Genomic DNA, 144,179 nt, shown 5'->3' with positions numbered 1-144,179 from the left:
TCAATCTTAGTGACTAAAAAAAAAAAATTTATTTTTTCATTAACTACAAAAAAAATATATATTTTAACAAAAAATAAATTTATTTTTTTATTTTTTATTTTTATTTTTATTTTTATTTTTCATTCCCGCCCTTTATTTTTTTTCCATTCCCGCTCCCCCTTTTATTTTTTCCCCATTCCCGCTTCCACACCGCCCCCCTCCCCAAAAAAAATATCCCCAATCTCAAACCTAAAAATTCCCTAATCTCTTCTCCCCCCCTCTTTTCTCTCTCTCTCTGTCTCTCGATCGAGGGCGAGCGGCGACGGATGATAAGATTTCGTGTACTGTGATGGCAAAAAACAAACAGGCCGTCGTTTGCTCTCCTTCTCATATCCCCAATCGCTCTCCCTCTTATCAACTGACCATTGCCCATCGCTCATCGTCCCTCTCATCGACAGTGATCACCGTTCCTCACTGTGTCTCACCGTCTCATCGCTACGGTCGGTACACCGTCCAGCCTCTAATCGATTTTGATTCAGGTCTCTCTCTCTCTTTCTCTCTCTCTCCCTATTTCACTCTAGCTCCAGGTTTTTTATTTTGTTCTCTCTCTCTCTCTATTTCCCTATTTCACTCTAGCTCTAGGGTTTTTATTTTGTTTTTTGATGCTGTAGAATGTTGATTTCTATGAAATGAGTAAATGTGTTTTGATTTTTGTCCTAGATTTAGGGGTTTTTTCTATGTAGAGGCTTGATCTCTTATGCTAAGGAATAAATGTATTGATGGAGATTTGAAGTATTTTTTCTGATTGATTACAGCAAACCTGAATGTTTCAAGTGGATTACAGAAATGCGAGTCATCACACCATTTGAGTTTCGAGTGGAATCACTAGCTTGCATATGCATTTCACCATTTTCCTTCCTTGTTTACTTGATTTATTTTAATCCATGCTCATATTTGTATTGATTGGGGATTGGCGTGAGTGTTGTAGTATGGTGTTTGGTTGGGTTTTTATTAATATTTATTGGTGTCATACAAGTTGTGTTGGTGGAATTTGATAACATGATACATAGGGGGTATAGGTGTTCTCATTGATAGTTCTAATGGGTGCTTCACTGTAGAAAGTGTAATAGTGGATGTTAACTGGCTGTTCATAAGTGAGTGTAATAGTGGATGTTAACTGGCTGTTCTCTTTGACAAATTTCAGATGGGTTTTTTCTGAATTCTTGTAATGATTACTAAATTCACACCGTTAGTAATATTTCTTGATGATAACGATAGAATATTGAATAATTTATTATTTTATAATTTAGTGATAATGACAAATTTGTAGTTTTATAAAAGAATTGGAGATGATTTTGGGCTAATTTTTATTAGTAGTTTCTCTTACACTATCTTTGGATTGAAAGTTTTTGAGAAACAAAGGATAGGTGGGGAAAATGGTCGATATTTATTATTCACTATGTTTGGATTGTTTTTAAGGAGGGAAGAGAAACTGCATAGAGAGGAGGGAAATGGAGGTTTTGATTAAGATAATTTTTTACTCTAAAGTATACCCCTTAGTTTGTGAGTTGTTAAAACTTATTTCTGTTTTTCATTCAGTTCATGCACATACCTTTCTTTTATAATTATTGTCTAACCAAACAAGAAGGAAACGACACCCTCCCATAGGATATCCCAATGACTTGGGTCGCATTCCCTTAATAAAAATACTCAAGTTCAAGCCTCCTTAGCTTATCTATTAAAAAAATGTTACTATAAAAGGGTTAGTTATTACCTACTTAAACAAGAGGAGGGATATCTCCCACTCCTTCCATTTCTCCTCCTATGTGTTAGATTTTGTGTAAACTTCATGTGATATTCATTGACATCAACAATATATTTTTATGACACTGACAAGCTTGCATTATTTATTTATTTATTTTTTTCGAGATGGGTTGAGGTCAGTTTGGAAAAATGATTGCTCTATTTGTATTTTGGTTAGTTTTTCTTATCAACATTACATTAATCACTGTTGTAGGGTTGAGTGCCACTAAAGAAGTGAAAATGACTTCAATGGTTGATGACATAAGTGCTTATTCTTACTTGTACCCTGCAGAATTGCCATCTACAAAGTTTGTCTTCAAATGGTAGGCATTTTATGCAACTAACAGAAATGTATTTTATTCTTAAATGCTCACTGTTATTAAAGTTGACGAGCAACAATTTTACTTCACATGAATGGTTTATGTGTAGCCTATAGGGTGAGTTGACAATCCTCCATAACTTTGTCATTATAGGATAGAGGTGCTAAATTTTCAAACATCTAAATTTACATTGTTTAAAATTATGTCAGATTGTTCTATAGTCCCAATTATTTAAAAGTTTAATTTATTGTGAAATGGATCCAACAATGTTTATCAACAATCTTGACCCATGAACAGAGAAAGGAAGAGAGAGATTATGTGAGAAGATCTAGAGTTTCTTTGAAATTTACTTCTAGGATTTCATTTGTGGTTGTCTATTTCTTTCCTTTATATGAGCTTTCTATGTGAAATGTTCTTCTGTAGGTTTTAGTTGGGTTTAATTTGTATGTTGGGAAAATTTCAATTCAGTGCAAGGTTTAAAAAAAAAATTCATTCAATTCTTTTTGCCTCTGTTTTTTTAATTTATTTGTGGGGTAGGAGAAGTTTTAATTACTTTATCTGATGGATAAAATTGATGTTGGTTACTTTAATTTCAATGGTATAGTTCGTAGTTCTCTAATATTCCTTCATATTAGTCTTTTATATAAAAAGAAAACTCAAAAATTTTTGTACAAAACTTTACAAAATAGAATTTGGAGTTTAGAATAAATTTGCTCACCTGGAGAGTAGAACTTATTAACAGGCTCTTGGAATTACTGGTCAATGCACTACCTCTACTCATAGGCAATGAAGATAAACTGATATGGGAAGCAGATCCTTCAGGTATGAATCAAATCTATTAGTGGTTTATTACAGTGGTGGAAAGGTTTCAGCTATAGTATCAAGTGCAAAAAAATAAGAAAGAAAAATTTGGGAAGTAGTTCCTTTTGCAGTAATGTAGTCATTTTGGAAAATTAGGAATGTTTGGAAATTCAATGGGACCCAAGTAAACTAGGATTCCATTACTAAAATTATAAACCTAAGAATGGCTATTATTCAAGCATAGAGACCATATATCTCATCATACACCATAGCAAACTCACTGACTCTTGGAACTAAAATCCATATTCTACCCTTCACTCCTCCAAGTGTGCTGATATGCACATAAGTGATAATCAAATATTAATAATATTAGCTCCCCACTATTTTGGCTCGGGGAATTTAAGGTGTGCATTTGCATGAAACAAACCTTTTTGTCGTCCAAATGCCCCATATAATTGATCATGATCAGTTTTGCATTACCCGGAAGTTGAGTGGTTGATTTCTGACTATAGTGTGTTGTAACGTGTTTTTTTTTCTCTTGTCGAATTGTATGTCATTGTAAAATGAGGTTGTCGGTTTATGTTTGTTTGTTTCTTTTCTATTTTTAATCATTTTCTGTTTGTCCTTGATCTTATTGGGTATGTAGTAATACTTCCAGGTTGTCTTAAATGCATTGCCAAATGGGATTAAAAGCCGACATACCCTGGTGGGGTGGTTACATGAATGCTGTTATGCTTAATTATCTCTTTTTCACATTGGAACAAATGCAGATATAATTGCCATGCCGGCAAACTAGCTTGTTCACTGTTTGATCATATGTTTGTGTTTAATTAGAGTAGTTACTCGTTGGATTGTCGATTGAGTAGTTTCAAACTTGAGATTACAAAAAAAATAGAGGAGGAATTAAGTGGAAGTCCTAATAGGTAGACTTATTAGCTAATATGTCCTAGGATGATATTTTTTATCAAACACTATTAAAAAATGTCAATAATTGTAAGTTTACCTAAAAATAAATAAGATCTCTCACTACCGTCCTCTTCAGTGCTCGATTTTGAAACAGTGAAGGTAAAGCATCTTCTATGAACATGAAATTAGTATCCGGAGCTAGTTACTTAGAGCCCCATTAAAAAGTGAATTATTTGTTGAAGACGGTTCATTACTAACAAAACTACGAAAAATAATTTTTCTTAGAGTAAATGTCAATTTTTCGAACTAGCATGTCTTGGTTTAGTCAAAACTAGAAAAAAAAAACACACACACACACACAACACATACAAGCCTGATTTGTTATAGCAAGTGGAAAGAAAATGGAAAAGAGAAATTGAAGAGGTAATACTAGGAGCTCTAGAACAGTAATTTGGTGAAGAACTTTATACAAGTAAATGAAATTTTCATTATGCTCTTGAGGATTTGAAGTTCAATATGATTTCATTACCATCATATTAGTCTGTGTCTGTTTACATTCAAACTGAATCTGTGTCTGTTTACATTCAAACTGAATCTGTTTACATTCAATCTGTTTAATTGAATTTGTGACTGTATTTTATATTTTATTAATATTTTATTAATCTGAATCTGTTTAAAGGAATTCAATATTTTATTAAAAAGGTCCAAAATAAAGATTGACAAAATAGGAGAAAAAAAGGTTTAGAAATGGACTATAATTGCTATATTGCTTTAATTTTGCTCTGTTATGTTATTTGTTTATTTTTCACTTTTGTTCCACAAGTTTGGTCATAAAAGAGAGATCTTCATTTTACAATTTCAACTAGTGTTTTTGGTGTCTTGTATCAAATAAAATGAACTTGAGATTTCAATGACATTGTTTGGTATTGTTTGGTTTTGCTACTTTGGAATCTGATTTTCATAATTTTGCTTATGTTTGGTGTAATATGGAATGAAATGGACTATAATTGCTATAATTGCTTTAATTTTGCTTATGTTTGGTGTTTCATAATTTTGTGTTTTAGGCATATATAAGGAAACTTTGTTCATAAGGTTTGATAGAACTAGAGTTTGTTATAGTTTTATGTATATCATTTCACACCTAGATTCAATTAGCAAAGATTCTGAAGAAGCAAAAAAATAGCAAGGGGAGTTTAATGTGTATTTTGCTGGGAAATAATTTGAGAGAAGTGAGTGGATCTAATAGTGACACCGAAAAAACTTGAATGGTGTAGACTGTATTGTTTTAGACTAGCACAATACATTGATCTATAAGTGAGTGGATGTATACATATTACCCCTACTCTCTTTGTTGTGTCGTGCTTAGTATCTAATCTTTTATTAAATGTCTTGTTTCTCAAATAATATTGTCATTTTCTACAAGTGCATATCTTGAGTTTTAGATCACTTTTTTGTTTTATTATTAAATTATTCTAGCTTAAGAAAGTTTGAAATTATTCATGCCTTGATGATTTATTTTGGCTTCTACAAGGGTATCAATATCTTTTGTAGCTTTATACTATTTGTGTGGAGAATCAAAATAATTATGTCAGTTTTGGTGGCTGTGGGGAAAGGATTGGGGTAGTTTAACAACTGGATAAATTACATTATTTTTGGTGTGATCTAAATGTAAGTTTATAAATTAATTAGTAAGTTTATTCATATGCTTCTGGCGGTTTTTAAATTAATTTGTTTTTTTATTTTTCAGGTCAGAAATTTCTTGGAGAGATGCAAAATATGGTCAAAGAATTCAAGAACTTACTTTTTTTCAAGTTTTTTATTTTTTATTTTTTAATGTATGTAATCACAGTTAATTTTTTTTTTATTAATTTCTTTGTATATACTTTTAAACATTTAACTTTCATTTATGAAATATATGATATTATTTCATTCAATATATGGTTGTGATTCAAAATATAGTATATAGTGTGTATTACATTATTCAAATGCGCGTGCAAAAATAATATTGATTATTCTTTAAATATGTCAATTTTTTTTTATCACAGGTTTTATTAGTTATTAATCACACTTAAAAGGTGTGATCAAAATGTTTTAATCACACTTAAAATGTGTGATCTAAATGTTTTTAACCACACTTAAAAGGTGTGATCTAAATATTTTTAATCACACTTAAAATGTGTGATCTAAATATTTTTAACCACACTTAAAAGGTGTGATCTAAATATTTTTAATCACACTTAAAAGGTGTGATCTAAAGTTTTTAATCACACTTAAAAGGTGTGAACTAAAGATTTTAATCACACTTAAAAGGTGTGATCTAAATGTTTTTAACCACACTTAAAAGGTGTGATCTAAATATTTTTAATCACACTTAAAAGGTGTGATCTAAATGTTTTTAACCATACTTAAAAGGTGTGATCTAAATGTTTTTAATCACACTTAAAAGGTGTGATCTAAATATTATTAATCACACTTAAAAGATGTGATGAAAGCATTTTTTAATAACACTTAAAAAGTGTGATTAAAAATGACCATTTTTAATCACACTCCTAAAGACCACACTTTAATAAAACTTAAAAGGTGTGATTAAAAAACATACATCACACCAAAAAAGTGTGATCTTTATCTATATTTGTAGTAGTGAATTTGAATGAATAGGGACACACTCTATATTTATTTTTTGAATAAAAAGATTTAGGCCTAGTTTGGCTTGTCTAAAAAAAGGTAAAAAGTTACTCAAAAAGTTAAAGAATTATCACTATTCACCAAAAAAATATTAAAAAATTAATTTTACGTACAAAATTACAAGACAGATCTGACCGATTCAGATCTGTGCCTACGTTTCTTAAGAAAAATTGGACAGTTGGGGTGCAATTTTAACGCACTATGTTCGCCCCGTGGGGGCCCATCACGGGTCCCATTTCGATAATCTGAACCGTTCAATGTGTAGAACTCGTCGACTACTATATGTCTGGAAAAAATCACATTGATCGGTTATTGCTAACTATATGATCAAATCAGTTTTGTATACAAAAATAAATGGTATTGTAGTTAACAGTTAAAAAAAACCAATCTCATCAGATAGCTATTGATATCCGATCAAAGTGATTTTTTTATAGACATATAATACTCGACGAATTTTACAGATTGAATAGTTCAGATTATCAAAACGGGACCCGTGATGGCCTTTACAGGCCGGACAGCACCATCTAGTGCAATACCCGAAAAGTAGCCAATCATTTCTTAGCATCAATTCAGTAGCGCAGATAGTACGACTGTACACCTCACACTCCTAATCTTCTCCTACACATTAATTTATACAATTTTTTAATACATATTTTTTCATAAAAAGTCCAAAAGTTAACCCAAACAAATATATTTTTTTTCCTCAACTTTTTAGTTCAAAAAGTTAAAAAATGTACTTATTTAAGACATTCCAAACAACATATTATTTTCATCCTCTTGGTGGGGAACAAGTTGGAGATGCTCTAATAGTTAAGAATTGAACTCAAAAACTAGTTATGAGTCAACACTCGTTTGATTTATTCTAGACTCAACTCTTACAAAATATATATATATATATATATATATATCTAAAATTTATTCAGTGAGGAATTCGAAAGGTGAGAGGACTTCAAAATAAAATAAAAAAAATGTTTAAAAAAGAAAATAGAATAATAGTTGTTGTAACTTGCTTATCAACATAAATTGCGATTGGGTTGCCGGGTTGGTCACCATATCTGAGTGTGGAGAGAGAATGCATGATACTGAATTCGAAAAAACTATGCATGAGAGAGACACTTAATCTATATATATTAAAAAAAATAAAATTTTTAATGAAAAGCCTTCTAAAACTTTCATATTTTGATTTTTAAATTATTGATTTTTTTAATTTACAAAATAGATTTAAAAAATTATTGTCAGATTTATTTTTTTAATTATTTTAGAAATAATAATAATTTCTTAATTTATGAATTTCAAATGGAAAGATAACAAAAACATTCTATGATCTCTTCATCCTAAACTCTCCTATCAATTTTCAAAAAAAAATATTAAAGTCTGCCTTCCTTCCCTCTTTCCAAACAATCTCTCTAATCAAAAATAAAATAAAATAAAATATTAAAACCTGCCTTCCTTCCCTTTTTCCAAATTATCTCTTTAACAAAAAAAAAATCATAACTCTCTTTCCTTCGTACTGTCTCCCCAAACTATTTCTCTAATAAAAAAAAACGCTAACTCCCTTGTACAAACCTGAGAGGATAATTTATGAGCAAATTGGGCTGAGCTAGGACGAGTCTTCTTTGGAAGCTAGGCCGCGCAATGGGCCAAGGAGATATTTTGTATTTCGACTTTGGGCCGAGGTAGGTACCAGGACGGTTGGATGTGTTGCTGGGATTGGGACCTATTTACCTTCTGACCGGGATGATGACAGGGCGATGGGCCGAGCGAGGTGTAGCTCGGCAGGATACCAACCTGTAGCATGGTCATCACGGCTCGCCCATGTTGAGCACGGAGCCGAGGTAACATCAATGGCGAGGGTCGAGCTGTGTATAGCTCGGCAGGGTGGCATTCGATATATCGGCTTTCGATCACACGGTCCGACTGACAGGGGACCAAGATAAAGCAGTTCGGTCAGGAATATATAACCGAGGTAAAGGGTTCAACCATCTCACTTGGCTTGCAGTGATGAGACTCCTAGGAGGACTCTGCTAAGGAGAGTAGAGTCCTACTGGGATTGTGCAAACCATCTCACTTGGTTGGTAGTGAGTAGGGTGTGTGATTCGTAGGAAGACTCTCATAGGGAGAGTTGGAATCCTACTAGGATTGTGCCAAGTAGAGTCTATAAAAGCTCATAACCAAACCTTTGGACAGGTATCAGAATTTCTACTCTAGAATACACAGAGGTTATTGTCTATTGTCTAGTTGCTGACTTAGGCATCGGAGGGGTTTCCGGCACACACCCGCCGGTTAGTTCACGTTTGTGTTTTCAGGTGGCAAAGCAACGTTGTTTGGAGGAGTGCAAACTTGATCAACAGGATCATACGTGAAGAATTATTTCGTGCTCGTACAATTGGCGCCGTCCGTGGGAAAAACACAAAGAACAAAACCTTTTGATCGAGTTTTCCTCTTTAATTGAAACTAATGGCGTACAATGAAGACATGCCGCAATCTGCTCTTAATGGCCAAACCCCGGAGGGGGGTGGGAGGCACGAAGGTTTGCCTGCTATCTCTCCCATGGCGGATTTAAAACCCCAGCGACAAAACCCCTGGAGGGATGCAAAGGGGAGGCGGGCTAACAGCCCCCGTCGCTCTCAAAGTCCTGAAAAACAGAGGCGGAGGATGGACCCTCAAGTTTTGGAGGATCGCGTGAAAGAGCAGGATGAGATAATAAGGAGGATGGCAGCAGACATGGAGTCAATGCAGCGCCAGATAAAAGGAAAAGGGGTGGCGACAGGAGAGGGGCGCAAATGCGACACACCCCTTCGCCACTCGAGGGATCGTGATAAGCGTACCACACTATCGCAAGCAGAGAGTAGGAGCCTTAGAACAGGCGACACTCAATCGAGGACTTCCAGAACTCGTTACTCCAGGCTTGAGAGAACGAGAATTAAGAGGTCATATACTGAGGGAAGTACCTATCGGCCCTCGCACATGCACTAGACGTCATCTAGGCACACGGAGTTGCCTAGATCATCTGACTTACGAACAGTGCTCGAAGAAAGGGCACGATTGAAGAAGGAAACCAGGGCACGCGACCCACACAGAGTTTCAGCCTTTCAGCGATTGGCCCCTCGGACGCATGGGAGCGTCGAGGTAGGAATGCCAATGCCATGCCTTGCTTACGAACCAACAAACAAAGCATTAGTAAGGTTATAGAGCTCGCCGTTCGTTCTGGCAATAGAGAACGCACCACTACCATCGGGCTTCCACCACCCCAAATTCACTACTTATGAGGGGAAGACAGATCCCTACATGCACTTGAGTCACTTTCGCCAGGTTATGGCAGTATATCGGCGAAACGAGGCTTTAATGTGCATCTTGTTTTCATCCAGCCTTAGCAACCTAGGTCTAACCTGGTTTGAAAGGCTACCAGAAGGCAGCATCGCCTCCTGGGCACAATTGGCAGAGGCGTTCGTGACTAGGTTCAGAACAAACACCAAGACATCAGTGGAGATCAATCAGCTACTCTTCATTGACATGGGCGACAAGGAGACGTTGAGATTCTACAACAATCGCTACTGGGAAACCTTCAACCAAATTGGGGATTGCCCTACAAACCTCGCTATTACGCAATACAAACGGGGCCTGCCAGTTGGCAACAAATTGAAGGACTCAATTACTATGACACCACCCCTCACGATGGAAGCCTTAATGGAGAGAGTGCACCAACATATTCGCTTGGAGGAGGATAGCGCCTGTGCTAAAGCGAAATCTGGCACAACAGCAATACCAGATAAAAAGACTTCAGCAAAAGTCAACACGGTAGAACAACAAAGCAAGAATGGGCGAGGCAGGCGGGCTAACAGAGAGGACCTAGAAAAAAGGAAGTTGAGAGTTCGCACTGCCATTACCACAGTGTTCAAAAAACCAATCTACCGAATTCTCAGTGAAATACGCAACTAACCCTTCATCCGATGGCTAGCCAAGTTGGGAGAATCACAAAAAGACTATGACGAAAGGTCCTGGTGCACTTTCCATGATGAAAAGGGGCACCGCACTGAAAATTGCACGTCGTTGAGGCAGCATTTGGAGGAGTTAGTGGCGGCTGGGCACCTGGACCAGTACATAGAAGGAGGAACACAACCAGCCCCCTAGAACCACAACATCCCAAATGGATACCGGACGATGCTCCACCTCAAGGTGTAATTAACGTAATACATGGAGTATTCGAACCTGAGCAAGTATGTGAGCTCAGGGGAATGCTCAAAAAGGCTGAGCACTTAAGGGAGGTATTAAGTGCACAACCTGCCATCAAAAAAGGGAGAGCAGAGGCCACAAATGTCATATCTTTTTTAGACAAAGATTTAGCAAGGATATATTGCCCTCACAATGATGCACTGGTTTTCATTCTACGCGTCAAGAATTTTGACGTCAAACGGATTTTGATCGACCAAGGAAGCTCATGTGAGATAATGTATTACGAAACCTTCAAACAATTAAAACTGGAGAATAACGACCTGGCACTTGTAACATCTCCCCTGATTGGATTCAACTCAATGCCAGAGTGGCCAATGGGCAAGATAATCCTCCCAGTCAAAGCAGGAACCATGACAAAACAGGTGGAGTTCTGGGTATTGAAAGTCCTTTCCACCTACAACATAATCTTGGGGAGGACATTGTTGCATGCCATGCAATCGGTAGCGTCAACCTACCATCAAGTATTGCGATTCCTCAACGAAGCTGGAGTGATAGAAGAGGTCTTTGGAGACCAAATTATGTCAAAATAGTGCTTCGTCACAGTAAATGGCAGTCGCACTGCCAAAGGCTATGTACAGATGGTAGAAGAACCTGAAAGCAACGAACTGTTTGCGGACGTTGGCAAGGCAGCTGAACAAAAGGCAGTAGAAGACTTGGTACAGGTAAGGATAGATGAAAAAGACCTAGAAAAGTTCTTTTTGCTCGGCTCATCTTTGTCCAGCACTAAGAGAATAGAGGTCATGGAATTCTTAACCTCTAGCATCGAAGTGTTTGCCTGGACACCATATGACATGCCTGGCATTGACCCAAACCTCATCTGTCACCAACTGAACGTCCACTCGATTGCCTGACCAGTTATATAGCGCACTCGTAGATCAGCACTCCACCATGCCGAGATAGTGGTTGAAGAAGTGGGAAACTTGCTGGAGGCAGGAGCTATCAGAGAAATGCACTACTCCATGTGGATCTCCAATACCGTAGTAGTGCCAAAGAAGAACGGAAAATGACGTGTCTGCGTGGATCACAAAACAGTCAACAAGGCATGCCCAAAGGACAACTTTCCCCTACCACGGATAGACCAACTGGTAAACCTGACGACATGACACAATCGACTTAGCTTCCTCGATGCGTACATAGGTTACCATCAGATCGCTATGTATGAACCAGACCAGAAGGTCACATCTTTTACAACACCAAGAGGATTGTATTGTTACAAGGTCATGCCCTTTGGTCTAAAGAATGCAGGGGCAACATTCCAACGGATGGTCACCAAGATGTTTGAGCCATTATTAGGTAGAACAATGGAGGCTTACATAAACGACATGGTAGTCAAAAGCAAGGATAAGAAGGACCATCTCAGGGACCTAGGTGAGATGTTCCAGATTCTGAAGAAGAACAAGTTGCGCCTAAATGCATCCAAGTGTGCATTCGGCGTAGGATAGGGCAAATTCCTAGGCTTTCTGGTAACCAACCGAGGTATAGAAGCATACCCTTTTCAGATCAAAGCAATCCAGGATCTTGAGAGGCCCAACACAGTTAAAGAGGTACAGCTTCTCACTGGCCTAGTAGCCGTACTCAACCGGTTCATAAGTCGGTCGTCAGACAGATGTCGACTATTCTTCCAAGCACTAAAGGCCAAATTTGAGTGGGATGAAGAATGCGACCGCGCCTTAGAAAGCCTGAAAGAATACATGTCTTCCCCACCGTTGCTAGTAACCCCAGTACCTGGAGAAGAGCTCTTTCTGTACCTAGTAGTTTCACAGCACGCAGTCAGTGCAGTGTTGGTCAGAGCGGAAGGAATCCAACACCTGCCCATCTTTTATGTTAGCAAAACCTTGCTGGGCGCAGAAACCAGGTACCTACCATTAGAAAAACTGGCCTTAGCTTTTCCCCTAAAAGTTTTGTTTGAGAGGGCGAACTTTTCTAGGCAAATCTTGAAATGGGCAGTGGAATTGGGACAGTTTGATATCAAGTTTCAGCCCAGAACCGCAATAAAAGCCCAAGCTTTGGCAGACTTTGTGGTAGAATTCACACTAGGAAGTTATCACATATGCCCAGTTGACTTGACTGGTACAACCGTAATGGGGACGGCAAGTGCCGCAGGAAATGCACAACCCCTAATACAAGACACCCCACCACATTGCAAACCATATAGGCTTGAGGATCAGGAGAAAGGAACAAATCATGCCATTCCTAGTGAGGACTCATCCGCAAGTAAAAACTTGGGGCAGTCAGATAGTGAAGAGCAAACCCCAACAGCAGGCAGGGACTTGGAAGAAAACATAAGCAACACGTACGATCCCAAGACATCGTCCGACCCCTTCACTTGCTGGAAGCTATTTGTTAGAGAGATATGGAAACTCTTCGTGGATGGAGCATCCAATAGGCACAGTGCAGGACTTGGCATAGTTCTCATCTCACTAGACGACTTAGTAGTGGAACAAACAGTTAACCTTGGCTTCCCAACATCAAACAATGAGGTGGAGTATGAAGCACTCTTAGCAGGCCACCGAGGTAATGGTTTACAGTTACTCCCAGTTGATAGTAAACCAGATTTCAGGCGACTACAAAGCAAAAGATGAGAGGATGACAAAGTATCAAGAATTAGTCCGAAGGGAAATCATAAAATTCGAAGTAGTGTGGATAGAGCAGATCGGTAGGGAAGAAAACAATAGAGCAGACGAACTAGCAGGCTTCGCTAGTATGGCGGATACATCTATCCCACATCCGTTACTGATCGACTACCTACCAAGACTGAGCATTGAAGAAACTGAAGTAGCTGAGGTATGTTGCGTCGAATTAGGCCCATAATGGATGGACCCCATTATAGTATTCTTAAAAGATGACGTCTTACCCGAAGAGAAGAAAGAGGCCAACAAAATAAGAGTAAAGTCACAGCGATTTTGGCTCTCCCCATCGATGGCCTTGTACAAAAAAATCCTTCACAGGACCTTACTTGAAATGTGTCCATCCTAGCAAGGTTGAGGCATTCTTGTTCGAGATATACGAAGGCGTATGCGGAAGCCACCAAGGGGGAAGATCATTGGCCTACAGAGCAATTTCGCAAGGATATTGGTGGCCTTACATGCAAGCAGATTTAGAGAAGTATGTGAAAAAAAGCGAGAAATGCCAGAAGTTCGCACACCAAATACATCAACCAGCCAGAGGGCTTCTACCTTTAACTAGCCCATGGCCCTTCGCAATGTGGGGCCTGGACATAGTAGGACCACTTCCAACGGCACCCGGCAACAGAAAGTTTCTTTCTTGCAGCAACAAACTACTTCACGAAGTGGGTGGAAGCAGAAGCACTCGGCTCAATAAAGGAAAAGGATGTGAAGAAGTTCGTCTGGCAGAATATCATCACTCGGTTCGGCATACCCAAGGCTTTAATATCAGACAACGGCACTTAGTTCAATGGCAAAATTTTTAGAGGCTTTTGTAAGGAGTACAAGATAGAATTCTACAACTCTACACCAGCATACCCCCAAGCAAATGGCCAAGCGGAAGCATCAAACAAAGTCGTCTTAGATGGATTGAAGAAAAGGCTGGAGAAAGCAAAAGGCAAGTGGGCAGAGGAGCTCCCTCATGTTTTATGGGCTTACCGTACCACACCCCGGCGGTCAACTGGAGAAACACCTTTTTTCTTGGCCTATGGCATGGAAGCAGTAATCCCACTAGAAGTTAATCTTCCCATTATTAGAAGTTAAAATTTTGACCCAAATTTAAATGGAGAAGCCATAGCTTTGGAACTCGACTTTGTAGAAGAGAGAAGAGAAAGAGCACTGGTTCACATCGCCTCATACCAGCAAGAGTTATCCAGAAAAATATATAAGACAGTACATCTGAGGCAATTCAAGATTGGAGATTAGGTGCTACGCAAAGTAATGGGAAACACCCTGGTACCCGGAGATGGCAAGTTAGGGCCTAATTGGGAAGGACCTTACAAAGTGGTTGGATTAGTAGGCAAAGGGGCATACCACTTGGAAGATAGAGACAGCAAGGCCATTCCCAGGCCGTGGAACACTGCCAATCTCAAACTATTTTACTTTTAGCTTTTCTTTAACGTGCTTGTAGTTTTTCTTTTTTCAATAAAACAAGTAGCTTCCTTTTCAGCATAATTGTTTTCTTTTGTAAAAGTAGTTTTAGTGAGCTAGGGGCAAGGAAATCAGAGTTGGCCGGAATAACTAACTTTGAGCTCTCTTCACTCGAGATAAGGATCTAGGCTGAAGAGGTTGGCTGGAAAAACCAACACTTACTTCTCTTCAGTAGAGATCAGGATCTAGGCTGAAGAGATTTGGTAGGAATAACCAAACACTGAGCTCTTTTCAACCAAGATCAGGATATAGGCTGAAGAGGTTTGGCAGGAATAACCAAACACTTTGGCTCTAAGTTGGCAGGAATAATCAACTTTGAGCTTTCTTCAGCCAAGATCAAGATCTAAGCTGAAGAAGGTTGGCAAGAATAACCAACACTCTGGCTCTAAGTTGGCAAGAATAACCAACTTTGAGCTCTCTTCAGCCAAGATCAGGATCTAGGCTGAAGAAGTTTGGCAGGAATAACCAAACACTTAGCTCTAAGTTGGCAGGAATAACCAACTTTGAGCTCTCTTCAGCCGAGATAAGGATCAAGGCTGAAGTGGTTGGCTAGAAAAACCAACACTTAGTACTCTTCAGCCGAGATAAGGATCTAGGCTAAAGAGTGGTTGGCCGGAATAACCAACTTTTAGTACTCTTCAGCCGAGATAAGGATCTAGGCTGAAGAGTGGTTGGCTGGAATAACCAAACTTTTAGTACTCTTCAGCCGAGATAAAGATCTAGGCCGAAGAATGATTGGCTGGAATAACCAACTTTTAGTACTCTTCAGCCGAGATAAGGATCTAGGCTAAAGAGTGGTTGGCTAGAATAACCAACTTTAAGTACTCTTCAGCTAAGATAAGGATCTAGGCTAAAGAGTGGTTGGCTGGAATAACCAACTTTAAGTACTCTTCAGTCGAGATAAGGATCCAGGCTGAAGAGGTTGGCAGGTATGGCAAAACAGATTACAAGGTTAAAATTGAGATAGGTATCTCGGCCAAAAAATGTTATACTTCATGCATTTATGGTAAGAAAAGAAGCGCAAGCATAGAGTTAACCGAACAAACAATTAAACAAAAGAAGATTTCATTGAAATTCAAATCAAAGGTACAAAAGATGGGACCTCAACCGGGTTACACATTCTTTCCAAAGAAGTAAAAAGAAGAAAATACGGGATCAAGCAAAAAGGTCGTCAAGATCCGCATCCAGATCAACTCGAAGCCCGGTTTCAGCAAGTAGCTCGATTACATTTTCAACCAAGTCTTCCACCATAGGCTCCACCCGAGCTGACTGAACAGCGGGATCATTGGCGACGACCAGGGCGTTGTTGGGCTCTGATGCTTCTTCTTCCTCAACTTGAAGAAATTTTTGTTGAATGGCGTTGACATATTGCGCCATGTAGCTCGGTATAAACTGTGGAGGAGGGTTCAGGAAGACCTCGGTCTCTTGGCCATGACCAAGCTACGCCACGGCTGCTTTCCACCCACATTTGAAGAATATATCCTTAGTAGCTTCGCACTGCAGGATATATGTGTCTTCACCTTCTTTGTAACCACGGTCTTTGGCGTCCTCCATCTTCTTCTCAAGCTCCGTTATCTCGGCGTTCTTCTTCTTCTCGACTTTAGCAAGCTCACGTAGACAACGGTCCTTCAGCTCGGTCAAGGCCTTTTGTTTGTCCGCCTCCGCTGAATCCACTAGCCCGGTGAGTCGGGCGACTTCTGATTGAAGCTCGGTCATTTTTTGTTTGGCTTCGTTTAGCTCGGTCGTCTTGCTATCGGCCTCAGCCACAGCCAGCCTTGTCGTCTTGCGCAGCTCCAGCACACACTTGTGTGCAATATGGTTTTTCTGCATGGCCTGCAAGAAGGCAATAAGCAATTTTGAGAGAGAACCGAGCGAACAGATGTTTAAAATTGGGAAACAAAGGAAAAATACTCACCAACACCATCGATTTGGTGGCCGAGCGGATGGATTTCAGCTCGGTGAGATGATCGTGGTGTTCCATGTTAGGGGACAAGCACACGCTCTTAGCCAAGTTGAAGGCGAACGTGTGGTCTTTGTCTGCCACCACTGAATCGGTGTCTCGAATGGCTCAGTTTGGGTATGATAACTTCGAGGCCCACTCAGAGGAGCTAGCCCAGTCAGAACGCTCAAGCTGTGGGCTTGGTGGCGTGGTTTGGGGAAGCACGGATTCGTCCTCGTCGACAAGGCGGGGCTCGGTGGTGGAAGTCCGAGCACGCTTGCTTGGTCGAGATGAGGACGGCTGAGTGGTTGGAAGGGCTACCACGGCCTCTTGTGTTTGGCCGGCTTGTGGTACCTCGGCCTGATTTTTTTCGGTGATGAGGGCTCTTACTGCTCTCTTTTTGGCCATTTCTTGTTCTGCAGTTAATGGGATAAGGTTGATTTGTGGAAAGGTTGGATCAGGTTCAGGAGAGGGTTCCTGAAGAAAATTTGTTACCCTGGTCTTCCTTCTACTACTATATCTGTATGTCGGCTCAAAGTTGAGTAGCTCAGCCCAACCTCGATCGCGATATCTTAGTGCGGCGCAGAGTGCGTCTAGGTTGGGATAACTATACTGTGACTTTAGATGGTCCAAATCTGCATAAGGAAAAAAGCCAATGGTTAGCACGGTGCCAAACTTATAGATAGAGTAAAGAAGGTAGAAAACTAAGTCCAGGTAATTATACCGGCTACTCCTTTATTCCAGTTGATGCGGTCTCCCGGTATTTAGGCTTCCTGGTCCTCAAAGTTACAAGAAACCCAGAAAAAATCGTCGTTATTTACATCTTTGTCTGGGGTGTTCTTTATTATCTTTTCTCGACGGCGTCTTATTCTTAGGTAATATACCCAGCCATCTTCATTCTGGCCAAGGGAGTATTGGTGGAATAGCTTGGCTAAACTAAGGTTCAGGCCAAGGCGGCGATTTAGTTCGGCGATGCCGTTTATTATTCTATTCGAATTTGTGGAAAGCTGGGTAGGGCAAAGTCTTGTTTGTCTGAGGAATTCACAAAGAAGAGGCTGTACAGGGAATCAAAGTCCGGTTTCTACAACAAAAAGGAGGGTGAAGGGAACGAAACCCAGTTTTCCCTAGGAAGTGGTGTCTAGTTCGGCTAAACTAAGATGAACATCATCAGGGATGTTGTAGTCCCTTCGGAACTCGGCCATAGCCCCTGGAGAGTTTACTAAGAATCTATATTTACCCATGTGGACGTAAATTAGGTATAAATTAGCTCGGTGTTGAAAAGGTGTTGAGTATCTAGGTTGAAGAGTTCAAAGGAGTGTCTGGGCAACCTAAGTCAGTCTGCAAAGTGAAAAGGAAAAGTGTTAAGCACAGATCGTTGGACCGTGCTAAGTGCAAAGGCAAAATAAGTATAAGCCTAGCTCGGCTATGAGGAATACTATCTGATCATAGTTCAGTTGTTGCAAAGTATTTTAGCTCGGATAAATGAAACTAAAGGTTTGGCATGAAGTTTTAGTTCGGTCATTTGAAGAGTTATCTAGTTTGGCATGAAGTTATAGTTCAGTTAGGTGAAGTTTTGGTGCGGTTGTTGGGGAAGTCATCTAGTTTGGCTGGGTGCACACCTAGAAGGTTCCCTAGTTCAGTTGAACCTAAGCCTTGAGTTGCCCAAACAGGTTTTTAGCTCGGTCACACCACGATTCTTGATTCAAACTTCATGATTTTTGAATCCAGAGGATGTGCTCTTAAACATGAACCTATGGTTTGGGGGTTTGGTTTTTGGTGCTATCTGTTCTTACTCATAACATGTTTACACAGAATATGTTTTGTGACATATATGAGTGTATATGTATCTATAATATGTATATTCACAGAATGAATGAAAAGAAATAGAGGATTGAGCTATTTACGGTTTGAAGACGGGAGGACGTAGACCAGAAACCACGAAGATGGTGATAAGAACGCAGGATTTGCAGATGCTATGGCTACAAAGATAGAGGCTCAAACGAACGAGAGAGAGAAGATGAATAGTAGAAATGGTAGGTTCAAAACATATGGTTTTTGTATAAAGGCGTATGAAAAAGGCGGGACTGTTCAAATTTTTCGTAGTACGAAGACGGTGTGATAGCTACGCTGGGCTAATGAGAGCTAGCCATGTGTCCATGGAAGAGAAAGTGATTTAGTTATACAGCGACTGAAAAGACGTTTTGACTGGATAGATTAGTAGCCCGGCGTGAATTTAGCTCGGTTGAAGGCCACTTTTTAGCTCGGCAGGTAGAAAGGCAATCCCAAATCATGCTTGGCAGATGGAATTAAGGGGCAATTGAGAGGGTAATTTGTGAGAAAATTGGGTCGAGCTAGGACGAGTCTTCTTTGGAAGTTGGGCCGCACAATGGGCCAAGTAGATATTTTGTATTTCGGCTTTGGGCCGAGGTAGGTACCAGGGCGGTTGGATGTGTTGCTGGGATTGGGACCTATTTACTTTCTGACCGGGATGATGGCAGGGCGATGGGCTGAGCTAGGTGTAGCTCGGCATGATACCAACCTGTAGCATGGTCATCACGACTCGCCCATGTTGAGCATGGAGCCGAGGTAATATCAATGGCGAGGGCCGAGCTGTGTATAGCTCGGCAGGGTGTCATTTGATAGATCGGCTTTCGATCACACGGTTCGAATGGTGGGGGACCGAAATAAAGCAGTTCGGTCAGGAATATATAACCGAGGTAAAGGGTTCAGCCATCTCACTTGGCTTGCAGTGATGAGACTCCTAGGAGGACTCTGCTAAGGAGAGTAGAGTCCTACTGGGATTGTGCAAACCATCTCACTTGGTTGGTAGTGAGTAAAGTGTGTGATTCGTAGGAGGACTCTCATAGGGAGAGTTGGAATCCTACTAGGATTGTGCCAAGCAGAGTCTATAAAAGCTCATAACCAAACCTTTGGACAGGTATCACAATTTATATTCTAGAATACACAGAGTTTATTGTCTATTGTCTAGTTGCTGACTTAGGCATCGGAGGGGTTTCCGGCACACACCAACCGGTTAGCTCACGTTTGTGTTTTCAGGTGGCAAAACAACGTTGTTTGGAGGAGTGCAAACTTGATCAACATGATTATACGAGAAGAATTATTTTGTATTTGAACAAAACCCTCTTTTTTTTTAATGTGATATGTAGTTTGCTTGCCCCTAAAGAGGTTATATCATGCAACAAAACACCACAACATTTTTATTATCATTTATCTAATGATGTTAAAGGTTAGTCAATATTCAATTCTTTTACTCATCACCTTTTTATTTTTAACAATAGCATTTCTCAACTCTTTCACACCACATCACTTTCAATCTTCTCTATTTTTTTTTTTACTTGAAATACACATTGATTGTTCGGATGGGTTAGAATTGAATTAAATATTAAAAGTGACATAAAAATTATTCTCCATTCTTTTACGCCACATCACTTTCAATTTTCGCTATTTTTTTGCTTGAAAATAATTGTACACATCGCCATATGCATCATATTTAATATACTATAATGATTTATTTAGGAATATTTAAGAAAAAGAATGTTCGTGTCTAAAAAAATTATCCAATGTTAAATTGAGTGCCTATGACTTTAGCCTAAAAAGAAGTGATTGGTCAAATAGCAAAACACTTGGTAATAATCATTTTAAATTTTTTATTTAAATTATATTATAATCTTTTTGACAAAAGTACGTATTGATTGTTCGAGTGTATTAGAATTGAATTAAACACTAAAAGTAACATAAAAATTAAAAAATTAATTATCTAAAAATCTTATTTACAAATGTTATAATAACTCAGGTCTTATCTAAGATTTTTTAAATCAATAAATCTTCTTTAGTAAAACTTTTTCCTAATTTTTAAAATGAAGAACATTATCAATTTTGCATAGTAATATTTCAGATAATTGCTTCAGCAACTGATAAAAAAAAAATAGAACATGAGATTAAATGTTTTTACCCTTTTACTTATTGGTTTGATTCAATTATCCAATAAAACTGACAACATTATCAGTTTTTTTTTTCAATTCTAAAACTGATAACATTATCATTTTTTTTTTTCAGTTTTCCATATCATTGTTCCATAATCATGCTCCTTTATAGACACAAAAATTTCTATTTTGCACCAAAAAAATTCAATTTTTTTAATTTTTTCAATAATATATTTTTTTTAGTTTTTTCAATTTTAAAATTGATATTTTAAAGTTTTGAAAATCAAAATAAATATCAAATCATCATGTTTCTTTATCAATAATCATAAATGACCACTACTAGAAAACAGGGCTTTTGAGTCGGCAGCGTGCCGTCGCAAATAGCGGATTTGCCGACGCAAAAACTTTTTGCGACGGCGTCTCAAAGGATGAAAATGGTGGGGTCGCAAAAAGTTTTTGAGTCGGCAATCTGCCGACTCAAAAAGTGGTTAAATGTTTTAAAAAATTTAACTCATAATTTTCTCATTGAGGCTACCAAGGTTCGAACACACACCCATTTGGACAATTTGACCCAAGTTCACCGCACTAAATCCACTTCACCACCATACCTCTTTCAGATATTGAACGAGATATATATTATTTATAGTATATACACTCAATATTAATATAAAAGTATATGTATAAATAAATATATTTATTAAATATAATCAAGTAAATATATATATATATATATATATCTTGGCTATAAATTTTTTTTTTGCTACGGCATCAGTTGCCGACACAAAAAGGTCTAATTTTTTGTGTCGGCACAAATTTGCCGACGCAAAAGGTCTATGCCGACTCAAAAGGTCTATCTTTTGCGTCGGTAAATTCAACCGACTCAAATAATGTTATCAAATATTAATTTTTTGTGTCGGCCAACGGTACCGACACTAAAGATTTGGTATTTGAGTCAGTAACTCTGTGCCGTTTCAAAAAGGCTACCTTTTGTGACGGTAAAATTTGCCGACTCAAAAAACCGACTCAAAAGTCCCTTTCTTTAGTAGTGGACGAACAATCATTATTTGAAAGGCAATTCTGACTGTTAAAAATTTAATAGGACTTGAAGGTCTAAAAAATTTTAATTAGGACTTAATCGTTCATAAATTAGTTGTGTGTAAATGCCCAAAATAAAATTGGATCAATCTCTATCAAATCAGAAAAAAAAAAAAAAAAAAAAAAAACTCTATAATAACATTACTATGTCCCGTTCCTGAATGATTGCCTCATTAATTTAAACAACAATGATAGAGAGTTCTAAATTTTGAGTTCTAAAGAGAGCTCTAGTGATGTGGTAAGGACAAAATAAGAAGAAAAAAAAAAAAAAAAACTAAAACATTACATCAATGGAATGGGGCCCACCCCTAGAGCTCCTTTAGAGCTCCAAAACATTTTTGTAATTTATATGTACAATCTTGGGCCATTTGACCCACTTTTGTTTTTATTTTTTTTAAAATTGGTGAATATATTTTTCTATATTTTATGGTGAAAATAAAAATTATCTATATATATACATATTTGTTAACATTCTTAACCCTTTATTATTATCATCTAATTTGTTATAATTATATTGGTCGAATTAGTTCCCCCACTCATATATATATATATATATATATTAACATTAGTTATTTTATATTTTAATAATGGTGTTTAATATCTTCAGGTGTTGTCAATGAGTTAGTTTTGAATGAATTTTTTTTATTACATGGATTAATTAATATTGCTATTTATTAGGTAAAAGTTAAGATTTAAAAGAAAAATAAAATTAATATTTTTATAATTTTTTAATCAGTAGAGATATTAATAAATAAAATGATATTAAAATGATATTAATCATAGCAATATTAAGTAAAAGTTAAGTAATAAAAAAATTTCAATCAAAACTATCTCATTAATGGCACTTGAAGATATTAAATACCATTATTAAAATATAAAATAATTAATGTTAATATTTATATATCATTAATATAGTAGTTACAAACATGAGTGGTGAGACTGATTGGACCAATATAATTATAATAAATAAAATGATAAACTTACATAAAAATATGATCATTGTAATATTATTCATATAAATTAGTCAATTTTTTATGTTAAGATATTACAATGGTTCTATGAAATTCACAAATAGTCCATTTCTAATATTACTTTATTTAAAATTTTATCAAAATAACATCTTGTACTCTATATAAATTTTCTATAAATAGTTCTCTTTAGAAAATTGAGAAGCCATTTTTCATATGAATTTCTTCTATGTCAAGCAAAAAATATTTGAGATGAATTGCATATTATATTGAGCACATCAGATAGATTTTGATTAATGATTGTAATTATCAATTTTTTCACTAATTAATCCATCACCTTTTGGGATGAGATTTTAAGCAAGAAACATAGCCCACAAAACTTGACCTTACATAGTTTTATCGAAGAAAAATGATATATAAGTCTACTTTTTAAGCTCATTTTTTTAGACTTAATGACGTGCAAGTGATATGGTTGGTTAATGATTGAGAACATATGAGAGAGAGTATTACCTTAGATATTCTAATTGATTGCCACATCATTAGGTTTGAAAATTGAGTCTAATAAATAAATCTTAATATTAATTTAATCGATATTACGTATATTTTAGGTAAAATATTATTTTACTGAACGGTAAAAAATCTTAACAAATATGTATATATGCATAATTTTTATTTTCATCATAAAATATAAAAAATATATTTACTAATTTAAAAAAAAAAAAAGTGGGTCAAGTTGAGTCCGGATCCTCGGCCGCACAATCTTGCCGTCATCCCTGCAGCACCCCCAAAACGACGTCGTTTTGGGGGAAATTTCAATTTAAAAAAAAAAAAAAAAAAAAACAGAACAGAAACCAGAGGGGAAGAAGAGAGAGGAGAAGAAGGAAGGAAGATGGGTTCAAGCAAGAAAACCAGAAGGGAGAAGAAAAGATAAAAGATAAAAGATTTGAAATTGTTAAATCTGGGTTTGATCCGAGCAAGAAAACTAGAAGGGAGCAGATCCGAGCAAACCAGATGGGTTTGATTTAAAAGATAAAAGATTTGAGATGGTTAAATATGGGTTTTTGATTTTAAAAAAAAAAGGTGATACAGCAAGAGATGAGTATAATCAAGTTTTCACCAAACAATTCATCAAAATAGGTATGAGTCAAATCTTTCATCCAATTTCCAACAACCCCATTTTCATTCAAAGTTTGATGAAATTGTTAAAAGATAAAAGATTTGAAATGAGTTTTCTTTCAATTTGATGGAAATCAAGATGAATATAATCAAAACATAGATAATGAGATTTTGACTCACATCTCTGGCCATGAAAGAACATGAGGACTTTGTTGAGAGCGTTGGTGTAATTGTTCGGCGGCGGTTGAGGACGGTGGTGGTGAGGAACAGTTTTGACGATTATGATGATGAGCCCAGCAAGAAAACCAGCGACTTGGATAGTTCCAACAGTCCAAATAAACAGTTTTCGACTCACGATGATGAAACCTAGATTAACATACTTCTTCTCCTCCTCTCTCTTTGAGAGGGAGACAAACTTCATTTGGGTTTGTGTAAAGAGTTAGGGTGGGTTCGATTTTGGCCCCCCTCCGTCCTCTCTCTCTTCTTCCCCTCTGGTTTCTGGGTTTGATTTTGGTCCCCTCTCCGTCCTCTCTCTCTTCTTCCCCTCAGGTGTCTGTTCTATTTTTTTTTTTTTTTGTTAAATTGAAATTTCTCCCAAAACGACGTCGTTTTGGGGGTGCCGCAGGGATGGCGGCAGGATTGTGCGGCCAAGGATCTAGACTCGATCAGAGTTGCCCAAGATTGTACATATAATGAGGCAATCATTGACGAACTGGATATAATAATATTATTATAGAGTTTTTTATTTTTATTTTTTATTTTTTATTTAATTTTGATTTGATGGGGATTGACCCAATTTAATTTTTATGTCACTTTTATTATTTAATTTAATTCTAATCTATTCGAATACTCAGGCCTAGTTTGGGAAGACTAAATAAGTGTACTTTTTGACTTTTTTTGTATTATGTGTAGAAAAAGTAGAGAGGAGATGTTGATTGATGTGACCCAAAAAAGATAAAAAGATGAAATAAGTGCACTTTTTTCTTTGTAGCCAAACTTGGCCTCAATGTGTATTTCTGTCAAAATGATTATAATATAATTTAAATATAAAGTTGTTCGAGTGTGTATTTTTGTCAAAAAGATTATAATATAATTTAAATATAAAGTTTAAAATGATAATTACCAAATGTTTTGCTATTTGACCAATCACTTTTTTAGGCTAAAGTTATAGGCACTCAATTTAACATTGAATAAATTTTTTAGACATGAATATTGTTTAATAAAACCTTTTTTTCTTAAATGTTCGTAAATAATTATTCTAGTATATTAAATATGATGCATATATGCGTGTACAATTATTTTCAAGTAAAAAAAATAGAGAAGATTGAAAGATTGAAAATAAAAAAAATATGAGGCTCTCCGTTTGGCAAGTTGATTTTCAGGTTTTTTTTTGGCTATTTTAGTCACAAAAGACAAAGGGTTGGCTTGGGAAGTGAGATGGCTTTTTGACTTTTTTGACTATTTTAGCCTGGGCTAAAAAATTTGGTTTGGGAAGGACTTTTTGACTTTTTTTGTGAGAGAATTGTGTAATGATTATGGGTTGGATGTGATGTTTTGTTTTTTGTGGCTAAAATAGTCTATTTTGACTTTTGTGGCTAAAATAGTCAAAAAAGTCCCATATTCTTCTTCCCAAACAATGCCAAAATAGGCTATTTTAATCACAAAAAATAAAATATCACATCCAACCCATAATCATTATAATCTTCTCTCACAAAAAAAGTCAAAAAAGCCAAAAAACCAAAAAGCCCTTCCCAAATCAAGCTTTTTAGCTCAAGCTAAAATAGCTAAAAAAGTCAAAAAGCCAACTCACTTCCCAAACGAAGTGAAAGAATGGAGAAATGCTATTAATGAATAAAAAAATTGAATATTGACTAACTTGTTTGGGGTGTCCTAAATAAGTGTATTTTTTGTCTTTTTGGACTAAAAAGTTGAGGAAAAAAAAAAGGATGTTTGGGTTAACTTTTTGACTTTTTATGGAAAAATGTGTATTAAAAAATTGTATAAATAAGTATATAGGGGAGTAAAGCGATGGAATAGGCCGTACGGTTGGAAGCCTAAATGGCAGCGCGGCAGAGGCAGTGTAAGAGATTGATTCTCTACTTATCGGGCATAAATAGGTCAGTTCTGTTCGGCCGATAGGGGCCCACCATGGGTCCCGTTTTACTAATCGGAACCGTCCAATGTGTAGAACTCGTCGAGTACTATATGCTTGTAAAAAATCACGTTGATTGGATATTGATAGCTATTTGATCGTATTAGTTTTTTTTGTTAACTGTTAACTATAACACCATCCATTTTTATACAAAATTGATTTGATCATGTATTTAGCGATATCCAATAGACGTGATTTTTTACAGGAATATAGTACTAGATGAGTTCTACTTATTGACGGTTCAGATTATCAAAACGGGACCTATGGTGGGACCCCACGAGCCTAGCTCTACCATCCAATTTAGTGAATATTTTACTATAATTTTTTTCCCCCCAGGTCACTGACTTCACCATCTCGTTAGTACCAATCCATGAGTTTATTTTTTGATTTGTATTAATATGTGTATATTATTTTTTTAATATTTTTTTTGGTGAATAGTGTTAACTTTTTAACTTTTTTTTGTAACTTTTTATCTTTTTGGATTTTTCAAGGATTGCCAAACCTGGCCTTAGTATCCTTGAAATTTTTTTTATAAAAGTGTTGTAGTGTTTTGTTGCATGATATAACCTCTTTAGGGATAAGCAAACTGCATATCATATTAAAAAAAAAAAAAAGGGTTTGTGTAAGGGAGCTAGGGTGTTTTTGATTAAAGAAATAGTTGGGGAGATAGCACGGAGGGAATGGACCTAAGGTGCTTTTGATAAGAGAGATAATTTGGGAGCGAGAAGGAAAACAAGTTTTAATCCTTTCTTTTGAAAATCAGTGGGATAGATTAGGATATATAAAGAGCTTATGAAATATTTTAGTTATCTTTCTATTTAAAATCCATAAATTAAGATTAATTAAATAAATAAATAAGCTAATAGTTTTTTTTAATCTATTTTGTAAATTGAAAAATTAATAATTTTATAACGAGAGTTTGGAATTCTTAGAAGGCTTTTCATGGAATTTTTTTTTTTAATATTAGTATAGATTAGTGTACTTTTAATTTATAAACTAAATTTTACTAATAATGTCATTAATATTTTTCACTTATCCTTCTAAATACTAGAAACTAAAAAGATATGAAATTTAATGAAAAATGAAAAAAAAAAAAATTAGGCCACATCTCACTTATCTTCTTAATTAAAATTGGAACCCACCTTGCACCAAATTCACCACTACTACCATGTCCAATTCGCACCACAACTAAAATCTATTAAAACTACAATATCAAATTTTCACCACAATCAAAATTACCTCTCTTTCTCCCTTTAAAATTTCAATTTTCTTTAAAATTCAACTTTTTCACTAAAATATTAAAATAAAGAGAAATAGAGGGTCGGATTATACAAAAATTGTCTAACTCGCCATCTTAAAATAATTTTTTTATAAATTCTTAAAAGTCATAATTATTATTTAGTTTTAAATAAATTATTAGTTTTTATTTAATCGCATGCATAGTATGAATTTTATGATAGTTTATATATATATATATACACAAATGAACATGCTAGAAAGGATACACATGTATATGTATTGCTACTCTAATTGAAAGAAAGGACTCCAAATCTCTGGACATTACATTAGACGTTTGAATTTCTCTGCGGGTGAAACAGGAATAAATATTGAAGGTAACGATAATGTGATGCAGGGTAAATTAATGAAACAAAAATTAAGCACAAAGTTTAATTAAGAATTTGATAAAGAGATATTCTCTCTTAAAAATATATTAATTCTCTAAAAAATAAACTGCTTTGCCCTAAGGCTCACAACTATTATTTATAGAAGAACTAGTCTTAATTACAATAGGAAATAAGCTAAGGAAGGTAATGCCTGCCAATTAAGCCTAAATAAAAAACAATACAAAAATTATCAAAAATAGAAACATTTGAGTTAAGCTCAAATCTAGAAAAATTACATATTTTGGAAAAAAAACCTAACTTCAAACGGGTTCTCTAAGACCAAGTAATTAATGTAACAAACATTTTTCAAAAACAGTAAAATCGTGAAATCAGAGACCTAAATATTGGAATTTGACTGAAATCTATTGTACACTATGGCAAAACGATGAGTATTGATTATATCATCATTTTTCATGTCTCGACTGAATTCCACGTCATTCTGAGCATGTGCCAACTCACATTTTTTGCCTTTGCCATGTTTGTTCATGAGTTTTGGAAACTCTATGACCAAACACCCTGTATCATGATGCTATCTTATTTTATGTAATCAATTAATAACAAATTATAAATAAAATTAAATAGCCACCTTTTATCTTTTACTAATATCCACTAATGTAATTCTTGGTATAATCATTAGACTTGCGGGGAAGTATTTTGCCAATGATAGCACGTGGTTAAGGTGATGCCAAAGTATCAGCCGAGGTGCCACGTGACTTGGTTATGCGCCGAGGTGATCTCGACTAGGTCAAGGTTATCTCCGGAGATACTGGAATCCGAGATGAGTAGATAAGGGATAAGTGTCCTAGAACAGGGGGAGGATTTTCAGTTTGGATAAGGATAAGGCTCAAGAAGAGTTTATCTCTATCTAGATGAAGGTCCAGGATAAGCATTGAACTTGAGTCCATTGAAGTGAGGCTTCTAATGGGACCATGTCACTGCTAGTTATAAAAGCAAGGCACCCTCGTGGGTTTGAGGTAAGTTCTTTCTTGTGAGTTTAAGCACAATTTGCTATCTTTGAGAGATATTAATTACTGACTTGATCGTCGGAGTGCCCTCGGGTGGACGAACCACCACCGGATTCTCATCTTCTTGCAGGTTGTTGGACTTAATCTATTCTGCCGGTGCTCTCCAAATGAGTTTCCTGTTTGGTTATGTGGTCGAAAATCATCACCCACGCTCCGTCTGAGGGAACTTAAGAAGAATAAATGGCCAACAATAGGTAGGGAGCAAAAATCGGGGACAACGTCCCAGGTAGGAGTAGTAAACATACCGATTCTAACATCGAGGAAGAAAACCATAATGAAGGAGCACGGGATTAGAATCTTGGGGAGAAGGACGTCGGCAAAGAGGGAGACGCCTTGAAGAAAGCAGGTTGAGATGAGTATTATAACGAAAGCGACCTCTAGATATGGAAGGACAGATGCTTGAGGAGGAACGATGAGATAAAGGGGATGGCAAGCAAGTTGGCAGACCTACAATCGGTTGTCAATTTCATGATGCAAAATAACGTAATGCAACCACCATACCCGTTGCAGGACACACCGATACCAGCGGCCAAGACCGACGCCCAGAAAGGAAGGTAGAAAGCAATCCTAGTAGTCCCTTAGCATGCACTACAAGAAATTACATTTTTGGCGACTAAAATTAATTTAGTCGCCAAAAATCAGCCCTTTGGCAACTAAAATTTGAATTGGTCGGCAATGTTTCATATTTTAGCTACTAAAATTTTTTAGTAGTCGTATATTACTTATTGGCGACTAAAAACACAATTAGTAGCTAAAAAATGACCTAGTAAGCGACTAAAAAATAGTTAGTCGCTAAAAATAGCCCAATAGTCGACTAAAATACAATTGGTAGCTAAAAAGTTACCTAATAGGCGACTAAAAATGACTTAGTCGCTAAAAAATTACCCAATAGGTGACTAAAAAAAATTTGGTCTCTAAATGTACAATCTTTAGCTACTAAAAATAATTTAATCGGTATTAATTTACTTTTAGCGACTAAATTTTAGTCAACAATTATAATTAAAATTTTAAAAAATTGGATTTCAAATTTTGGAGGAAAAATTAATTGGCTCCTAAAGTACTTAGTCGGAAAAAATGCCTTTATTTATTATTGGTGACTAAAAAAGTTGGTCGGGAAAGAAAATAAACTAGGGTTTAAAAAATACACTACCACACGCTCTAACTCTTTAATACGTTTGTCTGTCTCTCACTCTGTGACTCTCTCTCTCTCTCTTACTCTCTCACGCCTCTACCCTCCTTCAGCTCTCTCTCTCGCTTTTGTCTCCATCGTCATCGGGTACAAGAGCATCACTGCCATCGCACACGAGCACCACCATCAATCCACCATTGGAGCGTTATCCCAGGTATGTCCTCTCTCTATTTTTCCCTCTCTCTATCTTTCAGTCTCTCTTCCCCCTAATTTCAGCCTCTAGGGTTTTCTTCTTCCATTTGCATATCTTCCCATATACCCAACCCCAAATCGATCCACCCATCGCCATTGATGAATGACTGTGATTTTGTTTTTTTTTTTTAATGGTTTGATGATATTGATTTATGATTTATGATATAAAGAAGTTAAGAAGATAAAGAAAAGAATTTGTATGCATATGTATATAAAATTTGAATTCGGGCATTGATTTCAATGGGATTAAAGAGGTTTTCCATAGGGAAATTGTTGAGATAGAGTTGAATAATAAACCAAAGTTTAAGAATAATAGTCGACAAAGGAGTTGAAGCTTTACTTACTGCTCTGTTTTGATCTTAGGATTGTGGGTTTGATGGCTGCATTTGTTCTTGTTTATCATTTAGATTTTTTTTTAATGCTTCTGTTGTATTTTGGTGCTTCTACTGTATTTTGCTGCTTCATTTGCTCATTTGTTTGAAAATCTAATCTAATTGGAGGTAGGTAGTGTGTGGCTTTTGACATGCTAATGACGGAGCATTGTTTTGAATTTCAGCATAGAATTAAACATAAGTGAAATTAGAGATGATGTGAAACTTATTAATATAGATGCATATTGGAATTTCTTGGTCTTCATTCTTATTCACTGTGCTCTGTACTTGATTAGGAATTTCTTGTTCTTCAATTTGGAGAAGCTTACTATTACATTCATTGATGGTTTGAATTACTTGACTGGATTTTGGAGAACTATAAGGCTACTTGACTTAGTTATACCTTCTAAATGGGCTTACAAGTAGCAAAATAGTTCTTGGGTTGTATATTTCACTTTATTTGTAACATTGTAAGGCGTTGGAATGAGGTTTGAAGAACTCTATATTTGTTATATGCATACGATTACTTTTTAGCTTAATATACCTTATCCTTTTCTACAACCCTGCAAGGAAGCTGCAGTCAGAAACTTAGCAAATAGAACCTAGAATAAATTCGGCTACCACCTCTTCAACGTATGGTTGCTTTCATTAAATAGGAGGAAGTATATCGAAAACAGTATGAGAAGCTAGGAGAAGATTTAATATGGTCTTAATGCTCTTAATGGATCCCACCACAATTGCCTTTGTCACTTCCATAATTTCCAGTGACTTTCGTAATTGTTGGAATTTTTGGTTTTTTATAGGCTTAATTTGGGCCAACTTTGAGCCCAAATTTGAGTGGGTCCCAAACGTCTTTTGGGATGGGTCCAAAGAGGTGACATATTCCTTGTCGCATGGCAAGTCACACGGTGAAGACGGTTCATCAAAACCATTTATGAGAAAATGAGAACTTGACGTCGTTTTTGGGTTCGTGGAATAGCAAATTAAAGAAGTAAAATGTGAGTTTCCTTGAAATAGTTATCCCACATTGAAAACTTAAGAGAACTTATGTGTGTATATAAGTTCAAGTGACAACACTTGGGTTGGGCCCCAGGAGGCACCCCAAGTTTGTAGAAGGGAGGAGTTATGGACAAATAAAATCTTGGCTTAAACCACCATATGTGCGCGCGCACCGCCGGCCGAGCTGAGTTGAGTGCGGTTGTGGATGGGGTCGGTTCTAACATTAATTTTTTTGACAAAATTTATTTGAATTTTTTCAAATTCTTGCAGGAAATTATTTGAATTTGAATTCAAATTTTTGTCCAAAATTTGTGCCTCTTCCGAATCCCACAACATATTCAAATTTCGGACATATTCAAAACTGCCCACAGTTTCTGGACAGATTCAAAACTGCTACAATTATCTGTTCAAATTTGAAACTGCATCTGTCGAATTCAAAACCAATTTGTACATTCAAAATTCACACATGTTCAGACAGAGTGTTTGCCTATAAATAGAGGCCATTTCCAATAGTCTTGGGCATTAGAAAATAATTTCAAAAATTCATTTTGTTGTCCAGTTTTTGCTCTATTACATATATATTCTTCATATAATTTTTAGGAAAAATTAAGAGAGTATAGAACACAGGTTTTGGTTCGCTGTACAAATTGTTTGGAGTGCTACTACAATTTGTGAAGATCATTGTATCCTGAGAGATAGACGCCTTTTATCCATAAGCACTGTAGCGGGGCAAATTTGTCTTAAGGACAGAGTGTCACACACTCGACTTGATCTTTTAAATATTTATTCGGTTCGGAAAAATAAATTCGGTAAGTAATTTGTTTTATTTGTTTGATTTGTTTCAATTTATTTATTTTACATAGAAGATTGTTCCAACAGTAATTGCCCTCAATCACCATAAACCAGTTGGCATTCATAGAAGCTTTAACATAGAATAGAAAAATGTTTCAGGGTAATTGATAAAAACAATCCTCCTTCAGTTATTTCTCTCATGTTTTATTTCTTTATTTATTTTTTGAATCTCTTGGTTTTCACATGAGACCTCAAAAATCATGGATTTATAATCCCACGACTTTAGTGGATTTTAGTTTCATGATTTGTCAAACCAGTTGGCATTCTTAGTTGGTGAATGTCATAGCCCAAACCCACCCCTATGGGTTTAGCACCGTAACTGGCCAGTAATCCGAGATTACCGAAGGCCTGCTTAATAGTAAAACAGTAATACAGAGTATAGGGGCTGGCGGAAGCCAAAACAGTAATTAAAAGATGTCCAATGAGCTGTGACAATCTGTATGCAAAAAGACTTTTCATAACATATTCACATTTAGAACAAAAATAATATATACATATATCATTTACAGGCATTCAGGTTAGGGACCAAATCCCTACCATAACAGTATAGTACAAATATCATTCAGTCTATACATAACAAAGACAGATAGGGTGAATTTGAGACACCCCAAAAGCAGCCTTAGCTTGAACAGATCTAGAACCTCGAAGTGAGGCACAAAGGTTGGCCTGACAAAATAAGGGCTTAGCCTGACGCTACTAGCAACGGTCCGGTGCCTGAACACCTACATATATATATGAGCAGTGAGCTAAAGCCCAGTGAATAACATATGAGTAAAGAGGTTAAGAATGAATGTCCTTTCAGTATTGAAAATAGTCATTTATCAGTATATCAGCCATTCGGTTTGTGGCTCATATTTCATGCCATAATAGTCATTCAGAAACTAGAATAGTCATATGTGGTACATCAAATAGCAACACAGTACAGTAGGTCTTAACAGACCGAACAGTCAGTTGATGGCCATCATATCAGTAAACAGTAGTGGTTCCAAACATGGGAACCAACAGAGATCTCTGTGACAGTAGCAGTACAGTACAGTAACAGTAAATTGCTATGGATGCCACGAATACAGTTCACAAATAGGACAAACATTCATTCAGTAAGAAATATCATTTCAGAAAGCAGTATAGTTGTTCATTCAGAAAATATTCATGATTGAACATATCTTTACAACATTGTTACTCACAGAGCACTGGGCTATAAGCAGCTAGAGCGTCCTCGGATGCCAACCCTACACAGTTACAGAATGAACCCACACTAAGCTACACAGTTGGGAAATAATAACTTAATCCCTAATTTGCCTCGGTGTGGTTCTACATCAATATCCTCCTTAAGATGCCTTAAACATGCCCTAGGAATGCCTAGGATGGAAAGAGGATGCAAAGATGCACTTAAAAACACTTTTCAAAATTTTGCTGAAATAGGGTCCCGCTCGAGCGTGGGTTTCCCCGCTCGAGCGGACATGCAGACAAAAGATCCTCGTTCGAGCGTGACTTACTCCGCTCGAGCGGACTACAAAAGTACTGGATGGGTGAAATTCACGCTCGATGGGCGCTCGACCTCCGCTCGAGCGTGAGACACAAGTCCTCGCTCGAGCGTGCATTCCCCGCTCGAGCGGACTGTAAACAGATGAAAAGTACTGGATACACGCATTTCCCGCTAGAGCGTCATTTTCCCCGCTCGAACGGACTGCATGAACTCAGTGTGTACGCTCAAGCGTGGAGTTCCTCGCTCGAGCGTGAGTCCAAAATCTGGAATTTTTAGATTTGAACCTCAAGCTCAAAACTCAACTTTAAAGCATCAAATTCGATCCTTTTGGGCTAATTTCCTGGAAAACACTTGTAAACTCATAATATGACATGTTTCAAAGATCAATTTGAGAAATCAAATCCCAAAGGTAGTTCAATTGAACACAAATTTCAAAGAAGTTTTCATGAACATGAAGAACAATGCAAATTCAACACATGCATGGGTTCCTAGGAACTCCCATGCTACAAAACAAGATCAAATGCAATGTTTAACTTCAAAACATGGTGAGTTCATGGATCAAGACCAAAAATATGAACATGCATGAAGAAATCCTCATGAAACAACTTCAAAATGCAAGAATATGTTCATGCATGCATGATTCAAGCTTTAATTCAACAATTTAAGACCAATCTATGACCTTAGGCTCCTATCTACCATGAACCATGCAAGAACTAACTTGAATGTACAAACAAGAAAGTAAATTCTCTACCTTAAGTCTCCAATTTCAAATGTAGAAGCTCAATATGCAAGGAATCCTTCAAACTCCTAAGCCTCCAAGCCAATTTTGGTTGAAATCAATTCTCATACTCTCCCTCTCTCTCTCTCTCTATTCGGTTTGCTCTAGGAATAAGGCTGAAGAAATGGTGCTAAACAATGCTAAAGGTGAGAGAAGTAGTGGCCTAGCATAGCCCACTCAATGGCAATTAGGTAAATAAAGCCAACTTATGTAATTTAACATTATTAAATCTAATTTAATTATACCAAATCACATTTCAATTAAATATACCATAAAATCACATAAATGTTAACTAGCACAAAACACTAATCAATTTTAGATTCGGCCGTCGATAAGGCCTTCAATTTACAGTTCGAAACTTAAAACATGAACAGATAAATCAATGACAAACAGATAGAAATACATTTAAACTAATACACTCAATCAATCAGTTCAGGATTTCAGTCAATCAGTCATTTAATATGCTTAATCATGGATTAGCACTAATCAGTGGTATTATCAGTAAACAGTGGTGAGGGTTGTCACAGTCTCCCCTCCTTACGAAGAGTTTGGTCCTCCACTCCATGCAATCTAACAATCTCATCAATATAGATTACAGCCAATTTGTCCGCATTACAAATTGTTTTGACAGGTAAGAAATGAGCAGATTTAGTCATTCTATCAACAATAACCCAAATTAAATTCATAACTTTACTGGAGCGAGGTAAACCAACAATGAAATCCATAGTGATATGTTCCCATTTCAACTCCAGTATTGGTAAGGGTTGCAGTAAACCTGCGGGTCGTTGATGTTCGGCTTTAACTTGTTGGCAATGAAGACATTTCGACACAAAATCAGCAATCTCTTTCTTCATTCCTAGCCACCAGAAATTCAGTTTCAAGTCTTGGTACATTTTTGTATTTCCTGGATAGATAGACACTTTTGAATTGTGACCCTCTTGCAGAATTCTTCTTTTCAGTTCAGAATCATTCGGTACACATAGTCTTCCTTGAAATTTTAGTACATTGTTTTCGGGGCCTCGGTTTGGATTCTCGTTCTTCGATGACCTTTTTCAAAAAGTCATTCTGTTGCTGTTTCTCTTTAATCACTTCAATCAGTGTCGGTTGAGCAGAAATAGCGGCTATTATTCCACCTTGTTCACGCAAAACAATGTCAATTTCAAGTCTTTTAAGGTCACATAGCAATTCTTTCTGCCCGGTGAGTAAACAAGCTAAATTTCCAATTGCCTTCCGACTCAGTGCATCAGCAACGGTGTTAGCTTTTCCTGGATGGTACAAAATTTGCAGGTCATAATCTTTTATCAGTTCTAACCATCTCCGCTGCCTCATGTTCAGTTCTTTCTGTGTGAAGAAGTATTTCAAACTCTTGTGGTCTGTATACACCTCACATGTTGCCCTATAAAGGTAGTGACGCCAAATTTTCAGTGCAAACACTACTGCAGCAAGTTCTAAATCAAGGGTCGGGTAGTTCTTTTCATGTGGTCTCAGTTGTCGGGAAACATATGCAATAACTTTACCATTCTGCATTAAAACACATCCCAAATCCTTAAAAGAAGCATCACTATATACAATATAACCATCCGTACCTGAGGGTAAGGTGAGAATTGGTGCAGTCACTAGTCGAGTTTTCAACTCTTGAAAAGCTGATTCCCTCTGATCGGTCCAGTCAAATGATATCCCCTTCTGAGTCAGCCGTGTCAGTGGTAGGGCAATTTTAGACAAATCTTTGATAAACCTTCTGTAATACCCGGCTAAGCCTAGAAAACTTCGGACTTCGGTAACATTTGTCGGTCTAGGCCAGTTCACTACTGCTTCAATTTTCTGTGGGTCAACTGTAATACCATCCTTACTGATCACATGTCCCAAAAACATCACACTGTCTAGGCAAAATTCACATTCAGTTAGTTTTGCATAAAGTTTCTGTTCTCTGAGGGTTTGTAGGGCAATGTTCAAATGATGTTCATGTTCTTCCGTGCTTTTGGAATAAATCAAAATGTCATCTATGAAAACAACTATAAATTCATCAAGGTATGGTTTGAAAATTCTGTTCACAAGGTCCATAAATACAGTAGGTACATTGGTAACTCCAAAAGGCATAACAAGAAATTCGTAATGTTCGTACCTCGTTCGAAAGACAGTCTTTTCAATGTCCCCTGTCTTGACTTTCAACTGGTGATATCTAGATCTAAGATCAATTTTGGAGAACACTTGGGCACCCTGTAACTGGTCAAATAAATCATCAATGCGAGGCAATGAATATTTATTTTTCACTGTTACCTTGTTCAGTTCACGGTAGTCAATGCAGAGTCTCAGTGAGCCGCCTTTCGTTTTCACAAATATGACTGGCGCGCCCCATGGTGAAGTATTGGGCTTGATGAACTACTTATCTAACAGTTCTTGCAGCTGAACTTTCAATTCTTTTAATTCGGTAGGTGCCATTCTGTACAGAGCTTTAGATACAGGCTGTGTACCCAGAATCACATCAATGGTGAACTCAATCTCCCCATCAATCAAATCCCTTGGAAGATCATCTAGAAAAACATCTGGGAATTCTCTGACTATAGGAATACTGTCCACATTAGTTTTATCATCAGTAGGTACAGTCAATACAGAACATAGATACCCTTTACACCCCTTTCTAATCAATTTAAAAGCTTTCATGGATGAAATCAGGTATGGGGGAGATACTACTCCAATTCCATTAAACACAAATTCAGGCAGTCTGAGTGGATGGAAAACAACTTGTTTTGTTACACAGTCTATGGTAGCATGATATTTCGTTAACCAGTCCATTTCCAATATCATATCAAAATGATCTATATTCAATGGCAGTAAATCAATATACAGATGAACATCCCCAACAATAATTTCACATGCAGGGTACATATAAGCACGAGTCATGGATCCCCCAACAGGTGAAGATACAGTTAACAGATAGTTCATGGGTTCCAGTGGTTTATTTAATTTTCGCAAAAAAGTGTGCGATACATATGAATGTGTAGATCCCGAATCAATCAGAACATATGCATTTTGAGCAAAAATTGAGAGTATACCTGACACAACGGTCTCGATATTCTGTATATCTCCCAGTATGAGTGCGAACACTCGGCCTTGCCTCATAGGCTCTTTTCCAGTAGCTTTGGGGTTGGGTTTCGGTGGAGCAGTTGATGCTGCTGCGCTTGGTGCAGCTTTACTATTGCCCTGAGGAGCAGAAGGGCAATCTTTGACCATGTGGCCCACCTTGCCACACCTGTAACAAGCACTTGAAATTTTATAACAAACCCCCTTATGATTCTTACCACATTCGGAGCAGGGCGGTATAGAACGGTTTCCTTGACTAGAACTGTTTGTTTACCCTATGTTTTGCTTTTTGTTCAACGAACTGTTCCAGCCTTTCTTAAATTTAAAAACCCGTCTCTTACCACGCCATTCAGACGCTGGTGTTTCAGTTTGTTTCAATGCTTCGATGTTCGACTCAGCCATTATTGCTCGATCAAGAACATCCACGTATTTCAGCAATTTCAAAACATTGATTCTGTCAAGAATTTCTACATTAAGGCCACCTTCAAACTTCTTGGCCTTTTTGTAATCAGTGTCAACCATGTGCGGTGCATATCTGGCGAGTTCAGTAAACTTTGACTCATACTCAGCCACGGACATGGTACCTTGTCTCAACTGTTCAAACTCGGTTACCTTGGGGTCTCTGACACACTATGGAAAGTATTTCTCAAAGAAGGCTCCCTTAAACTGAGCCCAATTCATAGTAGTATTGGTGTCGCGGACCAGCATCCACCACTTTCTGACCTCTTCTTGTAAGGTGAAGGTAGCCAGTAACACTTTGTGTGCTTTCAAACACGGAAACACTTCAAATAATTTTTCAGTTTCTAGCACCCACGCTTTGGCCTTCAATGGTTCAAGGCCTCCTTGAAATGATGGCGGTTTCATCTTACTGAACTTCTGTGTTAAACCAATGATGTCATCATTCACATTCTGTTTCGGCTGTACCAGAGGAGGTAGGGGCTGTTGGTTCTGTTGTTGCTGTTGCCTTAAGGCTTCGGTCAATAGTTCCACTGTTCTTTCTAATCTTGCCATTCTGGCGTCAGATGATTCAGTTTCATCGGCAGTTCTTGCGTTATCCATTTCACTATAGGCAATTATGACAATAATAAACATAGGCAGTTGCATACTTAAACACATTAACATATATATTCATGTCATGGCCACACACACTTTTCATGCTCATGTAATGTCCTAATTACTTTTCTAGGACATCCTATAGCTCATTTGGACACGTGTGTGCGGTATAACTCATGGTTTAATATCGCTCTGATACCACTCTGTCACAGCCCAAACCCACCTCTATGGGTTTAGCACCGTAACCGGCCAGCAATCCCAGATTACCGAAGGCCTGCTTAACAATAAAATAGTAATACAGAGTACAGAGGCTGGTGAAAGCCAAAACAGTAATTAAAAGATGTCCAATGAGCTGTGACAGTCTGTATGCAAAAAGACTTTTCATAATATATTCACATTCAGAACAAAAACAGTATATACATACATCATTTACAGGAATTCAGGTTAGGGACCAAATCCCCACCATAACAGTACAGTACAAATATCATTCAGTCTATACATAACATAGACAGATAGGGTGAATCTGAGACACCCCAAAAGCAGCCTTAGCTTGAACAGATCTGGAACCTCGAAGTGAGACACAAAGGTTGGCTTGACAAAACAAGGGCTTAGCCTGACGCTACTAGCAACGGTCCGGTGCCTGAACACCTACATATATATATGAGCAATGTGCTAAAACCCAGTAAATAACATATGCGTAAAGAGGTTAAGAATGAATGTCCTTTCAGTATTGGAAACAGTCATTTATCAGTATATCAGTCATTTAGTTTGTGGCTCATATTTCATGCCATAATAGTCATTCAGAAACTAGAATAGTCATATGTGGTACATCCAATAGCAAAACAGTACAGTAGGTCTTAACAGACTGAACAGTCAGTTGATGGCCATCATATCAGTAAACAGTAGTGGTTCCAAACATGGGAACCGACAAAGATCTTTGCAACAGTAGCAGTACAGTACAATAATAGTAAATTGCTATGGATGCCATGAATACAGTTCACAAATAGGACAAACATTCATTCAATAAGAAATATCATTTCAGAAAGCAATACAGTTGTTCATTCAGAAAATATTCATGATTGAACATATCTTTACAACATTGTTACTCACAGAGCACTGGGCTATAAGCAGCTAGAGTGTCCTCGGATGCCAACCCTACACAGTTACAGAACGAACACACACTAAGCTACATAGTTAGGAAATAATAACTTAATCCCTAATTTGCCTCGGTGTGGTTCTATATCAATATCCTCCTTAAGATGCCTTAAACATGCCCTAGGAATGCCTAGGATGGAAAGAGGATGCAAAGATGCACTTAAAAACACTTTTCAAAATTTTGCTGAAACAGGGTCCCGCTCGAGCGGACATGCAGACAACAGATCCCCGCTCGAGCGTGACTTACTCCGCACGAGCGGACTACAAAAGTACTGGATGGGTGAAATTCACGCTCAATGGGCGCTCGACCTCCGCTCGAGCGTAAGACACAAGTCCTCGCTCGAGCGTGCATTCCCCGCTCGAACGGACTGTAAACACATACAAAGTACTGGATACATGCATTTCCCGCTCGAGCGGATTGCACGAACTCAGTGTGTATGCTCGAGCGTGGAGTTCCCCACTCGAGCGTGAGTCCAAAATCTGGAATTTTTAGATTTGAACCTCAAGCTCAAAACTCAACTTTAAAGCATCAAATTCGATCCTTTTGTGCTAATTTTCTAGAAAACACTTGTAAACTCATAATATGACATGTTTCAAAGATCAATTTGAGAAATCAAAGCCCAAAAGTAGTTCAATTGAACACAAATTTCAAAGAAGTTTTCATGAACATGAAGAACAATGCAAATTCAACACATGCATGGGTTCCTAGGAACTCCCATGCTACAAAACAAGATCAAATGCAATGTTTAACTTCAAAACATGGTGAGTTCATGGATCAAGACCAAAAATATGAACATGCATGAAGGAATCCTCACGAAACAACTTCAAAATGCAAGAATATGTTCATGCATGCATGATTCAAGCTTCAATTCAACAATTTAAGACCAATCTATGACCTTAGGCTCCTATCTACCATGAACCATGCAAGAACTAACTTGAATTTACAAACAAGAAGGTAAATTCTCTACCTTAAGTCTCCAATTTCAAATGTAGAAGCTCAATATGCAAGGAATCCTTCAAACTCCTAAGCCTCCAAGCCAATTTTGGTTGAAATCAATTATCCTACTCTCCCTCTCTCTCTAGTCGGTTTTCTCTAGGAATAAGGCTGAAGAAATGGTGCTAAACAATGCTAAAGGTGAGAGAAGTAGTGGCCTAGCATAACCCACTCAATGGCAATTAGGTAAATAAAGCCAACTTATGTAATTTAACATTATTAAATCTAATTTAATCATACCAAATCACATTTCAATTAAATATACCATAAAATCACATAAATGTTAACTAGCACAAAACACTAATCAATTTCAGATTCGGCCGCCGGTAAGGCCTTCAATTTACAGTTCGAAACTTAAAACACGAACAGATAAATTAATGACAAGCAGATAGAAATGCATTTAAACTAATACACTCAATCAATCAGTTCAGGATTTCAGTCAATCAGTCATTTAACATGCTTAATCATGGATTAGCACTAATCAGTGGTATTATCAGTAAACAGTAGTGAAGGTTGTCACAGTGAATTATTTGGTCATGTACAGAAGAGGCAGCCTTAGGTTGACCTGAAGATTGTCAAGGTAACATTTATTCATGGCAGTATATATATTTGATATGAAATGCTTTTCTTAGTTTTTAACAAATGATATAATTTCAGAGGCTTATTGAGGTATTTCAATAATCTTTTTAGTTACACTTTTTAACAAATGATATAATTTCAGAGGCTTATTGAGGTATTTCAATAATCTTTTTAGTTACACTTCTTTGTTGTCTTTTAGAATAACAACTCATAGATGCAAACTTATATGCATTACTTGGGAAAAAGACTGCAACGGATGATGAAAAACCTATTAAAAAGAAGAATGAGAAGCCTGTTGAGGTGGGCACAGTTGCATGCATCTTTGTTGTCCACATATATTACTTATCAATTGATTTAAAGTTTTCTAACGTCTTTTGATCTATTTTCATATATCTAGAAATGTACTACTGCTGTGGATACTCTGCCAAAACCATCTGAAGAAGAACTTAATCCCTAGACAAAAGTGACCTACAATTATGTTTGAGGCATGACATGCAATTTGGAAAACATGGGTAATATGCTTTAAAGATGCTTTTGAATGGCTTTTGTGGTAATTGTTGGTGTGATGCCAAAAGTATGATTAATAATATTTATTATCTCTTTATGCTCTTTATGGGTTTGGTGATGGCAAATAAATATTAACTTATGTGATGTTGCCCCCAGATTCATAGTCCATCACCTCCACAACCAAACTTCGTATTACATTCTTAACAATTCAAAACTTAGTCGAAAAAGGGCGTTCCAGGGGTGAAAATTCAAAATAGCCCTCGAACCACCGTGTGGCTCTCACGGATAGCTTCCCTTTGACAAATAGGACTTGTGACAATAGACGGAATGTAATTAAGACCCGTAGGCTTGGAGTTTGAGCCGAAAATGCCTTAAACTTAGTCGCAAAAGGGCGTTTCGGGACAAAAATTCAAAACAGCCCTTGAACCACTGTGTGGTTCTCACAGATAGCATCCCTTTGACAAATAGGACTTGTGACGACTGATAGAATGTAATTCGGACCCGTAGGTTGAGAGTTAGAGCCGAATATGCCTGAAACTTAGTCGGAAAAGGGCGTTTCGAGGGCGAAAATTCAAAACAGCCCCCGAGCCACCATGTGGCTCTCACGAACAGCTTTCCCTTGACAAATAGGACTTATGACAACTGACAGAATGTAATTCGGACCTGTAGGTTGGGAGTTAGAGCCGAATGCGCCTTAAACTTAGTCAAAAAAGGGCGTTTTGGGGACGATAATTCAAAACAGCCCCCGAACCACTGTGTGACTCTCACGGATAGCTTCCCCTTGACAAATAGGACTTCTGACAACTGACGGTATGTAATTTAGACCCGTAGGTTGAGAGTTAGAGCCGAATACGCCCTAAATTTAGTTGGAAAAGGGCGTTCTGGGGGCAAAAATTCAAAACAGCCCCCGAACTACCGTGTGGTTCTTACGGATAGCTTTCCAATGACAATTACGACTTGTGACAACAGACGGAATGTAATTAGGACCCGTAGGCTTGGATTTTGAGCTAAAAATGCCTTAAACTTATTTTGAAAAGGGCATTCCAGATGCGAAAATTCAAAACAGCCCCCAAACCACCATGTGGCTCTCACGGACAACATTCCCTTAACAAAGATGGAATGAAACAAAAAATAGAAGAAAAATAAATTTGGTAAGGATGCTTCATTGCATTGTTTGGTAACATTTCGTATTTGAAATTTGATTTGTTCTGAGTGCATATTTATCTGTGTTCGTTTAGCGCTTTCTATTCATTTCAAGAAAGCTTTTTATCCTTTCTTAATTTACTTTATTTTTCAAAAGAATGTTTGATAAATCGTACATTCAGATATTTTGTGATTAACTATTGTTAGTGTCTTTGGAACTCAATTGATTTTGCATTCTTGATTTTACATTTATGTGGACACCAAACTTTTGTCTATACACGAAAATTTTGAGTTTAGGATCGTTTTCCCAAAACGCATGACTTGTTTAATGCTAGACTTGAGTCCTTATTTTTTTTGTGAATTTCATTTTTCCCGAAGGAAAAACACGGGAAAGATATGATTAGATACAAGTCTTTGTTTAACTTTGTAAAAATCATTTTCCATACTTGCATTCTGTAAGTTCATCTTCTAAATAGGACAATTACCCAACTTGCAGGTATGGTTTGATTTTCTTTTATATACTCTTCTTATGTGCTTGATTTGGATCTTCTAACATGTTTTGTAATTATGTGGTTCGTGGAAACTGAGTTGATGTCGAAAAGCTTACTCTGCAGTAATGCAGAGAAGTTTGAATTTCAGGCTGAGGTGTCTTGGCTTATGGACATCGTTATCAACTCACTTTACAGCAAGAAAGATACCTTCTTTAGGGAGTTAATCTCCAATGCTTCTTATGTAAGTGTATTTTTCCTTGGAAATTTCCTTAACAATGATATGTTTATATCTATATTATGTTAGGCACGAATCAGGTTGGTTTCATCTTTTGCTATTGGCCGAGTGATATCAATCCAAGTTGAACTTGGAGCAAATTATACTTGTCAAGGGAGTAAAGTGAATTTTGCCCAACAAAAAAAAATCAAAATTAATTCTATTATGTAAATTATGTACCTTATTATGTTGTATTATTATGTGATATCTGGAATTTTATTTTCATTCATTAGTTGTTGATCACATTAATTGTTTAATCTGTGAAGTACCAGGCTTCCACATTAAAGCAGTAGTTTATGTCAATGAAGTTTATGTGATTCAACCACTGTTGATCAATCTGTCAATGAAGTTATGTCCCATGCTTGTACATTAATTGTTAAATCTTTGAGTTCTGCATTATAATTGATTAACACTCATTGTGCTTCATTGTGCTTTCTGGCCCCTTCTTTGCGTGGGCTGCTTAAAAGCTTGAAAATCATAAATTTATTTTGTATAAATCAGGTACAAGTGAACGTAAAATAGTTTGCTATTTGTTAGGTTTATTTAATATTTTTCCCTAATCAATTTGTGAAGCATCTTTGATATTTACAGGCAGATTGGATTCTTTTGAGAAAAGAAAAAAAATACTTATTAGTATATAAAAATTGGATTTAATGAAACAATGCCAAAGAAATGTAATCAGTTGAATTTTGAGATTTTATTAGCATAGTTTATAGTTCATAATTTCCTTTTCTTGGCGCATTATATTTTTGTTAGTTCTTTAGTCTTTGATATATTATCTTGTCAATGTGTATTAACCTCTAGCTTTCTCATTAATTCTAAATCTTTGCTACATATATAATTGAGGTATTGATTTTGTTATGACTTGGGTTTTCTGATAATTTACTGATGGATTCTGTTTATTTGCATTCTCAGGTGAAGTTGACAAAAGCATTACATTTGGCCAATTGAGAAGATTTGCTTCGCGAGAATTACAGCTAGTTGCAGACAACTTTATGAGAAAAATGTCCTTGGAAAGGGGGGTTTTGGAAAGGTTTATAAAGGAGTGCTTTCAAATAATACTAAAGTGGCTGTGAAACGATTAAATGACTATGAGAGTTCTGGTGGAGACGCAGCATTCCAACGTGAAGTTGAGATGATAAGTGTAGCTATTCACAGGAATCTATTATGTCTTTTTGGATTCTGCTCAACACCAACAGAACGCCTTTGGTGTATCTCTTCATGCATAACACATTTTGATTTCTTCTAGTGAATTTTTGAAGTATTTTGATTTTATATATAGGTGGTGTATGGATGTCACTGGTAGCTCATATGTTTAAATAGGTTTGTATGAAATTATTATTTTAAGTTGGAATATACTTTGTTTGCAATGTTAACATTAAAAGTTGTTCTTTTGTTTGGATGGTTGTAAGTGAAATAGATGCAGATTGTGGAATGTGTGATAATATATATATGTATTGTTTTGTTTGTATACATGTTACAGGTTGTATGGAATACATATAAGTTGTGGACAAATTAATTTTTTTTTTTAAAACAAAAAACAAAAAATTATGTTTTTGGCTACTAAACAATTGGTGGCAAAAAATGGAATAAATATTTTTAGCGACTAAATAGTTAGTAACTAAAAAAAGAATTAAATAGAAACAAATCTTTTGGCGACTAAATATGTAGTAGCCATAAACAAAATACTTTAGGCGACTAATGATTTAGTATCCAAAAAAAAAAAAAAACAAAAGAAAGAAAATTAATTGGTGACTAAAATTTTAGTAGCTAAACAAAAACTAGACTTTAGGCTACTAAACCATTTAGTAGCTAAAAGAAACAAGATGGATAAAAAAGAAAATTAGCGACTAAAAGTTTGGTCGCCCTAAATGGTTAAGTTTTTGGCGATAAAAAACTTTAGTCACTAAAAATATAATGTTAAATTTATTATGAACTTTTGATGACTAAAAAATTAGTCGCCAATTGAATACTTTCAGTGACTAAATAATTCTTAGTCGCCAATTGAAACTTTTGGCGACTACAAAATTAGTCGCCAATTGAAGACTTCAGCGACTAAATAATTTTTAGTCGCCAATACCTTTCCTGACAATAATCTACCGACAAAGCTAATGACCAAAAAGTTTAGTCGGCAAAATGTTTTGGCAACTAAAATATGACTTTTGGCAACTAAAAATTTAGTCGCCAAAAGTGTAATTTATTGTAGTGATGACAAGGAGAAGGAACGTTCATATTGGCCTTCACGGGATGTTGGGCGAGCAGAGTCAGTGAGAGGTGAGTATCAGAGGACGCCTCATACCAAGGGAACCTATGTCAAAGAACATCGACACGTCCAAGGGAAGGGACTCTGCTTTGATACAATGAATGAAGAAAAATCCAAGAGGACACACCATGACACCAGGAGCAGCGCGCCAAAAAGGTTGAAATATGTTGATAGCCAAGCTCCCGGTCGAACAAAGAAGGATCTGAGAGACTACCTTCAGAGGAAGCGACTCAACGCCGAGGTCACATCTCCCGTCAAACCGAGAATGCAATTCTCAGTGGAGTTGGATAGATTTGAGGCCCTGAAAAGGTTTCATATGCCGAGGTTCCAGGTTTATGACGGTAAGTTTGATTCGAACTTTTATGTCGGCTTATATTTGAATTCAATGGCTTTGTATAGTGGGAACGAGCAGCTGCTGTGCAAAATATTCCCTTCATCCTTTGAAGAAATTGCGTCAGATTGATTCTACAAGTTGCCGAAAGGAACTGTGAAGAGTTGGGAAGGCCTAGCCGAGTTGTTTGTGGCTAGGTTTGTAACAAATAAGTTGCAGCCACTAAGGGTAGACTCCCTACTGGCTTTGAACATTAGCGAGGGTGAAAGCCTCAGGACTTAAGCTAAATGGTATTATGAGGTATTCCACCGAATACCAGCATACAACCAAGAGCCGGCGGTCGTATCTTTCAAAGACGGTCTAGAGGATGAATGCCCGCTTCGAAAGTCACTTCCAAAAACTCTACCAAAGAATACGGAAGAGCTCATGGCACAAATTGAGAAATATGCCAAAGTAGAGGAAGACACGCACGGAGTAAAGACACCAAACTAGGAGAAGAGAAACGACTCGTTGAAGCGAGGCCGAGGTAACACTGGTTTTAATAGGCAAGAGACAGGCTTGAGGGCTGCATAGGTAGTCACCACTGTGTTTCGGATCCCGATTTACAAAGTTCTAGAAAGAATCAAGAACCAGCCATATTATAGAGCGCCGGAGAAGATCCTTGGTGAGTTTATGGGAAGGAGCCTTGGGAAGCACTATGCCTACCATAATGAGGATGGGCACTTGACTCAGGGGTGCAGGGATCTGAAGGCGCACTTGGAGGATTTGGTCAGACAGGGTCATTTGAGAGACCTAGTAGATGAGGCCAAAACCAAGGAAAAGCAGATAAGGTTGCCCCAGGCACCAGCAGCACCACCTCCACCGCCATCACCACAGCAAGCAAATGGACCTCGGGTAATTAATGTGATTCACTCGAGGGTCAATGAGACTGAGGTACGTGGAAAGACTCAGAGAGTGAGGCACCTGCAGCATTTGTATCAGGTCCAGCAGAAAAAGTCTAGGACCAATGAATACCAGGGACCAATGGTCTCTTTTACCGAGGCAAACCTAGATATGGTGCAACATCCACACAATGATGCTTTGGTGATAATACTAAAGATTGAGGACTACCAGGTAAGGTGCATACTGGTTAATCAAGGTAGTTCTTGTGACATCATGTATGTTAGATATTACAAGGAGCTTGACCTTCATTCAGATGATCTAGAACAATCTAGCACCCCGATAGTTGGATTCAGCAGAACGCCGATGTGGCCTCTAGGAGCCACGAATTTGGAAGTACAGGCAGACACGAAGAAGGTAAGTACAGAGTTTACAGTAATTGACACCCTATCTCCTTACAATGTTATCTTGGAAAGACCGTGGTTACACGCAATGAAGGCTGTTCTCTCAACACTAAACCAGCTATTGCGGTTCCCAACGGAGCATGGAATTGAGGAGGTCAGAGGGGATTAGGTGCAGGCAAAAAATTACTCCATGGTAGCAATGAAATCCACTTGCAACATGCGAGAGACAGAAACAGTAGAAATTAAAGACGAGGACATGGAGGTCTTAGATGATGTCAGCAAAGAGCCGGTCGACAAGAGTGAGGAAGCCTTGAAGAAGATTTTGGTAAAAGAAAATGATGTAGTGCGCTTTTTCCTTCTCGGCTCAGGCTTAGCCGAGGAGGAGAAGAGGGAGTTGGAGGATTTCTTGGGAGCAAACATAGAAGTGTTTGCCTGGATGCCATACGAGATGTCTGGTATTGACCCCGAGGTCACTTGCCATAGGCTTAATGTAGATAGGTCGGCTAAACCTGTCATTCAGCGGGTGTCACGACCCAAACCCGCCCCTATGGGTTTAGCATCGTAATCGGCCAGTAATCCGTGATTACCAAAGGCCTGCTTAACAGTAATGACAATAATACAGAGTAAGGGGGCTGGCGGAAACTAAACAGTAAGTAAAATATGTCCAATGAGCTGTGAAAATCTGAATGGAGAAAGACTTTCATAGACTAGTCCATATTCATAACCATAACATATATACATATCGGATATACATAACATACAGGTTAGGGATCCAATCCTTTTACCATAACTGTACAGTCAAAAGTCTTAAGCATTTATTACAAAACAGAGACAAAATGGTGAATCTGAGACACCCCAAAAACAGCCTTGGCTTGAACGGACTCGGAACCTCGAAGTGAGGCACAATGGTTGGCTTGACAAAACAAGGGCTTAACTTGACGCTCCTAGCTTCGGTCCGGTGCCTGGCCACCTACATACATATATAAACAGTGAGCTAAAGCCCAGTGAATAACAAATGTGTAAAGGGGTTAAGAATGAATGTCCTTTCGTTAATTAAAACAGTCGTTTGAATCAGTAAATCAGTTATTCAATCAGTGGCTCACATTTCATGCCATATCAGTCGTTTAGAAATCATAAGAGTCATACGTGGTACGTCCAATAGAAAAACAGTACAGTAGGTCTTAATAGACCGAACAGTCAGTAGATGACCATCAAAACAGTAAACAGTAGTCCCAAACATTGGAACTGACAGAGATCTTTGTAACAATAGTAGTAACGGTACAGTAACAGTAACAGTAAGTTGCTATGGATGCCACAAGTACAGTTTACAAATAGGACAAACATTCATTCAGTAAACAATGTCATTTCAGAAAGCAGTACAGTCAATCGTTCAGAAATAATTATAGTTGAACGTATCTTTACAACATTGTTACTCACAGATTACTGGGCTATAGACAAGCTAGTCAGCGTCCTCGGGTGCTAACCCTACACAGTTGCAGAATGAACACACACTAAGTTACACACTTGGGATTAATAACTTAGCCCCTTAACTTGACGTGGTGTGGTTCTATAACATTATCCTCATTAAGATGCCTTAAACTTGGCCTAAGAATGCCTAGGATGAAATGAGGATGCAAAAATGTACTTTAAAACACTTTTCAAAATTTGCTGAAAAAGAGGGGTCTCGCTCGAGCGTGGCTTTATACGCTCGAGCTGACATACAGACAATGAAGCTCCGCTCGAGCGTGACTTCCCTCGTTCGAGCAGACTGCAAACTCATGAAAAAGTACTGGTTGCACGTTTTTCACGCTCGATGGACGCTCGACCCATGATCGAGTGTGAGACTCAGACCCTCGCTCGAGCGCAGATCACCTCGCTCGAGCGGACATCAAAACACATGAACTTCTGGGCATATGCATGTCACGCTCGAGCGTGACTCTCGATGCTCAAGTTGAAGTGCATGTACTCAGAGTGTACGCTCGAGCTTGGATCAAAAATCTAGAATTTCCAGATTGATCCTCAAGCACAAAACTCAACCTTTAAGGCTTCAAACTCCAATTTTCTGGAAAACACTTAGAAACTCATAATACGACATGTTTTGAAGATCATTTTATAAAATCAAAGCCCAAAAGTATGCCAATTGAACACAATTCCAATGAAACTTTCATGAACAATGCAAGAACATAACATGCATGAGTTCTCATGAACTCTAATGCTCCAAAACATGATCAAATGTAAGATTGAACTCTAAAACATGGTGAATTCTTGGATCACAACTAGAATATGAACATGCATGTAAGTATTTCATGAAAAAATAGTTTCAAACTCTATGATATGGACATGCATGCATGAATTCACTCTCAAATCAACACTTTAAGCTAATCTTGACTCTAATCACCAATTCTTCCATGAACCATGCATGAAACAACTTAAATTCATAATTAAAAGAATGAATTTCCTACCTTAAGTCTTGAATTCCAAGTGTAGAAGCCTAATTCCTCAAGTCTCCTTCAATCTCCTCAAAATTCCAAGCCAATCTCTAGAAGGATCAATTTTTCTTCCAACTCTCTAACTCTCTCATGTTTTTGGGTTAAGAAGATGAAATGAAGAATGATGTCAAACAAGTGTAAAGTATGAGAAGAAATGGCCTTGACTAATCCACTTAGTGGCAAAAGTGTAAATATCCTATATTCAATTAGTTTAACATTGATTATTCTAATTTAATCATTCCTAATTGAATTTTAGTTAAACCTACCATAAAATCCTACAATTCCCAATTAGCATAAAACACCAATCAATTTCTGAATCGGTCGCTGATAAGGCTTTCAATTCACAATTCTAAATTAAAACACGAACATATCATTCAATGACCAACAGATAGAAATGCAATTTAAGCAACACACTCATGCAATCAATTCAGGATTTCATCTTAATCAATTACTTATCATGCTTAATCACAATTTAATGCTAGTCAGAGGTGAGGGTTGTTACAGTGGGCAATGAGGCCGACTTTGATTTATGTGGAGGCAGTAGAAAATGAAGTAGACAAACTGTTAGAAGCCAAGGCCATTCGGGAGGTGAACTACCCAACCTGCCTGTCCAACACAGTAGTTGTGAAAAAAAAGAATGAGAAGTGGAGGGTCTGCATGGACTTCACTAGCCTGAATAAGGCTTGTCTCAAAGACAACTGTCCTCTGCTTAAAATTGATTAGCTGGTAGATGCCACTTTAGGGCATGAGAGGATGACCTTCCTAGGTGCTTACAAGGGATACCACCAAATAGAAATGTATCTCCCTGACAAGGAGAAGACTGCATTCATCACCCTAAAAAGGCTGTACTGTTACAGAGTGATGCCTTTCGGGTTAAAAAGTACAGGAGCAACCTACCAGAGGTTAGTGACCAAGATGTTTAGACATCTGATTGGCAAGACAGTAGAAGTGTACATTGATGACATGGTTGTGAAGACCAACGAACCTGGGAATCATATGATCGACTTAAAGGCAGTTTTTGATATCTTGAGAACATGTCGGCTTCGACTCAATGCTTTGAAATATGCATTTGAAGTCGAGTCTGGTAAGTTCTTGGGATACTTGGTTACCGGAAGGGGCAGTGAGGCAAGCCCAGATCAAATCAAGGCCATTCATGACTTAAAGAGCCCGACATCAACCAAGTAGGTTCAGATTTTGACCGGCAAGGCAGCAGCCCTGAACAGGTTTATCAGCCGAAGTTCTGATAAGTGTAGACCATTTTTTAGTTTGTTAAAGAAGGTCACAGATTTTTTGTGGAAAGAAAAATATGAAATTGCCTTGGCTGACTTGAAAAAGTACTTAGCAATAGCTCCAGTTCTGTCAAATCCAGTACTTAAAGAAGAATTGTTCCTATACTTGGTAGTTTCAGAACACACAGTAAGCACAGTAATGATCCAAGAAGAGGAGGGAGAACAAAAGGCAGTATACTATATAAGTAAGACCCTAGCAGGTGCAGAAACCAAATATCTGCCCTTGGAGAAATTGACACCAGCCCTAGTGATGGCTTCGAAAAAACTGAATCACTACTTCCAAGCCCACAAGATTGTGGTGCTGACTGAGCATCCTTTGAAGTCTCTGTTGCAGCAAAGAGATCTGACAAGTAGGGTAGCCAGATAGGTAGTGAAGTTGGGCCAATATGACTTGGAGTTTAGGCCTAGAACAATAATTAAGGGCCAGGTTCTGGCTGACTTTGTGGCCAAGTTCACCCTTGGTGCCATCCCTCGTCGGACTCCGGTGAGCCAGGCTTGGGATACCTAAGGGAGTAAGAAGAAACCTAACTGGGGCTCAAGAACCCTACTCCAACAAAACAAAAGAAAGAAGAAAAACCAAAGCCCTGCGACATCTATATCGGCGACTCATTCCGTCTGTTTGTTGATAGGAGTTCAAACCGTCAAGGAGCGGGGGTAGGGGTAGTGTTAGTATCGCCAGAAGGGCAAATGATAGAGCAGTCTATTCGTTTGGGGTTCAAGGCCTCAAATAATGAACCAGAGTATGAGGCACTTATTGTAAGGTCAAAGTTAACAGTAGCAATGGAAGCCGATGGGATGGTGGTCTTCTGCGACTCCAAACTTATTATGAATCAGGCAACAGGCGAGCATGCAGCCCGAGATGAACGAATGATAGGCTATGTCAAAGAGGTTGTCAAACTGCTAACATTGTTCTAGGATTGCCGACTACAACAGGTTAGCTGAGATGATAATAGTCATGCCGATGCCTTGGCTAACCTGGCTAGTGCAATGAAATCAAGAGAGGCAAACATAATAATGGTTGATTGTTTGTCAGGCTCAAGTGTAGAACCACTAATCACATAGTATGAAGCAATGTGTGTGGAGATGGGTCCAAGCTGGATGGATGTAACAGTAATGTTCCTGAGGGATGGTAAGCTGCCGAATGACTGAAAATAGGCGCATAAGACCAGATTCAAGTCGGCCAGGTTTTGCTTGTTAACAGAAGGCCAACTCTACAGAAGATCCTTCACTGGGCCCCTTCTAAGATGTGTGCATCCATCCTAAGTTGAGGATTTCTTGTATAAAATACATGAAGGAGTATGTGAAAGACATGCTGGGGGCAGGTCACTTGCCCATAGAGCCATATCCCAAGGGTACTGGTGGCCTTACATACAGAAGAATGTTGAAGCCTATGTCAGAAAATGTGAGAAGTGTTAAAGGTTTGCACCTTTGATACGTCAACCATCAGTAGATCTGAACCCAGTGTCCAGTTGTTGGGCGTTTGCTTAGTGGGGCATGGACCTAGTGGGACAACTTCCCCATGCAACTGGACAGAGAAAGTTCCTATTGGTGGCAACTGATTATTTTACGAAGTGGGTAGAGGCAGAACCCTTGGCCAAAATCTGAGATATTGATGTGAATAATTTCAGCTAGAAGAACATAATCACCAGGTTTGGGATTCTGAAACCCATTGTGGCAGAAAATGGCACCTAGTTTGATAATAAATTGATCAAGAACTTTTGTCTCAAGTACAAAATTAAGAACTATTACTCTACTCCAAGTCTTCCCCAGAGTAATGGTCAGGTAGAAGCATCCAACAAGACCATCTTGGATGGCATTAAGAAGAGGCTGGTAGCAACAAAGGAAAAATGGGTGGAAAAGTTGTCCAATGTACTCTGGGCATATCAGACTACGCCGAGGAGATCAACTGGGGAGTCTCCTTTTGCCATGACTTATGGCACTGAAGCAGTTATCCCACTGGAGGTTAGCATCCCTGGAATCAGAACCCAGGGAGCGAAAGATGGAAAGCCGAGATCTGGATCTTTTGGAAGAAAGAAGAGAAATAGCAGCAATTCAGCTGGGGGCATATTAGTAACAGCTAGCTAGGACTTACAACAAGAAGGTTAACCCAAGGGAATTCAAGGTTGGAGACCTTGTCCTAAGGAAAGTTGTCGGCAATAAGAAAGATCCTAGGGAGGGCAAGCTTGGGCCAAACTGGGAGGGACCTTATAGAATCGTCTTGATTGCCAAGAATAGAGCATATCGGCTAGAAGACAGTGATAGCAAGGAGTTTCCACAACCCTGGAACACTTGCAATTTGAAGTTTTTCTTTCATTAGCTTTTTGGGATTTATGTGATTAGCTGAAGTTTTAATAAAACACTAGCTTGGTTTTGTTTTCATTACTATTTGTGTGATAGGGACGAAGTAGCCTTATGACGATGTTTTTGATTAAAACATGACAAATAACTTAGACTTTTTATATGGTAAAGTTGAATTATACTTGCCATATGATAGAGTTGAACTAAGTTGACAATGTTTCTGATTGAAATATGACGAATAACTTAGACTTATTATATAGTAGAGTTGAATTATACTTGCCATATGATAGACTTGAACTAAGTCGGCGATGTTTCCGATTGAAACATGGTGAATAACTTAGACTTATCATATGGTAGAGTTGAATTATACTTGTCATATGATAGAGTTGAACTAAGTTGACGACATTTCTGAATGAAACATGACGAATAACTTAGACTTGCCACGACGGCAGGGTTGAACTAAGTTTGATCTAGATAGATTAAAATAGAAATCGAGATAGAAACCTCGGCTAGTTTTCGTTTGAAACAGACCTCGGCAAGAATTAGAGTTACATGCTTAATGTGAACACAAGTGGTACTTAGGTTCACATTAGAGGGCAGGAAGTGGGAATGGAATAAAAGCAAAACACTTGTGAATTTTTTTGAAATTTCAAGTTGAAGTTTATGAATAACACTTGAGAAAGTCAATAGATGGAACTATCCGAGATAAGTTAATCCGGGATGAGAGTACTATTTTATACCCGGAGTATCATTGACCGAGATACGCAGGAAAGGTGCTAGACATGGAAGGCTGAGGTCTTGCTAGAAGATTGCAAGTACAAGTGAAGGAAGAACACTTGTAAAAATGTTTGAATAAAATATTTTTAAGTGTTGTTTGGCCAAGATCACACTAAAGGTGAACTCCGAGGTAGCCAACTAAGGGTGGATCTAAGGTAATCCTTGTCCAAAGCGTTCTAAACCGAAGTGATTACTCGAAGAAAGTTGTGGAAATGCAAAAATATTCTAAGTAGGAAGCATACAATGACAGTGAAAGTTTAAAGAAATAAGAACACATTCAATACTTAAAAGAAATGAAGGCATTCATTTAAGGAAACTTGTTCAAAAACAAAATGGCACTTCGGCCTAACATAAGAGATTACTTGTCCAAGTTACAAAAATAAGTTACAATTGAAAGGGAAAAGTCTAGCGTAAAGAAAAAATCCCAAGTGCTGGAGACATTGATATTTATATCAGATTGCTTAACCTCGGCTGTTGGCATTGTGTCAGCCTCTATTGGCAGTAAGGCTTCATTCTCTGCCACTATCTCGGTGTCAATTTCGACCATCGAGGTTTTTCTCGGCTGTATGGACTTCTGTCTCAGATGTCGTCTTCTTAGGAAAGGCACTTTTGGAGACCTTGTTCTTATTATCTTGAGTGAAGTCTAGGACTTGCTCATTAAGAGTGGGGGGACTTGGCCCTTGCAGCAACCTCCCCATTTTCATCGGCATTATCAGCCTCGGCATCCTCCTCCTCGACTTCATCTTCGGAGTCCTTTGAAGGAGGAGGAAAGGGCACGCTGAGCTGGTTGATGTCTCTGAGTGAAGAGTCCATGGGGATAGACAACTTATTGAGCGTCGCTGTCCAGCCGAGATAATAACCTCGATTGTAAGTCAAATTAACTTGCTTTTTGTACTGATTGTGGATGGCGGCTTAGCCTTCTTCAAAAGCCTTTTCATCGGCCACCTTGACCTCGGCCTCTTTTGAGTTAATGGCCTCCTTGAGCTTGGCCTCTAGCTCTGTTGCCCTGGCCTTGGCAACCTTAACCTCGGCCTTCACAGCCTCGACAGCAGCATTAGCAACTCCGGCTTTAATTTCAGCCTCGGTTTGAGCAGTCTTGGCTTGATCCAGCAGACTTTGGTTGCTGGCCTCAGCATGGTTGAGTGAGGAGAGGAGTTTGGTAGCTTCTTGAGTTTTCTTTACCAACTCCTTCCTCATCATCTCGGTCTTGACCGCATATGAGTATGCATGTTGGATAACTTGCAAGGAATAAAACAGATTACTAAAAAATTGTTTTGGCTAAGTATTAGAAAGCTTAAAAAGATACAACAGGAGACTTACCAAGACTGAGTGTTGCATCATTAAGCCGAAGTTCTCGTACTTATAGAGATTGGCCACGTGGTTCATATCTTCTGGTAGGAGTACGGCCGTTGACAAGGAGGCGCCGACTTCGACGCTTTCTATCGCACTATCACCGGCTATTAATGGTCTATCCCCCACCATGACCTCAGTCTCCCAGGTCCTATTGCGAGGGTAGTTGCTGTTACTTTCTAGGCAATCAGACCTCGGCTTCTTTGGTGGTGGGGCATTGGATGTTGTGGCCTCGGCTGGCCTCTTCTCGGCAGCAGAAGTTTTCTTTTCAGTCTCGGCCAACTTGGAGATTGGCACAGTATCCTTAGAGTTAACTTGAGTCACTGTAGCCTTGGCATTAGTTTTCTTCATTCTTTTTGGCTTCGGCTTGGATTGAGATAGAGAAGAGGAGAATTGCACAGTTACAACCCCAGGAATATTGGTAAGAAGATCTTCAACGATGGCTGGTTTGCGACCTATCTCGTCGGCTGTTACATCGACTGTGACTCTGGTGCCAAAATTTGTTGCTGGGAGGGCAATAGAAGGGTTTGAGGGGTCGGTCTCCAAGAATTCAAGACCTTGGCGTCTTCTACTTCGAGTTCTGTCGGCAAGGGCGTTAGTAGGAGCTCGGTGTCGGCGTTGGCGCTGGGCTGGAGGAATTAACTGGGGGGCAGAAGTTGATGGTTGGTTTGCAGGATCACATGTGGAGGCTTGATCTGGCCTTGGCAACGATGTGACTGGCGGAGTTGTAACGGATGGAGGGGACTTGCTCTTGCAAGGGACGTCAGACAGATGGCTCTTGTATGTCGGGATGTAGTTGAGGAGGACAGGAGCCTTCCGAACTTCAATTAGTAAGTCGATAAAGCGAACCAAGTCCTTGTAAGGCACGTAGAATTGGCGAAAATTCTTTTATGGCTAAAGAATGGCTGTAAGGACAAGGAAAAAACATCAGAATAGATTAACAGAAAAATAACAAAGTAAAGTAGTAGAGAAGGGACTTTAGGGGAGGGGGGGAGGACTAAGTCCTTACCCTTGTCATCCCTAAAAACTTCACGGCGCAAGGGGAAGAGATAGAGCTCATCATCTAGCGTGAACTCCCAATTGCCTGAGACAATCAGGTAGTCATTTGTTGCACCCTTATTTGAGTCTGGAATGTCAGCTATCAGTTTGTACTGGGTAAATCTCGGTTTGAGGTAGTACGTGTAAACAGAGTTGGTTTTAAGGCCACACATTGTGTAGCAGTACTGGATGTCGGATAGGGTGATTTTGGCATTTTGCCAGCGTGGCAACTTTGCGATGCCGTTGATAATCCTAAAGGAGTTTACAGCTAATTGCATAGGGTTCAGTTTATAATAATGGAGGACCTCCCTAAAAAGGATATCCAGGGGGAACCTGACTTCGCCCTCAACTATGGAGACTATGGGAAAGGACATGTAGTCCTCCCCAGGCATGAATAGAAAACTCTTGCCTAAAGTACTGTAGTTTGGAAGGGGTGTCTACTCTCCACCTAAACATGCCCATTATATCGGCTAAAATGGGTTCTGTAAATAGAGTTTTGATAAAACGACTTGGCAATGGGTGAAAAACCTCGTCTAAATCCTAAAGGCTCTGGGGCAAGGATCCTAAAGATCTAAGGGGAAACTTGTTTCAATTTTTCCTAAGTGTGTAGGTTCTAAAGCAAATCTCAAACCTAGAATTACAAAAACAAGAATCAAAGAATAGGAATCTGAAAACAAACAAGAAAACAGAAAGGAACATGAATCAGAATCAGAGGCAAGCAAGATTCAAGAATGAAACCGAAGTAGAGATATAGAGAAAGCAATACAGAAATAGTAAGAACAGTGCAGATGACACTCAAAAAATACATGAACAGAATAATCAGAGATAATGACAGATTAAAGCATTCAATAGCAACGCATATATGATTTCAGATATAGTGCAATACAATGTGCAAGAATCACAGCAGGCAAACACAATATAGACATGTGACAGATGCGAAGAAGAAAACATATTAAGAGAACAGTGAAAGACAAAAATTAAAAAGTGGAAATTGAGAACTTACCAAATAAGGCCGAGGAAACGAGACCGGAGCAGTACTCGCCGGGGTCAAATGGTAACAAATGCTGGAGCAAAACAATGAATGCTTCGTCGGAAGCGGTGGATGAAGCAATTGTAGATAACTCGAAGAAACAGCAATGACTGATTGGGAAACTTTAGAGAGAGAAAGTCTGAGAGTCGAGAGAGAGTGTAAGTGCAAAGGTGAAAAGACGGAGAGAGAAGGGAAGAGTTTTGTCAAAAACATGAAAAGGCGGCAAAACGTAATGAATTAGCCTTGGACGACGTGCTTGTCAGGCGGCGTGAGCAGAGGTGATGCAACTTGATAGCGTGTGTCAGGTACAAACTAATAAGGAATGTACGCATAGAGGAAACAGTTGAAAAGACCATGCGTGACAGCTCATGCGCAATTAGAACTCTTGAAATTCTTGAAGTAGAGAGGCTATAACCTCGGCTAAAGAAGCAGTCTCGGTTGAAGATGCTTAAAGAACTTGATTTTTGGTTATTGGACCTTGATAGAATGGGCAACAGAGTCTTGGTTACTTGAAGTCGACGAATCATAATCTCGGTCGGAGAGAAGAGTGGATTGTTAGCCGACATGCTATGTGGACAAACGATGTGGGTTCCATCACCTCAGATTACCGAGGTAATAGAACCTAGAAGGTAGTTATGGGAAAATATTTTGTGAATCACAACACGTGGCTAAGGTGATGCCGAAGTGTCAACCGATGTGCCACATGACTTGGTTATGCGCCGAGGTGATCTTGGTTATGCGCCGAGGTGATCTCGGCTAAGCCGAGGTTATCTACGGAGATATCGAAATTCGAGATGAGCGGATAAGGGACAAGAGTCGTAGAACAAGGAAGAATCTCAATTTGAATAAGAATAAGGCTCAAGAAGAGTTTATCTCTATCTAGATGAAGGTCCATGATGAGCATTGAGCTTGAGTATATTGAAGTGAGGCTTCTAATTGGACCAGGTCACTGCTAATTATAAAAGCAAGTCTCTCTCGTGGGTCTAAGGTAAGTTCTTTCTTATGAGTTTAAGCACAATTTGCTATCTTTGAGAGATATTAATTACTGATTTGATTGTCGGAGTGTCCCCGGTGGACAAACCACCGTCGGATTCTCATCTTCTTGTGCAAGTTGTTGGACTTAATCTATTTTGTCAATACTCTCCAACTAAGTTCCCCATTTAATTGTGTAGCTAGATATCAACACCCACAAGACTTAATATTTATACAAGACAGGCAACCGCTGCACCTTTTTCATTGACATGTGTAGACTTTTACGAATACAAATCAATGTTCCAAGTTTGACATGTCTTCAAAATACATGCAAAAGTTAAAATAGTGTGTCAAAATGAATAAACTTAATTTATGTTATGTTAATTTCGTGAACATTGATCCCACATGATTAAGATGGGCTGTTTTCGTGTAAGAATACAATTTCAATTTTATGGATCTGATTAATTTAGATTGGAATTTATAGGATTAAAGAAATAAATGAATATTTCTAAATAATTTAATTGATGGTCCCATTAGCTTTACTGCTAATTAATTTGCAGTACCTTCATATATATATATATATATATATGTTGATATCAATTGGAGCATTATATACCTCACTAGCTTTTGTCATTGCCCTAATTGTGATGATCAGACAATGATATATTGTCAATCAACCTTCGCTAGGTTTTCATTTTCTAAAAAAGGTAAGTTGATATGCTATTTTTGAAAAATTTTGTGAAAAAACACTTATTTTTACTCTCATATCATATTTCTATTTTACACTTATGGTCAAAATTTATATTTTGCACTGTCAAAATTTTCAAGTGAACAAAAATAGTAGTATACTGTAAAGCCGCAACACCTTAAAAGAGCCAATGTTGATAAGCTAATGGACTAATTGACATGTTAGATGCAATTTTTTCTAAATTGACAGTTAATAATTAGAAAAAATTTCGCTTAACTTTTTGATAATCAAATATAAATATGTATATATATATATATATATCTATTTTTTTATAAGCGCCCCGTTAAACACCCCATTTTTTATATAATTTTTCACTAGTTAAAATATAAAGGCATTGTTTGATTGTCCGGATTGGATGTAAAGATTTTAGGAGGATATATAATACCTAAATATAAAGATGGGATATAATATGTTGTAGGGTATAAAATGAATTATATATATTGTGGAGTCACTTATACTATGTTTGATTAAGATATGATATAAGATGGGATAAGAGGAGAGTGATTATTTTTGACCTTTGGATGAAAGATAAGCTATATCTGATGGTGAGGGATATACAATACCATGAGGGAATGATATTGCATATCCCCTTTTGCATCATATACTATCCGGACTCCCTATATTCGGAGCAACCAAACACGAGATATAGGGAGACAAAAAAATATGTGGTACTCATCTCATATTATATCCGGTCTCACACACATATCCGGCCTTTATATCCGGTAAATAAATAGGGCCAAAAAAGATAATTTTTTATTTTGTCTAGATCTTTTTTTATCTATATACTTTAACGCTACTCTTTATTTTATCTATTTATACACACAAATTGTTTGAAGAGTCTCTCAAGACTCTTCAAATGTAACTAGCCTTGAATTATTTTACAAAAAAAATACTGTAATGATTAACATGTTAATGTGATTAAAATATGATAATACTAGTTATAATAACTAATAATTATCATTTAAAGAGTTCTTTAGAAATACTCTAAGCTCTAAGGTATGAGTAGAATTTTTTTTATAGAATATTAGATATGATTAGAAGTTGACCAACACCAAAACACATTATACAAATTTTCAAATTTAAATTTTATTTATTTATAAAAAGTTCCAATAAACTACACCAACCAATAGACATGGTTTTAAATATTATTTCCTTTTGACATTATCAAACATAGCTAAATGAAACACTGTTTAGCAAAATCTAAGGTATGAATTGTAATTTTATAATTTCATTATTATTATTTATGATGTAGCAACTGTTTTTTATTATAAGACAAGCATACAATTCTTTGGGCTTGTGTGATGCATTTTTTTTAATGTTAAAAACATGTTTTCTTTTAAATTCTCAATAATCAACCTTTTAAAGTTATTTAAATTATTTTTATTTCATAAAGTTAAAAAGATATTAAAAAAAAACTTGATTAAAAAAAAACAAGACAAAATTACAAGCAATCCTTCTAAACTAAATTAGACAGGCACTTTCTATGTGGGTGTTTGAGAAGTTGTTGTTTTAGTAAGTTATTTTAGTTTTTAACTATTTTAATAGGTTAAAATTTTTGTGTTTAAAAAGATAATTGAATTTTTTTGTAATTAGATGTGATATTTGTAAAAAAAATAAAATAATTATAAATTTGATATATTATTTTATCTTATTAATTATTTTAATCTATTTTATCTTTTTGAATACGAGCTCAACCCAAAAAAAAACAAAGGAGAAAATAAAAAAGTCAAAAGTGGGCAATCTTAATTTTTTTTTTTTTTTTTTAAAAAAAAAAAATCCTTTGTAGGTAATGGTTGCTACCCTACCTTACAACAACTCCAATCGTATTCCTAGTCTTGTACCCTGCAAGAAAAATATATATTGGACTAAAAAAATTGGGACCCACAGTATAGAATGATGCAAAGTGGCGGTGCGTGTGAGTAGTTCCATTGACTAACAAACAATACCTAGTCAAACAAGATTGATTTGATTGAATTGTGGAGTGCTTAGAGCAACTTGGGAAGTAATTTTATTTTTAAAAAAATTTATATATCTGTTGCCATTTTTGTTTTTATTAATTCATTGAAAGATAGTGTGATTTAAAATTTTTATGTTAATTACTTGAAGAAGTAAGCAAAATAGCAGTTCCCATATACACATTAAAAATACAAACTATAGTACTTGCAAAATTAATTATTGATAGAATGATTTAAATAGAAGTAAGGCTACAAATGAGTATTTTAATTTATAACTAATGTCAATTAATTTCAGGGGTCATTTCAAATATGAACATTTTATTACCGCATGCTACATCAATTTATTATTATTATTTTTTTCTGTGTAACATTTTCCTTCAAAAATTTCTAATAAGGACTAAGACAAATCAAAATCATCTTGCAATGATCTTATTATAACTTTTACAATAACAAAACATGTAAATGAAAAACATAATTTAACCGTCTAAGTTTTAAAAATTATTACAAAGTAACATTAAAATATTGTCTTCTATTTTTATTTTAAATTATAGGGGGATTTGGTCATAACCCCCTCACTATCTAATTTCTCTTTCAAAAGGATAAGAATTATATAAGTACTTTCAAAACCCCTTGATATTTTAAAACTTGTTTCTTTTACTATATTACCCTCATATCTATCAGTTATCCTATTAAGACATTTTCACTATGTATTTCAGAGTAAAATTTTACTCTGTATGAAAGTAAAATTTTACTCTCTGAAACTAAAGTAAAATTTTACTCTGTATGAAAGTAAAATTTTACTCTGTATAAAAGTAAAATTTTACTCTGAATGAGAGTAAAATTTTACACTCTGAAACTAAAAGTAAAATTTTACTCTGTATAAAAGTAAAATTTTACTCTGTATGAAAGTAAAATTTTACTCTGTATAAAAGTAAAATTTTACTCTGAATGAGAGTAAAATTTTACACTCTGAAACTAAAAGTAAAATTTTACTCTGTATAAAAGTAAAATTTTACTCTGAATGAGAGTAAAATTTTACACTCTGAAACTAAAAGTAAAATTTTACTCTGTATATGGTTCTGTCAAATGAAAAAAACAGAGTAATAGAACCAGAGTAAAATTTTACTCTGGTTCTATTAAATGAAATTTGATGTTTACTCTGAAAAATCGATGGAACTTTGAGCTTTGAGCTTTGAATCAGGCCTATAATCCTTGAATCAATCGATGTTTACTCTGAAAAATATTGAATCATGTCTATAATCCTTGAATCAGGCCTATAATCTGAAAATTTTAGAGAAATCTCAATTTTTCATACCTTGGTTCTTCAGATTTTACAGATTTTTCAGATTTTTGAAACTTTGAGCTTTCAAAAATCTTGAGATTTTTCATACACACAGATTTTTCAGATTTTACTTTAAATCTTTGAGCTTTTGAGTTCGAATCAAATGATCGCCGAGACCAATCTATGCAATCATTCAAATCTCCGATCTTAAAGACTCAAAACACACATATATATACAGATCGGAATAGAGAGATCGTCAGAGCTTAGGAATGACATAGCTCCGGCCATGGAGGAAGCTAGGGTTAGAAGTGAGAGACAAGAGAGAAAATAAATTTTGTATCTGGATTGTGTATATGTGAGGGTATAATAGTCTGATAAAATATTTAAATAATAAATTTTGTCCTTTATGCAAGACTTTATAATTATGAGGAGGTTTAGAAAGTATAATTTTTTTCTTAATCCTTCTAATAATGAAAGGAAGGTAAAAGGGGTTTATAATCAAATTTCCCTAAATTATAACACTAAAATTATAGGGGGTAAAAAGAGTTAGGACTTAAAAAGAGTCCAGTTTGGAGTTGTTTGGAAAGTGAGAAAATAGTCAAAAAGTAATTACTAAAAAATCAATTATTATTTTTTATTTGTTCGTACATCTTCTTCTTTTTTTCTTTTTTTTTTCTCTGAAAAATGTCCAAAAATTAATTAAAATGACAAATTTTCAAACGAACTCTAAGGCTTTATTTTGGTTAGAGAATTTGATAAAGGAAATAACATAAGAAAGGAAAAGAAAAAGGAAAATAGAAGAAAATGAGAAAGAATTGAAACGATTCGAATTATAAGTTCAAAAATATTTGATAGCTCGAATTTATGTGGTTTGAATAGTTTGAATGTATCAAAACAACGTCGTTTTATCCCCAAAACGGTATCGTTTTGAGACATTTGAGCTATTCGGGCTATGAAAATTTAAGCTACCAAGCATTATTATTATGAGTAATATTTGATTGAGTTGAAAAAAAATACTTAGGCTTTGTTTGAGAAGAAGGGTTGGGTTAAGTTTGAGGTTATTTTAGCCACAAAAGGACAAAATAGACTTTTTCTTTTTTATCTAATAAGACAAAATATCACATCAAATTCATAATCATCACATTTTTTTCTCACAAAAAGTTAAAAAATTCTTTTCAAAAGAGTCTTTTTAACCCCAAATTAATAATCAAAAAATTAAAAAATTAATCCACTTCTCAAATGTGAACGGCAAAGATAAAATGTAAATTACATTTCTCTCATAATTTCTTTTTCTCACTGTATTTCATTATAACCAAACTTAATTTTTTTCAATCAAATTCTTTAACCAAATATAGCCTTCGAGGACGTTGCGTAACCGTGAAGGTTCTTCATTAAATCCTCTCATCTGCCTCCATTCATTGCCTCCACTCCTTCCCTCCATTTTAGCCTATAAATTTCCCACCTCCCTCTACACTCCCCCCTACCATTTCTCTCTCTCTCTCTCTCTCTCTCTCTCTCTCTTACCCTGCAAAAACTCTCTTCTTTCTCACTCTAAAAATGCCTCAAATCTTACCAGACTTCTCCTCCTCCGTGAAGCTTAAGTACGTCAAACTCGGCTACCAATATCTCATCAACCACCTCCTCACCTTTCTCCTCATCCCCATCATGCTCTCTCTCCTCACCCACCTCCTCCACTTAGGTCCCCACGAACTCCTCGCCATCTGGCGATCTCTCCACTTGGATCTCCTCCAAATCCTCTCCTCCTCCTTCCTCGTCATCTTCATCGCCACTCTCTACTTCATGTCAAAACCTCGCTCCATCTTCCTCGTTGACTACTCCTGCTACAACCCCCCCGTCACGTGCCGAGTCCCTTTCGGTACTTTCATGGAACACTCCCGACTCATCCTCAAAGACAGCCCCAAAAGCGTCGATTTCCAGATGCGCATTCTAGAACGTTCCGGACTCGGCGAGGAGACCTGTTTGCCTCCGGCGGTTCACTACATTCCTCCCAATCCCACCATGGAAGCTTCTAGAGGCGAAGCTCAACTCGTTATATTCTCCGCCGTCGATTCGCTCATAAAGAAGACCGGAATCAAGCCCAAAGACATCGATATCCTCATCGTGAATTGCAGCCTGTTCTCGCCCACTCCCTCATTGTCGGCCATGGTGGTGAACAAGTACAAGCTGAGGAGCAATGTCAAAAGCTTTAATTTGTCTGGTATGGGATGTAGTGCCGGTTTAATCTCGATCGATTTGGCTAGAGATTTACTTCAAGTTCATCAAAGTTCATACGCTCTGGTAATTAGCACGGAAATCATTACCCCTAACTACTATCAAGGTCAGGAGAGGGCTATGCTGTTACCGAATTGCTTGTTTCGAATGGGAGGAGCAGCGATTCTGTTGTCGAACAATCGAATCGAGAAGAATCGGGCCAAGTACAAGTTAGTTCACGTGGTTCGAACTCATAAAGGCGGAGACGATAAGTCGTACCAGTGCGTTTACGAAGAAGAAGATCCGCAAGGAAAAGTCGGAATTAGGCTCTCCAAGGACCTCATGGTTATCGCTGGAGAAGCTCTGAAATCGAACATAACAACGATCGGACCGTTAGTCCTTCCGGCTTCCGAGCAACTCCTCTTCCTCTTCACTCTCATCGGCCGCAAAATCTTCAACCCTAAATGGAAACCTTACATTCCTGATTTCAAGCAAGCGTTCGAACACTTCTGTATTCATGCAGGCGGGAGAGCGGTGATCGATGAGCTCCAGAAGAATCTGCAGCTATCGGCGCAGCATGTGGAGGCGTCGAGGATGACTTTGCATCGATTTGGAAACACGTCGTCGTCTTCGCTGTGGTATGAACTGAACTATATTGAAGCCAAAGGGAGGATGAAGAAAGGGGATAGAGTTTGGCAGATTGCGTTTGGAAGTGGGTTTAAGTGTAACAGTGCGGTTTGGAAGTGTAATCGGACTGTTAAAACACCAGCTCATGATAGTCCTTGGCGAGACTGCATCGATAGGTATCCCGTGCATATTCCAGAGATTGTCAACCTGTAATTTTAGTATTCTACTATCAATAATTGTTGATGCTGCTGTTAATTGTTGTGTATTGTTTGTTAATATATATATATATATATATATATGTGTGTGTGTGTTATATTAATTATTATTATTTTTTTTTTTTTGAGGTTCGAAATGTTTCTGCAAAAGTTATTGCAGTGCATTTAGTTATGCTGCTTGTCATCAAAGTTGTAATTTTTTCTTTGATTTCATGAGATTAATTATATGTATAAAGTGTTGTGTAAATTATAAAAAAAAAAAAACTTATAAATGAAGATACTCCGTTGAATGCTAGTTGCGGTATTTATGATTGTGTCTTTTTTACATACCCTAGTTTGGATGGTTCATCTACAATTTTCTGTATCAAAATTATCATCATTGTATTATGGCTTGGTTTGGGAAGTAAGTTGACTTTTTAATTTTTTTTGATTATTTTAACTTTGGATTAAAAAGTTTAGTTTGAGAAGGACTTTTGACTTTTTTGACCTTCTTGTAAAAGAAATGATGTATTATGAGTTAAATGTAATATTTTACCTTATTAAAGTTTAAAAGTTTATTTTATTTTTTGTAGTTATTTTAACCCTAAATTCACCCAAACCCACTTCCAAAACAATGGCTATATAATTTGCAAAGGTTTATATTATTCGGTATAGGGGCTAAAGACATCTTGCCCTCACTTTTGTTTGCATCTTTAGTCTTAAAAAAACGCATAATTATTGAATCACGTAAAAATTGATAATGCCATGAGTGTTTTTGACATAATGTTATCATTGAATTGATTGAGATTAACTTATTGAGTAGAATACGTTTATTATTTTGCCTATAAAAATATGATGAATATTATTTATGTGCGTATTTTTTATAAAAAAATGTTAAAAGTAATATTCACTTGGATTAAGTTAAGACAAAATTATAAATTGGAAATCAAAATCAAATCAATTAAAATTATAAAGATTAAAATAACATAAAAAACAGAGTAGAGAAACTACATCATAATTTGCTCTAAAACCATTGAAGGCCCTCTTAAATATGTACAAACAAGTTTTCTAAACATTTTATAGCACATTACGTGTGGATTTTCAGTAGTTTTGAACACGTGTTATACGTTGTTGCTTATTAGTGATAGATGTTGCAATTAGTGGTTGTGTGACTTTGTAATTTTATTGGTTACAAATTCCTCCCAGATTTCACACCAAGTGGATTGAAACTTCCTCTCGCATAAGTTAAAATGAAACTTTCAACTAAAATAGTCACAAAAGACAAAATAAATTTTTTAGTTTAATAAGATAAAATGTCACATTTAAATTATAATCATTTCATTTTTTCTTTTACAAAAGTCAAAAAAATCAAAAAATTTATCCCAAACGAAATTTTTTAGTCCCATACTAAAATAATCAAAAAATAAAAAACCCAACCCACGTCCAAAACCAACCTTGGAGGACTAATTCTCTACTTTTTCCTCTGGTGCCTACCACACTACGTTGGAGTAGCTCCTATGTTAATTGTTCTAATGTAATTTTCAGTTTAAGGTTATGTAAGTATTTCGAAATATAAGTACTTACATACATGAGTTAAAAGTTAGCAATATATTAGGATAAAATGAATATAGAATTTAGAGATAATTTAGCAGTCACATAGGTCACGTAACACCTGTACTGTAATAGTTCTGTACACTTATTTGTTGAGATTCGCAATTTTTTTTTACTGCCCGTTCATTTCAAATTATAAAATTTGTTATTGTGACTCATAATTTTTTTTTTAAAAAAAAAAAACCGTCACAGAATTCTATATATATATATATATATAAATTATGTTTATATAATATTGAAAAATAATAAATATATATTTTATACAAAATAATATGATAATGACAAATTTTACCTTTCTAAACTACAATGGCCCCGTTTAGTGTAACTGTTAAAACAAATTATAGATTATAACTTAATAGATTATAGATTATGACTTTAATTAGAAGTTGTTAATCTGTTTAGTGTAACTGTTAGATTATAGATTTAAGTTGCTGAGTAGTGTTTGTAAATAAACTGTGAAGTAACTTTTTCAATTAATTTTTTTTTTTTGTTATTCACTAAGTGTTTACATTTCCCATAAATAATAATAATAATAATAATAATAATAATAATAATAATAATAATAATAATAATCTATAGTCCATTTGAGTCTTTTTCTATTTTTAGAAAAATAAAAAATAAAAAAATCTAAAAGTATAGTCGTAAATTAACATGTCTACAGTAGAAACTGATAATCAGAAGTAAGGGATGAGCAGCTTCTCAGAATCAACTTTTTTGAGTTGAAATAAATTGTTAGAATAAAAAACCGTTTGAAATAAGTTTAACCAAATAACCCAAAATAACTTTTCAAAAGTTAAAACTATTAACTGGCTCAAAAAAGCCCACCCTCTAATGTCAGATGTACTGCTTTGAAATGAAAAGATTACATAACGCCACATCATTATATATTACATAATATTATCCTATAAAGTTTTTTCATAAAATTGATATGACTTAAGGATTGGTATAATTTTACGGCTCTCCTACATAGCTCGAATCTTCATTAGCTCGAGAAGCCCAAATTTCCTTTCACTTAACTTTCTGCTGTTATGCTTGAATTACACCCACACATTGCATTCTCTTTCTCTCTCATCCCTGTTTTTTCCTTCATCTTCTTCAACTTGTTCCTTTGTTCTCTCCCTCTCTCCCTTTCTTCAACCTGTTTTTTCCAACACACCTAATCATTAAAAAAAAAAAAAAAAAAAAAAAGTTCATAAAAACTACTGATCCAATAACTTCCATGACAACAAATATACAGGTTTTACAAACAAATACTCCATAAAATTGAAACCCACCAAGTGCGTGGTGGATCGATTCATCGCTCCAACATAGCTTGCACCGAATTGGGATATCAGATCTGTCATAAATCTATTCCTCCTCTCTCCTTCTTCTCCTTCTCTCATTTTCTCCTTTTCTTCTTCTTCTTCTTCTATCATCTGTTTCAGAGAAAAACAGAGGGGAAAAAAAAAAAAACTGCCCAAAACTGAAACCCACCAAGTGCGTGACCGATTGGTCGCTCCAAAATAGCTTGCACCGGATTGGGATATCAGATTTATCACAAATCTGTTCCCACTCTCTCCTTCTCCTTCTCTCCTTTTCTTCTTCTTCTTCTTCTTCTTCTGTCATCTGTTTCTCGAAGGAAGAAGAGAAAAAAAAAAAAAAAAAAAAGACCTGCCCAAAACGACGTCGTTTTGAGCAGTCGAGTCATTCGGACTGGTGACCTTTCGAGTTACGAAACACTTTCCATAATTTTAAGGTACTTTTTCTAGACTCACACATGGAATGCGAACAAGCCATGAGGAAGAACTCAACATTTGGCAAGTTTGGTTTTGATGGGGATCTATCTTGGTAGGACAAGTGGATAGATTCCAATAATGTTGCATTTTGCAGATTAAATGAATGAGCCTACCGATTAGGTCAAGCCTCATCCAAGCTTTAATTGACATGTTTATTTCAAACAATTATTCAGTGTCTCACGCATTTGACGTGACACTGTCACAGAAGGCATGTAATAATTTTTAGATATATTATAGGAATGATATTAACAACTGAAAAATGTTAACACGTGCCAAATTTTTTACTAAATAAATAATCAAATATCTTATATGGATGTGGAGTTTACTTTTTGGTTGACCTCACACCTATATAACATATTTGATCATTTATTTAATAAAAAATTTAGTATACCTAACATTACTCTTAACAATTGAAAAATACTATAACCTTTTATGTTGAATTTAAGAGACATGAAGTCCATGCTATTAAATATATCTACATATAATTTTTCTCTGTATTCATATTTGTGAAACACAATTTTCAATCAATACATAGAGAGTGAAGTGGGTACCAAAAAAAAATTATGTTGGTGTATTTAGTAGCACTCACCAAAGTGGAGCGTAAATATGTAGAAGACCAAAAAGCTAAAATATGAAAAGCTAAACTAAATTATGATGAATATCATTGTTCTTATAGTAGTATTATTAAAAAAAATTAAATAAACAAAAATTTGAGAAGCTAAACTAAATTATGAATATCATTGTTCTTATAGTAGTATTATTCAAAAAATAAAATAAAAAAATCGTAAAAATGAAATTACCGGAGTTTGACTTGGTTAAAATTTTAAAATTGACTAGAAAGATAAACAAGCAAATTTGAATACATTTTGAAAATCATTAAGTTTTCACACTAGACTTAAACAAATTACGACTATGCAATGAAGTTCGATTAAAATGTTTTTACTTTCATTTATTTCTTTTTTGTTGTTTTTTTCTTTAAATTTTTATTTTTAAAGTTAATCCATTTCATTATTCTAGGACCCAACCAACCATAGTCAGTTCCTCCTTTTCTTTCTTTGGGTCAGGTTGTTCCCATACTGGGCCTGATGTGGACACATTGTTGGTATTCAACCGGGTTTAACTCCCACCAGGAAAGGAGAAAAAAATTACATGCACATTGACTTTGAAATTTTAAGAAACGCAATATATATATATATATAAATGTTGGGAATTTAATTGACTGTATTTGAATTTTAAATTTGTGAAGGAAAAAAAAAAAGAAAAGGGAAATGCATTTGGTTTTGATCTATCACTTTGATATGTGAAACACGGATTAGTAACTTTTTTTAATCATAATTAAATTATTTTATTTTGGCAGAACAAATTTATAACAAAGTAGGTAAAAATGTATTCAATTGACAATTCATTTTGGGTCTCGAAGAAGTTGACAAATCAATGGATCCCAGATTCCACAGGATTCATGTTAATGGGTTTGAACTTGGAGTGTGGGCCCCATTAACTTGTTGGATTGGACTTTTCTGGGCCTAAGATTGGGCTGATTTTAACTTGTAGTTGTACCCCACTCGACTGGCCCAAGATTATAAGTCCATCATTAATTAAACATGCTAGCGACCATTACTGTTTAAACTTAAAAGTTAGACTAAAATTTAAAACTCAATGATGTGTCAATCAATTGAAACATTTAAGTTAACTTTCTCTCTCATATTTGCTCTAATTATAACAAAATCATCTCTTACACATCATTGGATCTAGAAAGTGAGTTTGTATATTATTTTTCTTATCAATATAATAGTGATGTATCACATTAATGAGCAATATTACATGCCCAAAAAAAAAACAAAAACAAAAAAAAACAAAAACAAAAAAAGACCACCTAAAATTTAAATTGTGTAGACAAGATTCATTATAAGTTTTGCCTCAATGCACGTCAAGTTTAAATATGCACTACACATTAACTTTCTCAGTAAATTTTAAGGTTTTTTTGTTTTTTTTTGAGTTCCTATCTTTCTGTAGCATTATTGATAAAATATAATGGTGCATGTTATTGTGATCAAATTTAAGTAATAAACTTTAGATGTCATTCAGGAAGATTGTGTTTTTAGAGCTTGTTTGGTAATCAGTTTTGTGTTGGAAAGACAATCCTATAAATTAATGTGCATGTCATGTGGGCACTACAACATTTTTTTAATTTAGTGACATTTGAAAGTGCCACAAAATTATTGATTTAATGACATTTTTTAGTCTTGTGGCATTTTGAACAAATGCCATTTGTATCCGTGCCACGGTAGATACTTACAAGTGCCACGGTAGATACTTATATGTGCCACTACACCATCATGGCTAAAAACTTTCAATGACATTTTGATGTCATGGTAGATATTATTTGTGGCACTATCGAGCGCTATTAAAAAAAGAGTTAGTGACACTTATAAGTGTCATTACAACATCAAGACTAAAACCTTTCAGTGACAAGGGCTTTTGTGGCTCCGTTTGGCAAGGGCTCCGTTTGGCAAAGGGCTTTTGTGGCTATTTTAGCCACAAAAGACAAAATAGGCTATTTTAGTCGTAACAAACAAAACATCACATCTAATCCATAATCATTATACTCTTCTCTCACAAAAAAAATAAAAAAGTCAAAAAGTCAAAAAGCCAACACACTTCCCAAACGGAGACTTTAATGTCATGGTAAGCACTATTCGTGATGCTATCAAGTGTCATTCGTGACGATAATTTGATCCGCTCTTGCGGAGACTCGAACCGCCAACCTCCCGCACGATAAACCTTTTACACCACACTCTTCCCACTATACCTCTATAGCACCACATGATTATATATGCAACATGTATTATTTATATAGTACATGCATTCATATTAATATAAAAGTATATGTATAAACATAATTATTTTATTAAACATAATTTATGTAAAATAAACTATTTACTAGCAAAATAAAAATAAAAAAAGATCACTTTTGGCAACTAAAAATATTTTTTTAGTCTCCAATTCTATACTTTCGGCTACTAATTGTTTTTTAGTTGCTAAAAACTTAACTTTTGCCGACTAAAATCGGATTTGGTCGCCGAAGATGCACTTTCAGCAACCAAAATTTTGGTGGCCAAAAAATTTAATTCCCGCCTTAGGATTTTAGTTCTCCCGCGCTAAAAATGACCACTTTTGGCGACTAAACTTATTTTTCAGTCGCCAATTGTAGACTTTTGGTTACTAAATTTTTTTTAGTCACCAAAAAACTTTACTTTTGGCTACTAAAAAATTTTGTAGTCGGTAAAACCATATAATCAGCGACCAAACTTAATTTTAGTAGCCAATTGTAAACTTTTGGCTACTAAATTTTTTTAGTCACCAAAAAACTTTGCTTTGGGCTACTAAAAATTTTTTAGTCACTAAAACCCATATAATCAGCGACCAAACTTAGTTTTAGTCGCCAATTGTAGACTTTTGGCTACTAAAATTGTTTAGTCGCCAAAAAGCTTTACTTTTGGCTACTAATGCTGTTTTGGTTTAGCGACCAAATTTTTTTTTGTCGGGAAATTTAGTCGCCGAATGCGTTTTTTCCTGTAGTGTATATTGAGTTTAATTTATTTATTTTTAATCATTTACTGCATTTTAAAATTTTAGAAAATATATTGGCATTTTTTGTTTTTTCAAAAATGTCATTATAAGCTTGGAAAGTTTTTGGCTTAGTGGCATTTCTCAAAATGCTATAAAATATTTGTTTATGACACTTTTCACCTAAGTGCCATAAAAATTAATTTGCACCTACCTAGTGTCCTGACATTTTTTAAAAAATGCCATTGCTACTAAAGTTTAGTGGCATTTGTTGGTAAATATCACGAACATGATTTTTTGTGTCATTATTTTATAAAATGCCATAAAATTGGCGTGACATTTCTTTATTGAAATCCAACTAGAGCCTTATATGTTTGTGCTTCTGTGGCATTTTTCTAAAACATTTAATGCCAATTTTTATTTTTGTGACATTTTCTAAAAACATGCCACTAGTGTAGTGTCACTAAAATGTAAATTTGTTGTAATGACATTTTTGTTGTAGTGAAGTGACACTTTTTTAATTGAAATGTCACTAGAGCCTTGTATGTTTGTGGCTCTATGACATTTTTCTTAAAAATGTCACCAAATATTCTTTTTTTGGATATTTTTTTAAGAATATGTCACTAGTATAGTGTCATTAAAATGTGTTTTTGTAGTAGTGGGGAGTCCCAACAAAACTACATCCACATCAGGCTTACTGATTCCTTCTTTGCAAGGCAAGACAACCCATGCATATATGATATACATATATATATATATATATATATATATAATTTATTTAAGAGTAATAACAAAAATTGAACTTGTCGATGACATGCTGGGCCATCCATCAAAAACTGCCCATTCTTACTCTCTTCTCTTCATGAATTAAATCAAGTGGTGTGCCTAAATGCTAGCTATTAATGAAACACAATTGTCCTAACTCAATGATTCAGTTCAGACAGGATTCTCTTCTCCCATCTTCTCTGTCTACCCGTAAATATTGGATATAATAATTATAAGCATAAAAAATAAAAATAAAAAGATTTTCATCTATTTTAAAATTTGTTTTTACTAATTTTATAACTCTTTTAAACCTTATTTTCAAAGTTTTTTTCTTATAAAAAAAAAAACTAATTAATATTAAATAATACCTCGAGCATTTGTTAGCATTTGCCTAATAATTATATCACATGCCGTTATTATCAATTGACAAGAAATTTCACATTAGAGTAGTGAGTATATAGTTTATTTATGAGAGACAAGTGATATCCTACTCACTATTTATAATTTACTATTTGTTAATGACAACACATAGAATGTATAATATCACTGTTGCATCTAATATTTATCTTTTGTCTATACAATTTCTCTATCACATGATTAGTGTGAGAGAAATTGAAAGACTCATCGTGTAGTAGAGAACTAATTTGGAACAAGAAAAATGTGGAACAGAGTTCTCTGTTGTGGACAAAATTGTATAGGGCTTGTTCTCCATGTTAGGTTATAGGACACAATGCCTCTCACAAGGGCTGCCAACCCCACGAGAATATGTTCCTTTTGCTTTGGTTCTTTCTAGCGTAATGCCCGTCCATGCATCTCTCTCTCTCTCTCTCTCTCTCTCTCTCTCTCTCTCTCTCTCTCTCTCTCTCTCTCTCTTCCCTTATGACTGATTCATGAGTCAGTCAATCAACTCTTTTCAACTGCCTTAAAAGCATATGTTGAATAACAATGTATATGGCTACTTAAAAATCATTTAGCATATCCAATCCAAAAAAATCGTTAGCATATGATGATTCTCCTCACCCTTTCCGCCATTGATGACATTTTTAATCCTTTGTTTTAGTTTTATTTTAAACTGTAAAATCTTTGCATTTGCATCTCCACTTTATACCAAAGCAACTCTTTTTGGGCCTCTTTTTTACTATAATTATCGATAAGGTTTATGCACCGACTTCTTAATCTTTGCCATTAACATTTGATGGAATATTTATCTCCTAGATGACCCCCGAATTAGATGCTTTCAAACTGATTCTAAAAAAACAGATATACCATTTTTTTTCTTCAAAAAAAGCAAGACATACATAACTGAAGTCTAAATGGGATGGTTTAAAATGTTATATATACAAAAATATAAAACTTTCGGTTATGTTCAAGTAAGATTCTTGAGCCACTTGGGGTGTATGTGTATTCAGCCGCATCCAAGACATTGGGCTTTTGGACATCATTTTCATACAGAATTGATTGGCTGCTTCATATTGTTGGAAATGGTTGGAAAATTCTAGGTAAAATCAGAATTTTTTTCTAAATTTGGTCTATTTTTTAGATGGGCCCCGTGCATTGATTTTCGCGGATCAAAGTGGTAACGTGTTCTATGCCGCGTTGTGATTCACGTGGTATATTTGGTTGCTCAAAACCATTATCGAGTGAATAGAAAATTGAAGCCAAAATGAGCTCTATGGAAATGGAGTTTTGGTGGAAATTTCTTAAGATTGGAAAAAGGCTTGTCCCACATTAATTTGATGGGAAGTTTTGAATGGGTTGTAAGGCACGAGATTGGAACTTAGGGTGTGCCCCAAGGGGTATCCAAGTTTTGTAGAGAGGGAGGTTATGGGCAAAATGGACTTGACCCATTGGACCCAAAAATCATCGCGCGCGCCGCCGCCAGACGTCGGTCGAGCTAGGCTTGGGCGCGGGTGCGTGGTGTGTGGTTGGGTTGGGCTTGTTCAGCCCAATACTAATATTTTTGGGCCAGAAACATTTGGATTTAATTTTATTTTTGGAAATAAAATCTGTCCAATTGTCCAGAATTCAAATTAATTCCGAAATTAATCTGTTCTGATTTTCCTCTACACCCAAACAGGTCCCTTCCATTTCTATCTGTTTCAATTTTGAACCCAACAGATTTAAATCTGTTTAATTCAAAACCAAACAGGTTTCATACATGTTCAAAACAGGTTAGCACCTGTTTAATTCAAAATCAATAGCCACCACTACATCTATAAATAGGCAGCCCTCATTTGATGTTTCACTTTCAGAAATTTCGTACTTCTCCTCTACAAATTTATTCTTCATTTTGCTGCATTTAATTTTTGTGAGAAAGAGTGTAAACACTTAGTTTGTTTGTTGAACAAAGAAATTGTAATGCTGCATTTATTTGTAGTTGATTATTTCATCCTGGGAGATAGACGTCCATATTCTGAAAGCACAGTAGAGAGGACGAATTTGTCTTAAGGAGACAGTGTCAAACACTGGACTTGATCAGAATAATATTCAAAATATTAATCAAGTAAGTTATATTTATTTTCTATTTTATTATTTATTTAAATCATATTTTAATTTTATTTTTGTAACAAAATAAAATTTGTTTTTATTTATTTGATTCTGTTTCTAGTTTGATTTTTGTAATCAAACTTTCTCTCTCATTTCTTATTTTTCTTTTATATTTTGTTTGTCGTTTAGTACCCAAACAGAATTAATTAATTTAATTACAGTGAAGATTGCCCAACACTTATTACTGTCAATTGCTTTATTTTTATTTTTCATTGGGGTGGGGGAAATTTTTTTTTTTTTTTTTGAAGACCCTTTTAGTCTAGAAGAACTGAAAAAGTTAAAAAAGTTTACTCGAAAAAATAAAGAAAAAAGAAGCTTAAACCAAATGAGAATCTTTTCGTTTTCAATAATTGTAGTTATCTTGAAGATTAAATTAGAATTTTACTCTGAAAATGACATTAGGAGGTAAATTTAAAGTTATTGTATTGTGGGCCAAATAGAGAATAAATTTTATCCTCATATTTGATTTTTTAGCAAAATTTAAACAATTTTTTCTAGATATGTAACATAACTGTCCTTTTTGGTGAGAAGAACTATTTTTTCAAACTAGTTGTTTCTATTCAATGGGTTATATATTTGCAATGGAGAAATCTATTACATTACCCAACGATGAATCTAATGACCTTTTCTTAATTTAAAATAATTATAATTTTGCATTTCTATTTCATAACCTTAATATATATAATGAAAATACTCTATTACACATGGAATGGAGAGAATCAAAGTCCATCCCAGTATGGCTCTTTCCTTGAGCTTTACTTTCTTTAAAAACAATAAATGAAATACAAAAAAAGAAAAAGAAAGAAGAAGAAGAAGAAGAAGAAACAATGATCTTTTCCTTTTGGCTGAGAAGTATTTTGTGATCAAGCTGTTTCTTAAGTATTTCCACAATTTTGTTCACTATGTAGTGTGACTTAAAGTATTCTGTGAAAGCCGAATAAAATTGTATCTTAAACGGCATCTAGTAGCCCAACCCATCCAATATGGGTCGAACAAGGCCCAAGCCCGCTGGGTTGGGTAATCATCAAACGCCGAGTAAGCATAGTAGGTAGGAACATTAAAGATATTTTTGACATATAGTGAAGTCTGAATAGTACAGGTCAGTAAGGGCTCACTTAGTGGGATGGAGATTTCCATTTGAGAGTATAGTATGAAGATAGGCTCTAAAGGGTAATGATGAGAGGCTAGGTTACGTGGAACGAGGGTCGAGAAGGATGACAGTATATAAAAGGTGAAGAAGAGAGAAAACACGAGTCTTTTTCATAAAAAACTAACTTGTTCATCGGAGTACTAATTTCAACACCACTGACCGGAGTATTCGTTTTTGTTTCAAGTGACATCTCAAGGATCTCGAAGGTTTGACTGGATTGAAGAAGTATTTCCAAATCCACTTCATCCCATAGTCTAACCATAAAATGGCTTAATTTACAAACATAAAATTGTTTTATCTAATACAAGCAAAACACACAAAAGGAGAGAAAAGAAAAAAGAATGAACTTAAAAGGAATGTTTTTACCCCACACAATTAAAATAAGTTCAAGGTGTTTAGGTGAAAGTTTCTAAACGCATTATGCAAGTCACACATATGGAGGATTGCAATATTTTAAGGTCCAAAAAGGTTTGATAACATAAAATACATTAGAATCTAATGAGCACAAATATATTATTAAATTCATGTGAAACTCATTGATTTATGTATAGTGATAAGAAAATTTGATAAAAAATCTATTTGTGCATAATATTTTTTTCTAATGTAAATCCGTACAAGTAGTGACATTATTAAATGCGAGTTAAATATTGTAAATTTATTATTTAAATAAACTAGTGGGCATGAGTATTACCAACTAGAAGTCAAAATATTTATGGTTTATTATATTACAAGATTCTTGTTTTAAAAATATTGTTATCCTAATTATACAAAAATTATACAACCATAACTAGCCAATAAAAACAATGTAAAATAAGAATTTTTGTATACCAAACCAGAGCATCATTTACACTTTAGTGAACTATGTTCTTCTGACCTACAAGCCCTCATTGACTTTGGTGACAGAGAGGTCAATCCAACACAAATGTCAAAGGGCATCTCATGCACTTGAGCTCGTTGGACACCCAAAAAGGTTCATTTGGGACCATTGCAAAGCCGCCAGGCCAATTCAGGGCCGGCTCTGAGGGCAGGCAAGGGAGGCCTAGGCCTTGGGCCCCTAAATTTGGACAGAAAAAAGGGACCCTCAAATATAATTTTATGTTTTAGATATATAAAAAAAAAAAAACGCAAATACTATAGGCCCAATTGAACTGATCGTGGTTCAATTGTAAATTGTATATTGCTAAACTATAAAGTAACAAGATCAGATTTTTATTTTTTTTTAGTATTTGTAATAATTGCTTCCTATCTTAATACATGAAAATAAATTTTTATTTATAATTTTAATGATTATATGTGTAAGTAAATTTTTTTGTGGTTATAAACAAATAAAAAAGTTGTCTTAACTTATCGTTTTATCCGTGAACTCTTTTTTTTTCAATGTAAGAGGGGCCCTATTTCTGAAGTTTGCCTTGAGCCTCCTAAATCTCAGAGCCGGCCCTAAGCCAATTTCAAGAGAGGTTATTAGTCGTATTGTTACAAACACATCTCAATTTTTAATTTTTGTAAAATTACATGAGATCTGTTGGCGTTTTCATAAAAATCTAAAATATGTTTGTGACATTATCATATATGGCACCAAATAACTTTTACAACCTATGACGGTTTTTTTTTTTTTTTTGAAAATTCACATGCATTGTTTGCTTATGATCAAAAATTTATCAACTGGAAACCCGATGATAAAGAGTTTGTAAATTTGAATGTTCTAGATTAAATTTCTTCGAGCATTGTGTCTAGTCTTATTTTTTTTTTTAATAGATGGAGTCCAGTCTTAAATGTTTTGGGTGTTGGAAAAAATAATTTTTTGGTGACTTTAATTAAATATTAAAGTGGGTCCCAACCATGTATTGTGTTGGGTCCAAGTGGGTCTAGATACTTTGCAATGAGATCTTTACACCACAAATAGTATAGCCAAAACCATTGAAAATTGAATGAGAAAAGTTAGCTTCATGAAAGTGTTAATGGGTTTGTAATTTCTGTCTTTATTACAGAGTTTAATAGTGCATTAATGGGGTTTGTAACTCCTGTCTTTATTGGAGAGTTTAATAGTGCATTAATGAGGTTTGTAACTCCTGCCTTTATTGCAGAGGTTAATGGTGTATTAATGACCAGCCATAAAGGCTGGAGGCTTCTCCTCTCTCCCCTTTACCTATATAAATTGAGACCCTCCTGTCAAGTCTCCAACACAGAAATTGTTTCTTCCATTCTTTAGTCAGTTTGCCAGAAAGTTCCTACTGTGAGAGAGTGCTGCCAGTGTTTTTGTTCGCTAAGCTAGACAGAGAGTGCTTCTTCCGTAGCTGGTTTTAACCGTCGTATCCTGAGAGACAGACGCCAGGATTCCTCATGCACTCGACCCGTGAGGCGTCGAAATCTGTTTTAAGGAAACTGCTACCGTGCAGACTTCGGTTTGGTTTCTTTATCATTTTATTGTTTGTGTATTTCTGTTGAAATTTAGTTGTAATTATCAGCATATGTTCTTAGTATATAATTTTGATTTCTTCATAAATTTATTTAATTAATTTCACAATTTGAACAACATTAGGTTTATAACTTCTCCAAACTTATATCCATTATTAAATAATATATGCGATTTATGAGTGACAATGGATATTTAAAGTTTATTGTGTAATAATAGATCCGATATAATCTTATTTTAAAAAGATTCATCCTCATACAAGCCTGAAGTTTATCCATCAATATTCAATGGACAACTAGGCCTGTGGCATGTACACTATGGGATGATGGTTAATAATATTAAATGAGACAAATTAAATTCATCAAAAAAATATATGAAAGGATAAAATTTTGTAAAATTTGTTAGTGAACTTTGTTTCTAAAAAATTCGGTCAATTAATATATATTCTATTTAATTTTAGTATTCTTAAAAAGAAAGTAATTCGCTTTACAGTTTCTAAGAAGAGGATGAGATGTAATACAAAACACGAGTTTGGTTGCCAAGAATGTCTGGGAAGAAAAAGAGATTGGTTAGAGAAAATATTTGGAGTCCAAGTTTGGTGGAAAACAAATGAGAAGAGCTAAACTATAACCTTCCGTAGGAAAATGTTTTCAGAAAAATTAATTGAATGCAAATAAATAGTAAAATAAAACACAAAAAATTTCTTATAGAAATCTTGTAAATATAATATAGATTGTGATTGAAGTCAGTGTTTGAACACTACGTCTTTAAAACAGAATTTCGCCCTTGCCTCTGGTACTTGCGATTAATAGACGTCTTGTCTTCAGTATACAACGATTACCCTACACAGAAATTGCACACTTTTTGTGTGTATAACGAATTAATTTAAGTTATGCACTCTCTCTTTTATACTTGACTATGACATATGTATGAATTCTAACAACAAATGAATGTCATAGGGATGGTATTTATAGAAGTATATGTGACCATTTATAAAGGCCATGACTCTAGGGTCACACCTTTCATATGAAGATACACTATGAAATGTTGCACCCTCTCGTTCAAATGGAATCCAATTCTATTCACTTCTAAATTTTTTTAACAACCCCCCACATGAATAAAATTGACGACATAATGCAAATGAAATGTCAATACTAACAAAAGATAGTACAAAATGGAAATATCTTACACCAGAATAGGTAGTTTTTGGTCTTAAACATTCCTTTGTGAAAGACTATCGGAGTTACTAGCTAATCAAAGGACATGATGCCTTGAACTGTTTAGCTGTTTATATAAGTTAAGACAATAGAATTTACACAAAATATTTCTGAGCACAGCTTGGTTCTTTCGTTTATGCCCATTTTGGCATTGGGCAATTCCTAAATTTATGAGTGCTCTAGAGAATTCAGTTTTATCAATTCTCATAGAAGTGACCCCTTTCACACTTATATAAGTGATTCTTATTTTGAGTCTCTTAAAACACTCTTCTTGAAAGATATCCCTATAAGTTTTTCAAGATATAAGTAATCATTAAAAGTATAACTTACCCTAAGTCCTTTGCATAAAATACATGTTGCAGATATCACTCTCATTATAAAAATGGATAGGAAATAGACTCATTTATGCTGGGTTTGGTTAAGGGATTTGTGGAAGATTTGGAAATGAAAATAGAAAATGTAGATGAAATGTGAATAAAATATACTTATATTTCTCTTAATTTCACACACTTTTTCCCTTTTCCTTTCCGTTTCCCTTTCCCTTTCCAAATCTCTCCCCAAATCTCCCAACCAAACACAGCGCTAGTGATTTATAATGAGTCATCCATGATTCAATTGTCCTTTTAAACCTAGATCTTCGAATATCAGTTAGTTAGTTTGGGTTGCCATTATAGCGATTCGGAATTAATAGGCTTTAATCACATTTCATTCGATGAACTTTCTCTTATTTGCTCTCTGGTCAAACTTTTTGTTTAGCAACCACTATTTTTCATTTGACCTTCTCAGTTATATATCATTGAGTAGTTAGTAGATCTACTATATTGTCCTTAGACAATATTCACAATTTAAGTCTTCGATTACATTGAGACTTACCATTACTCTATATCACTATCATATTTAAAATTAATTAATAGTCATAGAGTTATTTTTTAGGAGTTAACAAAGTCATTTTTCTTTCTCCTCCAGCTTTGTTTAAGACAGAATTAAAATCCTTTGTGGACTTACCATCGAAACCATTACTTTAGTAAGATCTTCCAAGCACTCCCATTTTTTAAGTACTCTAAGAAAAATTAAGGACAAATTAAACTAACAGTTCTTATAGTTTGGAGCTCGTGTCATTTTGGTCCCTGACTTTTCAATTGTGACATATTTGATCCTGAATTTTGAATCTTGTTCCAAATAAGGACAATTGAAGATATCATTGCGTAATTTCAGGGCAAAATCTTCAATTTGATAAAATATAAACTAATTTGACAAAAATAAATGTCGAAAAAATATTTTTAAAATTTTAAAAATTATTTCTACCTATCAAAGAAATTATGTAAAATTGATAAATCTTTTAAACATTTATTTTTTTTCCCAATTAATTTTTATTATGTGTTTGAATGATAATCATATAATGGGTGGTTGTTAGGACCAACAAAAATTGAAAATAACATGCATTTTTTTTTTTTCATTGTTGCTGTTTGTTGTTATTAAGTTTTTCTTCTTTCAGTTTATTAATATTTAGCATATTTTGCTATTCTTTTCACTTTAATTTCTCAATTCATTATTTTTTCCTTGCATTACTCTAGACATTTCGGTGGGTCTCCAACGATATTCTTGATGTCCAGCGAACATTCTAGACATTTCGACAATTTTTGGTGACGTTCAAAACATTCCGGCGAATTTTGGTGATATTCTGGCGACTTCCTGATGATGTTGAACATTTCAGTGAGTCTCCGATGACTTTCTGACGGAAGTTCGGCGATGGTAAGATGTAGCAACATCTTTAATTTTTTTTTCTCAAAATAAGATTTTTTTGTAACAGTTAAAAATATATAGGACTAATTGATGCAAGTGTTTTGTTTTGGAATTAGATGGATTTTGAATTTTGTATATGAAACTTATCAGTAAATTTCTTTTCTTTTTTTTTTACATGATTTAATATTTTAGTCTTGTCTTTTAAGAATAAAACAATAAATATATTTTAAAATTTTAAAATTATACCATATTTCTATAGAGGGTTTATTTGCCGTGAGTTTTTCAATGTAATTAATAATGAAATAAAATTCTTGATTCTATCAATAAAATCCAATTTGATCCGTTGTACAAATCAAATGTTCAGGAAAAATGTTAGAAATTCCATATGTTTTATTAAATGTTTTATCAAATATTTCAAATATGTGAGTCATATCGCTATGTAAAATATTTAGCAGTAAAATATTTGAAATCTCTAATTTTACTCAATGTTCAGTTTAATTGAAATCATGAGAATTACAAATGTTGTTATGAATCAATAAAAATATTTATAACTAGCCGTTAACCCGTATAATCCACGTTATATTTTTTTTAAAAAAAAGTATTTGATAGTACAAAGTATTATAAAAGAATAAGTTTAATTTTAATTTAAAATTAAAATTAAAATTAAAATTAAAATTAAAATTAAAATATAATTTTAATTATTTATTTTGATAATATTGGTGCCATCGTTTTATAAAATTATTACTTGAATATCTATATATATTAATTTTAGTTAAATTATTTGTGTATTTTGATAATTTTAGTTCTATCGTATTATAAAAATGTAATTATCATATAATAATTTTGTATGATATATATTAAATTATAAAATAGTAAAATAAAATACTCATTTTGATATTAAAAGTAATAGTTAAATTAGAAAAAGAATTAGTAATATAAAATTAAAAGTAATTCAAGCTATTTAATTTTCTTTTTTATTCATTTGAAAAATAAATATATGTAGAAATAGAAATTATATAAAATTTATTAAAACATTAAATATAAATATGTTGTAGTTGGATTATCATATAATAATTTTATATGATATATATTAAATTATAAGATTGTAAAATAAACACTCTTAATTAAATTAAAATATCAACTATATAAAATAAATTTAACAACAATTAACCAATAAAGAATCACATAACAATATCTAAATTCAAAAAGAAAAAATAATGAAAGCATCCAAATGATAAATACATTTCAATGTGTGAAGTGATTAGTCATATGTAATATGATATCAAGATATAAAATAACTTACTGTTCAACAATTTAAAAAGTAACTCAAGCAGCAAATCTGAAATTTAGAAATTCCTCAAGAGCATCATTGTTGTGCATGTTTTTCCTCATGTGAGTTGTGATCATATAAAATAATGTAAGAAGTGAAATATAATTTCATGTATAGAATCACTATAAAATTTAAACGACAAATCCATAATATAAAATTAGTGTTGGGTATAGAACAATGCATGAAAAAATAAGAAAGAAAAAAAGAGAAGACATTTAGCATTAAAAAAAATCTTAATACCCTTGAAAGAATTAAGAAAAAAGACGTGAAACGTAAAATTGGTATTAGGTTTGTAGATTATCTCAATTTATTATGAAAAATATATGGAAAAGAAATATTTGTCAAATAGAATCCATATAAAATAGGTAAAATTGTTATAATTTAGATTAAGTTTGAATTTGTATAGAACTCTATTTATAATTAAAAAAATATATACTGGCGTGACTCTTTTAAAAAAAATAAACTCTTATAAAATATCACCTAAACATGAAAAGCACACTACGTTTAATATATATATATATATATATATATACATAATGAGAACGGTGTGGATTCGATCTAATCTACTTTGATTGATTAAATAAAAATTTATTTTATTTGTTTTTCTGAATAGTATTGCATCCATACAATTTCTCCCTCACAAAACTCCTAAATGGCTTGGCAAGGTTGAGATTTGAGAGAAGTGTAAAAGGATGAGTTATTAATTTGTCTTTTTCTTGTCATGACATTCAAAAAGATTTGTGAAAGAGAAATTGCGTGGATAAAGTAATTTTCTAATTTTCTATGTTTATCACATAGACAACATAATAATATTTTTAGATGGAAAATGTTATGAATTCTAAATAATTTATTAAATTTTTTACCAAATTTTTATATGGAATTTATACAAACCCACATGTTTGTAGGTCTAAGGCACCGTTTGGAAAGCAAGATTTGAGGCTTTTTTGGTTATTTTAGTCACAAAAAATAAAATAGGCTATTTTAGCCACAACAAACAAAACATCACATCCAATCCATAATCATTACACTCTTCTATCACAAAAAAAGTCAAAAAAATCATATAGCCAAAAAGCCCTTCTCATACCAAGCTTTTTAGCCCAGACTAAAATAGCCAAAAAGGTCAAAAAAACCAACCCACTTCCCAAACCAAGCCTGAGAGGTTTGGTAAAAAATTTAATAGATTATTTGGTATCCCTAGCATAACTCTTTCTGAATTACAATAATTTTTCTTTTATCTTTATAGTCCCAAGATTACTAAAATATTACTATAATATTATTGTGAGGATTACTTATTAATGACAGATTGAGGGAAAAAAATATGCAGTTATATTAGAATAATGTTATATGCATCAATTAATATATCAATTAGTATCTTAGTAGATGATGTATCATAATTTTAGAGATTTTGAGTATTTGTAATTTTTATAATGGGTGAAGTCAATAATATGTTATAATATATGTTATTATACTAATTAATGTATCAATTAATATATATATATATATATCCCTAGCATTACTCTTTTCATTTTGTTTTTGGGTTTAAATTGAGTATTGATTTGACCCATCTTCCAAATCTTGGTAACTTTAGCAAATGAGAAGCCAAAACTACAATTAATTTTCATAATTTTGTACAATTAAATGTATTTGTGTCTAAATATTATTAGATGTGTAAATATAATTAATTTTTTTTACAACCAATCATATTTCACCCTTTTTATACTTTTAGTTCAACCTGTTTAGTTTCATAACTTAGAATTCACTTTTCAAAAAATTAATTTTTTTTATTTTTCATATTTTTATTTTTATAATTTTTTTAAATATTTTAAGTAATTTTTTTTTAATTTTTAGATACACCTAACATAAATATACTTAAAAAATATAATATTTGTGAAATTTTTTTAAAAAAATTCACTAAATACCAAAAATACAAATATATATATATATATATATATATATGAAAATTCAACACATTTTTCGTATTTTTTTGTATTTATTACTTTTTAAAAAAAAATTACAAATATTTTATTTTTTATATACATTTTAGTAAGGTGCATCTAAAAAAGTAAAAAAATTATTTAAAATTTAAAAAATATTCACTAAAAACAAAAAAACACAAAAAATAAAAAATTTAATTTCTATAAAATTAAATTCAAAAAATTAAAATTAAACACAGTCATTAATATTTATAGAATTATTTTGAATGTACAATTTATGAAATTGAATTTGTTTCGAAAAATTAATTTTATCGGTTCAAAATTATGGGCTATTCTTCAAAAACATATATTAACCTCATTTAAAATTATGAGTTCTATTATTTCATACTAACAAGCTTTCACGCAGTACAAGAGGGGGAAGGGGGGGATGACATTGTGCTTTTCACTAATTTAAAATGTTATTTTTTTATTATAAATTTAAAATATTATTGTAATATTATTGTGAGGGTAACTTATTAATGACAGATTAAGGGGTATGTTTCTATGTTATTATTAAGGTGATATGGATGAGTTTTATCTTCCCAGCCAGACTAGGTCAACCTATCATTTAATCCTTTCCCAAAACATTAACTCCATTCCCTATTTCGAAGGGGGCGGGGGGGATCACAATGTGCTTTTCACTAATTTAAAATGTTATTTTTTTATTATAAATTTAAATTTAAAATATTACTTTAATATTATTGTGAGGGTAACTTATTAATGACAGATTAAGAGGTATGTCTCTCTCTCCCTAAAATATGTCATTATTAAGGTGATATGGATGAATGAGTAATGTTAGAGATTCTAAATATTCTACTAAAAGTTTTATCAAATGTCTCACATGGGTGTGGGACCCACACTCATATAAGACATTTGGTCAAACTTTTGGTAGAATATTTGGAGCCTCTAACATTTTTTATGGATAAATTTTATCTTCCCAACGAGACTAGGTCAACTGGTCATTTAATCCTTTTCCCAAAACATTAACTCCATTCCCTATTTTGATTGGTTAAATTTAAAAATAATGTTATATGTACTAATTGATAATGTGTCATAATTTAAGAGGTTTTTAAAATTTATAATGTGATTAATGAATGGGATCAATAATAATGTCATAATGAGTGTTAGTATACTAGTTAATATACTAATTGGTGTGTGTAATACCACCGTAAATTTAATTCAATCCCTATTCGAGTCTTTTCATTTTTTGGAAGGTTTAAATTGAGTATTGGTTTGACCCATGGTGCTACATATACCAAGTAATATACTAACTAATGTACTAACATTAATTATAACATTATTATTAATTCCATTCATGATACAAATTACCAATACAAAAAATATCTTAAATTATGTCATATCATTAATTGGTACACCAATTAATACACTAATTAGTGCATATAACATTAGCAAATGAGAAGCCAAAACTACGAATACCAATTAATACACTAATTAGTGCATACAACATTAGCAAATGAGAAGCCAAAACTACGAATATCATTAAATACAATTAATTTTCATAATTTTGTACAAGTAAATGTATATGTATTTAAATATTATTAGAGGGGTAAATATAATTAAATTTTTTACAACCAATCATATTTCACCTTTTATATACTTTTATTAAGAGTATTAGTATTTATATAATTATTTCGAAAGTACAATTTATGAAATTGAATTTGTTTTGAAAAATGAATTTTATTGGTTCAAAATTATGGGTTATTCTTCAAAAAAAATATATATTAACCACATGTAAAATTATAAATTCTATTGTTTTAGACTAATAGAAACTTAAAGTGTCATACTAACAAGCTTTCATGTAGTACCAAAAAAAAAAAAAAAATACAATACAATACAATACAATACAATGTGCTTTTCACTAATTTAAAATGTTTTTATTTTATTTTATAAATTTAACTATTTTAAAAAAAAAATACATAAATTTCAATATTAAACAATGTACATACACTAGTTAGGAATAAATTAGTAGTCTCCAATTTTACAATTGTGCCATCCAAGCACTATAAAATGTGGATTTCTAAGTCCCAAACAAATCACAAACCACCCTCCCTCTCTCACTTCCTCCTTTGTATTCGAATCAGAGGAACAGTGTTGTTTGCTAGAATTGGTAGATGATCACTTCCATGGCCGTGATGGTTTTGTTAGCTCTGTTACTTGTGTTCTCATTCTTCTTCATTAGAGTTGCTTTTGAAACTCTAACTTGTTACTGGATAACCCCAAGACGCATCAAGAAAATCATGGAAAAGCAAGGAGTGCGTGGCCCTAAACCCCGGTTTCTTGTTGGGAACATCTTGGACATGGCCTCCCTAGTCTCCAAATCCACTGCCCGTGACATGGACTGCATCAGCCACGACATTGTTGACCGCCTCTTGCCCCATTTTCTCCATTGGTCTAAACTCTATGGTAATTTCATCAGTGTGTTTGCTTTGAGTTTTCTGAATTAAAAACTGAGTTTTTTAATTTTCGTGTTTTTTTATTTTTAGTGAATATTTTTAAAATTTTAAACATTTTTTTTACTTTTTTACATGTACTTTATTTAGATATATCTAAAAAGTAAAAAAAAATGTGAAAAAATATTTTAAAAAATTAAGAAATACATAAAAATACAAAAAATATACTGAATTCTTGTATTTTTTTTATATTTTTGGTATTTAGTGAATTTTTAAAAGATTTTTTTTATAATTTTTTTACTTTTTAGGTGTATTTATATTAGGTGTGTCTAAAAAATAAAAAATTTACATAAAATATTAAAAAAAATCAATAAAAACAAAAAAATAATACAGAAAATAAAAAAATAGAATTTTCTGAAAACTGGTTAATGGAACCAAACATATTTGTAATCATATCAATCATAGAAAATGAGACCAGTGCGTACTAAATTCCTAATATCATTCTTGATTTGAGTAATAGTAATACCCTTTACTTCAATAAAGTCAAAGTAAGTTGACTCTGCCCAAAGCGTGTCATGACATTTATTCGAAAGTGTCTTTCTCAAATCACCGGCCTTTTAAAACAAAATTTCAGTTACCTTCACTAATGGCTTTTCTTTAACAAAGCCAAAGTATGTTCTAAATCCAAATGGCTTCAAGACAACAAAAACCCAAGTTGCCCTTAGTCGGTCTATTGACCCAGATACTAAATTATAAAAAAAATAAATAAAAATAATAACCCGTCTTGTATCCAGAACTGAAATTTGATTTTACAGGTAAAAGGTTTATATACTGGAATGGAATCGAGCCTCGGATGTGCATAACAGAGACAGAGCTAATCAAAGAGCTTCTATCAAGATACAGTACGAAAGCCGGTAAATCATGGCTACAACAGCAAGGATCAAAGCACTTCATCGGACGGGGTCTACTAATGGCCAACGGTGATGATTGGCATCACCAGAGACACATTGTTGCGCCCGCTTTCATGGGAGACAAACTTAAGGTGCACATAAATAGTATAACTTAAAAAAGAAGAAGAGAGTTCTGATTTTTCTTTTAACTGTTAATATAATATTGGGGGAGTAAATGCTAATTAAATGGAAATGGTTGGATTGACAGGGCTATGCGGATTACATGGTGGATTGCACTAAGATGATGGTCCAATCACTAGAAAATGCAGTAGAGATGGGCCAGACTGAGTTCGAGATTGGCGAGTACATGGCTCGACTCACTGCTGATATAATTTCGCGAACTGAGTTCGATTGTAGCTATGAGAAGGGCAAACAAATATTTCATTTGCTCACTGTTTTGCAACAACTTTGTGCTCAAGCTAGCCGCCACTTGTGCCTTCCTGGAAGCCGGTGAGTGTTTTTGGTGTTGTTGAAAACAAACAAAACAATTGTTGTTTTCATAAATCATATAGCCTTTATTTTTGTGCAAAAATAGTAGTTTGAAATTCAAATATACATATTAAAAAATATATATGAGTACATATGCATGGGGAATTCATCAGAATGAAATTATGAACACATTTTTTTTTGAACAACAATTATGAACACGCTTGAGAACCAAAAAAACACCCTGAAAATCGACTTTTTGTCTCTTTCTTTTGACAAGAAACGATGTCCTTTTATTTGTGGGTTTAGTTTTTATTTTTATTTTTATTTTGTTGATACCATTTTTAAGGGTAAATTATAAACACACTTCTTGAGTTTTATTTAAATTACAAATTACTCCCTGTGATTCTAGAAATTACATTATGCCCTTTAAGGTTTCTAATTTCATAACAAATAGGTCTTTTTATTAATAAATGATCAGGTTAATTAACAATTTTTAATAATGTTAAAATTTTATTTCAATTAATAATTCAGATAATTTTATTATTGTCTAAGTAAACAGTTAGAAATTTCACTTTTTCAATTAATTCTGTTAAATAAAAAAAGTTTCTAATTTCATAACAAATAGGTCTTTTATTAATAAATGATCAGGTTAATTAACAGTTTTTAATAATGTTAAAATTTTATTTCAATTAATAATTCAGATAATTTTATTATTGTATAAGTAAACAGAAAAAGGCATATAAGTATTGGATAGTGAATTTGACATTGAGTGCCTCATGTTCCAAATAGTGTTTTAAATTATGATTTTTCTGAGTGCTATGTATTTGACTTCTCTGAAATTGAACTCAACATTCAATTTAAATTTAACTCAATGTGGGACCCAATTTCCTCTGTTCCTAAGTTTCAAAAACTAAACAACATATATCATATTCATTACATGGCAGTCGGGAATAAAAAAAATATACAAATTTAATTCTTAATATGTATAAAATTTTTCATTGATTTGATTTTTTTTAAAAAAATTACCCTGTTGGGGTATTTTCCCCATTTATTACTAATTTTGTTTTTACAGGTTTTTTCCTAGCAAGTATAACAGAGAAATAAAATCATTGAAGATGGAGGTAGAGAGATTACTAATGGAGATAATACAGAGCCGGAGGGACTGTGTGGAGATCGGTCGAAGCAGTTCTTATGGAAATGATTTACTCGGTATGTTGCTAAATGAGATGCAGAAGAAGAGATCAGGAAATGGGTTTAGTTTAAACTTGCAACTAATCATGGATGAATGCAAAACCTTTTTTTTCGCCGGGCACGAAACCACAGCCCTCTTGCTCACATGGACAGTCATGCTTCTTGCTAGCAACCCCCAATGGCAAGATAAGGTTCGTGCCGAGGTCAAACATGTCTACAATGGTGGTGTTCCCTCTGTTGATCATCTCTCAAAACTCACCCTGGTAAGTCCAAGAAATTATTAGTTATTTTCTATTATGCTTTGTTAAAGATTATAGGAAACTTTTGTTCAAAATGATTTTGACAAGGACGGTTATTCCAAACTCTATATGCACCATATGCCACCACTTATACGGTAACAAATTAACAAAAAAAAAAAAAAAAAATTAACTTCTGACTTTATGATGAGTGAATTAATATTTCTATTTTTTAATCGGCTCTGATCTACTTTCAACTCCCCTTAAAATATTTGATCACAATGGAATAACCAATAAAGGTGGTAATTTTTTTTTTTTTTTTGGGTCTGAAGGTGAGTAATCTTTATTCATTATAACAATTGTTTGAATAAAATCAAACTCGACGAATAAGAGTGACGTACCAAAAAGAAAAGTCTTACTTAATAGATCTGCCTAAATAACAAATCAAATATCAAAAGTTGGAAGTGACATTTTTTATAATGTGCAGCACTAGGTGACCAAGTACTCATGGAGCATAGAATAGTTTAGACAATCATTGAATTACTTATCTTATATAATTATAATGATTTTAGTCTCGTTTGGAAACATATTATTTTAAGTCTCGTTTGGTAAGTAATAATTTTAGTCAAAAAATTAAAAAATTAAAGTCATTAAAAAAAATAAAAAGTCAACAACTTATACCAAAAAATCAAAGATTTCTTTTTCTCTCTATTTTTTGCACATTTTTTCACACAATGTCAAAAAGTCATCCCAAACATATTAATTTTTTTACATCATATTTTAGCTAAAAAACCAAAACTTTATTAAAAAAAGTCTGTTTTCAAACGGAGCCTCTAGTAATATTTTAGTTTTTTAACTAAAATATGAGATAAAAAAATTAGTATGTTTGGAATAACTTTTTAATTTTTTATCAAAAGATGTGTAAAAAATTAAAAAAAAATATAATATTTAAGTTTTTGATATGAGTTATGAATTTTTTTTGATTATTTTAATAATTTTTTGACTTTTATATTTAAAGTGTTACATGTCAAACAAGTTCTTATCAAGAAAATATATATTTTTTTGGAGATTTCCACAAAAACATTCCTCCGAAAAAGCTCAACGAGAAATGTTTCATACCACTAATTTAGCACCACTAATGCACCACTAATGATGTGGCATCATGTGGACTCCACCATTGATGTGATAGTTTGGCCTTTATTTTATTTATTTATTTATTTTTTTTACATTGCCACCTCATTAATGATGTTTTTAGAGTTTCAAATTTAGTGCTCTAAATCACCACTCAAAGATCAACCCTGCTGATCCCACGTCGATCAGTGTTTGCCTTAGACCCTAGGCTACATTTCTTAATTATTTCCCCTCGCACTTTCAGTATTATGGGATTAATTAGAAGGATTTAAATAAATATATTTTTTGATTTTTTATGAAAAAATATGTAGAAAAATAAAGAGGTAATGTGACCAAAATAAGTACACTTATCTAAATAAGTGTACTTATATCCATGGTTCCGCCTCTTTTCACTGTTTCAAAAAGATGTAAGTCCGCCAATATAAAAATAAGATTAATTAGTAAAAAGTTTATTTTTATAGAGTCTTATGTTATTTGATTTAAGAGTCAATATTTTTTTGGTGGTAAGAACACGTGCTGAAAAAATGTTCAAAAAGTTGACCGCAAAGTTGCCGGTAGCGTCAGGTGGCAATGACATTGAACATATAAGTGAATAGATAGATAACATGTGTACATATAAGTAAGATTTGAACAAATTATTAAACAGATATGTAACACATATGTAAATGGGTGACATTTGGACAGATAGACAAATAAGTTAGTTTGAACAAATAAATTTTTTTTTTTTTTTTTTTTTTGGACAAATAATATCCTTTTGACTAAAAAAATGTAAGCTTGGGCCTATTAACTTAAAAGTTTCAAAAATGAACTTATAATCTGAGTTTGCATAAAATTTTAAGCAACCTAGATGGTAATGCATATAAAGATATTAGAGTCACTAGAAAATCAAACAACAATTTTACATGCACGGAATTAATCATATACATATCCTGACCACATAAAATAAATTTTGAGTAACAGGGAGTAGACTTTTCAGTGGTGGCTTCAACCATTTGATAAGTATGACCATCATTATTTTTTTGAAAGTCAAATTTATGTCTGTAAAATTATGAACAAATTTTTGACATTTCGCTTAATTTTTCACTACACAAACTTACTATTTATTTATTTTTAATATTATGCAGTTAAACATGGTGATTAATGAATCACTTAGGCTGTACCCACCAGCTTCAGTGCTTCCTAGAATGGCCTTTGAAGACATCAAGCTAGGAGACCTAAACATCCCAAAGGGACTATCAATATGGATTCCAGTGCTTGCAATCCACCACAGTGAAGAACTATGGGGCAAAGATGTGAATGAGTTCAACCCTGATCGGTTCGCATCCAAGTCATTTGCTCCAGGTCGATTCATACCCTTTGCTGCCGGCCCAAGAAACTGTGTTGGCCAAGCTTTCGCAATGATGGAAGCTAAGATTATATTAGCCATGTTGATATCAAGGTTTAGCTTCACAATATCAGAGAATTATCGCCATGCGCCGGTTATAGTCCTCACTGTAAAACCCAAGTATGGAGTTCAAATCCGTTTGAAGCCCTTGGATAAAATATAATGATAGATAACATTAGTCGGCCTTGACTTTGTTTTTTTTCATGACCATGGAAGATCAAGCTCTGAAGAAGAGCAGTACCATTTCTTCCTTCAAATTATTGTGAAAGAGATAGAGAAGAAATTATCATGCTTGTAAGGAAGGAAGGATTAATGAGAGAATATTAATAAAGAGTGACCGAACAAACTGTGATTTTTAATTTGCTTTTGGGGTAATTGAATTATTAGTCTGCTAGAAGCATGTTGACGTAATAGAACTCAAAATCTAGCTTTTTTAGTTGCGTGGATTGAAATCACGAAAATAGTCTATTCATTATTGTTAAGGAAATAATTCATGAAGTTACTTATTTATCCAATAGCTTCAATGGTTAGAGGAGTTAATGATTAACAATTCAATATGATATACTAGAACAGACAATAAATTCTACTAAAATATTTACAGCTATTTGACCCATTTATAAATGAGAGTATAGTTAAAAATTCAACAAAAATAAGAATAAGATTGCAAACATCTTACCCTTTTCAAATCTGTTTTAACCAGAGTATCATATGCTACTTTGTCTCTATTTTAAAGTAATCTAAGTTCAAAGAAAACAGATCAATACAGAAAAGTATTGTCAACATAAATTTCAGAACATAAACCTTACACTTTGGATCATTTACCATGTGTATTATCAAGAATTCAAGACAAAATGACATACCTGAATCCATTGATGAACGGTTAAACGGAAGCGTGATTATCAATAAACTTTTTGTTATTGATTATGTTATTGCCTTCTAATCCTTTCCCCTTTGGTGCCTTATGTTTCTCCTTGAGAGGATTTAGAAAGAAAAATGGCAGTGTTCTTATTTCTACCTGGGAAGGAATAGGGACCATAACCTTTCAGTTTTAAAAACCAATAAATAGAAATTAAAACCAATAATGGTTAAAGTTGATTTTCATTCCTTTTGAACTTCCACAACCTTTCAGTTTTGAAAACCAATTAAGTAAAAAAAGGGTTTTCTTTTATTTTGATGCTCCATTAAATGATGGTATGATTCATCATTCTTTTCTCCATAAATCAATTGATTTAACAAAGTGCTCAGCTTTCAACTTCAAAAATAGCCAACCTGTATTGTGTTTTAACTTAGGGAGGGAGGGACACACACACTCTCTCTCTCTCTCTGTCTGCGCTAAAAAATTATGCATTTATCAGCCAACCCATCATATGGCTACGCCAATCTGGGGTTCTGCTCCTCTCCCACCACTGAACTGATCATGATCGTGAATTTATCTTGTATTGTCTCTTTCTTTGATTTAATTCAACTCTCTCATACACACTTATGAGTAACCTCTATCCCAAGCTGGGGTTCTGCTTCCCCCCCCCCCCCCCCACCAATCCCAAGCTGGTAGGTAGTTATGCTTTGCTTGGGAGAATCATTACTTGTTTTGTGTAATTCTTATTAAAATTTCCAACCAGTACCTTTTGCGCCCCCCCCCCCCCAATCCCAAGCTGGTAGGTAGTTATGCTTTGCTTGGGAGAATCATTACTTGTTTTGTGTAATTCTTATTAAAATTTCCAACCAGTACCTTTTGCGCGAGGTTTGTGTGTTATTTATTTATTTATTTTTAAATTTTTTGGTCTTTATGCAGTGTTTGTTTAAATAGAGAAATATTCTGGTGTGCAAAGCCTATCATATATAATTTTATCATAAAATTATGTGAATTTTTACGAATTTACATAAGTGATCTTACAAAAATGTATAAGTTAAATACAAATTCACGTAAATTTGTGGAAACTTAAGACTAACGCGAATTTATATTTAACTTACTCATTTTTATAAAATCACTTATTTAAATTCATGAAAACTTGCATAATTTTATAGTAGGATTCACTTATGTTTAAATGTGTGTAAAGCGCACTTCAACACTGAAGGGTTTTTACACTAGCATGGACTATGTACGACACGCATGAATACATATATATTGTACGGGGAGCAAATATTCAGGCAAGCCCGCACTCCTTTCTTCCAAGCTCCTGTCTGTCCGATCGACCTGCGAGCACAACGGCGGTGAGCTACCTGGCTGTGTGTGGCCAGAAAACCCCTCCGACGATCAAGTTAGACACACACACAGGGATATAGAGAGAGAGAGGACTGAGTTGTGTTTAGTGTTTATCTCGCAAAAATGTCATCTGCCGCAGCATGGGGGGCGCAGACTCGCTTATATACCTTCTGCGCTCCAAATCTACTCCCATCCGTCTCTCGACACGTAGTGCTGCTATCCCATCTGTCAGCACAAATCTTGCTGAATATCACCTAACCAAACTACCAGCCCACTTTACTGGGAGCTCGGCAGCCGGGCTGAATCTTCTTGGCTATCAACGGCCGTGCTGTGCAGCTGGCCAAAGCACTCCGCTCGTTGTGCTCAATGAGGACCGAGCTCGGCTGCATCCCGACATAGCCGAGCTCGGGACAGTTCATGTTGGTTTGCCGCCGACCTTCCTGCCAGGCTCACTCATGGACCATGGAACAACAACGCTGTTCCTGGCACCAGACATCTCACTTGCCCGGCCTCTATACCATGAAGCCAAGTAGCTCGGTCCAACCATGCCTTACCTTAATCGAGCAAATCCTTTCAGGGCACGGGCCGCGCTACCTCGGCCCAATCTTGTTCGGCCCAAATCTGTTCGGCCATTACCACGGCCCAATCCAGATCATAAATCTCCTTCTTAATTGCCCCCTAATTCCGTCCGCGCAAGCGTGACTGGGATTACCTATTCTGACCAGGGTAACACTTCCTCAGTCCTCGGTTTGCAATACGGTGACTGGGCTAGTTGACATGCCTGTCTTCAAAACTTGCCCGGTCGACGCCTCGATTCACCATCATGTCTCTTCAATACTGACGCCGCCGTCAATAGGGACACGTGTCGTGTGATGATTGGCCTCGAATCAACCAAACATCACGTCCGTCCAGGTTCAAATTTTTGGCTATCTTCCTCCCTTACATACGCCATTTCCTTCTTCATTGCGTCTTTACTGATTTTTCTTCATCCTTGCTGATCCAAAGCTTCTGCCCTTCATTTCTTGCCATTACTGAGTTCTTGTTCAAGGAAGTAGCCACTGCTCTCAACTGGTAAGTTCTTCAACCCCTTTTTGTTGTTATTTCACTTGGTATTTCGCATATTAGGGCACTAAATCCGTAGGTTTTAGGACATAGGCACTCAAAACCGTCTCTAACCCTTCACTCTCCTTGCTGTTCTTCATTTTCTCTGATGAACACTGAAGATCTGGGGCAGACCGGGCTCCAGGTCTTCCTTTGATCCAAAAAATCATTCAGACCGAGCAAATTACTAGTTTACCAAAACCTTTAACAGAAACCGGGGTAGGCAGGGAACTTGGCCGCTGGACCGGGCTATCGTCTGGTCCGCTTGAGCGACCGAGCTCCTTGGTTCACCTTTACGACCGAGGTGGTTAGCACTCTTCATGACCGAGCTAAAGTCAAGCTCGTTTTGCGCGACCGCGCTCACACTTACAACTATCATCCTTTTCCTACAGAGTCCAAGGGGACCACTGACCAAATATTGAGGCTCTCAAAGACCGAGCAGCCATCAAGACACCAGTCTATACCAAACCACCTCGGCCAAGCTAATCTAGCCGGCTACACATGGGGCACTTCCACTTCCTTGTTGACACTCCGGCTGCCTTGGCCGCGTTCCAGGAAGACTACGGTATCCCGACAGACGTTCACCTAGAGCTCGCCGAAATTGAGACAACCCCTTGGGGTAGATTAGACTAGTGCCCCTTCACCGTGCTTTCCATCATTGAAGGAGGCCTCCGTTTCCCGGTCAACCCTCTGCTGACCGAATTCTTGCGCCGTACCGAGCTAGCACCCACACAACTATCAACCAACACCTACCGAATAATCAACGACATCTATGAGCTAAATAACCGGCTAGGGACCAATTTAGGTTTAGCCGAGATACTGCGACAGTACACCCTTGGTCACACCGGCGATGGCCTCGCCTATTACTTAAAGATTAGGTCGGGCAAAGAAAAAATAGTGACCGGTACCCCAGACAAAGACTTACACGACGACGACTTCTTCTAGGTGTCCGGCAATTATGAAACGGCCGACGTATCGGGCTGGTTCATTAGCAAGAATTTCGGCGAGACATGTAAGCCGTGCTAACTGACTCGCTTAATTGCCTTTCCTCAATAATTTGTTCTTAAACATTTTTCTTCCTTCCTTTGCAGCAATCCAAGCCTTACAAGCCGACTACCACTATCCCAACGAAGAAGCCATAAGGACCGTGCTCCGTTCTCGCAACCGGGATTGCAACGAGCTGCTCGGCTACACTCCAACATACTGGTACTCTGCTCCACGCCGGCGTAAGGTCGCAGACTTTCTCCGTGCTCCATCACCTCCTCCAGACCCAACACTACCGAACGTGCCCCTAATCCGGTTAACCGAGGCGGAAAAGATGGCAAAAAGAAGCCGCATCAAGAACCTCCTCACAACAACTTCCACTGAGATACCGAGCATCCCAATCTGCTCCCACGCTGCCGATCAGTCCAGTAGTGCTGTGGTGGCGTTAGCATCTCCCGCCGCCAGGCAAGCAAGCCAAGACACTCGCCAGGCTGGCAAAAGACTGCGTGCAGATCCTTCTGCCGAATTGGTTGCCGAGCTCACCACCGAGCAGCCTGCCGTCACCGCTGACCCAACACCAGCATGGCGACCGCAGCTCAAACATCGGGGTATGGAGATCCCGGCAATAGCTTCCGTGAAGGGCGACAAAGAACATCTTCTCGCCTTTGACCTCTCCAAGACCCTTCTCCTACCGAGCGACGTGGTCAGCAGCGATCATGTTCCAGACACCCGGTTGGTGAAATTGGCCGTGAAAAGGGTGTAAATATGGGTGTAAATTTGGCCAGACCCATGGCGGGCCTCGCGGGACATTGGGTCTCGAATGGGTTGGGCCTTGACCAGGTCGATGGCTGGGCCACAGGCCCGGTCGGACTTCAAAATGATGGCCCAAGCCTAGGCCCAGGGGTTCGGTCTGGGCTCGGGCCCGGGACTAAACGGGCCGGACCAATCCCAAGCCGCAGACCATTTTTACACTCCTATATGTAAATGTACCCAATAATATTAGAAATATTAATATCAATAAACATATGGTGGTGTTTGGCAAGTGGGTTGGGGCTAAAATAGCCACAAAAGACAAAACAGGCTATTTTAGCCACAACAAACAAAACATCACATCCAACCCATAATCATTACACTCTTCTCTCACAAAAAAAAGCCAAAAAGCCAAAAAGCCCTTCCCAAACCAAGCTTTTTAGCCCAGGCTAAAATAGCCAAAAAAGCCAAAAAGCCAAAAAGCCAACCCACTTCCCAAACGGAGGCAAAAATGTAAAATTTCACTCAAAATACTAACAAGAAATAGAGCAATCGCATTAAAATAAAACTAAAAGTGTGTGTTAAATTGTTATTAAAATTATGAGAATTAAAATGAAATTTTGCTCCAACTAAAGAGCCCAGTGTATAATTTATCAATATTTTCTAAACACAACCAAGTTTTAACGAACACTAAAAAGCTAATTTTGAATTTACAAAAATAATTTTCGCACACAAATGTGATCTACGATTATTTTTAAACTTCTCATTATTTCATTTTTTAAATGGGGAATTATATACAGGTGAGAGTTGGGAAAAAAAATTACAAACACATGGGGATGCAAGTATATCTGTGGTAGGGTGCAAATGAACGGCAGCAAGGGTGGAAGTATCGCTAGCAGGCCTCCATGTGTTGTTAATTTTTTTTTTTAACTCCCACCTACATGTAGTTCTCTTTTTTCAAAAATACAAAAAACAAAACACAAAGAAAACATAAATACTATCAAATATTTTGTACAATTATATATATTGGGTTCATTTCGAAACTTGACTATTTTAATTGATTTTTAAAATTTTTTGTTATATTAGCCTAACTAAAAAAATTGTGTTTGGAATGATAGCTGACTTTTTTTGTAGTTGATTTGATAGTTATAATGGAAAGAAAAAAAAAATGAAATGATTATAATTTAAATGTGACATTTATCTTATTAATTATTTTAATCTGTTTTTTTGTATTTATTAACTATATCTAAAAATGGTAAATTACACGGACACTCTGAGATTTGGTCCAATTATATCTCACTCCCTGACATTCTGAAAATTATATTCTCACCCTTATAGTTAATAATCTCATTTCACAAATCCCTCTACTTAAATAAAAGGCAACTATTTCTAGTAGAAAAATATAAGAAATTATATTGACAAAACATAAAAGTAAAGCAAAGGAAAAGAAAAAAAAATAAAGAAAGTAAAGCAAAACAAGAAAAAGGATAGTGCATAAATTCAATATTTTCATTCTGCCTAAATAATTACAATAATAGATGAGTCAACGTAATTTTTTAAACGTCAATGAGAAATATATTAAACTCAAATCTTAAAAAATGCAAGTGTAATTTATCCTATCTAAGATAAATAAATAAATAAATCACCAACCTAACTTCCCAAACCACCCAATTATGAATGAAGATGGTGATGATCAAGGTCATGCCACTCTGTTTAATAGTTGGCGTGCATTGAATGGGATAGTGAGACAAGGTAGAGGATAGAGGAATCATGAATATAAATAACCATACACTCCTTTGTACAAGCCCCATATTGGCACCCAAAAAAAAAAATTAACAATGATTCATAATTTTAACTTTAAAATTCTAACAAGAGCTCTGATGATATGATATAAAATAAAAAATAAATAAATAATACATACAACAAATTATTCATAAATAAAATTCACTGTCACATAAGTAAACCTTTCATTAAAATTTTACTCTTAATGCTTTTAAACATTTTTGAAAAAATTTATTAATCACTCTCTCTAAAGAGACAGATACAACCGATTCCGGTGGTGCCGTCCGTGATCAAGTCATCAGCTGTCTTGTCTCTGTTTTGTGCTAAGAAGCATCTTCAAAAATAGAAAAATTCCACTCTGTACATTTTTTAATGAAATGCCTATTACATGTTTTAATTATAATATTTATGATATTTAATTATGATCTATATATATATATATATATATTAATTATAACTTGATTATATACATTGTATTGTTAGTTATAACTGTTGCTTATGATATTATTTTGATTATAATAAAAAATATATATTTAATTATATCTTATGTAGTGTTTGATTATAAATCTTTTTTTTTTAGCTATAACTCTAAAATAATTAAGTTATGACATTTATGGTAATTAATTTCACAAATATCATAATTTGCATAACATAATTTAAAAAATATGAAAATTAGTCTTTTCAATATATATATATCACTAAGCTTAATGAGACAAAATTAAAATTATGAATGTAAATCCTTGTTGAATTTAATCTGCATTTTCTATTATATTTTCTGTAATTCATTTTGTATTTTTAACATTACTGGAATATATATAGAGCAAATTATACTAACAATCTCTATAGTTTGGGACTCGTGTTACTTTGGTCCCTGACTTTTCAATTGGGACATATTTAATCTTGAATTTTGAATCTTGTTCCAAATAAGGACAATTGAAAATACCATTACTTAATTCCAAGAGCAAAATCGTCAATTTGATAAAATATAAATTAATTTGACAAAATTAAATGCCAAAAAAATATTTTTTAATTTTTAAAAATTATTTTTATCCGCCAAAGATAAAATTATGTAAAATTGATAAATCTTTTACTCATTTATTTACTTATTTATTTTGTCAAATTAATTTTTATTACGTGTTTGAATGATAATTATGTAATTGGTGATTGTTAGAGTTTTAATGTGTAATCGATATATTTAATATTGAAATGTTTTTAGTTTTGGATTTTTTTATTTAATGGATATTGGTTTAATAATAATATCAAAATTGTCGCCATATTTGACTTTTGAAAAAATAAAAATTAATTTAATGAAATTAACAACAACTATTCATTACATGATCATTATCCAAATACATAATAAAAATTAATTTGGTAAAAAATAAATAAATGTCTTAAAAATTTTATCAATTTTACATAATTTTATCTTTAATGGGTAGAAATAATTTTTTTAAAAAAATTAACATCTATTTTTGTCAAATTAGTTTTTATTTTATCAAATTGATGATTTTACCCTTAAAATTAAATAATGGTATCTTCAATTATCTTTCTTTAAAAAAAATTTAAAATCAAATGTGTTATAATTAAAAAATTAAAAATCAAAGTGATTTTAGGATCAGTAGTGTAATTCGGCCATAAATATATGAAAAAATGGAAGCAGCCTCCTCCATTCAGTAGATTCCAAGCAAAGAAGCTACTATTAAAGGGCTTTGCCTTTTTACATAAACAACTTGCCCAATAAAGAAATGGCACAGGGTTTGATCAGTCTTGTCATCTTCCCAAACGCATAAAAAAGTGAACTGTTGCTATTAGACTTGGTTTGCCACCATTTACAATTTTTATTTATTTTTAGGAAAAAGCGTGAGACCCCACCACCCTCAGGCTCCGTTTGGCAAGAGTTAAACGGAATTTTTTTTAATTATCTTAATCACAAAAAATAAAATAGATTATTTTAATCATAAAAAATAAAATATCACATTCAATTCATAATCATTACATTCTTCTCTCACAAAAAAAGCTAAAAAAGTCATAAAGCCAAAAAGTCCTTCCCAAACCAAACTTTTTAGCTCAGGCTAAAATAGTCAAAAAAGTCAAAAAGCCAACCCACTTTCCAAACGGAAGCTCACTGTTTTTTTATGGGCTCAAATATATATATATATATATATATATATATATTGTAGGCATGCTCTCACAATAGGGCACGTGGAGGTGAGGGTGCTCGGGTCACCCCCATTGGGGGTCCCAACATTGCTGTTATTCTTAATACAAATGGTAACAATCGCACCTAACTAAGGTTTAATATTAAAATTTATGTAAAAAATGTTTTAATATTAATATTAACCATCAATTATGCCTCATAGGATATTTTTCAAAAATTAGGACCTACTCCAACTTAAATCTAAGGGGAAAATGACTACTCCACAACATTTTACATGAAATTTGAATTCAGAATTTTTAATATAGAAATTAGAAAATATACCAACACAAAAATATGAATCATACAAATAGTGGAAAAAAGAAAAAACATATGCATGCGGGCCAACTTAAAATCCACAATCCAAAAAGAGAAGTATAAATGATACAAGTAGAGAAGAAAATGGTGCAACAAAAAACAAAAGAAACACTGAGGACACAGCAAGCTTTTGATATCACAATATGGACAAATACATGTATATGTGTATTTGTTATGTATGAGAATGGCTTTATTAGTTCAATTATTAAGTCATTTAACCAGTTGTTTAAGGTTTATTAAAAAATATTTTTATTTTTTTTGTTTTTGTTGTTGAAGGTCTAAAATTTTATGTAAGAAAAGTATTCATTTTGATGATAGGGTCACTTTGAAACCATTAAAAGTGTGATTAGTAAGACTTGAATACAAAATCTTTAAATTTATTATTAATTTCAGTGACAACCTTAAACTACTGAACTATTCTGAAATGATCAAATGTTTGATTGTTAAAAAATATTACAAGAATCCTTCGTAGCTCGAAAATTTTTCCCCCCGAATCCCCCGACTGCCCAAAACGACGTCGTTTTGGACAATTTCTTTTTTTTTCCCCTCCTTATGTCTGAAAACAGAGAGAGAGCAAAGAGCAGAGAGAGGAGAGAAGAAGAGGAAGAGAAAGAGAAAGAGAAAGAAAGAAAGAGAAGAGAGGGGATGGAGAGAGAGAGAAAGAGAGAAAGAGAGAGAGGGTCGATCGCCTGGCGGAGAAGAAGGGCGCGATGATGATCTGGATGATGATCCAGAAGGGTATTCAGATCCAGATCAAGAAGACGATGATTTATTGATCCAGATCTAGGGTCCATCTAGATCTAGATCAAGAAAATGAAGATGATGATTTGTTGATGATTGTTGTTATTGATGATGATATTGTGTTCGACAATCTTTTTTTTTTTTTTTTGTGATTGTTCATTGTTGTTGTTGATGAATTTATGATTGAATTTTTTTTTTTTAGATTCGACAAAAATTATGATGTGTTGTTGAATGTATGATGTTGTGTTGTTGATGAATGTGTTGTTGTTGTTGTGTTGATGAATGTTCTCTCTCTCTCTCTCTCTCTCTCTCCTCCTCTTCTTCTTCTTCTTCTTTTTTGATTTTTCTTCTTCTGCCAGAAATTGAAAAAATCAAAAATCAAAAATAAAAATTAAAACGACATCGTTTTGATTTCGGGCCAAATTCGAGCTCAAAAGTTTCGAGCTACGTACCACAACTGAAAATATTATGAAGAACGAGGGGTGATCTTATCAAACAATAATAATAATAATAATAATAATAATAATAATAAGAATAATAGCAAATCATAATGACATTTATTGTACAAAACAATGTAATTTATGTCTCTCTTTTAGGATTTGAAATTCACAATCCTATGATCAGGTGAAAGGAAATCAACATACTTCAATTAATATTGATTTTATTTTTTTATTTTAAAGATGCACGAACTCAAGCTCTAATTTGCACTAAAATAAATATTAAATAATAATAAATATAAAAAAAAAGAAACTCAACCGTTGAATCCTCAATTTTCATAGATATTAAGCAAACAACCACAACATACACATTAGTCTAGAATAATAAAGCTGTATTTATAATCAATGACTAAGCGCATAGTTGGCATTTTTACTTAAGAATCACTAAAATTACTTCAAAATATAATAATTAAAAAAACATATTTAAAAAATATAAATAAAATTAGATTCTACCATTTAGACCGAGCCAGTTAAGATTATTCATTGAAGTCAAGACTTTGCTGGTCTAACCTTGGCATGATTAATTACGCGAATATATATATATATGGTCAGACCCTCTCCTGTCCTTTTTGCCAAGAAAAATAAAATAAAAGACAATGTTTGTGGAAAAAAATAATTTAATTCTTAGGTACGAATACAGATAAATATGACACTTTTAAATAATGTTGTAATGAATACATTGTGTATTATAAAGTATTAACTGCCGGGCACACGCGATGCATGTGCAAATTCAAAAAAAGTATACTCTGTTTGGTTTTGAGTTTTCAAAAATAATTTTATGATTTTCAATTCATATTCTTGTATTTTTAATTATTTTTTAAAATATTTTAACCCTTTTTTTAATTTTAAGATTCACTTAATCTTAGTATATTTAAAAAGTAAAAAAATTGTACATAAATCTTTAAAAATTTATTGAATACAAAAAAATACAAAAATATATTGAATTTTTATATTTTTTGTATTTAGTGAATTTTTTAAAGTTTTTTTTCACAAATATTATATTTTTTATCCCTAGTATTATTCTATTTAGATTAGGTGTATTTAAAAAATAAAAATAAAAATTGTGTAAAGTATTTAAAAATTTCACTAAAAACAAAAAAAAAATACGAAAAATAAAAAACTCAATTTTTTGAAAAGTGGACAAATTTTCTAGAGCCAAACATGGTGACTGATTTTTTCTATTTAAAAAAATAACTATATAAGTTATTTATTTTGAACATCACAAACTCATTAAAAAAACAAATAGAGAACACTTACAACTTTGATATAAACAAAGTAAAATATTAATTATTGAAATAAGTATTTTTTTTTAAAACTACAAACCCAAGATTCTTAGAATACTTGGCAAGTTGGTTCTTGGGCTTTTTGGCTATTTTAGCCACAAAAGACAAAATAGGCTATTTTAGCCATAACAAACAAAACATCGCATCCAACCCATAATCATTACATTCTCCTCTCACAAAAAAACTCAAAAAAGTCAAAAAGCCAAAAAGCCCTTCCCAAACCAAACTTTTAAGCCCAGGCTAAAATAGCCAAAAAAGCCAAAAAGTCAAAAAGCCAACACACTTCCCAAACGGAGGCTTATAGTCAAATAGATTTGATATACACAAAGAAGAACAAACAGTCACAGTAAAACAAATTTAATATAAACGAGGTAAAATAATAATCAATTTTTTTTCCCCCAAGAAACTTGATAACATAATGAAACTTTTTATCTTCTTTTATTTTTTAATGGAGAAAATAGAAAGTGTAATTAATATTAGTACACATAAAATACAAAAATACAAACTCAAAACTCTTAGAACACTTATAATCAAAACATCTTTATAAAAAATAAAACAACAACCAAAACCCAAAAACAAACCAAAAAAACTGTTTTTAAAAAAAAAAAATTAATAGCACTGAATTGTTTTTTTTTTTTTAAACACACAAAAAAAAAGTTAAGTAAACAAACAAATCAATTTTTAAAAAACATAATTTATACATAAAAAAACAAACAAAAGCTTAAAAAAGTGAAACATGAACAAAAAAGCTGAATATAAATTTAAAAAAAAATGAATATAAAATTACAAGAGCACACAAAAAAAATACATAACCATATATACTTTGGATAAACGCTCTATCAACTTGCAATATAACCACAAGATCAACATTCTTGAATGGCCTTTCTCAATTAAAAAAAAATGTTTTTGAACAGAGAGAAGTGATAAAAATCTAAAAGACTCTTAGAAAATTTACAATCAAAGAGATTTATATAAAAAAATAAAAATAAAAATAAAACAAAAAAATGTTTTTTAAAATAAAATTAAGAGCACCAAATTATTACTTAAAAAAAAAAAAAGACACAAAAAAAGTTAAGTAACTATTTGGGATGTGCTATATAAGCGCACTTTTTGACTTTTTGGTAAAAAAGTAGAGAGAAAAAAAAGTATATTTGGGATAATTTTTTATTTTTTACGAAAATATGTGTAATAAAATATTATGATAAAATCAAAATAACAATTTTACCCTTTTGACTTTTTAACTTTTAACCTTTTGACTTCTTACTTTTGACTTCTTTTTTAAAATAAAATTAAGAGCACCAAATTATTACTTAAAAAAAAAAAAAAAAAGACACAAAAAAAGTTAAGTAGCTATTTGGGATGTGCTATATAAGCGCACTTTTTGACTTCTTGGTAAAAAAATAGAGGAAAAAAAAAAGTATATTTGGGATAATTTTTTATTTTTTACGAAAATATGTGTAATAAAATATTATAGTAAAATCAAAATGACAATTTTACCCTTTTGACTTTTTGACTTTTAACCTTTTGACTTCTTGGGTAGTTCAATTCAAAGGGCAAAATTATCCCCCACAAGCTACCCTTGAACAATATGGCTTGTTTGGTTTGTATCTCAAGATACAATTTTTTAGAAAAATTTTCAAAATTTTGTTTGATTCAAATTTTTTGAATTTTTTTTTTCTAAAATCACTTTTTTTCTCCTATAGATTAATCAATCACTTTTTCTCTATCCTCTCTTCTTTTCAATCATTTTTTTTCTCCCACACATCTACTCTACTATAACAAAATATCAAATCATCTCACACTCTCAAACTCCAAAACTATTTTCAAAATATACAACCAAACAAATCAAAAAAAAAAAAATTTAACTCTCTTCCCAAATTTTTTTTGAAAATTTATTTCAAAACACAAACCAAACACACCCGACTTTTTAACTCTTTCAGTAACTTTCTGATTTTTTTAGTTTATCGCAAAATAAACAAAGAAACCAATTTTTAAAAATAGAATTTATACACAAAAACCAACAAAAGGTTAAAAAAGTGAAACAGGAACAAAAACACTGGATATAAATTTTTAAAAAAATTAAATATAAAAATACAAAAACATAATATTCCAACATAAATAACAAAAGCATAGAAAAAACATACTTAAAAAATATAACTAAAATTGGATTCCAGACACCATGCCTAACTAGTAACTATATCATTTAGGTTGAGCCAATTAAGATTATGCATTGAAGTCAAGACTTTGCTGGTCTAACCTTAGCATGATTAATTATGCGAATATACATATATGGTCAGACCCTCTCCTGTCCTTTTTGCCAAGAAAAATAAAATAAAAGACAATGTTTGTGCAAAAAAAACTTTTAATGCTTAGGCACGAATAAAGATAAATATGACACTGTTTAATAATGTTATAATGAATACATTGTATATTATAAAGTATTTATTATTTCATATTTATGTCTCGATTGACCGCTCATTTCTATTATCAATACAGTAATGTTACATAAAATAATAAATACTTTATGATACATATTTTTTTAATACGCCCATATGCACATAAAAGAGATTATCCTATGATAATGATTAGATGTTAAGCTTTTTCATTAATTTCTTATCTTTTTCCTCTTGCACGAGTGGAATTGGGTGGATCTGAAACGTGGTGGAGGGTTTATACATAGTAACAAAAATTTGCAAAAAAAAACCAAACCAAAAAAATCAAAAATCAACACAAATCTTTCTCTCTAAGTGGAGGTATGACCCATTATGCTTTCCATCCATTGGAAAGTGCTAAAGAGAGTCCCAATGACATCAACAATGTTAGGTATTTAAAAAAATTTATTTAAAAAAAATGTTAAATTATTAAGATATTTTTTAAATGTAGATCCTATTATACAAAATTGAGTATCAATCACAGATCAATATTAATACTCTGGGTAAATTTTTAAACAATTTTTCTAATTTTATAGCTTTTCTAAAATGAGATATTAAAACTTTTATCTCTATGGGCCTCATGCATTCATTTCTTATAGTAAGATAACATACAAAAAAAAAAATTGCATTAGTGTATGTCTCAATTTATGCTCCACCATCACTCACCATGATCACCTTTCCCCACCACATCCTCCACCACCACCTTCATCCCCTTACCCAAATCATATTTCTAAACCAACAAACGAACAAAATATTAAATTATGTCTCATTTGATACTGATTTGTTTTTATTTTTATTTTTGGTCTTTTGTTCAGCATGCTTTTCAATTTAATATGTCATACCTGCCCTAAGACAAAATTTTCCTACCAAAAGAGTACTTCTTTCATATTCATCTGTCTATATATGTCCTTCCTATTGTCAAGTGCTGACCATTAACTTCCACATCCTTTTAAGTGATGCCTCATTCAACTTTCATATGAAAAATATTGAAAAGTTAAGCATTATTGAATTGTTAATTACTCACTGATTTGAAATTTTAGTTTGTCAAAGAAACTGACATATTTCTTTCATAAAAAATCAAAAAACATGCAAATATTTTGTAATATCTGGGTAGATAGTTAGACTAACTGCTCTGATACCATTGAATTATTAACTACCAACTCATCTAAAAATTTAAACTCTTACAGAAATGACAGCTTTATTATTTATATTTTCAACACACACTTAGAAAATTGTCCAAAAGAATAAAGTGAATAGTATTGATTGTATGAACCACAATTAGAAGGAATCTAATCTTCTCATTTTGTTTTTTGATCCTGTTTCTAGTTTCATACCATTGCGATTAAAATAACAAGGATCACTATCTTTCAATTCTTTACAAGCTTCGGTGACCTTAAAGGTATGATTTAGGCTATTAAGAGAACACCACCCCTTGCTTTGTTATCATATATTTGTTGATTTTTACTTTTAAGTAACTACCGGAGCTCAGTGATCTAAACAATTATAAATAAGTTTACAGTAACTTCCAGCTAATTATAGCAATAATCATCATCATCATCATCTTCATGACATCAATGGAGCTCAATAATGGATCGATTAGTGCAGTGAATGTGGTGTTACATCAAAACTGATCCACTAATTCAATCTTATTGACACTCTTGTGATTAATTATGACTATCCATAGTTGCAAACACAGCTTCCCATTGGTACTAATTTTTTTTAAAAAATTTTTTTGTAAACAGGAAACATAATTATAAGAAAAACAGGTAATCATTGATGTGATCAATTCTTTAGATAAAATTATTCAGAAGGTAATTGTTATTAAACTAAGTTGGATGCTTAATTGAAGTCTGGGTTGACTGAGGAGGAGAATCCCTACTAGCACCTGCAGATTTTGCATAATCTATCCCACTAATTTATTTTAGATTTTATGTTGAGAAGGTGCTTTGACTAATTTGGATTAGTATTGGCTCATTAATCATATGATTAGATGGAAGTAAAATCAGAAGCGTGACAAAAGGGTAACTTGGCCCCATAGTAAGGATAATGTGATCCAATATTTTTAGTGGTGTAAGGTTTGAGACAAAAAGGATTGAAAGGGCGATTACCCATAACAATCCTCTTTGGGCATGAGACCAAAAAAGCCCCTACCAACTAGGAGTTATACAAAAGGGGTTTAGATGAGCCCGACAAAGTGAAAATATTGTAGACGCTCCATTAAGACAAGTTTGAGTCATAATTTGATCTCAACCCCACTTGAGTCCTAGTTAGTGGAAGCCAAGAGTAGATGTGGATGAAAACCGCGCCACTTGCTCACCACACTCAATAGAAGTGAATTTCCATCCTCTAGAAATTGTAGAAAACCACGTGAGATTTCCAAAGGTTATTTTTGCATACATTGGAGGTGGGGTAAGTAGTTCATGGAGTAAGAGACATTAGTGTATGGTGACCACTTAGAGCATCTGGTATAGTTTCCTTTTGACAATTTGATAATGAAATTTGCATATGAATATGTATATATAGTGAGCCCTTTGTACATTCATTTTCAACCTTGAAAAGTAATTAGTATCGATCTTTGGCTGAAACTATACATACGTTTCTCTATCATTCTTTCTTTCTACGTCAATACATGCAAAACCACTGCCATGCACTATGTCAACGATAATAAATAAATAATTAATTAATTAATTAAAATTAAAACTATTCATGACGAGGAGAAATATCTACACAGAATTAAATCAAATTCAAATATTTATATAGGTATTGGTCTCACACCGGCCCTTGTAAATTTATTTTTTTTTTTATAAAACTCACACTCATGAATATTGCAATTTTTTTTTTTTCTTCTTGTATTTAATTATGTGTATGTAAAAGTGCTTATTCATTACTGGAGCAAAATTGGTGTATGTTATGATTCAACAATTATACAAACTCAGGAAAAAAAAATACATAGAATTTATTCAGAATTTGAATTGTGTGAATCAGATTTATTATTGATAGAGACCCACAACAGACCAGTTTGATCTCCGCCGTACACCCAATTTTTGAGTAAATTCATGAACTTTTTTTCTGGATAGGTATCTTGTCTAGTTGTGATTAGCCCAGGCCCAGAAATATCCTATAACAGTTAGCCATGGACCATTATTAACAGCCCAATCGTGCAATGATACTGAGGAGAGGGGGCTGGGCTGGGCTTGAAACCCAAACTTCAACTCTACTTTACAGGCCTTGGTGCATTTGTCATGCATAAACTAATTTTTGTGATTAATTTTTTTTTTTTTCAATGATAAAAGGAGAGTTATTATTTAAATTTACGTCTAAAATCATATTGGTTATTAAAAAAATAATCCTACTACATCTTATAATTGAGACTCCCAATTTCACCCCCAACAACTTTACTAAAATCCATGTAAAACGGTCATACACTCCTCTCTATCTCACCTTTAGTCCCTTCTAATTCCACAGTATTAGAGGTGGAATTGGAAGGGAGACAAAATTAGGGGATGAATAATTTTTCTTTAAAAAAAATACCCTACTCTTTTGAGCTACATATTTTTTTTGTTTTTGATTAGAAGAAATTTTCATTGAGATAAGTTAAACGGTACATACAGAAGAGTCCATCCAACAGAAAAACTTACACTAACAGAGAAAAACTCACAACAAAAAGCACAAAAGAGTAAAATTATTAAAAAATCCAAACCCATAGCGAGCTACATTAGTTAATCCATAAATGTAGCATTTAGACAAATTATTGTGATCAAGTTAGAAAGATGGTGTGAAATAATTACTGAAAGTTTTGCCCAAATTGTCGGCCATTTTTGCATATAGTCACAACATCTAGTTAATGGTCTCTAAATATGTTTGCCTCTTGTTCATACACTCACAATCTATACTTCATAATTTTAATTTAAAAAATCAAATCTTGTAAATGTAAGTAATGAATTCCCAAATCTAATTAAGCATATATAATAACATTTTTATTGAATAAATTTATAATATTAGCCCTCATGTCATCCTAAATTTTACAGAACACTCACAAAAGGTGGGTGTATAGTCTATTCTGAGATCCATTTCTATGTAAATATTCTACGACTTTAGCAAAATGCTATTGCATTGATGCACTCAAAATGATGGATCAACATGGGATGGTGACAATCCCTGTGGTGATGTAAGGATGTAATATCTTGTTGATACCATGAAGAGCATTATTGGGAGAGAACACATCATTATGTTTATATGAGATTGTTGATATCATATATATATATATATATATATATATGAGTAGTGTTTTTCTCTTTTTTATGTGACACATTTTAAAGTTTTATTTGAAAAGAAAAAAAAAACATCAGCATGCATTTTTCATTTATATATAGAATTCTATACAAGCACAAAGTCAATTTAAATTATTCTAACTTTACCTATTTTATAAGAACTCTATTTGATAAATACTACCTATTTTATATATTTTTCATCGTAAATTCAGGTAAAGCGCAAACTGAATACCAATTTTATATGGAATTTATTCGAAAAATACTTCTTTCACAAACCCAATTTGAGTTTTACATTAATCTAACTACAAATTTTATGTGAATTATACTTTGATTGTACAAAATCTTTCCTCTATTATATTATATAATCACAGCTATTGGAGAAAAAACCTACACAACAATGATACTCTCAAAAAACCTCTGAAGTTTGGATTTACAGCTTGAGTTATTTTTTCAATTGTTGAATAATAAGTTCTTCTATGTTTTGATATCATATTACAGGTGATCAATTACTGCACACAATGTGATGTATCTATCATTTGGTATTTTTTATTTATTTTTTCTTTTTGGGTTTAAAGGTTGTTATGAGATTCTTTCATGATTAGTCATTGTTGAATTTATTTTATATAGTTGATATTTTAATTTAATTTAGAGTGTTTATTTTATAATCTTATAATTTAATATATATCATATAAAATTATTATATGGTAACCCAACTACAACATATTTATATTTAATTTTTCAATAAATTTTATATAATTTTTCTACATTTTTTTTATTTTCCAAATGAATATAAAACAAAATTAAATAGTTAGAATTACTTTTAATTTTAATTTTATGTTACTAATTCTTCTTCTAATTTTACTATTATCTTTAATATCAAAATGAATATTTATTTTACTATCTTATAATTTAATATATATCATACAAAATTATTATATGATAATTATATTTTTATAATACAATAGAACTAAAATTATTAAAATACACAAATAATTTAACTAAAATCATATATATATATATATATATATATATATATTTAAATAACACTTTTAAAGAACGATAGTGCATATATTATCAAAATAAATAATTAAAATCATACTTTAATTTTAGTTTTAAATTTAAATTTAAATTTAAATTACTTTTTTAAAACACACATCGTATTGTTAAATACTTTTTTTAAAAAATAACATGTGTATTGTAGGACTCATCTGCTAGTTGGATTACATTACAAACAAACACTCATCTTCAAGTAGTAAAATTTCAAAAAGAGCTTGCCACAACTTTTTATCTACAAGTGGCATTGTGGGTTGAGCACTACTATTCCTACTACTTACTCTTATTATTGAGCATGAGAAGTGAACCATATCTATCTATATACCAAAACAGAAGCCTCAGTTTTGTTTTGCTCAACATACATCACGAGTTTTCACTGTTCAGTCTTCTTTGGATTATCCTCTCTAATGCTGCTGCATGTTAAATTGCTCTCATTAGGAATGGAGCCAACAACAACGCTATCTGTTTTTATTTTTTTTTATTTTTAAAGTGTTCAGAATTTAAAGTGTGTGAATTAAACTTATTATAAATGTAATCCAAATTAAATTTTTATTTTTTTTTATGATTTTTCTTTTTTTATTACAATTCATTTAAGGCATAACCTTAGTAAAACAGTTATAATTGTGTACTTTTTGGGAGTACCAAATTAGTGGACCACCCAGAGAAGGCCAGCCATGGATAGGGAAAGTGGTGGGTGGTTCCTCCAGGACTGGGCAAGTCATGGATCTGAAAGGTGTGGTTAGACAGACCCAATTGTAAGTTGTCGGCCTAGTACATTTGGTGTCTCTCATCTACTTTAGTCAACATAACAATTTAGACAATAGGTAAAGATACAAGTGTGTGTGGATAAAAATTATTATGAATAAATTTAAATAAATCCAATTGAATAATGTTTGAGGGCCACAATTTTTGTGGTTCAAATGGCTCAAAACTGTCAAAACGACGTCGTTTTAGCATGTTATCTGTCCAAAACGACATCGTTTTGACAGTTTTGAGCCATTTGAGCCACAAAAATTGTGGCCCTCTACCATTGCCCAATCCAATTTTGCGAAAACAACTCCGAGTAGTGCCACACTGCCCACTACTAATCTAATTGGTCAACTAGTATTTTGTTTGGTTTGAATCTAAGGCCCTTTTGTTTAGAAAGAGATAAAATAAAATAAAATAAAATAAAATAAAGAGATAAGGGAGAGAGAGGCAAACAAATTTATAGTGGTTCGACTTCAACTCGGCCTACATCCACTCCTCAAACTTCACTTGAGATTTTCCATTATCTTCTAGCTCCACAAGGGTGCTAGCAACCTCTTTACAAATAGAGCAATCCTCCACGGATTTTACACAGACTTTACAAGCCCAAACCCTTACAAATCTTAGGTGATTCACAATCACTCTCAAGATTTCAAGAACACAGTGTTTGCAACACTTTTACAAGATGAAATGGTATTTTTGCTTTCAAATAAAGTTTACAATAAATATCTCTCAAAAATAGATATATAAAATGAACCTTTGATTTTTCTGTAAATCTCACACAGGAAAGATGAGCTTAAAGCTATAAAGCTCAGTGTATAATTTCTGAGAATAGATGTGAGTGATTATAGATCAAAGAATATTTTCAGATTTTTTGTAACTTGTTTACATTAGAGGTTTTGGTATATATAATAAAAATTACAGCCGTTTATAGTCGTTTATAATCGCTATATTCATTTGAATTTATAGCCGTTTATAGCCGTTATAGTCATTTGAATTTATAACCGTTTATAGTCGTTGTACTTCCATCATTACTAATTTGAATATCTTTCACTCCATCATTGCAAATTTGAATATCTTTCACTTGAACCTTTTGAACCTTTTGGCCTTTTGAACCTTTATAGTCGTTTATAGCCGTTATACTTCCATTATTATTAATTTGAATATCTTTCACTTGAACTTTTTGAACCTTTTGGCCTGCTGCTGTGCTAGGCTGTTTGAACCTTAGTTTTAGGTTGTTTGAACTCCTGATTTAATTAAATATTAAATACATTCTAACAACATTTAGGATAAAAGTTTAGGTGAGAAATAATGGGACAAAATAAATTTTGATTTTATTTTTCTCTTTCAAATAAATCATCAAAATAAGCTTTGATTCTTTTTTTTTTCTCTTTCAAATAAATTAAAACATAATTGAATAAATCATCAAAATAAATAAGTCTAACAATCTCTTTCTTTTTGATGATGGCACACAATAATGTTTTGATTTGATTTGGGAGTAAAAAATGCTCCCCCTCAAGTCATGCTCCCTGAATTCATTTCTAAATACATAGGTTAGCACATGTGTAATAAATAAGATTTAATCAACGACATGATATAAGATTAAGATATCAAACTATAAATACATAATCATCAGATTAGGTCTCAAATAATACCATAATTTGAAAATAATATCATAATACATAACATCATATAATTTCTCTCCCTGGGACATTATTAAAAGGAAAGCATGGTTCAGAATCTGGAGGAGGAGGTGGAAAATGATAGTGATAAATGGCATAAAAAAATAGATAATCAAAACATATATATACATATATATATGAATCGCCCGCGCCTCTCTTTTTCGTTGAAAATCGTGTCGAACACGTGGCTTCACTTTTGCGTCAGCCGACTGACAAAAACAGCTCTCTTCGATTGTTGCTCGCCTCGGCTATCGCTCCCTCCTTGTCTTTTTCTCTTCAGCCCTCTTCTTAATCACACTCGTCTGCTTCTTCTTCTTCTTCTTCTTCACCTCACTCTCTTCTATCTCGTCGTCTATCTCTTCTTCACCACTCTCTTTTGCTCTTCTTCCGCATCGAGAGACAAAAAAAAACTGAACGGAAGAGGCCAAACCTCAGTCTGTTCTCTTCTATTTCTTTGCAACTCATTTCTTTTACACCTCTCACCTCTAAACCATGGCTTCCTCATCCCGTCCCCTCACTCTATTTCCGGACCTGAACGATCTCATAAGCTCTACTGGACCGATTGCCTCTACTTCTACTCTTCCTGTCATTCCTCTGCCTAACCTTCCTATGATGTCGATTGAGCAAATCATGGCAGCTTAATCTGACATAGAAGCCAATCATTTCACACTGACGTCCTATATGGAGACGGTAACGGCAATCACAAAATTGGCTCACCGATTGCAGAACAGGACGAGTGAGCTCCATCAGGTCAACGCCCAACTCTCTCTGCTTCAATGCATGTACAAGGATGCGCGAGCAGAAATAGGCACACTGAAGGCCGAAAATAAAGAGTTTAAACGAAAGATCACCTCCATGGCCCGATTTGGAGCAACGTCATTCTTGGCCTTTGATAGTCAGTGGGGAGTCATTGCTCTCGACGAAAGTACGGGGGCAAGGGCGTCAAGGGTCGCCCAAGGTGATAAAAAGAAGAAGAAAACGGTGGAAAAGGCGAGTAAGTGAAGTCGGCGTATGGCCGGAAAAAAATGAATGGTTGTTTTGTTTTTGTTTTTGTTTTTGTTTTTTGTATTTTTGGTTTTTTTTTTAAATATGTTTAGTTTGATCTGCGTATGGCCGTAAAAAAAATGAAGGGTATTTTATTTATTTTTTTATGTAAATAGTTGTATTTTGAGTTGTTTTTGTTTTTATGTTTAAGTACTGAAAAATGAAATTAAAAGGTAGAAAAAAATAAGAAAATTAAGCCCAAACAAAAAATAATAATGAAAAAAATAAAAATAAAATAAATGAAGCCTAATAGCAAAATAAAAAAATAAAAATAAAGTAAAATAAAATAAAATAAAATAATACCAGCAGAAATTAAACTTAATGGAACGTTGGTGTTGCTGGAATGGTAATACAAATAAAATACCATGAGAGTTTAAAAAAAATCAATGTATGCAAAATTAAATTAAACTCAAGATGCAGAACAAAAATACATAGTTATGAATAGCAAACTGTTCAGGACAATAAATGTATGAAAGACTTGACAGCATTCAACTGATAAAATGTTTCCATATCAATGTAGCAATACACATATATCATTTTAACAAAAATTCAAGTTTCACAGTCACAACAAAACCTTTTAAATAGAAATCGACATTCCAAACTCGCCACGAATAAAATTGAAGCAATCCTCGCTTAGGGGTTTTGTGAAAATATCCGCAAATTGCTTGTCGGTGTTTACAAATTCAAGTACAATATCTCCTTTTTGAACATGATCTCTTAAAAAAAGATGTCAAATTTTAATATGTTTTGTTCGTGAGTGTTGAATCGGATTTTTGTTTAAATTGATAGCACTAGTATTATCACATTTAATAGGGATATGATCATAATGCAAATCAAAATCCTCCAATTGTTGTTTCATCCAAAGTGTTTAGGCACAACAACTTCCGAAAGCTATATATTCAGCTTCAACCGTTGATAAAGCAACAGAATTTTATTTTTTGTTAAACCAAGATACTAATGAGTTACCAAGAAAGTGACAAGTCCCACTGGTGTTTTTTCTATCAAGTTTGCATCCAGCAAAGTCGGCATCCGAGTAACTAATTAAGTCAAATGCAACACCTCTAGGATAAAATAGTCTCAAATTTTGAGTGCCAACAAGATATCTTAAAATTCTTTTAACAGCACTAATATGTGATTCCTTAGGATTTGATTGATATCTAGCATACATACAAACACTAAACATAATATCGACTCTACTTGCGGTTAAATAAAGAAGTGAGCTGATCATACCTTGATATTTTGTTTGATTAATGAACTTACCTTTTTCATCCTTGTCTAGCTTAATAGATGTGCTCATAGGTGTTCCAGCTATTTTTGAGTCAGACATAGCAAACTTTTTGAGTAGTTCTTTTGTGTACTTAGCTTGTTTGATAAAAATTCTTTCATTACATTGTTTGATTTGAAGTCCAAGGAAATAATTTAGCTCCCCTATCATGCTTATCTCAAACTCACCTTGCACACACTTAGCAAATTCCTCACACAAGGTTTCATTAGTAGCACCAAATATAATGTCATCCACATATATTTGCACAATAAGTAAATCATCATTTTTGGTTTTAACAAAAAATGTTGTGTCAATCGTTCCTCTAGAAAAATTATTTTCAATCAAAAATTTACTTAATCGTTCATACCATGCACAAAGTGCTTGTTTCAAACCATATAAAGCTTTTGATAACTTAAAAACATGATTTGGAAAAGCATGATCTTTAAAACTTGGGGGTTGTTTAACATAAACCTCCTCATTTATAAAACCATTAAGAAAGACACTTTTTACATCCATTTGATAAAGTTTGAATCTCTAAAATATGCAAATGCAAGTAACATGCGAATGACTTCTAATCTAGCAACCAGAGCAAAGGTTTCATCGAAATCAATACCTTCTTCTTGATTGTATCCTTGTGTAACAAGTCTAGCCTTGTTTCTTATAATTGTGTCGGATTCATCAAGCTTGTTTCGAAAGATCCATTTGGTACTGATAATGGTATGATCTTTAGGTTTTGGCACAAGTTCCCACACTTTGTTTCTCTCAAATTGGTTAAGCTCTTCATGCATAGCTATCATCCAATGTTCATCGAATTCGACTTCTCGAAAGTTTTTATGCTCAATTTGTGAGAGAAAAGCCAAGTTACTACAAATATTTATAAGTGAAGAGTGAGTTTCAATACCTTTTATAGGGTCACCTAGGATTAAATCCTTACAGTGATTATGAACAAACTTCCATTCTCTTGGCAAATCATCATTGTTTCCTCCTTCTTCTTGAGGTTGGAGAATAGTTTGTTCCATCTCTTTGTTTAATTTACATGGTTGGTTCTCTTCTTTGTAGATACTTGAATCTTCTACATTTGGTTCTAAATCTATATTATCACTAAGAATTTGCTTTTGAGCAAAGATGTTAGTTTCATCAAATGCCACATGTATAGGTTCTTCCACGACAAGAGTTCTTTTATTAAAAACACGATAAGCTTTGCTAGTTAAGGAATAGCCAAGAAAAATTGCTTCATCAGATTTTGAATCAAATTTACTTAAATTATCCTTACCATTATTATGCACAAAACATTTACAACCAAAAATATGCAAGTGACTAATGCTGGACTTTCTATCATGCCAAAATTCATAAGGAGTCTTTTTGAGAATAGGTCTAATTAATGCACGATTTAAAATATAGCATGCGGTGTGAACGGCTTCGGCCCAAAAATATTTAGGAAGATTATTTTCGCAAAGCATTATTCTACACATCTCTTCTAAAGTTTTATTCTTCCTTTCTACTACACCATTTTGTTGAGGGGTTCTAGGTGCTGAAAAATTATGTCTAATATTATGCTCAACACAAAACAATTCAAATTTCTCATTTTCAAGTTCTCTACCATGGTCAGTTTGAATATTAGTAATAAGAAAGCCTTTTTCATTTTGAATTCTACGACAGAGTTTTGTAAAAGAAGAAAAGGTTTCATCTTTGTGTGCTAAAAACATAACCCATGTAAATCTTGAATAATCATCAACAATAACAAGACAATAACGTTTACCACCTAGACTAGATGTCCTTGAGGGACCAAATAAATCCATATGCAATAGTTGTGAAGGTCTAGTTATGGAAATATGAGAGTTTGATTTAAATGATGTTTTAGTTTGTTTTCCTTGTTGACAAGCACTACAAATATGATCTATTTCAAATTTAGTTTTTGGAAGTCCAATAACCAAATCCTTTCTCAAAAGTTTAGCAATTAAATCTATATAAGTATGACCAAGTCTTCTATGTCATAACCAATTATTTTCATTATTAACATATAAACATTTAACATCACTAGCATAGAGATCATTAAGATGAAAAACATAAACATTATCATGGCGATTACCAACGAATAAAGCTTTATGATCATTTGTGCTTTCAATTGTGTAATGCGATTTATCAAAAATAACTCGATTACCTTTATCACATAATTGACTAATACTAAGTAGGTTATGCTGAAGTCCATCAACAAGTAAAACATTTTCAATAGAAGGGTTAGGAGAAATACCGATGTTACCAATACCGATGATTTTTCCTTTCTTGTTGTCTCCAAAAGTAACAAATCTTCCATCTTTCAATGATAGTTTAGTAAAGAATGATTTATCTCCGGTCATATGTTTGAAACATCCACTATCAAGGTACTACTTCCCTTCTTTAGCTTTGAACTTAAAACAAACCTCATCTTGAGTAGAGTCTTCATCTTCAAGAGCCATGAGACATAAGTTGGCTACTTTATTTTCAATTTCATCACTTGAGCTTTCATCTTCACTTTCTCCCCAAGCTGTTACCATGGCCTTTTTGTTTCTTTTGTAGTCTTTTCCATGATTCTTCAATTTTGGACAATCCATCTTTATAAGTCAAGGATTTTTGCACTCATAGCAAATTATAGGCTCTTTCTTGTTAGCTTTGTTATACTCTTTCTTGAAAGGTCTTCTTCCTCCATAATTGTTTTTCTTGAAGTGCTTTTTGAGATTTGTACTAAACATGGCATAGCTTTTATCCTCATTGGAGTTTTCATGTTCTTCTTCATTTGATGAGGCTTTAAATGCAATTCTACTTTTCTTTTTGTTTTCAACATCCTCATGTCCTTTCATGGTGATCTCATGAGTCATAAGGGAACCCATATGCTCATCCAATCCAAGTGTGGAGAGATTTTTGGCTTCTATAATGGTCATGACCTTTGCTTCGTAATTCTTTAGTAAACACCTAAGAATTTTTCTCATCAACTCACTGTTAGTATAAGTTTTGCCAAGAGATTTCAAAGAGTTTACAATTTCAGTAAATCTAGTAAACATACATAAAATAAATTCATCAGAGTTCATTTTAAACAATTCATAACTATGAACAAGCATATCAATACGAAATTCCTTCACTTGGTTTGTACCTTCATACGTTATCTCAAGTTTGTCCCAAATTTCTTTTGCCGAATCACAATTTGAAATTCTATTATACTTCTTAGAGTTTAATCCACAAACAAGGATGAGATTGGCTTTAGCATTAGCTTACAATAATTTATGATCTTTCTCATTACATTCATGTTCAGTTTTAGGTATACTAATATTGTTTACTAATTTGGTAGTAATTTTTAGACCTTTAGTAACAATAAACCGCATGACACAATCAGTGGCTTGTAGGTATAGGGTCATCTTATCCTTTCAATGACTATAGTTGTTTCCGTCAAACAATGGTGGCCTATTTGTGGCTTGTCCTTCAGCTAAGGTTGCCATGGATCGAAACTCCTAGATGGTTAAATCTAAAACAAGAGTCTAGACTCTGATACTAATTGTTATCCAAAAAACAACCTAAGAGGGGAGTGAATTAGGTTTTTACAGTTAAAATTAATAATACTCTAATAAAAATTATGACTAGCACAATAGATAAATATAATTAATGAAACAAAAATAATTAAAACAATTGTCTTAACAACTATGTCAGTTAATGATTTTAGTACGGTAAAAATGTGAAATATAGTTATGGCAATTTAAAATAAAATAAAGAGATAAGAGAGTGAGAGGCAAACAAATTTATAGTAGTTCGACTTCAACTTGGCCTACGTCCACTCTTCAAGCATCACTTGAGATTTTTCACCATTTTTTAGCTTCACATGGGTGCTAGCAACCTCTTTACAAATGGAGCAATCCCCTACGGATTTTGCGTAGACTTCACAAACCCAAACCCTTGCAAATCTTAGGTGATTCACAATCACTCTCAAGATTTCAAGAACACAGTGTTTGCAACACTTTTATAAGATAAAATGGTATTTTTGCTTTCACGTAGACTTCACAAACCCAAACCCTTGCAAATCTTAGGTGATTCACAATCACTCTCAAGATTTCAAGAACACAGTATTTGCAACACTTTTATAAGATAAAATGGTATTTTTACTTTCAAAGAAAGCTTACAATAAATATCTCTCAAAGATAGATAGTCCTTCTGTCCCAAAATAATAGTCCCTTTTGAGGAATCTAACTTTTTTGGTAGTACAATTATTGAATTTTAAAAAAGTTAATTTTCCAAAATTACCCTTTTGATAGTATATTTTTTGAGAATATCAATGTCATAATTGTACTTTTTATATTGTTTATTAATTTAAAAGAAGGGCAAAATAAGAAATTTATATTATTTTTGTATTTGATTTTTTAAGAGGGACTAATATTTTGGGACAATGAAAAATGGAATAAGGGACTAATATTGTGGGACGGATGGAGTATATAAAATGAAGTTTTGATTTTTCTGTAAATCTCACACAGGAAAGATGTGCTTAAAGCTATAAGGCTCATTGTATAATTTCTGAGAATAGATGTGAGTGATTATAGATCAAAGAATATTTTCAGATTTTTTGTGACTTGTTTACATTAGAAGCTTATATAATAAAAATTATAGCCGTTGTAGTCATTTGAATTTATAGCCGTTCATAACCGTTGTACTTTCATCATTACCAATTTGAATATCTTCTACTCGATCATTACCAATTTGAATATCTTTTACTTGAGCCTTTTGAACCTTTATAGTCGTTTATAACCGTTATACTTCTATCATTACTAATTTGAATATCTTCCACTTGAACCTTTTGAATCTTTTGGCCTGTTGCTGTGCTAGGCAGTTTGAACCTTTGTTTTGAGCTGTTTGAACTCCTGATTTAATCAAATATTGAATACATTCTAACAACATTTAAGATAAAGGTTTAGGTGAGAAATAATAGGACAAAATAAATTTTGATTCTATTTTTCTCTTTCAAATAAATCATCAAAATAAATTTTGATTCTTTTTCTTTTCTCTTTCAAATAAATTAAAACATAATTAAATAAATCATCAAAATAAATAAGTCTAATAATTTTATATGTATTTTATATAAAAATAATTTAACAATCCATATACTAACAACTATCATCAAAACAAACACAATTTTACTTAATCTCTTCACTATCAATTCCCTTCATTCTACATCTGAAAACAAACGGGGCCTAAATGTCAGGTGTCGAAGTCCCATTCCTTCATATAGAGAGGGTCATAAAACCAATTATTATGCAAATTACAAATATTTTTGTTATTTTTTAGAGGCAAAAATCATTTTAACTCTATATGCACCTTGTGTAATTTATTTTTAAAATTTGAAAATAAACATATAATTACCATTATATGTTTTGGCACAAATTTCAAACTTGCTTTTAAATTTCAATCCATAAATCACAAGAGAATTTTGTGATTATTTATAAATGATAAGGAAGAATGTCTAGGTAAATTTCAATTCACAAATCACAAGAAAACTATATAATTATTTTTAAATGATAAGGAAAGAAATTGCACATGAACCAAACTACAAACTACATATTACAAAGAGGTGAAGAGAAATTTGCAAACATTTTTTTAACTAAGCTAAATAAGCCTCAAAAAATTGAGAAAACAAAGGAAAAATTAAGAGGTATGCTTTGCAACTCATCTCGTTTACAATTTTGAGATTTTCATTTTTTATGATTTTGAATACAAAAAATAAAAATTAAAAACACATTTACAATTTTGAGATTTTCATTTATTGTGATTTTGAATACAAAAATAAAAATAAAAATAAAAATAAAAACAAAATTGAAAACACGTTTAAAACTTTTAGATTTTCATTTTTTATGATTTCGAATACAAAAATAAAAATTAAAAACACTCCTTACAAAATGAAACGTGTCCTAATTCTCTGGTTGAAAACATTGTATTTGTAGAGTTCTGAAAATTTCGTCACATCCATGGTAATTTGAATCTAATTGATGACAAGAAGGAAATGACATCTGATTGAGTCACCAATCAAATCAATATACTTTCATCTCAAATTCTGAATATTGGATCGCTTCATTAAATCAGACATCAAATTTGAAATTTGATGAAAAAATCACTTTTTAAAGTTTCAACAGTTTCACCAAACTGGCAACAATTTGAGAATTGAATAAAAAAATCATCAAACAAAGAACAGAATACAAATTTCAACAAATTACTGTTTGTGACCATTGAAGGAGAGGAACCGATCAACCAACCGGTTGCTCGGCCGGTTGACCAACCGGTCGACCACGAAAAGGTTCAAACAATTCAAATGAGTAGGTTCAAACAATTCAAAAAAAATATATATATATATATATATATATTTGTCTTACCGGTCGACCAGCCGATCGACCACTAAAAAGTTTAAACAGTTCAAATAGATAGGTTCAAACAATTAAAAAAAAAAAAAAAAAAAAAATTACCTTACCGGTCGACTCGACCAACCGTTTGTCCCTGGAACAAATTTGATGAAAATTAACCATTGGAACATTCTTTATGAAATTGAGAAAATGGTCATTTTTTTACTCAAATTTGATAAAAAATTAGGTGAACCGTTGGAGATGCTCTTGCTAGAACAAAATACAATACCAGAAATTACAAATAAAAATAAAAATGTTTCAGCTGAATAACCATTCATGAATTAATTAGGCATATTCAATTTGAATGGACATCAATTCAAATCGCAACGTGTATAGAATGAATATAGTGTCCCATTGACATACATTACCAATGCAGAAAAGAACAAAATCCAAATGCAATAAATAATTGACAATCAACAACTAGCTTTGTATATACAGAAATTCTGATATAGTTAAAGCAGATCATTCAAGCACATGCACTCTGAAAATACAGGGCATTTACACTGAGTTGTAGAGGTATTTATACAGGAAAAAGAGAAGGGAAGAAAAAATGAATAGAATAAAAACAATCCGAAAACAACATTTAGTTTTCCCAGCGCTGTACTTAGTTGGAAGATTTGGAGAGGAATTTAAAAAAGAAAAAGAAAAAAGTGTGCGAAATTAGGTAAAATTTAAGTATATTTTATTTATATTTCACCTACCTTTTTCATTTCTCTTTCCAAATCCCTCCTCAAATCTCCCAACCAAACACGGCATAGCCAACACAAATGATTTCAGATCATGACAAGGAAAGCTGGATCATGAAAAACTCAAATTACCTTGAAAGCATGCAGTCAAGTGCTGATAAATCAGTGACAATTACCAAATTATAAAACACTACAACAAATTATGGTACAAAAAAAAATCCCAATTCTAGTGTCAGTACTGGTAAGAACGTTGTGCACCAATGGTCTGGTAGGGAGTTTTTTGGGCACTGATGTTTTGGTACAAGGCTTCCCGAGAATCCATGTTCTGGTAGGCAGTTTGTGGGATATTGTTGTTCTGGTATGGGTTTTGTGGAGTATTGATGGTTGGGTAGGTGCTTTGTTGAGTACTGTAGTTTTGATAAGAGCCTCGTGGAGAATTGATATTTTGTCCAGCAGAAGAAATGTATGCCTCAAAAGTACTCCGGGAGGCATTCAAATGCTCAGAAGACCCATGAATCTCAACAGAACCACCAAAATGAGGATCTTGGTACTTCAATCTCGTTCGATCAATCTGGATATTAAAGAAAAAAGTCTTAAGTAATCCTTACATAATTAAAAGCAGTAAATATGAGAAAGAGAACTTACTAAAAGTTAGATGAAATATCCAATTAATGATTTGGAGAAACTTATTCAGACGTTGTAACCTAACTAGATATTAGTAGGAAACATATTTTTCACCCCTCCTCATCATTTCTCAATTTTATTAGTAATAAAATTCCTTAAATAATTTCTGCAATTCCCCGAACGTTTCCAAAAAGGTTTCCTTTTTGCCTTTCTTCTAGGAAAGACCCATTAATAGGAAGGAGATTTTCCCAATTTTAACTGAGAGTTCCAGCAGAATGGGCTAAACGAAGACAGGCAGACACCTAAACAAATTACCAGCCCAACCTATATCAAATAGCAGAACTTAGTTCTACTACAGGGCTCTCCCAGTAGAAAGTTCATGCTGAACTGAAGTGTAAATAACATTCATAAAATAAAAAAATTGTTGTGAACACAACACTGACCTCACTCGTGTTGCTCCCTCTTGTTCCAACTACAGAACCTACGACATTGTTTCGCATCTTCACATCCATACCACTGTTGATGTTAGGATATCTGGAAGAAGAAAAAGATATTAATGCTCTCCATCAGACAACATAACACTAAATTAAAATAAAAGTTATTAAAATCAGAATGAGTCAATACCCGGTAGGACTTTGAGGATCTGGATAACGCCTGGGTTCATAGTCATGTTCACCACCCTTCAAAACAGCATCAACAATGTCTTAGTAACATGGCAGGGACAATGCTTTGAAAAATCAAAACCAAGAAGACAAACAAGCAACTTGCTTGTTAGTCAGAAAAATTAATCTATAACAACAGTCAAGAATTAGCCATGGTAACATCCCAAACAATCTAAGACTTCTTGCAAACATGCATCCTCAAAAAGCCAACAGTATAGAGTTGGAATCAGGCCTCCATATCTCTTGGGGAAAGAATTACCCCCCAAAGAATCTCCTCATGCACCAAAGCTAAGGCCCATTTGGTGATTCTATCTCCCTGAAATAGCACGACAAATCCTGTGCACGGAAGTCATAAAAACGCACATTTTGAGTCTCAGAATTAGTCCCCCATCTCTTATGTGCAAGAAGTACATGCACAAGAGCCCCCCAATAGGGGCATCGTTCTCCATCTCTTGGTAGTGATTGCAATGCAGAAAAGAGGAACAATAGAAGTTATCCGTTTGACACAAGAAATTTGAATCAACCACATACTAGGTATACTAAGCTTGAAACTTTTGATAGCAACAAAAAGCATGAGATTTGTACACGTGTAAGTTCACTTGTTTTATGCTAAAACATGGTTTTACTTCACATGAATTAGTTGTTATGCCCAAGACTTATGTACCACCTAATACCAGGTAACTTGTGAAAGAAAGTAAATTTTATGCAAGCTAACTTCAAAATATATTCAAACAAGTCATGGATGTTTTCTAGCTTAATACTTGCCAGACCACATCTCTACGGCAGTAATGATTAAAAAAAATAAAAATTTAGGTATTGGCTAGCGAATATAATTATAATGAATCAACACAACTTGATTCAGTAAAACTGACACTGCAAACAAAGCCAATTAAGCCATTTTTTGCAAACACAATGAAATTTTTTATGAACAAATAACTGATCAAAAGACAGGAGCATTAACATTGGAAAACATCGAAGGATTACACATAAAGCTTTAAATAGAATATACCTTTACAAATTCATAACCTCTTGAGCTCCCAGCTCTTATGGGGCCAGACGGATGTGGCCCTACACCAGGTAAACTTCCAACACGGCCAAATCCCTTAACTGGCCCAACTGGTGAAGGTTCTGCTCCAGCATTGACATCTCGCAGACATCTTTCTCTAAGTCTTGATGCTATCTCTGCCAGAGCATCTTTCGCAACACCAAAGTATCCAGATATCTAAACTATCAATAGCATAGATCAGTTCAAGTAATAGGAAGTGTCATTTATATAAGCAAATACAAGTGTGTGTGTGTGTGTGTGTGTGTGCATTCAGAAAAATCAAACTTCAACAAACATGGCAGATAGCAACTAGAATTAAATTAAAAGGCAGCCACCTAACCTGCACGAGCTCTTCATGATCAGCTGCACATTTGGGCTTATCCTCCTTGGAGAAAACACGTATATCTGCCTGGGTTCTCCTCCTCATCTCATTGATTACATGACCACCTTGTCCAAGAATGCAACCAACCTTACTTGATGGAACAAGAAGTCTAGTGGTAATAATTCCTTTTTCAGAAAATTCACTCGTTTTGTTTTGAAGCAGAAGAATGGCATCAATAGCCTGTGATCTTTGATTCGAGAGAGTCTGAAACAATTTCAGTAAAATGATGCTAGTACATTGATAACAATAAAAATCTAGAAACAATAAATACACAAAAGTTTGCTTAAATGAAGGATGCTTCTAAATCAAACAAACAGATGCATAAGATGGAGATATGTTTTAAATGTCTACACATGGGGGTAGGGGGCAGGAAATAGAAAGAAAAAAGGAAAGAAATGAAAGTCAACCTCAAAAGAAGAGACACAAATCACACGTTCCTCTGACTCTGCTGATGCATCTTCTACATGAATACTAGCTCCTGTCTCCTCCTGCAAGTGTTTTACATTGAAACCTCCCTTGCCAATGACTCCACCAATTTTCCCAGCTGAGCACAAAATTTTCATAGAAAACTCACTTGGCACCTCCCCACCATACATACGAGGACCGCCATCAAAACCACCCAGCCCAAATCCAGAAGGCTGGTCTCCAAATCCTCCCATCCATGGCATTGGTGGCATATCACGGGAATCAGAGTGCTTCTGAGACCACATTGAATTTCCTGGAGGGTGCAAATTAGCCATAGAAGGACCAGGAGGATGAAAACCTTGGCCCCCATGGGGCATAGGGAAGTTCAATGGAGGTCTGTCCTTCCTGGGATTCTGATGCAGCAAAGTGGAAACCTCATAAAGAGCTCTCTTTGCAACTGCTGGTTTTCCTGATATCTGTAGAATACATACCAATATCAAATATTTTTTATTGGATATCTTCTTTTTCCTTCTTTTTCTTTTTCTTTCTTTCTTTTAGATTAAGAAACTGTGCAAATTAATCTGCCAAACTGAGCGCCTTAAAAATGAGCAGCTAATTAAAGTACACAAAAACTCTCTACAACAAAGAATTCCAACAAGATAAACCACAAAAAAAATTATTTTTCTATTTATTATTCTCGTGACTTTTTCCCCTTTCTTTCCAGCAAGGGAAAGCAGTAGAGAAGCAGCAGTAACTATATCCAGTCTCATCACACCAGCATAACAGAGTAGCTTGACCAAGCATGTCCCACCTTTAGAATTAAGCTCACACCACCAAGTTGAGTGGTCTTCTCAGCTCGCCTAAACGACCCCACTGAGCAATATTGCTAAGAAGGCTTTAATGACGACTAATTAGACTAGGCAATTATGAATCTATTTGGTTGATTGATAATAATAAAAAACAAGAAGCACTTTCTCCAGTCAGTTACGTCCCTTCACCCATATATATATATATCAAATATCTACAAGAATAGTCTTAGAATCTAACAATTAAATAAACTAATTGGTAATAACGGTTTAACAAACACAACATAACATAATGACCCTTGATCAACAAGGTCAAATAAAAAACAGAAGACCCCCAGTTATGTGTAAATGCCCCAAATGGTAGAAAGAGATTTGGACAATTATGACACAAAACCATGAAGATTATCTTAGAAAGTACTATAACACGATTTTATTTCAGGTAATATATTTATAAGTGAATTAGGATTGTTCATACAACTGAATCACCTGAAAAATCCGACCGGTCCAACCGAAAAATGACTGTAACAGACGGTCTCGTTAAACTGAATGGCCGGCTGCGGGCCATCAAAGCCTTATAAATCTAGGTCTTGGTCAGTCATCGGATGCCTCAATTAGAAAACCGTTGAAATCGACCAACCGACATGTTAAATAATATATTTTAAGGTACACGTGGCTTTGTTCTATTGACTTACCAGACTACCATATCTCTACACCTTCCAACTGTCTTGTCTTTAAATCTCATCTGTAATCCCTATTTTCTCTCTTACACGCACGCATTGGAAAAACACTTAGAATCCCAAATGTTTAGACTTCTCTCTCACACACACGTTGGGAAAAACAACCAGAATCCCAAACAATAAGAGCTCTCTCTCGTGTCTATCTCTCTTCATTCATTTTCTATTTCAACCAACAATATTGAAGCTTTGAAGGTGTTAGGCCAACATCAGTGATGGTGTTTTGAGTAAATCGTTTGCTTTTGATTCACATAGATCAGTGGCCATGTTGAAATCTTCTTTCCCAATCATCGTCTACAATTACTCTCCTCTCCACATTGGCTATTGTTGCTCAGTGCTTGTGAAACAAATCAACAATCAGTTGGTCTTTTTGCTTTGTTGCAAAATTAGGCATTCTGATTTTCTAGTTTGCTAAGTTTAATTTGCAAAGAAAGATTTTGTTAAAAAATTAGGACTTTCTTTTTTAATTTTTTGTTTGATAAAAATCTGGATATCTACTGATGTTATTCCTGATTTCGCCTTCCAATTTTTTCCAGTCAACACTCAACCCAAAACAAAAAGTGTCCAACCCGTCATCCGATCGTTACTGACCTGCCAAACCAAGTTACAGTGGCGGTCAATTTTGACAACACATTCAGTTGAAATCGGTCTCGCATGCATCCAGCCCGACTAAGGTCAGTCGAGTGCCAGATTTGTGGCAACCCAACTCGACCCATGAACAGCCCAAAAGTGAGTTATGTATGTGTGTATATATATATATATGCCAGGGGCATCACTCACCAATTTTTTTACTCATATTTCCTTCTCCTGTAGGAATAAAAGGCATACATACATGTAAAGAAGCAGCAGGACGAAAGAAATGCTACCTGTACTAATTCATCAGTGCTCCGAGCACAGATAGGAAGATGTTCTGCTGGAAGAACACGAATACTTGCACCTGTATCACTTCGTAACCTCTGAATGACATCCCCCTTTTTTCCTAGAAGGCATCCTACCGTATTATTTGGAACAAGAAGGCGTGTGGTGACCACATTTTCATTACCATCTTCATCTTCCCTTCCACCAACAAGGTCTTCCTCAACAATTCTGTCGTGAACTTTCAAGAGAGCATCCTGTGCCGGGCAATGAGGCTCCATGGAATCATCTTCTTTCTGTGTGTCTGGATCCTCATCCTCATCACTGTTGTGTTTTCTATGGATCTTTGTAGCAGGGCTATAGATGATTATCTCTCTTTCATCTGAGCCAGGGACAGAATCAGCAACAGTAATCCTTGCCTGCGTCTCTTCTCTAAGGGCTCTGACTATGCTTCCACCTTTTCCAATAACACTACCAATCTTTCTAGAATGGCAGAGTATCCGATAAACAGTATCTGAAGTGTGGGAATTACCAGAAGATTGTTCCCGACTAGAATTAGACCACTTTCCTCTTTTGGCACCACCCTTTTTCTTAAATTGTGTGTTAGGGAGTTTCTTAAAGAAGGGTCGCCTGTTCCCTTCCATACTTCCACGAAAACTATATATAAACATATAAGTAAAATTAAAAACTAAAATAAAAAAGAACAAATATGTGAGCAAGGTCAAAAGACAACAATTAAATAGTTGTGAAAAACATCAAAAACCAAATGACATGGAAAAAAATAGGGCAAATTACAACCCCCTCGAGGTTTGGTGAAAATACAGATTCCCCCTAAGGTTTGAGAAATTACATCCTGCCCCCTGAGGTTTATATTTTCATAACAAATTGCCCCATGAGGTTTTTATTTTCATACAGATTCCCCTCTAATTTCTCCTAATTTGTTATGAAAATTTGACACTCAGGGGGCAATTTGTAATTTCGTAAATCTCAGGGGGAATCTGTACTTTTATTTTGTAATTTGCCCAAAAAAATAACAAGCCGTGTAATAAGCATATGACTGCTAGATCAATAATCAGTTGTTATTATACTATAGTTATACATAAAAAGGTCGTGCACTCACTTTCTTATAGAATATACAATCTTTTTAAGCTTCTTAACATGTGCCCCAAGGGCACACCTTAACAAAATCCTACATAAAAATGCAAATTGATTCATATGATAAATTGACATCCGTATCAAATTGTGCGAAAAAGTTGAAGCACCAATATATTAAAATTCTTGTATTCTTCAATTTACATTAATCCAATGCCTTGTCATTCCCCCATCAACTTCCCCCCTATAAACCTATCCATCAGCAAATGTGTGCGTACATGCACACAAAACGTTCCTAGTAAATTAATTAAGAATATTACACGTAATTCTATAACCAGATGCCAAGATGAAATACAAGAATCCTTTCAATGTAAAAGTTTGAATTAATGAAATACCTCAAGATGTAGGTTGCAGATTTCAATAACACCAGAGCCTACTGACGTTATACACCTACCCTAGCCTTCAATTGTGCCTCCAATTGTGTGCTAAAACAACTCAAACTTTTCTTTCACTTCCAGGCAGAGTTCAACTATGCTGAAACCATCAAAAAAAAAGAAAACAATGGACGTTTCAGTGAACAAATATCACGCAAAATTGTGCACGTTCCTTATTGACGATGTTATGGTTGCAAAAAGAATGAAATTCGTAAGAATGAATAAAAACCCTAGTACCAGCAAGGGAAAATCAAACTGCTTTGAATAAAAGCAAAGTTTTCAACTGTTTGGTGTTTAGTTGCTATAAAATTCGCGAAAATAAATTTATATGCCACACAAAAAACAAATGCTACATTTACCTTCAATCGAATCTATAAATTTATATGCAACACAAAAAACAACTTGAACCTTCTCCGCAAAATAGTTTGAAGGAAGAAAGGGTCGGATAAATCGATTAATCTCGTTCGTGTGAGAACTAGGTCAGGATTTTCCAGCAATGGTGCAAAGAAAGTAAAAACTTTCCCGAGAAAATTAAGAGGAAAGAAGAAAAGATACATACCACGGAGAGATTCGAAGAGATTTCAGCTGCGGGGAGAGAGAGAGAGAGAGAGATGTTAAAAGCACAGTCAGTGTGATTGCCGCTTCCTTTGGAGCGAACCCTCCATCTCAGAGAGCGACAGAGAACATAATAGGGTTCGGTTCGGCCTGGCTTTGCTTGGACTGTCTTCTTAAGTTGATAGGCTTTAAAGCCCATCACGTGTTTTGGGCGTTACAGGTTCAGTGTCTTATTTTGATACTACGAAGAAATATCTATTTTATGTTTTGACTGTTGGATGTTTTTGCACCAGTTATGGCATCTCCAATCTTTATTCACTTTTTTTCATTAAATTTAAGTAAAAAATTGATTACATGCTTGATGGAACGTTTTAATTCTTACTCTATTTTTTGGGGGGAAAATATCAAAAATATGGAAAGTATAAAAAATAATTATAAATTTATAAAAATACAACACTCATTTAGCACAATTTAATGCATAAATAACTTTTATTTTTATGAGTTTGTAATTATTTTTTCAACTTCTCACCTTTTTTTATCAAAAAAATAAATAAAACTTCTCACTTTTTTGATATTTCCCCCTTTTTTATCATATTTTTTTTAAAAGATTTCTAAACTTATCCTAAAAATGTGTTTTAACTTTATTTATGAAAAAAAAAATCATCTTTAATTCTTACTCTTTTAAAAATTTAATCATATTTAAATAAAACTATGACTATTCAAGATTTAGTAAATATTTTAATCTTGATTTGGTAAAAAATTTTAACCTCTCTTAATTCAATATAAAGTTTATGAAGTGATTTTAGCTCACTTTTAATTTTTTATGGGTAAATTACACTTACACCCTGAGGTTTGAGTTTAATACATATCATTCCCTGACATTTGAGAAATTACACTAACCCCCTTGTCATTGTAATTATTTAGACCGAATGAATACGTTGAACTCGTGCACTCTCACTTTTTTTGTTTTGCTTTACTTTCACTTTTTTTCTTCATTTCCTTTACTTTTTTTTTTTAATGTAATTTCCTCTATTTTTCTATTAGAAATTGTTGCCTTTTATATAAACAAGGGGGTTGTGAAATGAGACTATTAACCACAGAAATGGAGATGTAATTTCCAAAACATCAATGGATGGGTAGTAATTGAACCAAACCTTATGGGGTGTCCATGTAGTTTACCCATTTTTTATTCATCAAATTAAATATTTAGGATAAATTATAAATACACTCCCTGAGATTTAATTAAAATACAAATCACTCTCTGTAGTTTTGAAAATTACATTCCACCCCTAAAGTTTCTAATTTCATAACAAATTGCTCATTTTATTAATAAATTATCAAGTCAATTAATAGTTTTTAATGATATTAAAAATATGTTGTAATTTTATTATTATATAAGAGAGTAATTATGAATTTTATTTTTTTAATTAATTCTGTTAAATAAAAATTCTAATAAAAAGATATTTATAATTTTTTAAATCATAAAAAATAAATTATATTTTAAATAAACTTCAAAATGTGTATTTATAATTTACTTAAATATTTAAGAATTTGGTGAAGGATAGTGTGTAGAAGGTAAAATCAACATAATAATGGGCCTGACACAACCATGTTCAAGGAACTGACCACTCCAACCAAAGCAGCCCACAAAATAACCAAATTAGGGCAAGACAGCAACACTATAAAGAGGACCACCCCTTCAAAAAGAGGTATGCCCCAATTATTGCACACTACACTACATATTACAGAACACATGGTGTTCTTCCCCCTTGGTCAGTCTTCTCTAACATTAATAGAAATTATCAAGTTAATCTAAAAACATTACGGAATTATATACTTATTTAATGATGTTTTATAATTCATCCATTATATTACTTATTTCTTTATTTTTCAAATAAAGTCACCAGTCCCCGTGCCTTGCATATATGATCCGCTTTGGCATTCCGATCGCACGGTTTTGTTCTTCTCCCATTGGGGGAAAAGGCCTATGCAATGTAAGAGAAGCCAACCTGCTTATAAGGTGAGAAAGTAGTCCCTCACAGACCGATGTGAGATTTCCCGCACATTAGCCTCCAGCCGCGCTGGCTCCGGCCACCCCTGAGGGAGTTCCCACAGAGGGCGCCAAATAAAGCCACCGGTCCCCGTGCCTTGCATATATTGTCCGCTTTGGCATTCCGATCGCACAGTTTTGTTCCTCCCCTACTGGGGGGAAAGGCTTATGCAAAGTAAGAGGAGCCAGCCTGCTTATAAGCTGGGAAAGTAGTCCATTACAGACCGATGTGGAATTTTCCGCACATTAGCCCCCAGCAGCGCTGGCTCCGGTCACCCCAGAGGGAGTTCTCACAGACGGCGCCAAATAAAGTCACTGGTCCCTATACGTTGCACATATTGTCTGTTTTGGCATTCCGACCGCACGGTTTTGTTCCTCCCCCACTGGAAGAAAAAGTCTATGTAAGGTAAGAGGAGCCAGCCTACTTATAAGGTGGGAAAATAATTCCCCATAGATCGATGTGAGATTTTCCGCACAATATACATATTTGATTGTACTATTTTTTTGTAGACAGGATTTTGATTGGACTATTAAGCGAAGGAAAACAAAACTAGCATAATGTTCTTTGAAATTGCCCCCAAAACGTGAGTCGAGTAAGTTTTTTCAATCCCAACAAGTCATTTGCATGTGCATCACGTGGACACGACCGTGCCATACATAAGCCCATTTTAGGAAAAATGGTAAAAGTTGATTTTTTTTTTATAACTCTTTTTTATTTTGAGTAAATTACACTGATATCTCCTAAAATTTCTATTGAATACAGATTTTCTTTTCACATTTAAAAAATTATGTTTTTCTCCTTAAAATTTGTAATCTCATTACAAATTGTCTCTAAATTGCTGATACTATGTCTTAAAAGTTTTTAAATGACAATTTTGTCTTTTTTCCTGCCATTTCTTTTTTCTGTCATCATAATTACATTCTATAACTTTCTATCATTAAATTCTACCTAAACATATTCTTATTTAGTGATGATATACAAACATAAAATTTATATAGAATTTTCAAACACAATAATATAACTTAATGGTGACATTTTTCTTTAAAACAAAACACCCATAAACATGATTTATATTTACAACAATATCACTATCAAAACAATTTATGATATTTTTTATAAAAATAATTTTTTATTTGCATTTCTACCACTATGTTAGATTAAATCAATTTAATCTAGATATATTTAAAAAGTATAAAATTCAAACAAAAATATTTTTAAAAATGCATTGAATATAATAAAATAAGATAATATATTAAATTTTTATATTTTTTTGTATTTGGTGAATTTAAAAAAATACAGAATATTATACTGCTTAAGTATATTTAGATTAGGTGTATCTAAAAAATAAAATAAAAAAAAATTTGCTTAAAATATTTTTAAAATTCAGTAAAAATTAAAAAATTCAATTTTTTTGTGTGAGTTAAATTGAATAAGATGACTGTTATTTCTTTTAAAATGACATGAATAAAATATCTATATTATTTAATTATTTTATATGTATAAAGGTTAAGAGGCAAATATGTTATTTTAATTTAACAGGGGAGTAAGTATAATTTTTTAAATGTAAAAAGAAATCTGTATTAAATAAAAATCTCAAAGAAATATCATTATAATTTATCCTTTTATTTAAAAAAAAATTGTAAAAAATAAATAGATAATATGACTTAAAAAAAAATTAAAAAGTCAATATGGCCTCGTTTGGCAAGAGGCTATTTTAGCTAATTAGCTAAAAAGTTACTAAATTAGCCAAAAAGCCAACAATCCATACCAAAAAGTCAAAGATTCTCTTTTCTCTCTACTTTTTGCACATCTTTTCGTAATTAGCTAAAAAGTCATCCCAAACATACAAATTTTTTTTACCTACCTTTTTAACCAAATAACTAAAAAATTACTAAATTAACTTGTTCCCAGACGAGGTTTGATTTTTTACCTAGTGGCCAAAAAGGCCATAAGCTCCAATGTGTTACAAAAGTCGTTCCGGCTGAGTTTGGTTTATGAGTTTAGGAAGGGATTTAGATGAAGCAAAAAATAAAATAATAAAAAATAAAAATAAATAAATGTGAATATTAAATAAAATATAATATATTTAATTGTTATTTCACCTATTTTTTATTTTCTTTTTCAAAGTTTTCTCCAAATTCTTAAACTAAATTCCCCTCTAAATTCTTAAAATCAAATACGATCAAAATTTCTATTATTTAAAAAGAAAAGTTACAATTTAATTTATTTAATTAAAAATATTTATAAAATTTAAATTATAAGTTTTTTATGTAAAAATACATAATAAAAAAATTACATTCTAAGAATTCTTACCTGTAGTTAAATATTTCTTCAACCACTTTTTACTTATTGTTAGTCTTCTCTTATTTAAGTAAAATACTATAAACTTACTAAAACTCAATAATGTTAGGATTTAACAAAAAAAATAAACTAAGAAAAATATTATATAATTTAAATTCATTTAAAATGTAAATATAAGTGTTGAATCTGAACGTTATCAGAATTCTTAGTCACTAAGATTATTAATAAAAGAAATAATTAGAAACGATACAAATCAAATTATGGCAAGAAACTTATTCGAAAAATGAGTGAATTGTGTACATTAAAAAATAAAAAATAAAAAATAAAAAATCAGATCAGAATATAATTTAAAAAATAATTATAAATTAATAATAATTTTTATTAATATTAATAATTAAAATTATAAACTTTCTCAAGTATTAAATTTTTACTTTTCAAAGATTATTTTTCCTAAATTAAAAATTAATGTGTTATGAACCATACTAAGAACAAATCTGATTTTGACAATTCACATTTTAAATAAAATTATGAATACTTTTTCTTAATTTGTAAGGATTGTCAGAAAAAAAATATATATACATATATATATATATATATATGTAGAGAAATGATAGTGATTTTTTTTTTAGACGAAAAGAAAAAGGTTAATGAGTTCTAAAAGTAAACAACCCGTTTGGGGTAAAAAAAAAATTTATTAAAATAATTAAAAAATTAAAACACTCAATTACACTACTTTCTTTAATTTTTATATAATTTTTTTCATAAAAAATAAAACTAAAATAGACAATTAACGAGCCCAAAAGATCACAAGTGACTCATCCATGTTTGTCCCCTCTATTCATATATATATGTAATCACATTTGTACATGTCGATTTCACAAAGGGCAAAAAGGTAAAACCATAAATCAAAAAACAGAAAACAAAACAAAGTACTCTCACTTTGATCAGGACCGTCCAAACTCAAAACTGAACTCTAGCTAACCAATCGAGTTGTCGGACGCACCGGATAGTCAAGCTCCAGCTCCATCCTATCATCGGACGACTCACGCCGACGACTCTCTTCATTCCTCTCCTGACTCACGCTGTGATATCTCGAAACCGGCTCGAACCCCAGAGTCAGCTCCAGCTCAATCTCGCCGTCACCAGACGAATCATTCGTCTTCAGAATCGACTCATCCGGCTCCGCAGTATCCAAGCTCTCCTCTACCTCCCGGCTCTCACCGTCCACATTCGCCGCCGCCGCCGCCGCGGCTGCTTGAGACAGGTGACTCAGCGACGACTCGTGACTCGTCGACCGATTCAACTCACCCCCAGGCACAACATTAACCAGGCAAGCCTTAGGCTTGACAACAGCACCTGACTTCTTGAACCGGCACCGATTCCGAACCCGGTGAACATCGTTGGACCCGGCAGAGTTATCGTCCTTGGAAACATGACGAAAGTCGTAAACTTTCAAAGGCGGGCCATTGTTAGACTCGGCCGCTTCGGACGCAATCTGGGTAATCGGATCCCCCTTCAGAACAGACTCCACGGCGTTCTGACAAAGCGACCAGCTACCGGACCAGAGCAACCCGACGGATCCATAAATCGGGTTCACAACCCGGCCGCAAGCCTCGTATAGGAGTGAGCGAAAGATTGCTGTAAACAAAGAAATGAATGAAATTAGAACATGGGTTTTTGTGGACTAATATGGAAATCATAGGGGCAGGACCCAGAAAAGAAAATTAGAAAAGAAATATAAGTGGGTGGTTACCGGGGCGGAGGTGTTCGGGGCCGGCGTTGACGAGGTTGATGAGGCCGGCGCGGCCGTAGAACTTGGCAAGGAAGACGGTGGCGTTGGCTTGGGATTCGGGGCTTTTGATCCACTGAAGGCAGGGTCTGATGCTGCAGTTGTCGCTGCAGCCTTTGCGGAGGACTCTGCATCCATTACAGCTTATCCGCATTGTTGTTGGTGTTGTGTGTTTAAGAATTTTTAGAGAGAGAGAGAGAGAGAGAGAGAGAGAGAGAGAGAGGGAGAGAAGACGAACCGAGAGATGAATGGAGATGGGTTGGCTTGGGTTGGGTTGTATGTGTGTGTATATATATTGAGAGAAAGAGGCGTATTATATTTATAATTCGCATATAAGAGGTGAAGGCCACTGGGGTTAGGTGACGGAGGTACTTGCGGCTGCAGTTGTTTAGAAACCAGGTTTGGTCATTCAAAGTGAAGTGGGGTCTGTACCACTTCAGATTTTTGGAGATACAAAATTACGAACGACAGTATAAAAAGTTCAAAACCACGCCCGTGTATAGCGCGTGATCTCACTCCCCAATTATAATGGTGCAAATCATCTCCCCATGGCGAAGGCTACCCCGATTCCCTCCGTCATTAAAGTGCAACTCTCACTTTTTAATTAAAAAATTATTACTATAAATCATTATTATTATTTTTTATTCTTATACATATCGTTTCATAAAATATTATTAAAATGATTTATTCCTAAACAAAATATTAATCTCTTTTTTACTTTGCATTATTTTAAAATATTCATTTTTTAAGAAAAATTAAAAATTAAAATAACATAAATTTTTTATTTTATCATTCTAATGTTTATTGACTTCACAGAGAGAGTATGTGAAGAAAATAAAAGTAAAAAATTACTTCCACCTCTTTTGGATAATATTAAAAAAGTCAATTTATTAATTTATTTAATTTATATTATTTTTATATTTTTTATATATCTTTTCCTAATTAACAAAAATTTCAATTTATAAACCATATTTCAAACAAATAATGAAAAATGTTAATGATTTAAATTAAAAAATTTAGATTTAAGTTGATAAAATTACAAAAATTATATTTATTTTATTATAATGATCAAATTTTAGAGTTAATTGATGTGTAGGGATGACAATTTGAATCCGGCCTAATGGGGACCTGACCCCCGACCCTGAATTGAGCGGGTTTTTCCCGAAAAATACCTTCCAACGGGACGGGAATGGTATTCACAAATCAATCCCCGAACAGATTCGGGCCGGGGACGAGGATAAATGTCCCAGCCCCGTACCCAGCCTGGCCCCGTCCCCGCCCCCGTTTCCCAGCCCGGTTTATCCTCGATGTAAAATTACTATTTTACCCCTATATACATATATCTATATAATATGGAAGAAAGGTTTTTAAAAATGCCTTGTAAAATTACAAGGTATTTGTTTCTTTGTTATCTAACTTTGTTTTTTTCTTGGGTTGCTTTTTTTCTTGGCCAGATATTTTTGTTTGCTTAGTTATTGTTTACGCTTTCTTCTCTCTTAATTATTTTCACTTTGCACAGTCACTCTTTCAATTCTGTTTATATTTGTTGTTTGTTAAGAAACGTTTACTAAAACCTGATTTGTGCTTGCTCACTGAGATATAAATTGTTTTACCATGTGACCTCTCTTTGACTAAGATATACGGTGAGTTGAAGCTTTATTTTGTTTATATTATATTTTTATAGCTGATATTCAAATTTTGCAGTGGCAGAGGTATTGTCTGCACATGCTTTCTCTGCATTTGAGGATGCTGGACTAAATGATGATAAGGTATGATGGGTGAGGCTGTTCAAAGTATTGCATTACATTTTAACTCTTTTTTTTTTCTTTTTCTTTTCTCAAATAAATCCCTTTTCATTTCTATCTGAATTCCTGCGGTATAAAAGGTTTTGTTAACTGGTACCCTAAGAGCACTTCTTAAGCAGCTTGAAATGGCTGTACATTTTTTTTAAAATCTATATAATATGGAAGAAAGGTTTTTGAAAATACATTTGGATGGCTCAGGTGAATCCTAATAAACATCCATGGCTGAGATGATTTTCATTCCCGTCCAAATGTGCTCTCTTTCTCTCTCCCCCTCTCCCACGTCTGCCCAAACACGCTTTCAGTACCACACACGTCTTTAACACCCTTTCTACATGTTCTCTCTCACATTCTCATAGAAGAGACCTAAAAATGAAAATCATCATCATCATCATCTCTGAACTCGCCACCATCGCCTCCGTCTTCGCTTCCTTCATCTACCTCCTCAGCTTCTTCACCCATGTTTCTCACAACGCCTCCTTGCTCCTCCTCTGCCTTCGCTATTGTTGATTGCGCCGCCCCCCTTCTTCAAATCGTCAAATCAGTGGTTTATGGTTAGATTCCTTCCTATTAGCTTGAACTAAAACTCAGCGATTGTTACCGTGCAGCGTTGATTCGACGTGAGGCGTTGCAGAGGCTCTCATGGAGGTCTCTTTGATCTCTCTAATTTCTATTATTTGTAATTTTTATTTTTGTTCAAATTGTATGTTGTAGATAGAACTTAAAATAAGATAGAACTATTTTATCAAATCAGTTGAGTAGTGGTTTATTGAATAATGGTTTGTTACTGTAGGTAGAACTGCTCTGAATAGTGGTTGAATAATGATTTTTTGGTTTTTAGTACAGATTTTTTTGAGATTTTAAAAATTATTTATGATGGCCTCTTATAGCGTTTCGCTTTAAAATAAAATGGATTTTATTAATCTTATTCGAAGGTATGAATTTGTTATTGATCTTAATCTTAATCTAAAAAGGAATGCATATGGACCTGGCGAGCAGTGGATTATTTATATTCCGTATGTTCTTTTCTTTTTCTTTTTCTTTTTTTAATTTTTTTATATGACATCCACATTTGCCAAATTCTATAATATTGTTCTATTTTTCAGGTATTCCAGAAATTGCAATGCCCGTGAATCAGGCAACTTCTGAGAGGGCTGAAACAGGCGTAGCAGCAGCTGCACCTGTCTCTGGAGCACCTTATTCATCTCCCTTGAATTTGTTTCCTCAGGTCTAACATTAGTTTAGATATTAGATAGAGAGTTTCAAGTGTATCTTTACCTCTTATATGTTTCCTATATTTTTTACACTGAAATATCTTCAGGAAACAATTTCACATTCTGGTGTTGATGGAGTTGGCTCCCTAGATTTCCTAAGAAACAACCAACAGGTTTAGTTCCTATTATATTTTTTGCTGTCATTCCTTGCTTTAAGAAGATTGTAATTATAGGAGTTTGGTCTGATCTTAAAGTTTTGCATTTGACTAACTGGATCTACTTATAGTTAAATAGTTTTTTGCCCCAATAAAGTTTTTAATGAGATCAGATCTTCCCAACCATCAACCATGTACTTACTATGAGATGAAATCAAATTAGACCATCTTCATTTATACATATTTTCTATTGAAATTGAATTTATTTCTTATTCGTTTTTTTTATATTGTTTGCTTTTCAGTTCCAAGCATTACATTCTATGGTGCACACAAATCCATAGATTTTACAGGTTCATATGCATCCCTTTCTTATTCAGTTAATATGCTACACTTTTTTTTATTAATCTTAATCTTATTGAGGTATCATGCCTTCAAAATCTGTCACCATTAAAGAATTTGTTACTTTCCAACATTATTCTATTTGTATAATATGCCCTTTTATCACATATTCCCCATCTTTTTAGTTTACCCTACTATGGTGGCTTAATTTTCGTCTTCACAGCCTTACCCCGCCATCAAATACTAATTCTCAAAACACATTGTACAATCAAATCAAGATCATCATAATTTTCAATACATAACCAAATCAACATCATCAAATTCCAAATCAAATGTCTTTCCTCGCTATGAAATGATGTAGATCTATATTGGATGGGTTACACTGGAGAGATGGTGTGGTAGTATCATCCCTTACAAAAGCATGTTTAATGTGCTTGACTCTTATTTTGATATGTTTGAATGCGCATACAGAATTAAAGACTCTTTTAAGTCAAATGAAATGAATAAAAAACATCATAATTTGAAGATGGTCAATGAAAAAAAATCCCTCAAAATTACAAACGAAACAAACATAAATCTTTCAAGCAAACTCAAGGAGGTGGTTTGTTGGTGTTTAGCCATTTAAGGTGTTTTTGATCTATCTTAGTAAGTAATCTATGGTTTTTCAGGATGTGGGCTGATTTTCGAATTCGAGCTCTTAGGCAGGTGGTTGTTTTAGATAAAAATGTATTACTCTGATCTATATAGCTTTCCATTCACTGGAAACGAAGAAAAACAGATGAGGATGTGAAATTGAAAATTTTAAAAAGAGAAAAAAAAATGCCTTTCTTGGCTAAGTGTTCGTGTCCTTCTTTTTCACCTAGAATAAAAGTGATCATCTTTATTCCTCTAATTTCAATATTCTTTTTATTTATATATTTACTTACATAAGTTGTTGATTTACAGATTTATCTCTCACTATGTTATGCTCTAATTGCTTTGGCTGCGGGAGCTTATCTGTATATCCTCTGGAATATTGGAGGCCGAGAAGCATTGTTTGGCTGCTCTCAACCCCTCCATATGAAGAGGTAGGCATCTCTTTCTTTTGTGTTTTTTTGCACTATTTTCTATCATTTATTTGTTTTGCATACATGATTTTAATTTTGAGGGTTTCACTCTTGATGACGGCTACACTCTTTGAAGGGGCTTCAATTGGTCCACTGATTGAATTGGCTATTGAAATTGATCCAAGGTAAATGTTCGTTATATCTACTCTTTTACTTTTTTTAGTGGTTTTGATAATTATTTGTAATTGTGTTTCTTTCTTTTGGTTTTGTGGGTTGTTCTATCAGAGGACTGTTCCTGCAAACCCTAACAAGAACAGAGTCTTTGATCATCGAACCATTTTCTGGTAATTGTGGAAAGGGGCTTCATTTCTTTGACATTTGAGCCTTTGGGGACCTACATCGTGCTCTCTCTCTCTCTCTCTCTCTCTTTCAGGTGATTTTTATTGATTTACATAAATAAGTATGTGTGTGTCAAAAAATATACCTTTTTGTTATATAGGTTTGTTCGAAGATGTGTTTGATGAATTAGCTCTTCACACAACTACGTAACAATCTTTAACTACAACTTTTTTCGTGAACCGTATAGTTATATGTAAATGAGGTTTGTTGTTTATATAGAATTTT

General features: G+C 34.1%; 4 protein-coding genes across 4 annotated transcripts; 2 read left to right on the top strand and 2 right to left on the bottom strand.

Moving 5' to 3' along the window:
• Positions 1–64,368: 64,368 nt before the first annotated feature.
• Positions 64,369–66,321, top strand: LOC114268231 (3-ketoacyl-CoA synthase 6). The gene has a single exon (XM_028209357.2). It carries the CDS (start codon positions 64,531–64,533, stop codon positions 66,022–66,024), a length of 1,494 nt encoding a protein of 497 aa, XP_028065158.1. The 5' UTR covers positions 64,369–64,530; the 3' UTR covers positions 66,025–66,321.
• Positions 66,322–88,147: 21,826 nt separating this feature from the next.
• On the top strand, positions 88,148–94,190 carry LOC114317518 (cytokinin hydroxylase). Its single transcript, XM_028264256.2, has 5 exons — positions 88,148–88,520; positions 89,323–89,549; positions 89,666–89,907; positions 90,959–91,340; positions 93,569–94,190. Exons 1-5 carry the CDS (start codon positions 88,229–88,231, stop codon positions 93,989–93,991), a joined length of 1,566 nt encoding a protein of 521 aa, XP_028120057.2. The 5' UTR covers positions 88,148–88,228; the 3' UTR covers positions 93,992–94,190.
• Positions 94,191–125,372: 31,182 nt separating this feature from the next.
• LOC114317537 (KH domain-containing protein At4g18375) lies at positions 125,373–134,146 on the bottom strand. The gene is made up of 9 exons (XM_028264273.2): positions 132,863–134,146; positions 132,265–132,403; positions 130,789–131,434; positions 128,385–128,858; positions 127,936–128,181; positions 127,560–127,772; positions 126,513–126,568; positions 126,332–126,422; positions 125,373–125,835 (listed from the first exon to the last, which is right to left on the bottom strand). The coding sequence occupies exons 3-9, from the start codon at positions 131,419–131,421 to the stop codon at positions 125,497–125,499; spliced, it is 2,052 nt and encodes a 683-aa protein (XP_028120074.2). The 5' UTR covers positions 131,422–131,434; positions 132,265–132,403; positions 132,863–134,146; the 3' UTR covers positions 125,373–125,496.
• A 3,875-nt stretch (positions 134,147–138,021) lies between these two features.
• On the bottom strand, positions 138,022–139,420 carry LBD40 (LOB domain-containing protein 40). The gene is made up of 2 exons (XM_028264272.2): positions 138,964–139,420; positions 138,022–138,848 (listed from the first exon to the last, which is right to left on the bottom strand). Exons 1-2 carry the CDS (start codon positions 139,151–139,153, stop codon positions 138,184–138,186), a joined length of 855 nt encoding a protein of 284 aa, XP_028120073.2. The 5' UTR covers positions 139,154–139,420; the 3' UTR covers positions 138,022–138,183.
• Between the last annotated feature and the right edge of the window lie 4,759 nt (positions 139,421–144,179).

The sequence above is a fragment of the Camellia sinensis genome, chromosome 1, assembly GCF_055761805.1.
Source record: "Camellia sinensis isolate YWXY chromosome 1, ASM5576180v1, whole genome shotgun sequence".
In the NCBI taxonomy this organism is placed as follows: Eukaryota; Viridiplantae; Streptophyta; class Magnoliopsida; order Ericales; family Theaceae; genus Camellia; species Camellia sinensis.
The sequence above is the reverse complement of the archived record's forward strand: the minus strand, read 5'-3'. Positions and strand labels throughout refer to the sequence as shown.

Bases quoted from the DNA above. Each gene is read 5' to 3' on its own strand.
- LOC114268231 (XM_028209357.2), top strand. From the start codon at position 64,531: ATGCCTCAAATCTTACCAGACTTCTCCTCCTCCGTGAAGCTTAAGTAC.
- LOC114317518 (XM_028264256.2), top strand. From the start codon at position 88,229: ATGATCACTTCCATGGCCGTGATGGTTTTGTTAGCTCTGTTACTTGTG. The intron at 88,521-89,322 runs GTAATTTCATCA...TTGATTTTACAG, and splicing joins CCATTGGTCTAAACTCTATG to GTAAAAGGTTTATATACTGG. The intron at 89,550-89,665 runs GTGCACATAAAT...TTGGATTGACAG, and splicing joins TCATGGGAGACAAACTTAAG to GGCTATGCGGATTACATGGT.
- LOC114317537 (XM_028264273.2), bottom strand. From the start codon at position 131,421: ATGGAAGGGAACAGGCGACCCTTCTTTAAGAAACTCCCTAACACACAA. The intron at 128,859-130,788 runs GTAGCATTTCTT...TGTATTCTACAG, and splicing joins GCACTGATGAATTAGTACAG to ATATCAGGAAAACCAGCAGT. The intron at 128,182-128,384 runs GTTGACTTTCAT...AAATTGTTTCAG, and splicing joins TTTGTGTCTCTTCTTTTGAG to ACTCTCTCGAATCAAAGATC.
- LBD40 (XM_028264272.2), bottom strand. From the start codon at position 139,153: ATGCGGATAAGCTGTAATGGATGCAGAGTCCTCCGCAAAGGCTGCAGC. The intron at 138,849-138,963 runs GTAACCACCCAC...CTTTGTTTACAG, and splicing joins CCCCGAACACCTCCGCCCCG to CAATCTTTCGCTCACTCCTA.